General features: G+C 37.9%; 1 protein-coding gene and 1 pseudogene across 1 annotated transcript; one reads left to right on the plus strand and one right to left on the minus strand.

Annotated features, from left to right (window-relative positions):
- Nucleotides 1-1,140: 1,140 nt before the first annotated feature.
- On the minus strand, nt 1,141-118,980 carry LOC124640101 (annotated as a pseudogene).
- On the plus strand, nt 50,318-53,655 carry LOC124640099. Its single transcript, XM_047177740.1, has 2 exons — nt 50,318-50,488; nt 50,827-53,655. Exon 2 carries the CDS (start codon nt 50,828-50,830, stop codon nt 52,772-52,774), a length of 1,947 nt encoding a protein of 648 aa, XP_047033696.1. The 5' UTR covers nt 50,318-50,488; nt 50,827; the 3' UTR covers nt 52,775-53,655.
- Nucleotides 118,981-144,179: the final 25,199 nt, after the last annotated feature.

The following is a 144,179-nucleotide window of genomic DNA, read 5'->3' on the forward strand; positions in this document are numbered from 1 at the left end:
ACGACTGCGACAATGTTATTTATTTTTCTACTACAAAACTAAAGGGCAGTTGGACTTTATTTTTGTTTTTTTTTAATTACTTTACCTTTGTTTTTTACTCATCAAATACCCCTTGTATTCCTAAACCTTAAAGGGTGTGTAAAAGCCGTCAATGTAATGCTAGTCTCTTATATCCAGGTATTGTAGAGAAACATTGTAATTTTGTTTTTGCGTATGTAAGTAGGTACCTAGAAACTTGTCGACAGAGGTACAGTACCTACAGTACATATTTTTATAACTAGTGCACATTTTTTCAAATTAAAGAACATCTACATGCACATACGTTAACAAAAGTTTCGCATTGGATCATCATCCTCCGAGCCTTTTTCCCAACTATGTTGGGGTCGGCTTCCAGTCTAACTGGATTCAGCTGAGTACCAGTGCTTTACAAGAAACGACTGCCTATCTGAATAGTTTCACATTGGATAAAATAATATTTATCCTGTTTAGTGTACTGACCTGCTAGGCGGTTAGGTCAGAAAAAACCATTTCAAGTAGGTACAATTTGTCGGTCCTATGTCTAATGTAAGTTTGTTGAAAAGGTATTGGCCGATGAAATTTATAGTCAGTGCATGAGTGTAGAACTTGTTCACTACTTACCTTTCGCACTGTGGAGTTTGAATCTCACATTAGAAAGCAAGTTACTTGCGTTATACATTGATACCATCTAATACAAAGACATGGGTAATTCAAGAGATTTTATTACACAAATAAAACAAAACATTTCAAATATACAAAAATATATTAAAACTTAAATTAATCATTTCATCATCATCGCTACTCAAATAATTACAAAAAACATAATACTGTCAGTTCAGCGAAATTGGTAAATAATTTGGTCTTTGTCTTTACGAAATGTGGCGCCATATAATTTATAACATTTATCAATAACATATTAATATTACTGTAATGTTTCGTGTTAGGTACTCTAGTTACGAACAAATTAAATATTTCTAGTTGTAGCAGTATAAAGGTGTACGCGCATTTATTCCAGCCAAATTTCTTTGCATGGAATCATATTAAACTGGGATTACTGGGAATCATCATTAAAAATTAAACTGGGATTACATCATAATAAAATAATAAAAATTTTAGTACTTTTTTATTTTATTATGATGTAATCCCAGTTTAATTTTAATTATTTTCTCATTAACTGATCTCAATAGTTTAAGATTTTTGTTCCGGCGGAGGGTAAGCCTGGTGTTCTGTAATACAGGATCAATCTACCACAGACACCAGTCTCTATAACCGATGAAACGTGTACTACCATATTCTTGTACTTGATGATGAGAAATAAATAAATGATTGATTGATTGATATATAAATCCTTGCTCTCTTGCCCGCTTCCAATCGCAATGACAAAATAAAATTCGTTGTGTCTGACAATGCTAATAACTGAAGTAAAGGAATTAGAAATGCATATTTGTTCGCGGCTGATTATTTTCGTTCGAGACTTATCATTGACTTCGATTTGTACAGCGCGTTCGGCTCGGATAAATGTGCGTACACCTTTGGACTCATCATACTGAAACAACATTTTTAGTCTTTTCTCAAAACAACATTAAGTATTATCTAACTATTTACATTAACGTATTACATATCATTCGCTCCAAAATTATATCACACGTTTGTCACGATATTTTGATCATTTATTTGTAACAAAAGTTAATTTGATTCAATTTAACTAATATTTTACAATGAACTTGTTCAGAAATGTTTAACACTAGGTACACTGCAAATATTAGGTAGGTACCGTTTTATTTATGCAGCAACTAGCTGCTTTCCGGTGTTTCACTCGAGTATACGCTTAAGGATTTTATTTGCTATCTACCGAAAGTTCTCTGGGGTCTTTTCTATCACCATTCAGCCATTTCAGCGAATATATTCAACGAACAAACACATCCGTATTTACATTTTTATTTACGATATAATTTCAAAATATTAAAAAACATCTTACTTCTATAATTAATTTATCTATACAGTCTGTACTACTAATACAATATGTACATTTACTCCCTGTTCCCACAAGTACGTACAAGTTACCTTACAGCTATGCGCGCGCGCACTACTAAGTGGGCGCCTCCTCTATGCGTTGTGCGCACGCGTCGGCGGCGCGGCTCGGCGTCCTGTTCAACAAGAAGTCCAGGTCGTGTGATATCTTGTTGAGCACTTTGTCTGTGGGTGTGTATGTGTGGGTAGTCGTAGGGGAGTGTGTGTTGACTAGCTGTGTGTGTGATTGGTTGTCGTCGTCACATTCCCGGTGGATGGACGGCAGCGAGCTGCTCCATGACAGCTGCGAGGAGCGCTTCTTGAGGCAGCTCTTGATTGGTCGAGCTGGTGCTGGTGCTGGTACCGACACATCAGGACTCGACTGTGAGCACATTGTGCAGCTTTCCTGGAGATGTACACAGTGCTGTAGATGGACAAACACAATTCGAACAGGAATATTGTTCCTTAATAGATGTGATGATTACCTTCGGCGTGTCACTACTGTCGCTGTATGGCTGCGCACGCGGCACTGGCGGTGACGCGGGCAGTACGCGCAGTTCCACACAAACGTGTGACACGTGCGACTGTGTGGGTGCACACACACTTGCACCACCTGATAAAAGTAAATATCAATATCATTCAATATATCATCAGATTTTCTTCTGCTGAGAAGAAGCTACATCTAATCACTGTCATTCTTTCAGTCACCCTACACAGAAAACTATCATTTGTACTATTTATACACTAACAATGTAGTGTCATACTATACTGCCTCTACAAAACCATCAACATACAAGAACACAAGAGTACCTACCGGTGGGTATGAGATCGCAGAGCGCGCGCGAGTCCACGGCACGCGGCGACAGCAGCGCCTGCTTGTACTCCACGCAGCGCACTATGTCCGCCACGCACGCGCCGCTTGACTCGCGCCTGCGGGTGAACGTATTCATCAAACCTAGTCCATGTTCATTAAAAACTAATTCCAGTAGTATAATGAAGTCGCATAGTACCTAACCTGTGCATTGTGCTGGCAGCCTCCAGCGGAGGCGCTCGCCAGTATGTGTTAGCTGGTGACACGTGGGATGAAGAGCACTCCACCTCACGTCCTTGCTTTATGTACACTATAAAACAGCAGATTACGGTAAAAGAAATAAAAGTGATAATGTGACGTCTATATCTAGGGACTGTATAAATACTTACAACTAAGCGAGGTGTCTCCCTCCGGTGACTCGTGCCACTCGTTGTGGGAGGAGTAACGTCCTGGCAGCACAGAGAGCAAGGCAAAGGGTGAGCGCGGCCAGTAGTGCGGCGCCCGCGCCACACACGGCGTTAGCAGCTGCGCCGAGCTGCAGTGGTGCACCGCCCCACAGTCGCGCTGTCAGCCAGCACAGCGTGCACACGCCTGCAATCAGATCACGTGAGTATAACAACACGCTTGGCAGTGTTGTCCAAAGTATGTATATGCCTCTACGTACCCGCCAGCAGGCCGACAGAGGGCGCGCGTGTAGCCGAGGCAGCCAGTTCAGCATGCAGGAGCAGTGGCTGCGCACACAGCGCTGCACAGCCCGCACACCAGCACGCTGCGCATACCCATCCCAGCGGCCCGGGACACGCCGACTAATGACAAGTAAATAGTCTGAGTTTTTATCGCACACCATCTAATTACTATTCAAATTAGCATGTTATCGCTCATATACCTGCCGCGTGTCGCACTCCAGGAGAGCCAACACAGCTGCGGAATGAGTGGCAGCAGTAGCGGCTTTGAGCAGTATGGGCAGCCTGGCCTTGCTACCAGCCACCAGACTGAGGAGCTGCAGTAATGCCGCAACAAGACACATTGCACCTCCCAGGCTCACTGTGACTTTCACTATTCCTCGAAGATCTTTTTCTGAGTCTGTCTGAGGAAGCATTATTATGTGGTCATTGAATGACTCGTTTTGAATCCAATGGATGGTGTTTAGGCTCCGTACTCACGAGTGTCTCCCTGTCGACAGTGAAGAGTGCGATGGTGGCGAGGCCCCGGCAGCGGCACGCGACGTGCGTGTGTTCAGGCACGCGCACCTCGCACGCCTGCATGCTCCACACGCGTGGTGACGATCGCGACCGAACGCCGCATGCTAGCTGAGACGCTAACAGGGAACAGACATATTACGGCTATCACCTACGTTGAAGAACCCCTCTTGTACTATTTGAATGGGATTATGGTTTTGCTCACCAATAGCACTGTAGTTTTTGGAATGCGCGAACAGCAGTGTCACAGTATGAGGAAGCGAAGCGTCGACTCCCGCGCCACTCACTGATACTTGCACTTGTTGCGATGCTACCGTGTACTCTGTCGCTCGGCCAGACCTGGAAGAGGTGCTGCTACAACCACCGAGATGGAAGAAAATAAAAAATGTATAAAATTAAAAAAAATATAAACATAATAAAAATAAAATCAAACAATAACTGGATGAATGAAACCCTTACTTGTACTCTACGTATCTTCTCAAGGACGGTAACCTTGCTCCTAGGTTATGGTAAAGCACGGTCACTACGGAAGCGTTTCCAGAGGCTGCCGCCAGCTCAACTCCTGCTGACGTCACGACCCACTCCTCACTTCTAACTGGAGCTGGCTGCAGCTCAAAGTGTGCCGCGTTGTCGTCATGTACGGATTTAGTTTTGACTGTGAACTCTTGGTAGCGCTTGTCTAAGTCACTTCTCATGCCAGCTGTATCTACCACAGCTTTTTGGAGATCGAAGATTTTCTAAAAAAATATTCATTGCAGTGAAATTTCCTTCTCTTCTTAAATCCTGAATCTTACATTTCTAACCAAGTCAAAGAAAAACAAACCTCTTCATCCAAAAAAGCATCGGGGTGTTTGAGCAAGGTGTCGTAGATGTTGAGCAGATGTTCGGCGCTGTGGTACCGGTCGGCAGGTTGAGCTGCAGTCGACAGGAGGTACTGCAGCATGTGAGATGCATGTGTGAGGGGAGGCTGGCCCTCACCCGGGTGTGTGGGTAGAGACCGCAGCACGGAGCCATACTGCCGCGACACGTGCGATACCGCTCCCCAGGAGTACCCCAATGATATCAGGGTAAACTGTTCATAAATATCCCTCAGCGATTCAGCAACACAGCCGGAGAAGTCTGGCAGCATCCACTTAACACCTTGCTGACCCGTCTTTGGTTCACAAAACCTAAGTGAAATTTATAACAACATCAAATAAATACAAGTACATAATTCCAAAAACGTATCTTCCAATGCCAAACCAATGGCTATCCGAGTTGATAGATATCATAGTATACCTGGTAGTCTCCCCGCTATGGCCCGGCGGACAGGAGGCAGTCGCATGTGCACCAGGAGCAGTCTTCGGCCAGCGTAGACCGTGGGAGGCGTCACTCTCACACGCTACGTCATCAGCTCCTAGGGCCCACATGGTCACACCTTTAGCGTTGGTGCCGGCCACTGATGATACTTGACATCGAAACTCGCTGGATTTCTATGCAAACAGTAAACTGTGATTTAAAAACTAAACTTTTACATATTTTGGGAGAATGGCGAGTAGTCACAAGAAGTTCACATTTGTTTCTTAATAAGAGGACGTACTTGCACATTGTAAAGTTTGAGAACGCTTCCCGCAGGGTACAGATCCTCCCAGACCTCTTTCCCAGGTACCATCGGCAGTAGCGTCCTCTCCCTCGCCCAACTGAACCCGAGCACGCCGTGTACCCGGCCAGCTCCCGCCAGACACGTGATACTCACATTATCACCCTATGGAAATTCAAATTGGTTAAATCTCTTTGTTATATATTTTTTTAAAGAACCAACTTCCAAGAAGCTAATCTAACTCACTTTATGGACAGTTATCGTAGAAGGTACAAGTCGTATATCAGGCGGTCTCAACACCGTCAGTCTCAACGCTCTACAGCGTCTCCTGCCAGCGTCGTCTGCTGCACAGGACCACTTGCCACCGTCAAGTCGTTTTGCTTCTGATACGCCCAACACAGACATGCGACGACCTAGTGCATCTTCTGAAACTGTGCGCGTCCAAATATCTCTGAAAAATTTCTTATACTATAGATCTTAAATTTATATTTTTTTATTCACCTACGTTTTATCTGGCCTTAACTTCCAAACAGCAATTCACTTCTTTAAACAGTTTAAAATAACTCCAGCAGAAAGCGAGAGCGTTTGAAACTTTTCGATTAATCGTTGCGGTTAAATAACAGCCCTCTGTTAATTGGACGGGTGCCTGTTAGGTGCCTTTACTACAGAAGCTCGTTAACTCGTCGAGGCTCCAGACTGTTAGTATTCGTGCAGAATTTCTGCTTGCGTTGTACGTTTAAAAAAAATACATGAAACATTTTACATTCCGACGAGGTAAAATTCAGAGAGATACATACAGTTTTATATTTCAGAATTTGTAGACGAAAAACTTAAGTAAACCGAAATTTCTACTTACCTCGTTGTGCCATTAAAATTGATCTTGACACCGTCTTTGTACCACGTGAAGGCAATGTTGGGAGATCCGTACGCCATACATGTCAGTATGAACTCTGAGCCTTCCCATAGTTCTGGTCGCTGGTTCACTACCAAAGTCTGCAAGTTATTAAAGTACAATGTACAGGCTTGCTCTTTTCCTCAGTTTCTAGTTAGTCCCTTACGCCGAACTATTAAACAGTTCAATTAAGAAAACACTACGAGGAATAGGTTCAGTGCACGTTTACCAAAACACAATATTGAAGAGTGTAATGTCACATAGGATTTATTATATTGCAGTCTACAATGGCATTAGGTCTCTAACAATGCGCGTAATACGCAGAGTGTTGAGCCAGGTTAACGAGTGCTACCTGGCGGCGTGTGTGCTGGACCCGCGCCAGATCGCGATAAACGCTGCGTTGTTTCATGTAATTAAATGAACGATAGAGGGGGATTTGCCGTAACGAAGTAAAAATGTTGATTGTGTTCAAACTAACTGTCCGTCATACATAAGTCATTTTACTAACAACATTGTGTATATATAGTGTACATGCATAAGTGTGTTGGACAAACATAACTTTTCTGCTCTTGCTGCCTTCATAACAAAATTGAGAGGAGAAAACCGTTTATTGTTCAATGGGCTAATTTATTCGTGTCTCATCTAATTATACCTAAGCATTCTAAGCAATATTTCCCGCTTCTCTGATGTTTTTAAGGCTGAATATGTTAGACCATGTCTAAAAAATACATATTCGTTCTATAGTCGTAAACTCACGTGCAAGCTAAGCGCGGGTTGCATTTCCACGTGGTGTGCAGTGGGCAGGATGCGCAGCGCGTGCGCACGGCTGCGCGAGGCGGCGAGGCGCGCCAGGGCCGCACGCAGGGCCCCCGCCTCGCGCCGTGCGCCCCACACACGCACCCGGGCCGTGCGCGCCCCACCCGCCGCCTCTGAACTGTGATAGAGTTACCTATATGGCACTATACATACCAATACACAATACGCAGCAATAGAAATTGAAAGGTAAATGTCTCAATATCGGCAATTTACAGTCGTGTTTGTACAAGTGGATTCGAGACAAGATAGGTATGACATCTTCAAGCTCTCTGAAGGCCCATTATCAATTATATCAGTCTTTTAAGTACTTAGCGTCTCTCTAGCACAGTTAGGACAAAAATGAAATAGTAAAGTAGCTCTTACCTAATATTAAGAATTTCTATTTCATCCTCCAGCGTTATATTGGATGCTTTTAGATACGTTGTTAACTGAAAGTATAAAACATATTAAAAAATTGTTTCTTATACACGAAAAATTCTCCAGTTACATTAAAGTCTGAAATACCTCTTTAACAATTTCTTGTGATATGTTTTCAACTTGGCCCACTACCTGCAGTCCAGTTTCGAATTTAGCTGAAGCTGTGTAAAAACGTGATTAAATTATTAACGTCACTTTTTCATCGCAAACAATACAAGACAAACAACAAAATAAATGTACTTATATGAAATATGTAAAAATGTATGTACTTACCAAAGTCCGTATCTTTTGGGTTGCAGTCACATGCAGTGCCATCTTTGCAAACCTCTGCACATTCTTCTATGCCGCATTCTAGACCAACATAATTATTTTCAATGACTACTACTTAACATTAGGTATTTACTAGTTATTAGTAAAACATTAGTCATATTATCAACATATTCTATAGGTAACTAGAAACATACGAATATACGGTAATCTCAAAAATCATGCAACCATTGTTTTTATTGCGAGAATTAGGGGTTGGTAAAATATAAACTTGAAGCCGTTGTAGTGGAGAGAGCACACTATACAAATTATTTATCGGCCGATAATTTGATCGGGCCCATGAATCGGTATTTACAACAATCAATTAGTATCTGCTCGATGAATAAGCTTGACTGGATTCATGATTACTTTCAAAATAAACTTCAACCAAGTCTGCAGTGAGTTTAGGGGCTCTAATAGCTAGGAATGGTAATGTAAGTAATGATAATTGTGATAACAAAGAACATCTCACCAGGTGGCGCTAGTTGCGCCTCGCACAGATCGCCCGTGTACCCCGGCGCGCAGATACAGCTCACTGCGGCTGGACCCATCTGTCTGTAGGCAATACACTTCTGTTATTATTGACGTTTTTTTGAGAAATATTTAGTTTAAAAAAGAAGTTCAGATAGGCAATCGCTCTGTATAGGCACTGGTACCAAGCTGCACCCAGTCTAGAAGCCGATACCAACATAGTTGGGAAAACGCCAGGCAGAGAAAATTACTCTAAAATATACATATGCTTAAAGTTGATAAATTATGTTAAGTTATTATCTCAACTCGTCATCATCTACGTAGTCTTTTTTACAGAGTTTAATTAGATGAAGATTGAAATTGAGTACCAATGTTTTTTCGTGTCTTATACTGCTATTTATTTAGAACAGAACAAATGACAAGAGCTGCTTCTAAAACAGTCGCATGCCCCTGAAAGATCTCATTATATAACAAAACAACGTTAACTTTAGGCTATGGCGATGTTCTTTTGTCTTCACCCGTTTTTGCTATAAGACAAACATCCAACGAAATACAGGATACAGGAGGAATACAGGAAGGAAAGCAAAAAGGGGAATTGTTTCAAACGCTAAATGGGACCCTTACATGCAGATGGGACTTCGTCTCTGCGAATAAAAACCAGGACTATATACCTATAGATATTTTTCATATGATAAGATGTTAGAAATTCTCTTAGGTATGAATATTATACTACTTATATTTGTATTTACTTGTTAGTAGGTAAGTAACATTATGGCGAGATTTCACTATTTTTTTTTGTTTACTGCTAATATAGTGAGTGTTCAAGCACAAAGGTTGCAATTTCGCGGATTGTTTTTTAAATGTTCGCTCGCAATTTCCAGCTGTTTACTTGGCCGGGACACCAGAAGAAACTTTTTTGTGCATCACAGCCAAAAATATAATTTATTTCCCAAGAAGCCACTTCGAAGTAAAAAACTACTGTCAGAAAACGATGGATAAATCCTATATGCAATAAATAACTAAACAGAAATAATATATCACACAAGTTAAATAACTCCTTACCTGCAGGTGCCGCCGTTCTTGCACAAGTTGGTGCTGGGGCAGCGCGGGCCCACGCCGCAGTCCGCGCCCGAGTAGCCCTCGAAGCACGAGCAGAAGAACTCCCTGCGAGACACAAATAATATTACGGAAGTTTATTTGTTTGTTTGTTTATTTTGCTGTCACTTTGAAAGCGGCTCAATTGAATCAGATAAAATTTGGACACACAGAGACATCGGGTATCAGAAAAAGATCCGCGGCAAAACTTTATCGTATACATAGAAACTTAGCGTAACTCAGCCGTAAGCTACTATTCAACGCGGATGAACTCGTGCATAATCTCGTAAACAGGAATATTTTTTGTGGGAAATCCCCCGCGGACATGTTTGCCCGTAAATATCAAGTGTTCGTAAAACATTAATGACGTTCACTGTATTTTGCCAGCGAGTGTATCAAGCGAATCATCGACTATATAAAATGCGTTTTGTTTTTGCTCGCATAAATTACACGCCCTATCGGCTTCGTGAACAGAATTTCTAGTAAAAATATGCGTATTAACACACATATTTTTTCTGAGTTACATTACTGTGAAAACTGCGTCATTAGCAAAAGTATGTTTTGAATAATGTATTGTTTAATTAAAATGCCTCATATAAAGGTACACTTTTTCAAATCGGCTCAGTAATTCTTTAAACAAAGAAACAAAAACTAATTTCCCATTTATTATAATACAGGTAAGTTGAGAAGAATAAAGATTAGCATAGATAGATTAAAAAAAAATCTTACTGGTAATCTTGTCGCGCGTAGCAGTGTCCGAGCAGCCTGCACTCGATGGCGCTGCATGACGTGGGTCCGGGCGGGCGCGTCGGCGCGCGCACCTCGTACGTCACGTTGAACCCGTACACCGCCAGCAGGCCCAGCGCCCGCAGCTGCGTGCCCTCCACTCGGTTCAGGTTCAGCTCCACCACCAGCACTGGACTCTGCACCTGGAAACAAGTGGACTTATAATCTACTGCTACGATTTAGTTCAGTAGGTAACAAGATTTAGCGTATCAGCTGAGTAGATTAGAAAAAAAATAGAGGCGAGCTTCTGAATTACGAACTTTTACGTCCATAAATATTATCCGATAACTTTAATGGGATCAGCTAAATTCTTATGAGCTTACAAGAATTAAATAAAGAAATTCGAATGAAATGAAGAGGAGTATTTCAAAAACGTCTGTCATTTGTCGCGACATTTTTTTAAGATCAGCCGTTTCCCAGTGACGTTTACAAGGGGAACTGGAACTACGAACTATATTTTATACGATATTGGATTTGGCAACTTTCCAGACGGGTAAAATTATATTTTTTCTCTTTTGCACTTGTAAGCATTGTCGGTGAAATAATGAGACTGGAACATCACGGGAATAATGCACAACGCAAGTTTGTAAAAGGAAAAAAATATATATTCTTTCTCATTAATATCAGCATCTGCCTAGCCTTTTTTCAACTATATGTTGAGGTCAGGTACATAGGAATATCCATCAAAAATACATACAATAAAGTAATCATGTTAATTACTAAGCTGTATGCAAACGGATTGCAGTATAATCTGCATTCGCCTGCAGCGAGTGAGAACTGCAGGCTATAACAATAAGCGCTGAGCTGCATCAGAGGTTGAATTGCCTTGGTTGCCTTGTGCTTGATAGTGGGATTTACGTATGAGGTAATAAGATAACATGTGTGATTTACAATGAGTCCTATTTGCTAGTCTTTCCTACTTATATAAGTTCAGAGTTACATCGCCCAGTTTAAGTTGAACTTACTCTAATTCCTTTCTTTTCAACGTTAAGAATATAATTCTTAATGAAAAGTAGGTTAATTGGAATAAATGCAAATGGTCATAAAATTATGAGTCTTCATAATTGTCATAACGGCCATAACCCATTATTTTTATCATTGCACACAATTTAAGTGATATTTCCCACGGGCTTAAATTTACATTTAAATTGCAGAAGTTGGTGTTGAAATTTTCGCATTTTATTTGAGTGCAATAAAAGTCACTTATTTTGGGGATGAGTTTTATAAACGAGTGTGCTACAATATTCACAAGTTCTTGCAGTGAACCATTTTCACAGCTATACATACATTATATACATTCATAAGCATTTATATTGCAAAGTTGATAGTCTTTTATTACCTGTTTTCATTTTAAACTACTCAACTTAAACCCGAATAAAAATATGTTGTAGGTATTATGGGTTCATTTTGCAAAATTGAAACATCTGACCGACATTGAAATTAGTGAATCTAGCAGATATAATATTTGCTTTACTATTAAAACAAATAAATATTGAAGTGTGAAGAACAAACCCTAAACCAGTAAAAACTTCATGTTGCTTATCTAATCCTACTCACAAACTGGAATAAAGGTCACAAGTCTTTATGACCTCAAACGTTGTATTTATCTTAATAATCCGCGGTAATCAGCTCCATTTAACAGAAGGGGAAGGAAGTACAAATAGTCTGCGGTCTTGTTGTGGTCAGCTTGATAAATCATACCATAACAGTAGCACAAGTAGAGCAAAACCTTTGTTTGGAAAATTCCAACTCAAAATCGGCTTATCTGTGCCCGAAACCATAACGCTTCCGAGCTTCAATGAGATTACAATGATAAGATTATAAAGTTCCTTAAAACTTTTAATGGTAATCTTCTATGCAAGTTTACATAACTGATTATGTAGGAAGACAGAAATAAACTGATTATAATTTTAGTGCAAGAATTAATAGTATATCGCAGTTCCTAAAACGTTGTCCTTTTATTTTTCTTTCTATATTTTCCTTCAATAAAAACAATAATTCATTATTAGAAATACATAAAGCAAACATCATTCGCTTCATTTATTACGATTCTACCTTCTTCTTATCAAGGTAATTACTTATACTTCGTTCATCACATTTCCGACGCTCTCACGTAGGTAAATAAATAAATATATTCTTTGTTTATTTGATACCAATCAATTTGGTGGCAAAATTATCTGACCTGGTTTCGCTTAGAGCATGTCACTAACAGGAACCACTGCGAGGTTAAGTCTCTACGTGAAAAGGTTCTATTTACACGGTGGGTAGCAACTCAACAAAAAGTGATATTACAACACACGCATAAACTTGCATATTGTCAAAGAAGAAAGTAAGGTAATATCGTAAGGGGGCTCCGGTTGGTTTAATTCTGTAAGGGTTTTCTCTTGTTTATTGTTTTTCTAACCGTACTTGTTTTGTGTTGATTGATTGGCTAATTTAATATAGGTTGGCTCAGTAAGTGTTATATTGGATGAGCAATATGAGCTTACGATTTTTCATGTATGATAAACCAACTTATCTTTGTCATGTGGTATTTGTGCTTATTTAAGTGAGTATACTGAAGGCAAACACACAAGTGAGTAAGCTCGTAAAGTTTATCTGTATTCTTTATCGTGCCAGCAATAAATCCTTCTTTTACCGCTAGATACGAGTACACTCGTTCGGTTACAAATTGGCATTATTTCTGTCTGAACCGACGCTTTTTCGACTAAAAACCAAATTATTCTCTGACGAACAGCCTCAATGCAGCAATCAAAGATATGACATATCTGCAACTGTGACGTCACACAGGATAGATGGTTGACAAACAGCATCCGTTGATGTGTGTCTGCCTAGAGCATTTAGACAACCGGAGATGCTATCAAAGTACCTACGACTCCAAAGGTCATACTCGTATGTGCGTCAAATTCATGCTTCAAGTTCATGCATGTGTTTGTCAATTTTGTCGTGTATGTGCATAACGGAGTAATAAAAAAAATGAATATGAGTTTTACTATTAAAAAAAAAAAACATAACCATAAAATGATACAGTTTGTTTGTAATGGCGCCTCCTTTTAAGCAGATAATGCCTGTGTTAGAACTATTTGATATATTGTCCGGCATCCCACTTGTAAATTGGCAGACCTTTTGGTACACAGATTTGTGCTCATGGACAGTCCGGTAAGTCTAATGATCTAAGGTGTCCGCCAATCGCTCAGTAGAGCGACTGCACTTGATTGGACATTCAAACGTTGCGGACATATTTCAAAGTGAAATATGTTTGTCTGGTCCGTCCGTGGTCCGTCATACGAATGAGTTCGGGCTTTGAATGTCTTTAGCTTTGTAGATATGGTTGTAGTAACTTGGCGAGTGTTCAAAGCTCTAATCAGATATTGGCTCTAGCTAATATCCACTCACATCGCCTATTTTTGTTTTCTTATGTCTATTCACCATCCATGTTGTTAATTAGTATGAATAGATAAATTATCTTGTAGCCAATACAGCCTGCCATTTATTTTCTTGTAAATTAAAGCAAGACTATTGAAATAAGGCAGGTATCTATTTATGAAAAAAATAACTTTTTGGTTTGCAGATTTTAAACCTGACCTTGCTGCCTATTTACTGCACGAGGGCCAAAGTCAAAGTCAAAGTCAAAGTAAAATCATTTATTTCATTTAGGCCTTTACAAGCACTTATGAACGTCAAAATTATAACTAAGTTTGATTCTAGTTGCCCATTCCAAAAGTAGCTTCCTATGGAGAAGAACGGGCAAGAAACTCCATGGTTACTCTTTTTAAAAATAATATTATAGTATTACAATTTGTATGTATTGATACATACAGTAAAAGCATGCGAAGATCATGTAGAATCGCAAAGACAAATGAGGATAAAGTGACAATTAAAATGCTACATGGTGTTCACATTTACAAATTGGTTTATATTTTGGTACAAAGTTACAAACAAATAATCAAAAGATGAATACAATTTTATTTGCTGGTGTAATTTTAATTTGTTAATTAATTAGATATTGTCAGTATGTCCTATGGAGCAGGACCAGCATGTTTCCAAGCATTTTTATCTTGAATGTAATCTTCTAATTTATAATATGCTTGCTTACAAAGTGTGGCTTTTATATGAGTTTTAAACCGCATGTCATTTAGTTCCAGAATGTTGTCTGGTATTTTATTATAACATTTGACACAATATCCCATGAAATTAATTTTTTTAAACAGTTCCCTAAGAGATTGACGACTACGTAAGTTGTACATAGCTCTGACAGCTCGCTTTTGCAAGATAAATATGCATTCAATGTCAGCAGCTCGTCCCCACAGCAGAATGCCGTACGACATGATGCTGTGGAAGTAACTAAAATATACCAGTCTAGCTGTTTCTACGTCCGCTAGCTGCCTCATCTTTCTGATAGCATAGGCGGCCGAGCTAAGACGACCCGCAAGAGATGTAATGTGGAGTCCCCACTGTAGTTTTTTGTCAAGAGTGATTCCCAGGAAAACTGTTTGATTTATAAATTCTAGTTTTTCACTATTAAGTATAATGTCACATTCACTACTTTTTACATTTGGCAATGAAAATCGAATGCATTTTGTTTTTTTTTCATTAAGAGCCAAGTTATTTGCGTTGAACCAATTTTGAACCTGGAGAATGGAATTGTTTACGTCGTCTAAGGTACGTCTACGTCGATCAATATTAAAAATAAGAGAAGTGTCATCGGCAAACAACACCATTTTAGGTTGATTATCAAATAAGTAGGGCAAATCATTTATGTAAACTAAACAGAGGAACGGACCTAATATAGAACCTTGTGGTACGCCCATTGCCATCACTGAACCTCGTGAATTTACGCCGTTTACTTGAACTTTAAGTTGCCGACCATTTAGATATGATTTTAACAGCTGGAGAGAAGTATCTCTTATTCCGTAATGCTCTAGCTTTCGCAAAAGCGTTTCGTGATTTACACAGTCAAACGCTTTTGAGAGATCGCAGAAGATTCCAATAGAGTCTTCAGCTTCCTCCCAAGCCTTAAAGATGTGCTTGATCAAAGTTACACCAGCATCGGTTGTACAGCGACCTTTAGTGAAACCGTATTGTTCTTTTTGAAAGATGGAGTTTTTATTGAAATGGCGCAACATCTGTTCAAGCATCAACTTTTCAAATACCTTGCTGAGAACCGGTAAGACAGAAACTTACAGAAACAGAAGACTTAAACGTGTTACTACACAACAGAGTTACTAACTGCGCATTATGTTGGAGAACTTAAGCAGCTTTCAGAATATTAATACCGGAATCCCGCAGCACGTTTATACACCATAATCATATCAGACCCCAGAATGTATAATAATATGCAAATTATGCTTGTCTTTGATCCATTAACTAGAAATTTAGGTTTCCAAGCACAAGTTATAAACAGATGCCTTCAATAAAAATATAAATTGTAACACTATAGCTAATTATTTTTTCTGAACCTGTTATGCGTAACATACCACGTAAGCATTAAATTACTTTTGTTCGGAGGGTACTTTCAGCAATTCCTTGGAGTGCTATATTTTTGTGACATACATAATATAATCGATTTGTATTCAGTCGGATAGATATTCAAATGTGCGCGTAGCTAAGTTACATCGTGCTACAATATTACGCGCTACGCCACATATTGCTACGAAAGGCATCGTTCAGACCAAACGTATTGTCGGCCGCTGACTGTGAGCGCGCGTTACGCAGTTTATTGCTTTTCCATATATATTGAAATTGTCGTTCACACCGAACCGACTATACGCTATTACGTCGTCTGTTGTCGCTGACTCTCAGTGGCCGATTATTTAACTACGCGACTATGCACGGCGGACGCGGATTGGCTACGCGGACGCAGTTGCCGAATAGCGCTGCTACGCCGCGCCCGCACCGCCGCGCGCCTCGGCCGCAATACACTCGAGAAACAAACTTCAATGAGGACAGACGTGACACGTGACACCTCGCGATGTTCGACACCGAAAAGTTTATTGCAGAAGTACATTCTAGAGAATGTATTTGGAATGCGAATTCAGAAGAATTTAGTGATAGAAACTTACGAAGATGCGCTTGGGAAGACATAGCATCTGTTATGTATGAAGATTGGGGGTTCAAATACTGAGCTCTTTTATGTGTAGAATAGTCAGCCGCTCAGCGTACGCATCTAGTGTGAACCTACACGAGCTTATTCTTTTGTTCACACATGAAGCGCATCGTACGCTATAGCTTATTGTCGGCTTGGTGAGTACGCGTACTGCAGATTGAGTCGACGTTCACACTGGGGCAGACAGTGAGTATACTCACAGTCAGCGGCGGACAATACGTTTGGTGTGAACAATCCCAAATGCTACGAGTGCTACGAGTGCTACGCACACGTCTGTAGTAAAGTCCGGAGTTTAAGGTGGGGTTTATCGTTTTGTGTATTAGCGCGCTATTATAAGTAAACAGCTGTAGTGTCGAGTGTTACCGACAGACAAACAGACCGCGCCTCGCGATCTATAATCTAAATGTCAAAACAGTAATATCGAGTGCACTACGCGAGATGAGAACAGGGATCGAGTCGCAAACGATTATCGAATGACAAAGAAAGAAGCGCTGTAATTGGCATGTTAATTCATTGGTCGATTTTGTGCGGTATTGCTTGATTGAAAAAACGATCGCAATTAAATTCAATTATTAAAAAAACTTCAATTAGTATACGTAGTTTTAAAGTGAGTCGGTAAAATACAGATAAACTAGAGAAAACTAGAACTTTCATTTACATTTATAACAAGTCAGACTTTAAAGTATTTAAATATCTGAATTGAGTATTCTGAACTTAAACGACCGCTGTCCTAATTACTGAGTTTAATTAGAATTTTCTAAAGTTAATTTATCAGGCAGTAGGCATAGACAAATTCCTAAAATGAAAGGGCTTTCGCTAAATGGAAACTTGATGAAACTTGGAATAATATAAAGGTTAGCTAAATATTATTCGTAAGACATTGTTATTATCCAGTTCACTGAAAACTACGTGGGTAGGTCTCATTCTACAGTCATAGTATCTTTGTTGTTCATGTTATAACAAAACAGTGTCTAGAGAATGTTCTAAGTAGTACACAAAGTACCTACTTTTCTGTATGAACCTGAAAGCTAGTATGAACAACAAAACAATGTCTGGAGAATGTTCTAATACTCAAAGTCTGTATGAAACCGAAAGCTAGTATGAACAATTATTTATAACAAGCTGTTGGCCACAGTTTCGTCTGCCCTCTGAGCGAATAATTTCACTCTCCCGGATAAAGAGAAGCCTATACATAGGTATTGTGTTATATATTATGTCAATTGTGATGTTTGTATAAGCTACTTTCTGTAATGTTTTATTAAAATATTTGCTCTTGATAATGAAATGTTGTTTGTGAAACAAGCAAACTTTAGCAGTAAAAAATCTTCTCTTTTGAATACACCTCACCTCACTTACCCAGTTTATTTCTGAATAGTTACAGAACTTCAACAACGCAAACGTCCATAACAAAAAATAAGTACATCTGTCGAGTAGACATTCAGCAAAGCAAATTATTAATGTGAATGAAACTGGGAGCTGACTGCGGAGCAATACGGAAATCCAATCTGTTCCCAGGTTCGGTTCGTTACTTCAGCGATAGAAATAAGATGCAGTTATATCAGGGCCGCGATATTGGATAGAGATTTTCCATAATCACAACAATATTATTTGTTAGCACAAAAATGTAATAAAAGTCGTGAAATTATTTAGATGCTCACGATATCATAAAATTCTAAATACAATTTGACTATTTACTACTTTCAGTAGTGGTCCAAGTATTGGTCAACTTGCCTTTGGTACGGAAACCTTCATTTCCGTTCATTGAACTCAATCACCCTTTGAATATAATTAAGAGTATTCCGTCTCTTTTAGTTTGAAACCATTGTTAAACATGGAATGGCATTTAAAGTGTATTTAGCCGTGAGTAAACTTGTTTAGTGGTCCACTTTGAAAACGGGTCTAAACGTTGTCATTATCCTTACAGAAACCCATTACATGGGATTTCAGTTTCGGGCGATAACGGTTCTTTTGATAACATAATGGTTATTTGGAAGTTTTCCTATAATTTTCAATTACTGCTAATGGTCTACCGTCTCAAGATTAAACTTATTCTTGCTGATAGCTTTGCTGAGAATTCCAAACATTGTTTACAAAAGTTTACTGTAAGCGGCCATTAGAGGAACAACGAAAAATTCAAATTAATTTTAGGTGTCGTTTCAAAGTTAAAACGGTTATTATGTGGATCTGTAAAGACAAATTTTGTTTAAAAATGGGTCTACCGACGGCCCCAGATCTAATTTTTTTTTACTATTAAAGAGAAATGGGAAGATATTGATAATAATCTATTTTTTAAATGTAATAAACCTTCATATTCTGGATCAGATAACTACTTGCGTGTGTCAATGAACGTGACCAAAAGTTTGCTACATTGATTAAACTTCACAATATAAATGAGATCGAGCCGCATCACATTCAGATCTCACCGATAAATAAGCAAGTCAAATAACGGACATTTCTGTGAATGACATGTAGTTTTCCTAGCTTCAATGTTATGTGGTTTGGGTCAGATCCGGGAAAAGGTTGCATCCGAAACATTCGTGCGGTTTCGGAACTGATGGTTGATTAATTAAAATGATATAATGGACTTTATATTTGAAGCAGTAAGGCTCAAGATCGGTTGATTAAAGGCCTGTATGTCGTATATCGTGATGTTTACTGCTCGCTGCCAAATAGCGTTTTACTCAAACATTGAGTGTGGCGAGAGCTCGTGCCTTATCCTCTGAATATTTATCCGGCGCTCGGAATCGTAAATTGGTAAAAATGTTTCTAACAATCTGGCGAATTTCAATGGCTTTTGAAAATCTGATTACTCATTGCACTTTGGGAGAAGGTTTTACATACTGCCGTAGACACGATACGTGAGATTATCTGAGCTTGGTTTAGAAAACGTTTATGAACTTCTAAATGTCCGTTCCAATATGAAGTGTTTTGGTGTTTTATTTCGTGTTCTTTATTTATTTTTTGAAACAAACATCTGGTTACATTTTCTACACCATAAAACATCTAGATACTTTCATCCTAAATTCTTGTTGATAACTGTACCTACAGTTACAAAACTTGCGTTTCTCAAGTGAAAAAGAGACAAGCCATAACCTACACAGATACTCTAGAATACCAGTAACCCTAAAAAACAAATATCCTAAACAAAAACCGGTAGGTAATGCTAAGGAAAGAAACACATGACGTAAAAGATCGTGGGTTGAATAAAAATGGCCGCTTTACCAGCTGCCGTCTGGAATGGAAACAAATGGAGAGCGCTGTGAAACATGGACGCCACAGAACTAAATCATTCGTGCTAAGTGCTGGCTCTAAGGAATCATTTTGCGAAGTTATTTTTCCGAAACCAATTTTGTTTTGGTTATTTTACGAATGGCTTGGCAGTTGGCACCGCATTACCTCGGATTAGTATAGATAATTGATAACGATTTTGCTAAAGTACACGTACGGTCATTATTTAGTTGGTTTCGTCTACTTTATAACAGTAATCGATAGTGGAGCAGTGTACTTTTGCATTGAAGACTCCCAAACGTGTGGCAGAAAACTTAAATGTAGACTGACTGTATATAGGTAAAATGATTATTTTCAAAAATAAATGACTCACGTTTATTGCTCAACACAACAATAAAATTGCTTGATTTCTTGCACATTCAACCTTGTGTTCGCAATATTTTTCCTAAAACTTACATGAAAGCACAAACCGTGGTTACACCATAAAAACTCATTCGTATTCACAAACACTCATATCGGGAGCACATTCGTAAATTCTGAACTAAACTAGTTTGTCGTTTTTGCTCGCGTATAACTCAATTACTCGCGACATTGGGTGGACCATGACATGTACCCTCGTCATGGAAACCACAGACACGGTTTATTTATGGCGGCAATTGAGCTGGACAGCTCCACATTATACGATTAGCTGATTGAATAGTGGAAATGAATGAGGTTTTCCTCATTTGATAACGATTAGCGTGCGTGGTCATATTGTTGCAGTCTGTGATCCATTTATGCAGTCGGTATCATAATAATGCCATACTACTTCGACCACATGTAGTAATAGTATTAAGCTGAAAAGTTTATTTATTTTTAGCGTGATAATTTCAGGAAATTGAAATGTATTATCAGTGTTAGATAGTTCACTTGTCACAGAAGTGAACATGTGAGAAAATTCCCTCGGAACGCGGGTGAAGCTACGCGTTTAAGCTAATTATTTAGTTAATTTTATTCATTAAGAAAATATTCGTAGTAAGATTTTTCGCATCTTTGATCTTTTCACGTTTTCTTTATCATGTAAATCAATGTGGTAATCATATTACAGAACTCAGATTCTACTTAATACTACTTTCAAATTAGCTTCAAGAATTTGTTTCCATTAATCTGATTAGAACGTAGGTCGAAAGGTCATCGTTCTGCTTCTTATCCTTGATTAAGGAATAAATTGCTTTTCCTTAAAACATAACTTAAGTAGCAACTAAAAATACTTACTTCACAAACCAGATAGGTAAAAGTAGATAAAAGTTTCTATGTGTTTTATATTTCTTATCTTACCCTTTCAACGGAATTCGATAGTTATAAATAAAATACATTCATTTTTTTATCTAGTTGAAAGAAGTAGTTTCCACAGGACAGGGTTAAACCAGCATGTCGATTCTATAAAATATCACAACTCACTTCGACATCACTCTCACTTCGACTTCGATCTAAAGGTAGAATTCCGTGGACGCGACAATAGTCAACCTTTGAAAATGTATGGCACCGTTGTCGAGGCCCGTGACAGTCGCGCGCGGCCGACGAATTTCGTAAGCTGCTCGCGGCATTGTCAAAAATTTAATTCTGGTTTTACTAAAATTCTATAGATGTTATTAAGCGCTAGACCATGTTGAGAAGCGTACGGCCGCGAGCGGCTCACGAAATTCGTCGTCCGCGCGCGACTGTCGCAGCCCTCGGCAGCGGTGCCATACATTTTCATAGGTTGACTTTTGTCGCGCGCGGCTGCGACAATCGCGACCCACGGAATTCTACCTTAAAGTTTCGTGATTGACATTGTCAAACTACACTAGCGCTTCACTATCGAGCGTGTTGACAAGTTGAACTAAATCAAAGTCGAGATTTTGACAGATTTGTCAAAATCTGTCTATCTATAGGGGAGGTAGGGGAGAGATGGGCAGTTGGGAGACATGATCAAATCAGAATACCTACCTGCGGCATAAACAATATATGAAACCCGAGTTCAAATTCGAAGAGTTCAAATTCTTGTAAAAAAAAGAAAACTACTCATAAAAATAAAAAATAAGAATTCATTAGCTGTCTGAAAATCAAGAAAATTCTTTTCATATTTCGCTATAATGTAGGTCGAGCGGTGGATTCGCTGTGATTTTATTATTTTGATCTTCCTCTGCGGAGCTGTATCTCATTATGACCGCGGTGCCTCTAGTAATTAGATTGTTCATATTTACCGAGCTAGTTGAGGATCCTAAACTAATAGACTTAGGGTGCTGTCTGCATGTGTGTGTGAACACAAGACTCTGCACGCACTATTACACGTGTAACGGCGTATTTTTCGCACACCAATGTAGATTGTTCATTTAACACAAAAATACAATACCCTTGTTACTAGCAAGCGAAGGAATAAATGAATCTGTGAAGTAATTACGTTACGAGACAATTGACAAATTGGATGGCTATAGGTACTTTGTTTTCTCAGTTAGTTTTTTCGTTCTGTTTGCTTCAACGCTAGGATATAGTTACTATCAAAGTAAAGCAGCCACCTAGCTGGTTAGTGGTTAGGTACGTAAAATGACGTTAAAAACTTTATACTTAATATTCATTTCTGCAGTTGTCGGCCGGCGGCCACACAATAATCAAACGCGAGTTTCACTTTCATTGCTCTGAAGTGGCACGTCGAGGACGCTTACACAATATATGTGAGATTTATTCAAGAGGGCGCCACTGCTGCAACTAAGTTTAGCAATTTATTGTTCGGCCGCGCGCGATACTGCTGTTTGAGTATCCGAAACAAACCATTTTCTAACCTAGGCATACATATAAAGTATTTCAGCTTCCACCAGAGTTCAGAGGGAATTACTTTTAAATATCCTATTTATTATTTGGATATATTAAATTAAACATATTGCTGACAAGTTTTGTAGAAATCCGTTTTGTAATTAATTCATAAGTAATAAAATACACATATTAAAACTTTTACGTTCATATTATTGGCGACTTAATATACAATTTAATTTAAAATTATTAAGTAAATGTCCGTTTATCGTATTAAATATGGAGTAGGTAACATAATTGGTGACAAATACGTAATAAATTCATAATTTTATTAATTCCCTGCATCTCAAAGGGAACAAAAGCAGAGTAAATACATAAATAAAATATATAATTTCCAATGTAGCGGTCGTGTTTATTGTTTCAGCTTTTATTATTTATTTCCCGATTCGTTTATTGTTCTCTGACATACATTTACTGGCCAGTAGGATAGCGGCGACCGTCTCAGATACATAAAGTTCTTTTTCCAAGATCAGAACGTTGATCTTAAGAAAGTTTTATTGCTAGATGTTTCATTCAATATTCAACCTTGTGACAATCACTGTAAAGTTGCTTTTGAAGTTTATCTAAATAAGGTTACTGATATATGGGAACTTGTAACTTTATATCCATCAAAGATTAGGTTTTATTGTTGGATCGCTATTATGTTTTGATGTTTACTCGTCATAATTATAATTCATTTTGTAGCAAAACGGTCGATGTTATAAACTGACAAGGAAATACCAATATTTTCCTTCAAAATATATGCCTTTAATTTTCTTTCTCATGTATGTAATTATTTAATTACTTCCGCGTTAATTTCACGCATTACACGGCTACTTAATTACTTACACATATGCTTAACGCTCCCTTTGTAATTAACAGGAGATGTTACCAAAATTCCCTAATTAAAATTTGCTTTAAATATTAACATTATATATTAAACACTTAGCGGGTACTCAAATACTGAAAAAACATAACGTTATTAATGTGTTTTAATTTTATAACAAAGAGACTTTACACGTAAGATAGCTAGATATGGTTTATATTTTTTTTATTTTAGTTATAAGTAACTAGCTTCTGCCAGCGGTTTCACCCGCATCCCGTGGGAACTACTTCCCGTACCGGTATAAAAAGTACCAGTAGTTCCTGAGATTAGCGCGTTCAAACAAACAAACAAACATAGAAACAAACAAACTCTTCAGCTTTATAATATTAGTATAGATTAAAGTAAACAAGCCCAATGCAAGAAAATGGTACTTAAATAAAATACTACGGAAAGAAATAGCTTGTACATTGGATGTTACATATAAATCATCCAGCACAGCTTATATTTTAACGCACAAAACCCAGACTAAACTCGTTACTCAGACAATGTACTGACAAAACGTTTCTAAAAAACTGTACGTTTTTAACCAACAAATTGCAAAACAACGTCAAGCGCGTAGTGTCGGCGAGTAAGTTATGACATCGTAAATTAGTCGTGTGTCAGCGTGGTCGGGACATGCCGTCAGCGTAGTCCTGGCGATGCAGAGCATTACGGCATCTGTAATTAGAGCTGGAGGCATTAGGAGGAAGCCTGATCTATTGCCTGGACTTGAATGTCGAAACAATTGATGAGCTAGCAATGAGTCAGGCTCTAACTGCCGTATTGTACAAACAGTTGGTATCGACTAGACAAGATTAATCGTTCCTCGGCAAGGGTTCCTTCGTAATATTTTAAGAAAAAAAATGTTTTTTTGCCGCATATTATTATTATAACAACGAAGTTTTGGGGTAACCAATCATATTTTATCACAAATGAAAAACCCACCGGTTTGAATTTCTATTTTTGGAACCTGAAACCCTCAGTTCTAAAAAGTGCAGATAAAAACAAACCGTTGCCATAGTACCTACTTAGTGAAGAGGAAAAAATATCGATACTCACACTTGATATTTACACGGCTTTTACGGCAAACTTAAAAATATTTCACACGACAATGTCCTGTACAGAACAATAATAAATTAGTAGATATAGCCGGAAACTTTTCACATGGCGAAAATACTGAATATACGTCGAACAATATGTGCTGTAGTAAATTGTCGCGACCACAATGCAGGCCGGTAGTGGATATCGGAAGTGAGGCTTCACTGCAGCGCTGCTGCGTGCTTTCAGCAGTAATGCAGCTCCATTTTAGACCGTATTCATAGGAGAGTTTCGGCCATTTATTTCTATGCGAACCATGCGAACTGTCAAGGGCAATCAGAATTTTGAAAGGGATTAATTTCAAAACTAGCTTCTGCTTGTGGTGTTACCCATCCTGTGGGAACAAAGTTCTGCGCACACGCTTATGAAACTAATAGCCATTCTTAATAAACTAGGTAAAATTGAAAAAAAAAAACAAACAAACTCTTTTCGTTTATAATATTAACAAAAAAACCTTCTTTGTGAATCAAATTCAAAGCAATTTAGGTACTTGCGCATTAGCTCGTACCACGATAAACATTTACGTAATCCAACAGAACATTAGAATATGTTAGAACAAGAGCCGACGCTCACTAACAAGTACATCCGCCGCACTAATCCAACTTGTAATGAGCGCGGCCACATCGAACACAGGCATATAAATTGTTCAACTTTCCTCTCCCAGCCCTTGAATAATTCCACATTAATTAATTCCGCGTCCGTTCTTCAGTAACTGTTTGTTTCACAAAAAGCAAAATGTGAATACCTCGACTTACCATTGTGTAATTAAATTTCTTGGAATTCCGCGAAACGTTGATTATAAAGTACTTCGGAATTAGTATTCAAGAGCCCTTTATCACATTACAGTGTAATTTTTCCGGTAGGAAATAAAAACAACAGGTTCCTGAAGCCTCTGAAAACATATACTAGGTACGCCAATTAGTAAAATAATACTTTTAATTGGTTCCTAGTATTCAATTTCAGGCAAAATATACGTACATTTATTCGGCACATAAAGTTTCATGAAACACAATATATAAAGATATATAGATATATATATATATATATATATATATTATTTTTAGTTTTGTTTAAAGATAAGTAGTTTAAGTTTGTATATATGTATAGTGTGTACATAGTAAAGTCGAGTTTAATGAAAAAAAAAAATATATATATAAAGTGGCGTTATAACGAAGCAATCAACAGATTAAAACCTAGTTTCATGGCTGAGCTTATGTGTGTGTGTGTTTATGTTAATATCGTACGTCCGGCGGTCGTTGTGCATAATTACCGGCTAATCACCGGCGGATATTCCGGTAAGTTTACCTTCGCCCTATCGGCTACTAGGTAACTTATTAAACTTAAATAGGGCAGCTGTTGAACGGTGAAATCCTACCTCTACTTATTATTATAAACGAAAGTTTGTGTAGGTATATTATTCCTCTTTCATGCTAAAATACGTAACCGGATGATTTTTTATAAAACTTTGCACTAACATAGCTTATACATTAGAATGACTTATAGGCTACGTTTTTATTATATGGCAAGTAATTTTATATGAAAATGTGGGTGGAAGCTTATTTTTCCGTTTATTTTAATTATTCAGTTTATTTTTCATACTAAATTGAAATTACTCGAGATACAGTTATATATTTCCTTTTAGATACCTAGTTTATTTACTCATTTTAATTCGAAACACTGTCTCTAAAAATCTTCAAAGAATAGCCTAGCCAATTATGATATTCGTAATAAATATTAAAGTTAAGAATTATTATTTTCTGAATAATCAAAAATATATCCTGACATTCTAGACATAATATTATTCAATTCTACCGTCGCCTGATTTTCTCTAGTCACAATACTATTCTGTTACGTAGTGTTCATGTCGCGTCAGAGAAATACAATTTCCAGTGTCACAACCATCTTACTCCACATTTGCAACGAAAGAAGCTTAGCGTGTTGCCGCCGAAGTAAATAGCAGCACAAAGCAATTGTATGTGCTTAAATAAGAAAAACCTGTTATGTCGAAATAAATAAGAGGGTAAGTGGAGCGTTTCACGTTACTCGCGTGACGTTATATGACTTATGATTTTAGCACTTAGAGAATTTAACCAACTGGAAACGTCGTTGAAGTGTCGCCCCTGTGGCAAAGCTACAAGAACGCCGCTCGTACTCGTATAAACACATGTGCGTCAGATTTGTGGTTGTAATTGTTATTAATGTCGTATGTGGGTGAAACGATGTTAACGAAAATACACAAGTGCCTACGTGCGTTAATTGGTAGTGTGTTCTCATGACGCTTCTGGTAGGTTCAATGTTCTAAGATGAAGCACAATTGTTAGTACCTACCATGCTGCTTATAACGCTCCATTTACTTTGAAATAGAGACCTTTTCCAATAAATTCGAAAATAGTTTTTGCTTTTTCCCTCTGCAAAGTAATTCATATAAAAGAACCACTTCCACGAACATTAAAATATGTTTTCATTTATTTCTAAGTATAATTCACGTTGAGGTCTAAATGTGCCAGTTCCACTCATTCTGTTTGTTCATTTGGTCTTTTTTATTATGATTTACTGCAAATAGTGTAGTTACGATACAATTCATTTGAATTGTATTTCTTTTTCCTGCGACGTTTATTATAAGGACTTACCTCTGCCTCGAGTTTTTTCACACATCTTCTTCTTCTTTCGAGTCGATGACATGTCATATGAGACTACACTATGTCAGCCCAATATTCCGCCACAGCGAGAGCACGGCCGGATGCGCTCATTAAGTCCTCCCGCGAGCAGGTTTCAGGGCACAGTGGACATGCGATTAGGTGGGACATCGTCTGCACGGCAGCCCTGCACTCGCACCCAAGGTCCGCCCCGCCCGCGAAACCCCACCTGGATCGATTATCTTTACTCCGGCCTACCTGTGTTCGGAGTCTGTTTAGAGACTGCCAGACTCTTCTCGGGAAATCGTGTCCAGGAGGGAGACTTTCTAAGAGCGGGACAAACGGGGAGGGCAGTAAACTCCTCGATCGAGAAAAATCCCGTCTGGCACGAGAGGCCTCACCATCGACAGGAGCAACGGTTTTGTAGAAACCCCTGCGGCTTTTAAGCCGTTGTGGCACAGAGGTGTAATTGTGCATGGGGTGTCGTTGGTCTGTTTCGAGTTTGGCTCTCTCGATGCCAGAGGCTACGCTTCTGCGAACATCTGGTGGGGCAATGGCGGCCAGTGGGTGCAGCATTTGTAACGGGGTCGGCTTGAGGCTGCCAGTTATAATGCGGCACGTTTCGTTCAGTGCTACATCCACCTGCCCAGCGTGAACGGAACGACTCCACACTGGGCACGCATATTCGCCCGCGGAGTAGCAGAGTGCCAGGCCAGTGGTTCGCAGCACCGTTGGTGAGGCTCCCCAGGTCGTGCTCGTCAGCCTTCGCAACAGGTTGTTGCGGGAGGCAACTTTCTGCTTGATATTCTCGCAGTTTTTCCTGAAAGTGAGCGACCTGTCAAGAGTTACACCCAGATATTTTGGTAGCTTGCAATGACTGATAGGTACACCTCGCCACTGGATGTTAAGGGTTCGACTCGCCTCTCTGTTGCGCAGGTGGAATACGCACGACTGAGTTTTTGAGGGGTTTGGTTTTAGGGCGTTCTCCTGGTAATAGGTACTCAGGTCTTCGAGTGCCTTATTTAGGTTTTCCTCTACCTCCTCAAAAGATCCCTGTGATGTCAAGGCCAGATCATCAGCGTACAGAAAGCGAGTCGTGTTTGGGGTAGATGGTTGGTCGTTGGTGTAGATGTTAAATAGTAACGGAGCTAGGACGCTGCCTTGGGGTAGGCCATTCCTTTGGGCTCGCCAACGACTTTTATCGGAGCTAAGGTGTACTTGGAACCGGCGATTCTGGAGGAGCTCACCAAGGACCCCGACAAATTTACGGTCTCCAGTAAGTTCGCCCACCTTCCACAGCAGGCGTTTAATGTTGACAGTGTCGTAAGCCGCAGAAAGGTCGACGAATACAGTGCCTGTCACCTTGCCGGTTTCAAAGCCGTCCTCTATGTGCTGGGTAAGGTTGAGGGTCTGGCTGCAGCATGATTTTCCGGGTCGGAATCCAGCCTGTTCCGGTATCAGCTTTGGATCGACCAGGCTAGCAAGGCGGTTTAAAATTAACCTTTCAAATAGCTTGAAAGTGTGGCACAGGAGAGAAATTGGCCTGAAGCTTTTAGGATCATCAGCAGGTTTCCCCGGTTTTAGAATAGCAATGGTTTTGGCTTTCCTAACACATTTCACACATTGTACATATAAATAAAATAAATTGAGGAATACCTACATTTTCATAACTTTATGTCTAAACGGGAAATGTGTCTGATTTATAACTCATTTCCTGGTGGAAACGGACTGGGTTTCCCGTCAGAACGATGCACATGCGTCATTGCGGGATGACAATCGTACTCCACAATATTATTAGGTATGTCATCCATTATGTCCAGTCTATTATTATTTATTGTCTGTTAGGGTTGCTGCTTGTTCATCAGTTAAACTAAAACCCTCGAAAAACTTCAAATTCTCACTTTTTTATCCTCAATTTTTTTTAACGTGCATCCACGTAAAAATGTTTGGAACAATTTGGATGAAACTTGGCAAAGAAAAAGATAGTACCTCGGAGGCGCAGTAAGATTACTTAGTTTTATCCATGTATTGGAAGCAATTCCCTCGGGATGTAGATACAAGTGTGCATAAAGTACGTCGCAGATTATATACAGTTGCAAATAAAAACTTAACCCCAATTTTTGATGACAAGACACACACAACCTAAGTGAAGAAACTTCGTTAGATAGGATTAAGAGCAAGTTAATCCTATCTAACGAAGTTTCCTCACTGACATGTCCCATGTGCACTCAGATAATTTAAAACTGCATGTAACCAGTACCTGACGTGCAACAGTTTCATATTTCACAGACGCTCGGGTTTTAATCATTCTCCAGTCGAATGGAATGTCCGCCGGGCATTGAGTGAAACATTGACGTTTCGGACAACGACGACGTCGCAGCCAGGAAAGGTATAATGGGGATAATTAAGACTGTCATTGAGATGAATGAAAATATTTTATGGCTGCGTGAACATAATTCTGTAAGAGCCTTTCCACATTGGCAAATGTTCTGAGCGGCTATCCTCAGTTTGTAAGACCAGTACCAAAGAGAGCTTGTATTATTGACATAACTGTTCGATAACTATTTCATGCCACTTCCTATGCAAATACGATATATATATAGATACTACACCACAATAGAAACGATGACACTTGAAGTTTTCTTGAACACGTTAGCAAATCCGATAGTATGAAAGCGTTGTAAGGTAAATATTTCAAAGAAAATACGGAAGCGTAAAAAGCTCGTGGAAGCAGTATTTTCTCGCAGCATCCTCCGTCAAAAGTTGACTATGTGGCTTCCAAGTTAGAGCCACTAATGGCTAAGTTGAAGAAATCATATTTTTTTATTGTAAGTGCCTTCACCAGCTGCATCATATACTTCCAGCGTTTTACGTTAAAGTAGCGTAACAATGTTACTATGGATAAAGGAGAAAACTTCTTAATTTTTTACGAAAAATGTTACTTATTTTCAGCTTTAGCTATTTGATACAGAGACAAATACCGTTCTTGTTCAGTGAGGAGACAAGCGCACTTATACACATTTACATGTCAAATGGTTGTCTTTATATCAAAGGACGTGTGACTGCGTTTAAAAGCTTTTGTATTCTACTTATAAAAATAATATCTTACACTCTTCTAGGATATAATAGTTATTTGTTATACAAGAGTGCAAAGTTCCTTTTTAACCGCGGGCTCAATTTTGATGACCGAGCAAGCGAAGGATTCTAAAATTGAAACACGAGCGTAGCGAGTGTTTCAATAATTAGAATCCTGAGCGATAGCGAGGGAATCAAAAGAGCACAAGGTGAAAAATCTTTGCACTCGAGTGCAACACGTAACTTTTCATCCCACCTCATCGAGGAAATTACTAAATGCAAAAAAACAAAATGGCGCGCACATAATGAGTATCAAATTAAAAAGAAGTACCTATTAAAGTTCATTTAATTGAAATCTCAGTTTAAAAATTAAACGAGGCTAAAAATCGATGTAAAAACAATAATAAAAATTACTTAATTAATTGAATAATTATTTTAAGCAGTATTTTATTTGTTTAATATGTATTTGTTTAAAAAGTCTTATCAAGATTGTCACAAATGGAGTATTGCACACGATGTTCTAAATTCAAATCACTTTGCCGCTCTAGAGGATAAAAACGACTTTTGCACTCAGATATCAAAGGGTAAAACTACTCTTTCCGAGATGGTGGGATGAAAAAGTCTTTGCTGTATTATTTACGTTTTGTTAGGTATTTTATTTCTCTGTTAATGTTATCCTCTTATGAAAGCAGTTCTGAAAAATATTCTTACTAATATTATAAATTATAGGTATTATACCGAAACATGACAGTTACTGAAACTTGGCAGTAGTAATATAATGTGTTACACAGGCAGTTTCATCGGGACGAAGTGGAAACCGAGAATGGAATGATGTTGTAATATCAATTGCTTATGAAATTCAAATAAAACATTCTAAATAGAGAGTACTCTACTCAATCAATCTAATGATAAAAGGGGAGAAGAAACAAACAATTTCACGTTTTTTTTCTTAATATTTTCCTGTTTGTCTTTTTGCACAAGCGCGGTGAATGTAATTACGATAAAATTTACTAAAGTACCGTTATTTCCAGACCTGAAAGTTGGGGTATTAAAAGCGACCTAGTATTGAGAATTTCCAGGGACTAACTCATCTCCATAAAATATCTAATTAATTCGGTTTACACTCAGACAATCATTGTTGATTTATTCAGTGCATGACATTCTAAACTCTAATAATTAGCAATTCCACGAATGTACCTAATTACAAAACTAGGCTAGTGCGTTTATGGAAACTCTGTGTTAAAACTATGTACAGGTAATTTAACTAGTGTAGTTAGAGTATATCTTACTAGTCAAACTTTACGTTTTGAATCGTATTATTACACGGTTTCGTCCAGATTCACAACTCGCACGAACTCAAACTTAAAACGTTTATTCAAATTAGACTGATAAATCAGCACTTGTTCGTAAGTCAAAAACAAAAGACAGCACTCCACCACTTCCTATGCATTTTTGCTGGGAAGAAGAAATGGCGCAACAAACTCCCCAGCAGCACATGTCTGTCTTTTAGGTTCACACAAGCGTTGACGTGCTCTTAATTGTGAGCCGCTATAACTCACCGGCAGTAATTTGAACTAAAACGCCTGGATTATACGTGTGAGGGCTTTTTAAACATAAATGCCAAAAAAATCTTCAATCTGAAATAGCCCTACAAATGCAGATCGTGCTGTGTCGGTTCGCTAATTACATTAACAATAGCATGAGAATCGATGTTCACATACAAATAGAGCTACTTTCACATTTATATAATTATTAAGTAAGCAACTTAAGTAGCATGTCAAGCAAAATATCAGCTTCGATATTCAATAGTAGTAAATGTTTGAATCGTTACATTATTCTAGTTAACAAAGCAGTTGTACAATCAATGTACGTCTGAATCGTTTTAACGTTAACTCCGACACGAAATGAATCGACGAGCTGTGGCTAACCGATCGCGAATTATGCAAAATTATCCTTCAGGGTTGTCCGACATGAAGATTTATGAACACTGTTAACCATTGTATGATTTTACAATAAATAGCAATACCTAACTAATTTAGTTTACAGAAAAACTTAAGATGGCAAGCAAATTGCCGGCAATCGGCACGAAATGGTTTAAGGATTTGTGGCTCCTCAAATGGTATATTGGGGAGCAATAAACAGTATTCCTGTCTATCTTAATCGTACTGAAATACAATAAAACTCTTTGTTCTACCTTGCTGAATTACTACCACATGGTAAGCGGTAGCGCTTGCGGGCACTTAATTAAGCTACCAAACATACCTACATAACTCAGCAAAAAAATCTGTAATCTTTTAATTTTTTCCTCCATGAATTCTTTGTATGTTCGCATTGCAATGAGTTTCCCTGTTTTCATATAAGGAAAATCCTTCCCATTCCTATCGTGGTCTTATTCGGACATTTTGTATGTTTGTGTAGCCTATTCTCCGTCCCTCGGGACATTTTCGGCGCATGGCAGCCGAGGACTGTACTCTAAACAAAAACATGGGTTTAACGTATTTTATACTGAATTCTAGCTGAACATAGCTGTGTGTTGAATTCCGAATACACTGACCAACACAAAATTGTTCACATATTTAAATAGCGAGCAAAATAAAAACCCGCTTTGCGTTCGAATTAACACTGACCCAGTTAGTAACAACAAAGAATATGGAATACAATTTAAAATAGTTTTTGGCCGTAAACAGCTAAAAGGATTATTTTTAATTCCCGTGATTGTTGCTACTTTCCACGTTGTTTTTTGATGGCATAATATTTTTAATTTATTTTACTATCCTAGTAAAACAAACAACTAAAAAGCGTCTAAAAAATTCGTCCCCATCGCTGTCAACTGGGAGCGTGCCCAAGAGGCTGGCAGCATTAACTCGTTGGATCGCCATGCTGATTCTTTATCCGAGGTAATAGCCAGCCTTCTGGTCACGAGAAGCGTCAACCAGCCGCCTAGAGAGATCTTTAAATAGAATGTGGGCATTCGGACCCCACGACCCGAGGGTTTCAGCCCCAAACGGTTCGAAAATATAGTTTCCGACAAATATATTTCTTGTTTGTTTTACTATGATAGTTTTTGATATTTATTTTAAATATGTATTGTAAATATCTATGAAAATGTAAATAATATGTTGTGAAATAATTTAAAAAATATATTTTACTGCAACTGCTTTTTTTACCTTGCATTTATTTTTCAGATGTAATATTTTTTACGCTACGTTTAATGCTTGTTTGTTTAGTCTTTGTGGTAGAAACCTAAGTGCAGACGAACACTCCTTGTATTTTGTCGAAATCTGTTTTATCCAAAATATTGCTTTAGCTTAAACCAATACTTAATTCCCAAACAATAAACGGTAAAATTGCTTAAGTTAAATCTTAATCGTAAACCTGAACTACGTAATCAGTACCTTCATACTTTACAGTTCTAACAATAAAATACTAACCCTATTCTGAACCGTGTTCGATATCTTCATCTCGCTAACTCGACGTCTCCGATATTACAAGTCACGAGACTGATAAAGCCGTTTATTATCGACATTTCTGAACCAAATGACATTGCAGATGTCCAAGTTTGAGACACAAAATTTATGGAATTGCTCTTCACTCGGATATAACCAATTCTATTGGACCACTCAAGATTTATCGCCCCCATTCCAATTTGGTTGATCAACAAGACCCTGGACTATTAAATACATGACCAGCTTAACTAGTTCTCTGTTCCCTTTAGCCAAACTTCGTAGGAGGGTTCTCGTTAGTATTTTAATGGGATTATTCAATCGTTTCTCGATTTAAATTAGTGGCCATTCGGTTGTTCTTCGAGATAGCATCAGCTGCAAAAAAATTACTCTAATGGTCGTAACCTTTTAATGCTTATCAAAGTTTATGTTATTCTATTAATTTGTATAGCATCAAAAAAAAAAAATAACCTCCTATCTAATACGAAGCCAAAAATAGCCTTTTCACATAACTAAAATCCGAGCACTACTGCTGACAACATTCATCAATGGTGCGCCACTGAAAAGCCTACCCTCAATAGATGTCATCGCGGCTTTCAATTGTGCATTTATCCAACTAGTTTAAGCAACATTCAATATTGAGCTTTATTCTCAAGATTTAAAGCATAATTCAACTTGCAGTATTGGCACTAGCAATCGCTTCAGAGATCTTGTTCATCACAGTGGTGACCAGCAGATTACAGTACTTTTGTGTTTAAACGTTTATCGGCAAGACAACATCTAATTTCTGTTAATATAGTATTTTCCTTTCCTCGCGGTTTAGCAAAGAATTGGATAAAATAAATGTTTTTGTTACAAAAAAACTAAAGCTAAGCTTCTGTTCTTAAATGGCATTGAGCAGCACTAAGAATTTTTCTTAATAGTTTGCAATACAAGACATTAAGAGAGAACTTTTATCATCAACAAAGACCCTCCAAATGTGCGCACAATCTAACAAGACAGCGTCTAGACTATATTTCGGTCACGGCTGGTTTTCACGCTGGATTTTTTTTTAGTTTAGAAAATCTAAATCCATAAAACGGTAGTTTACTTAGCTAAATTCAGACACCGCGTCGGACATAGCTATTTTCTACCTGTACCTACATACAAATATCCGTAGTATTGACCCGTATAACGTATTCCGGGATGGCTCGCTTCCTACTTTGAATGTGAGTTATGTACTACCCACAGTTGATTCCAAAAAACTGTGTGAAATATTCACGATATTGCAATATGTCTGGAACGTGTATTGATATAGAGGAAAATCACTACACAACTGTAACTTGCTTCTTTTAAATGAGTCCTTTAAAGAAATAATCTACATGAGAATTTGAGTTACGAAGTTGTTATGATTACAAATCTGTGCTTAACTTACCTTAAGAAAATAATCCTTAGTAATATAATAAATATGAAAGTAGGTAACTCTGTGTGTCCCTCTATCGCGCTTTCACTACAAAACTGCAAAAGTTAGATATTTAAATGGAATACCTACATACAAAGATTTGTTCTAGAATCTAGAGCCTGACAATGGGCATGGGCTAGATTTTACCTGTCACGAGAATCAGTTCATGCGGAACACGGGTTGAGCCGCGGGAAACAGCTAGGGATCTTATATGATTCAATATTGGTCCCGTTATTTGAATTGACAGTAATTATTCCCGGAATACCTCATAATATTTCACGTACTCGTCAGTAACACATGTTTCTATTTATGTATCAGGAACAGGATATCATATTATCGCGACCTCCTTCTATCTTTTTTTTACCGAAATGAAATAAAAGCTCAATAAAAAATATCTTGTTCTATTTTCAGAACCAATTTAACTCATTGACAATCAAATTGGAAATATTTGATCTTGTTTTATCTTCTTTACTGATGTTGCTATATTTAATTTCAGTTTTATATTCAAAAGACACGAAAAAAGTCGACATTTATATTGTTTTATTATTGTACGAGTTCAATACATTAGGTACGTAAATTAAATATTATAATTAAGTACTTATTATGTAAGTTAAACTAACATGCATATTTATTATAACAGATACGTAATGCATAAAAACTAGCATGATAAATGTATAAATAATTAGTCGGCACGTGTGCCGTAAAGAAATCATGAACCATAAATTAATAAACCTTAATACAACGGATTTTATCTTCATTAAGACATGTTTCGTAACTTAAATAATTATTCTTACAACATACATCGTATTAAAATGAGTAATTTACACCCGCAAGAGCGCTGATCTCATAAGAAATTAAAATAATTCCACAGCTCTTTGTTTTAATCGCAGATAACTCATCTCGCGTAATACATTTAAATGAAAATGAAATATTTCAAGAAAACTTCGCAATTAAAACAAGCAGAAAACTGAAATCGTATTTTGCTCGAGATACAAAAATAATTTCAAGATATAATTTATGTTTCGCTGAAATGAAACTGCAGCCCGCCGTTATCAATGTCTGCAGTGTTTTTAAAACTACTTAAAATTCATAAACGACCATTGTCAAAATAATTGTTTAAGAACTTTTTGTTTCTGGGAGTTAAGCGTCCCGAGGAAACACCCTTCGGACAGAGTTACTTCCGCATCTTATTAGTTATAGGATATATGTACGAGTATGTAGCCTACATTTATTTAACACGTTTAAAAGTAAGTCTGATTAGTGAAACCTGATAGTAATCATTATTCTAATAACAGCATAGGTATTTAATCAAACGTGATGTGATATATTCTCAAAGCTCAGTTAAAGTTAAATGTATAATATTACGCCTATTTGCACTCAAAGCGAGCACCCTCAACTATAACTGTCTCGTGGCTCGCCGCGAGTTACAACTTATTCAAGAAACTGCTTATGAAAATTGTGACGTGGAGTTTAGCCACAATGTCGCAGAAATATGAAAGAAATACATTTATTAAGATAACCCACATTCTTGTGGTGAGATAAAATGCGTAGTATATGACGCACTACAGTAAAGAAAGATTTTTTAGGGTGTAGTGAAATGAGAGCATTGCAAAGTTTCATCAAAATGAACAGAAAACAGAATGGCATTATTTTTTTCTTGGAAGAGGAACAAACATCTGTACATATGTGCACACAAAAAAAACCTTTTTGGACATAAGAAACGCGTACCTACCTACAGTATTTTTTTTTTATATTAAACACAAAGTTGAACATTTTTCCTCAAGAAAAATTAAATCAACAATTTGTGGCTTCGTGTCCAAATTACCAGTCACCTGTTCGTTATATTATTTCATTTACTGTTTCACAAAACGCCGAGAGACGTTTAAATGAATAATGTATATTATTTGGCACCTCCACGTCTCTTCTCGTTATTTTGTCTGAAATATTTTTATTCCTTTATTTTCTGCTTCCATTTTGTTAAATCAGCTTCTTAAATGATGCTAACTTGTAAGTTAAAATGTAACGTCATCTGATATGATTAGGTGTTTTGTGGTTGCTTTATTACTTTTATTCTATCATTAGTATTTTATTTTGTTTATTATTTCAAACCTTTTTAGTGATTAGTTATTGTTGTATTTATGTGTGAATGTATGGCTCTGTTTTTAGGCCGTTTCTGGTAGTTTGAATTGCGTGAATGTTGATTTGTGTTTGGAAATTATAACAGCAGATATAAGATATATGTATTATGTTTTACTAGCCAAATGGACTGTTTGTGGTACGAAATAAATGAAGTTTATTGTAGCATTAATTAGATAAATACGTAAAATATCCCATTAGTGATATTAAATAATGAGTAGCTACAAACTCTACACAGTAGTACACGGAATATTTCATTGTATGGTAATTATGAAGTTTCATGGAGCACGCCCTCGTCTCACCATGTATACCATTAGCAATGTTGTCAACTTAATTAATCCATTACCGCGTGAGCCTTCTTGTTTGTGGTGGTATATCAGGGGACTCTAATATTTTTTGGCTTATTTGTGTAATGGAGCCTCTCTTTAGAGCCATAGTATTGAAAGAATAACCATTCAAAGAAAACAAAACCTACTCAAAATACCAATATTTTGACCTAAACTACAAACTTATTAGTATATCAAGGTTGATTATAAGTGCAATCCTGTTTTTGTTGTTTCTTGTGTCACTTTGTGTCCAAATAAGTAAAGATTTTTTTAGTCTTTACAAAAGAAAACTCTGCCTATAGACAAATCGCTGAAATCCTTTGGTTTTTGTGAGAGGAAATTGCTCATGAAAATGAGTTGAGTAACAAAGTATTCTGTCTATTTTATTTTAAAAATCTTTATGATTGAGAGTTGAATAATAAATTGACCGAAGCAATTTAGCTTCAGTCAATTTCAACTTTTCATCATAAAGTGGACGGCTTCTAGTTTGGTTTTTACAACTTATTTTAAAAAATTTTGAACTCTAATGGCGAAATTCCACCGAAATTGTTTCTTTGCTCGCAAACAAAAAATATGTATATTTCGCTGCGAGTCCTCTGTTAGAGTTTTCGCATTGTACAATTACACATTTTGCAATTTTGTGGACATTTTGTGAATACCTACATCAGAAAAATAGTTGGTGAGTCACAGTGCCCCACGCCAGTGAAATCTCCCCTTAAAAAGTAATATTTCTGCAGCCTGTACATTAGTATAAGTTTTTCATATCCTCTTTTATAAGAACTTCCTTCTCCGCCTCTGGGGAGTGCAGAAGTTGCATTTTTAGCGGAAAACTTAAATACAGGATGTTGAACTTTTAAACAATAAGTAATGGATTTTATTTTGCTCTCTGTACGCTTGTTGACCCGCAGTGTTTGTTCGTTTGTTTCACGTTGGAAACTTTTGTTTGTAGTACTTATACTTCAAACTTGGATAGCTGTATCTATTTTAATGAATTACCGTTTTACCTACATATCAGGGCAAAAAGCACAACAGGCATATATTTTATGTATGTTCACTTTATGAATATTAATATTCATGATATTTTAAACATCTTACTCAGCATGCATAAATCGTGACGCCTAAAATGTGTCAGTACATTAGGTATGTTAATTTTGTCCAAATCTAATATTCAAATAATTATGTAGACTGATGTTTGTTTTGTAAACATTGATATTTAGCTGTCATTATTACATTACATTTGCAATAAACATAATACCTACTGATTAATAGTGGCAGCCTTTGTGTTTACAAAAGTTATATTTTTTAACATAAACGCTTGCCTCATTAATTTCCTCATTTAAAAAAATAACAGGACTTTTATACATTTTTTTTTTAATAAATGAAAATATAAAGGCTTATATCCTTTATATTTTCATTTATTTACTTTAATGGACGATAAAATGAAAATGCATTGTATATTTGGAAAGTTACACAACTGCCTGGTCTTAGCTTACTATAGTTCCGTATAGCGCGAGCTGAGATAAACTATACTGACTCTTACGTGCACGCTATAACATACTCCGTAAAACTTCATTAGAACAAGTTTAAGGATTCCGCTTGTCTTACTTCGTTTTAAATTGTAAGTTTTGTGTAAAAAGTTTAAGTTTAATACCATTTTGTTTTAAAAAGTAAAACATACCAGTTGCAAACTTTTACTAGGACGATAGTTATATCGCTGATCATAAAGTAGTATGGATATGAATGATAAGTCGACAACGTCAACAATTAGGTACCTGTCCGGCCTGTATTGTCTAATTGACCTGTTTGATTGGAATCACGATTACCTTCTATTCCTCAGCCAACCACCGAGCCAACTATCAGCCGACAGTTTAGTCTGCAATATACGGAGGCTCTAAGATACTGATGTTACACCCTCGAACCTCGCAAACTCAAAAAGTTACCTCTTTATAATACTTATCATTAATAAACATAAAAACATCGTGCCCATCTCGAGCAGTTCGCAGTAGACAATTCTGTACGTCGGTTCAAACATAAAGTATTTGTAGGAAAACATAAATGACCCGCCACGAGCCCCCCCCCCCCCCGCCCCACTCGCTTGTAACTTTCACTTCCTCGCGACGGTATTTTGTTTTTCACTTTATAAAATGTCAACACAGTGGTGTAGCTAGAGTTATTCATATTTTGAAAAAGTTTGACGAAGAATTTTATTTTATTAAAAACTTGCGGTATTTTGTAAATGTAATATATTGTGACTGGGTGTACAATAAAGGTTTTTAAACTTTCGAGACTTTTACACATACCTATTGTATCGACACGAAACGTCATAATAAATATACGTTGAGTAAAGAAAAAGGTAGGTATTGTATTTTATTCGTCCTGATTGCTAATCAAAAATTGTTCTTTTCGATAACGGAAGAACATATCTTCTTCAATCAATACATAATATTAGCGTGATACCACCGTTAAGTCATATTTACGTATTTTTACAAACTGTCAAACAATTTTGAACTTCATGTTTATTGATGGCCGTTTGAAAATAAAAGTTTAGAAAGTACCATCAAACATGTTTATGTGCGCAACAAAAGTAATTTTTCACCTTGTTTTATAAATTTTTTGCGTAATCTATGAAAACACCGTTAATTTTGATTTTGTTATTTATGATGAAACAAATTGTGAATACTTCACAATGCCCTTTATGATGCATTGTTTTAACCTCGTTTCAAAGTTTGTTTTAATTTCAATTCGATTTATTATACTAAATACAACTGTATATTGTGTTCGTTCAATGAATACAAACATGCAGAGCTTACAAAGTGCAATATAATGATTGAAAATCTCGATAAAATTCATTCGGGAAAGAGGTGTAAAATTTCTTGTTAAAAATCGCTTACAAATGAAATTAGTTTCACCCGATAAAACGTTTTGTAGCAACGAGCTTTTAAAAGGTTTTAAAAAGATGAGGTTCATGTAATTTCTATAAGAAGAGTTTACTCAATGCACCACAATGTTGTTTCCATTAAAGATTTTTTTTGAATTACTGTGTTGCAGACATATATTTTAGTCATAAAAACAGCTCTTTGTAAAGAAAGAAAATATCAAATTATTATTTTATGAACATCAATTATTGAAACAAAAGAAAAACAAACACGTATGTAAACAGAAGTTCGATAAATAGCGTAAATGGAGCAAATGAAAAGTATTTTTTGTTAAAACAAACTTGTTTCATAAAGTCATTAGAGTAGTAGAGTTTTATCCGGATTTTCAAACGGCTAGTGCTTTGGGAACCATCAAAAGACTTAGCTCTCGAGCGGGCGACGGAAGAGGAAAATGTTTGTAAGCTTTTCACGAAGTAGTCTAGCATTAAATGGATAAAATCTTTTTTCCTGTTCTATAAATACTACTTTGAACGTAGAGCATATAAGTTTCCTAACAAAACAAAACTACTGGTGATAAAAAAATCTGCTACGACATCGTAGCTGCTACGAAGGCGTAGCACTCGTAGCGTCGTAGTCTCATTATGCGACGTAGTGTACCGACGTATTATTACATAATGTGATGTTAACGTAAACACTACATGAGCCCATTAAGTCGTCAGGCGTACCCGTCGGCTCTTTACTTAATGTTTCAAATGCTCAGCCTTTAATTATGTAGATAGTCCTGTTTGTACTCTCTAGAGGACACCTCTGTTATGTTGTTTTGAAATACATATTTAATTAGGGTTTGCTTAATCTATCATCTTACATCAGCGTAACTGCTGGCTTAATTATAAAGTGATCTATAAGCTTAGTCAAGCACGTGGACTAGATCGCATAGTTATTTAAAGCTAGCGGAGTATGAAAAATCATGTTATAAAACCCATTTCGTGGTGAGCGCAGTCACTTTGATCTCGCGCCGCCTCGAGCGATGCACTGCCTCGGACTACATCACTAACTACTCCCGGTGTTTGACATACGAGAGTTCATAAAAGCTTGTATCATTTAAATGACTTGGCAAAAAAATACCTTAGCGAAATATTTTCGCTGTTATGAACTGAAATTAGAGCCAAAATGGGTAATAATTTCTACAAAAATACCTAAACATCTCTGCTTCATTGTTTATTAAAAAGTTCAGATCTAAGGTTAGCTAGAATCTTGCCTTTGACTACATTATTTTCTAAGCATTCCTTAATCCTCTGCTTCAAACATTAACAAAGTCTTTCCTTTTCAAATGAACTGACGAAGCCAGAGTACCTACCTACCTGTGAAATATTGTTTTTATTAAGATCCGACGAAACTCAAGGTCGTCTACATTTAAACCCAACTAACCTTACTTTACCTCTGTTGATTTTCTTTCGCTAGTATTGATAAGTAGTTATTTTGTTTCTTTTCTTTCTTTCTTCAACTAGTAAAATAGGAATATTCGTTTGTGAAGTTCAGACAAAGTTCAGAATTTCTGAGAATTTCATGTGATGTACAGACAACGAAGCAGAATTTTAATTGTTATGATAATTCTGCAACAACAACTTTCAATTCAAAGTGCCTGTGCCGTGAAAATACTTCATTAACAAGTTGTTTTCTGTTCTGTTTCTGAATAGTGAATTATTTATGATTTGAGAACAAAGAGGTATTATGGACCTTGGCACAAAATTTAGTCACATAAGTAACTATTTAAACTAAGAGTTATTACGCATCAAATCTTCTCTCTAATTGTGTCGTAGAAATATAATAATCTTGAAAAATAGAGGCTGCACATAATCGAGCAAGTCACCATCTAAAAAATAATTTATTAAGATAAATTAAAACTATGTAAAACTTGTTCCAAAATTGAGATATGCACATAAACACCATAAGCTTTTTTATGTTTTACTGCAAAACTTTCCATTATAGCCAGAGAATATAAATAGTTTTCTCCGTTAATTGCACTTGAACAACGCATAATACCGTTCTAGCTTAAGGGTAACATCATAAATAATTATTGGCTTACATTATAAGAACATGTAAGCCGTTTATTACTTCTTATCGACTTTTTCTCGCAGCAACAAAAGGATTCCCGCAATGCGGCATAGTTGCTTATTAATTATTCTGCTAGAACACAATTAATCACAATATTATCTATTACCTACATTAAATGTATCAAAGATAAACATACAGCTACATGGTGTAATGGGGCAAATAAATAGTTCCTTCTATGTGTAAGGGACAATAATGAAATAGGACGACAATTGTGGTTCAGATGCGAGTTTCTTCAACTTATTAGGTTTGTAAAATATCTAGATTGATGTTGTATTAATTGGCAATTTGAAGATAACCTATTGTTGGTACTTGAGATTTATTGAAATCTTTATAGGTACTATCATACAAAATATCACGGTAATAAACAGACATCAAAGTATTCATGAAATAACATTGGTTTTGACTTTTATGAACGAAATTTGTCCGGGAATATTGCAAGGAAATGTATCATAAAAATGTAGATTGACAGTTTTCATACAAGCTCCACACGAAAAGGTTTTCTCGGTATGCGGCGATATTTCCGGAGATATAAGGCGCGCTTTCGTCTCTCGGCGGCACCGACAGATTTATACAGAGGTAGAACGTCGCTGCCATAATGAAATTGGACTTCTTAGTATTATACGATTGAAAGTTTCATTAAAATGTTCTGACTTTGGGGATGACGTTCTGCACTGTGCATGAAATTAGGAAACGTGCGCGATGAAATATTTTTCCTGAAAACCAGTACTTAACAAATCATTTTTCCTGTTGCGATTCTTTCAAATTCACAAAAACACCTATCCAAAAAAGTTGTGAGATTATCTGTCCCCTTTTCAACCCAAAAGCAAACATTTTGAAATTCGAAACACTCCAATCGTTAAATCTCCAAACTTCTGAATAAAACAATCGCAGTGTCCATTCCGCGTGACACTTCCGACGCGAAGTTTATCCAGCGTTCAGGCAGCTGAGATGCAGCATGCATTATTCACTGGCACTAGGACCCATCTGTAGCCGCTTATACTCATCTGAACCCTCTTAAGCCTCGTGTACAAAGTAGGAACGCGTACATTTCTTATTCGTCCTCCTCGAACGCCATTTACTTGCGCAGTCGGTCCGACTTCACAATCGAATCGGATTTACATGTTTTGTCTCTTGTCTTTTATAAGGCAGGGTGAATACCAACACTTGGACATAAAGCTGTGGATTTGTACCTACACTAAACATTTTTCAAACCGGACTGATGGTTGTTTGCACCTAAAATTGAATTTTAACATAGGTATTTGCGTTGTGACATATGAACATCACTTTAAAAGGGAGACGTGACCCGCAAGCCTTTGCAATAAGTTTTGCCACCAATTTCCTGCCAAGCCAGACTCCGGCGAAACTGTTTGGATATTTTACAAAAAATACAAAATTATATAGGTGGAATTCAAGTTAAAGTTTCTGGTTCGATCCTCGATATAAGGCAGTATATTTGGCTTGCTGCCAACTGGCGACACACATTTAACTTGCATACCGCCGCTGGCTTCTCTTCGCGCTCATATAAATAACGATGGCAGTTACTGTTATATTCTTACAATACAGCCCGCAGTGTTTAAATTATGTTTTAAGTGGTTTTTACGCTGAATAACTAAAGCGAACAATGATCATGACTGCTTTAATACGGCATTTTCGGCACGGTTTTAAATGGGAACTCTCTTAATTATAACTCGTCTTTAGCGGGTCCAATAGAAGGGATTGCATAAAAAAATGCAGGAACTTTACGTTATTGTTCTATTGATCTATTTTCTCTTCTGTTCTTAATTTGCCGCATACGTAAATTGTCACATTTGCCGATAGTGTTAACACGTTGGGGCGAACTACTAGTCTATCAGGATGCAGCTGAGTATCAAATGAAAAAAAATCTGTTAGTCCTATTTTCAATCCAAGTCGGTCACATCGTCTACCTGTTGTACTAGCAGGATATTAAAAAAGTTCACGACAGTGCAACGTTAGTCAAAGAATCAATAGCAAGTCGGGACAATTTCCCAGTCGCACTTCCTATTTTACTTTTGTTGCATCAGGTCAAAGAAAATGTTCACAATGTTGCATCCTTTACTCTACCGACCGTGCCGTCTTTAGATCGGTATCATTTAACATAAAATTCTGTTACAGTGGTTTTATTTTAGGAAAGCGGGTGAGCCATACTTGTGTGTAAATGTCACATGCACGTGGTTACTGCCGAGTGATACTTATTAACCAATGTATTAATTAGGACTTAAGGACTATTTGAAGCCCGTCTTGTTTTCAGCACGAGTCGGTATTCGCAAATTAATACATTGAACATTTGTCAAGATACCTGATCTCATAATAAACAGATGGCGAGTAAATGGAGATTCCCTTTCCGAGCTTCCCCGGAATTAATCTAATAAGATTCGGGTCACCTTTAATGTAATTAAATACCTTCAAAGCCCTTGACTGTAATTATCTATTTGTAATGTAATTATGAAAGGCAGCGTCAATGTTGTCTGCTCTCGCCTGTTGTGGAAGTTCTTCATTATGTGAAATACCTACTAATTATGTAGTGTTTGGACAGAATTTTCCGCAACATTTGACTTTCGCAAGGCATATTTCTAATGATAGTAGAACCTTACTTAGTTAAATTAATCTTTTAAATAATAATTATCGTAAATTTCAATCATTGAAAGTCAGATATAAAACTACAAATTAAACGTACAAAAACGAACACATATATACTATAGGTACACAGAATCATCACAAATAATAAAACTAGCAATACATTAATTCTTCGCTCATCTAATTCTTTCGAACAAAACCGCTTATTGGAAAGCCATTCGATTATCTTGAACAATAGAGAGTGATGAATATTTCCTGATATATTCACAACGCGAGCGTTAGTTCAGCGCTGACGTGAAATATGGCACCATTTGCCGCACCGTACTTAGTTTTATTATGCATTATACTTATACAAATAGCTTGTTATACTAAGTTAATAACATCATGAATGGCCGGTAACAAATTAGAGTAGTTGAGTTGTAGTTACTTGTCGGCGTGACGTGGTGTGCACTCAGCGCCGGCACTGAGCTTATCTGTAATGGCTACTGAGAGGATTGTCTGTGTCGGTAATCTTGTGTCCCATCTCGTAACACCGAGTTGTAGTTGCGATCATTATGTATCTACACTTACAAATGGTTTTACACGTTGCTAGTGTACTGTCTTAAGTTCACATCAACTACCTCATTATGCAAATTCAGTGTGAAATATTTAACACATTTAAACTAAGTAAATGCACAAACTAAAGCACAAGATAGAGGCAATTGGAATTGAAATGGCCACTTACTGCTTAACGCTTAAAAGATATAGTTTTTTCGTTCAAAAACATTACGTTAACTGTGATACTAAAACCTAAAACTTTTAGGGTTCCAATGCTTCATGAATACTAATTTTTAGGAACGTGTTGGTAACTACAGGTCTATGTATAATTTTATTATAAAGCTAGAGTTTTCTGTTTGTTTGTATTAACTCGCTAATCTTAGGTACCTATTATTGAATTCGAATATTGTTTCAGTGTTCGATAGCCCGTTCATTGAGTAGTTATTTTCTCACGGGACGCGGGTGGAATCGCTGGCGGAAGCAAATAGTGTATAAAAAATATAATCCAATATTAAAAAGGAGAAGCAAATAACACAAAAATAGATTAAGGTATATCGAATTACTGAAGTAATTATCCTCTTGATAAGGACAAACGTTTATTCCTACATTCTATTTCGAGAAAGTACGAAGAAATCCTTGTTATTTTTATTGAAGCCTATTTCTGTACGTGAGAAAAGTGAACGACACTTAGAGGTAACAGCCAATACGGATTTCTATATTATTTAAGTGGCAACTACTTTCTGAGGAAACTTGAGCAAATAAGCGAGGAAACGCTGAACAACTAAACTCCCTAGACACAGGTTATCTCGAAATAGCACGTTCAAAATTCACACTAGGTAGAAGTTTTCATGAAACTGTTTATAAAAAGCCATTTTCTTTCAACCAAGATTACAGTTTCAGTGTCTGCATTATAAAATCGGATTCTGTTAACCTGAGGTGTTTGTTCTGTATACATTTACTATATTTGATTCAAAACAATAAAGATTTCATACGACCTAACATGCCTAAGTAAGTAAATGTAAGTTAACCTGAAAATGGGTGCTATAGTTTAGTTTTATCATTCATAGTGAACAGGCAAACATAACTGGCAGTGTACCTAGTTATTGAGTAGGTACTTAGTGATAAGGTAAATTTCAAATTCTCTTAACCACCTTCAAAAATACCATCATGACAAATACTTCCTTACAACTTTATCCCCGGTCTATTAAAGTCCCAACACTGCTACATTTTATCGAAGTAAACAATAATAAGAACATAAACAACAAAAGGAAAATAAAACAAAGCTGTAAATAAGTGAGTCGATAAATCCGATAGCAATGTGCTCTGTCAGCGTTTCCCGTGAACAAACGTAACGTTTGAACATTTATTTGGGTATGGCGTGAGTTTAGCACCGTCACTGTACCCTACTTAAAGAATATTCAGTGCATCACGCGATTCTAACCCTTAAGACATACGCCAGGATGATCTATACAGATATTATGAAGCTAAAGAGTTTCTTTAGCTGAACGTTTATCTCAGAAAGTCCTAATATTATTTAAGTCTTTCATTGTTAGGTAGGCCATTTATTGCCATTGGTTAGTTTTTATCCAGTTGCACAATATAGATCCCGCAGGACGAAACCACGAGCGAAGCTTGTCCTTATACCTTAATACGTACTTAGTTCTGTATTTTCATAACATTGCGTTGAAATACGTTGTTCTTATTTCACCACCTGGTACATTATACCGTATCATTTATATGACTTTACAATATGCTTACAGTATCATAAAACATATTCAACTTATGTACAAGATCTGATCAGCATTCGTTCACGCAGACGTAATCTGTTTTATCGGGAAATGTCTGAATATAAACATTTTGTAACTCGATCGCGGGTACGATCGAGTCTCGAAACGTTGTGTTATGATGCTTTTAAACAAAATCTCAACACACTTCTACACTATTATTACAAGTGACAAAGAATTTGTGAGTACCTAGGCTCGCAACTACCCAAAAGTACCTAAATTGATTAATACATTATGGTACCACTGTATCCTATGGAAACGAAACCCCGTAGTCGTATAGAAATTAGCTTTCTTCGATAAATGTGCTACACTATCTAACACTGAAAGAATTGTAAATCGGTCAAGTCGATATTGAGATGTTCAAATAATATTTGCATAAATTAAATTCATCATCCCAAGAAAGCCCTTTTTGTTTTCAAAGCAAGCATTTAACGTAGATTGTCGGCATGTATTAGTTTAGAGGTGCTACCGACAGTTACATGTAGTGTATCGGCACGTCTGAAAGCGCTGCCGTGTTCGGCTCAGGATCGCATTTCCATATTGCTTAGCTATTCACAGTTTGCCAGCTCATCGTCTAGCATTCCTGAAGATACCGCACTATAACCTATTTCCTTGGTAATGCATAAAGTGCAGGTGCTCAGCAAGGTTGTGAAATTAATATTAAACAAATAGGTTTTGGAAGAAAATTTTTGTGAGGTTAAATATAATAGGAACTCCGGAAAAATTACAGTTTTGCACTCACACACGTCATTTGGTAAGTAGTTTTTAAAAATAAGTGAAGGTGAAACATAGACATATACGCACCTATGCGTAAAAGCATAGTATACAAGTTTTTAGTAAAAGCAAAACTTAGCCTCGTAAGATTTGTATTTACAAAGGAACGGCTAGTCCTTTTTATGAGACCCTTTGTTCTGAACTCGTGTGTAACAAATAAAGCAAATACGGCTGAAAATTAGCCGGCATTCTCTTCTAGGTACCTTTTATTTGTACAACCGGGAATAACAGTATTTAATAGATTTTGCTAGTGGGTTGTGCTTTAAGCTCTATCTACATAAGCTTATTCATAGTAAAATAGTAGATATAGATGAGAAGCGATATGGTGCGATATCGATGTCGACTATAGAGTGAATTGATGGAAGACAATGAAAGCTGCCCTTCCTACTAAGTGGGTTGTATAGAAGACAAAAGAAAGGACGCATTCTTCTCTGTACATGTAAAACAGTGGGTAGAAAAAGATGTACAGACACGAGCAATAATAATGTTCCTAAGCAATATCCAAAAGCGATTTTCTTTTGCTGGCATAATATTTGGGTCGTGTTTACTCGCCTAAGGTAAAAACCAATATTTCACAAGAAATCGCCTTTTTGTCAAATGCGTAGGTACATATAATTGCATGTGGCCGTACGTATACAACCAGTTTGGTGACCATGTGTACTAGTTGCGGCGAGCCCCCGGGCGCGCAGTATCACCGCAGCTTTATATCATGGCTTAGAGGCATTCAGCCCCAACTGCCCAACTGCAGCAGAATAGAATTCATCGAATTGACCAAATATGTACCAGATTAATATTCTTTTTAACAAATATATAATTCAAACAGTTATTTGATTAAAATCTAAAAACCCACATGAGTACAACGTTTCACCACTAACCAATTGCCTAGCAGTCCATCTCGGCCACTTAAAGTCCACTACATTAAGTAGGTGTTTGCTCACACCACACAACTGAATATTGTATGCGCTGAGTGGCGAGCGAATTATTCCTCGTTTACTAACCTCGGGATAAGGTCAATGTGTACCTTTGTAACTGTAAACAAGACTAATTTGAAGCAGGTAGTTTCTTGCTCAATGAATTCTTAACCGACTGGGTTAACCGCCATCAAATATTAACCAGGGTACTCCAGGTGAGTTCTTTACTCTCCTACATAATGAGAATCCGATTTAGCGCTATACTCAAGTAGATTAGGTTATACTGTATAATAAATGAAGTTACCCAACAGTTATTTTAATTAATAGTGTCATGAATTCAATGCGGCAAAAAGTTTAGCGTAAAGCTAATGAACTGCATCGATAAATTATGCATTTGGATCTTCTGGTCCGATGCGGATCGTGACTGTTTTATAAAAGTGTATCCTTATTTAAAGAACTGCCAATTGGGAAAAAGTTTTCCTATATTTTGATCAATTTTCAATTTCTCTGATTATGTAAAATCATGTCTCATCATCATCTAATCAGTCAATTTGTTTCCGCTTCGCCATTCTTCATGCAACTTGCATCCCACATGCAATTTAATTGCGTAGTAGAATCGCACCTTAAGCCCAATGTACTTGAAATACCTACACGTGTAAAAGTTTATCCCTATGAATGCGGCAAGTTTTTACAAAGTATTTTTTTCTAGCCAAGTTTATAATACCATCGCTTTAGCGCTTTGAGCTAACGACCATCGTGAATAAGCGCCTATCTAACTCTCCCACATTTTTCCTTTTATTTTACATACGATTCTTCAACCACATAAACTAGAGATGCTATAAAGAATAATGAATATAAATTTTGTGGCTCTTTTTTCACAAAAAACCTCTTATAACGTAATACAAAATGTCGTAAGATAGATGATCCAAGTTGAGAAGGCTGGCGTCGGCCACATCTGTCTGCGCACGTGGCACACACAGCTGACAACTGACAGTTCTGTTAACCGCTCAAACGCTACCAAGTGACTTTTGTCCCTTTTTCGTTTTGACAGTAAAGCGCACCCAAGTGACTTTTGTCCCTTTTTGCGTTCCAGTGCGATACACATCACAATATATTTGTTTCTTTCTATTACACGGTGTTTTAATAGGGGAGCGGGGGGCTAGTTGTAACAGGGGCAAGTAGTAACAAGCATTTTTTTCCTACAAAAAAGAAGAATATTCGTTTGATTTTCAACCTAACCTACTACGTATTACCCATTCTATCGTATACGCGCGATCAGTACCCCGCCGGACGGCGCTGGAAGCGGTGTTGTGCAGGCTCTCCGATAAAGCCAGGTAATGGACTTTTTATTGTTTATAAAAAATTGAATATCGTAGATTTCAAATTGTTTAGAAGTTGTTGATTTATACAAATACATTAAGCAATTATTTAGTTTGATTATATTAACTGGAATTTCACACCATGTAAGCGACTTTTTTTTATTAGAAGTTTTTTCAAAAAATGTCGCAGTGGGGTATGTTGTAACATTTTTACGGGGCAAGTTGTAACTTGTTACAACTTGCCCCTTATTAATTCATAAGTTTTATGGAATCACGCGGGACGTATTTAAATTCCTTCTTTTTTATGTTTTGATTACATTTTTGTTGAACTTCATTGATTTTATCTATTTCAGAATGAGAAACTATAAAAGAAAAACTGAACGTGCTTCTCAAAGCCAAGACGTTTACGAATTAGCGTCTGCTGAAGTCTTGGAAAATAAAACGAGTGTACGAAAAGCTGCACAACATTTTAATTTGTGTCATGTATCGCTATATAGATACGTGAAAAAGAAGAAGAGTGACAAATCTTTATCAGTAGGCTATGTCAAACCTAGATTGGTTTTTAAAGAGGAAGAAGAAGCTAAAATTTGTGAGTACTTGCTTACTTGTTCCAACATTTACTTTGGGTTGCTTCCTTTGGAAGTCAGAAAGTTAGCATACCAGTGTGCTGTTATGATTGAAGCAAAAAACGTTCCTCCGTCATGGAGTGAAAATGAATCAGCTGGGCCAGATTGGTTCAAAAATTTTATGGCAAGAAATCCAAGACTGTCTCTTAGGACCCCTGAAGCTACATCTCTAAGCCGCGCCACATCCTTTAATAAAACCAATGTTCAAGATTTTTTTAGAAAACTTACAGAAGTTATGGATAGGTATAAATTTACACCATCGCGAATATATAATATCGATGAAACTGGAGTGACTACAGTCCAGAAACCAAAGAAAATTGTGGCTCCAAAAGGACAAAAACAAGTAGGAGCTATTACTTCTGCTGAAAGGGGTACCCTTGTAACTCTTGTATGTGCCATTAATGCCTCAGGAAATTCTGTCCCGCCAATGTTTGTGTTTCCAAGGCTCAGATACACTGATATTTTTGTAAGATGTGGACCACCAGATTGTATTGGAGCTGGAAATTCTTCGGGGTGGATGACGGAAAAAGAATTTATTTTATTTCTGGATCATTTCATTAAGTTTGTCAAGCCGTCGGAGAATGAACCTGTCCTCCTATTACTCGACAATCATCATTCACACGTAAACATCTCAGTGGTGAAAAAAGCAAAAGAAAATCACATTATCATGCTATCATTTCCCCCCCACTGTTCACACAATCTGCAGCCGTTGGATGTTGGAGTTTATGGTCCGTTCAAGAATTACTTAAGCCGAACACAGACAGCGTGGATGCATAACAACCCAGGGAAAACTATGACCATATATGACATTCCTGGAATCGTAAAGGATTCTTTGCCATTAGCCATGAATCCTTCTAATATAATGAGTGGATTTAAAGCCACTGGAATATGGCCTCTAAATGCAGATATTTTTAAAGATTCAGATTTTGCCCCATCTTATGTAACGGACCGGCCAAATCCTGCAAGCAATGAATCAGAAACAGATATGAACATTACTGTCTCTAGCTTGACAACAAATCTCCCTAATATAGATTCATTCGATAATTGTTCCTTAGATATAAGTGTCAGTGAAATCATAAGTTCCATGGAAAATTGTGACCCAGTAACTTCAAATTTAACTAGAATTGATAATACTTTATTTACAACAGCTTTACCTGAAGGTCAACCGGAATTTGAGCCGACTCCTGGACCTTCTGGTCTTCAAAAGCAAAATGACTTCTCTCCATCTAAAATAAGACCTTACCCGAAAGCTCCACCACGAAAACTGACTAACCGCCCTCAACGTAAAAGAAAATGCTGTGTCCTCACAGACACGCCGGAGAAAGATGAGTTAGAAAAAGAACACGAAGAAAAGTTAAATAAGACAAAAAAATCAGAAGAGACAAAGAAAGGCAAGGGAAAGGGCAAAAGAACGATGACAAAAGATCGAAGGGAAAAAGATAAGATAAAGATAGTTAAAAGACAAGAGATAGAAAAAGTAAAAAAGAAAGTTCTAAATTCTGATTCGGAATCTGAAACCGAGGAATGGTTTTGTTTAGCTTGTGGGGAAACTTATGAAAATTCAAACGAGGAGTGGATACAATGCATCATGTGCAAGATGTGGGCACATGTAAAATGTGCAACAGGAAATAAGATCTCATTTGTGTGTCTCAATTGTGATTCCGATGAAGACTGATTTCATATTTTACTTACGTCAATCAAAAGGCTGATTACTTAAGAAATTTAGATATTGTTTTTATAAATGGCTGTAAACCTAAGGTAAGGTTCTTTATAATTTAAGAAAGAAAATATTTTTGTTAATTTTTTAGTATGTTTCTATAGGATGAAGAATAAAACTCTAAGTTTGGTATAACTAGGGTTTATAATGGTAAACACGCTAAATTAATCAAAAGTCTGATTACTGAAGTAGTTAAGAATATAAATGTCAATCAAAAGGCTGATTACTTAAGAAATTTAGATATGGTTTTTATAAATGGCTGTAAACCTAAAGGTTCTTTATAGTTTAAGAAAGAACATATTTTTGTTATTTTTTTATTATGTTTCTATAGGATTTAGAATAAAACTCTAAGTTTGGTATGCCTAAGGTTTATAATGGTAAACACGCTAAATTAATCAAAAGTCTGATTACTGAAATAGTTAGAATATAAATGTCAATCAAAAGGCTGATTACTTAAGAAATTTAGATATGGTTTTTATAAATGGCTGTAAACCTAAAGGTTCTTTATAGTTTAAGAAAGAACATATTTTTGTTATTTTTTTATTATGTTTCTATAGGATTTAGAATAAAACTCTAAGTTTGGTATGCCTAAGGTTTATAATGGTAAACACGCTAAATTAATCAAAGTCTGATTACTGAAGTAGTTAAGAATATAAATGGCTGTAAGCTTAAAATTCTTTCATAGCAAAGTTTAAGTAAAGAAAGTACAATTGTTATTTGTTTATTTTTGATTATTTTTCTGTTAGATTAAAAATAAAACTTTAAAGTCTAAACTTGTTTTAGCGTTTGTTAAATTTCTTAGGCTAAATATGCCAAATAAATCTTTGTAAAATATAAAACTGGTTTTCAATTCCTAATGTTACAATTTGCCCCTAGCCTGTTACAACTAGCCCCAATCACGGGGTAAGTTGTAACACTCGTCAGTTTTTTTTCAAAGCCGTTTCTACAAAAAATCATTACAGGTTTGATCAAAAATTTATTTGAAATCGATAGTTGGATAGTTGTTAATTGGAATAGTACTGTTAGATTTCATAAACATCAAAACAGTAAGCTTTCACAGCCAAGAAACGAAAAATTGTTACAACTAGCCCCCCGCTCCCCTACCTTTTCTCTTTTCTACACGATTCTTAATACATTTCTTCATGCTAAGAATACGACAATAGTTCCACAATAGTTCATTCGGATTGAAAAAATAATGTCAAAGTCAGTCGTTCGTTGGTTTTCGCGCGTTAGGCGGAAGATTGTCCTTGTAATTTAATCATTATTTCGGTTATTTGTACGTATTATTGTATTAATTACGGTGTTATTATACAATAAGAATATAGTCTTTGTGTTTGCAAGCGAGTTTTAACCTAAGGGTTTAATAATTCAGCTTTTAAAAACATTCTTTTGTACAAGGTCAAACAATGTTTTTTTTTTAACTAGTCATTGTTTACATCTAAAAATATAAACATTCGAAGCTCAATGTTAACAAAAACCTGATACCACTTGAAAGAGTCATTCATTAGCTTGAACAAAAACAACACTTGAGATTGCTTATGTTACCAATGAGTCATAAAAAAAAACATCTTGTGAACTCGGCCATCTGGCGCAGCGGCGCGCCATTTTTTTTTCGAACAGTAGCGCTTTGTGCGAATTTTGGAAATCGGCGAAATCACTCATGCGGTTAACAACGTGACAACGTGGAGTGACAAGTGACGAACTTATACCCTTATACCCTACATGCGAATTGAAGTTTGCGATTGTCAGTGATAGGCACAAAAATATATCAACAAATGGTTATGATAATTTCAGGAATGAAAATTTTATTTAACTGTTTTTGCTTTGTAAATAAATTTTAAAATAGAATTGTTTACCAAAATAACTGCGAACAAATATGCAAATTAACAAACAAACATACACATTAATTTCGAGGAATATTTCCCTTTTTTTCTGAAAACTGAAACCTTCATTCACGAAGCTTCACAAAAAAATATTTTACGTACCAAAACGACAAACATGAAAATATTTTAATTTTGCAGCGGGCAATTTCCACGCAAACTAATATGAGATCAAACGCACCGCCACGTGTATATATTACTGCTCAGTCATGAGTGCCGGCTGTGGTGGGGAGTGGGGGGGGGAATCCTATATTGGTTCCGCAGGTGGGTAACACTTGAATATATATATCTGAATGCAATATGGTTCGGATTTAACTGAAATGAGCAAAACTACCGCTGTATTTTCCTGTCTGGTTTGGAAGATAATATTTGATTTAAATACATATCTTTAAGAGCCTAAAATTTGTGCCTATTTAGTCACAGAACTGAAAACCACTTAATCATCTACTATTAAATTAGGGCAAAAACCTATAAAATGCTGTGATTGTTTATTGTAGGGTTTGGGGTTTGGGAAAGTTACTGGGCAAATGTAATGTAGGTCTGAATGTAGCAAACATTGAACGACATTAGTGAACTAAACTTCAATGAGTTTCGGTCGTACAACGCATACGATTTACATATATATGTGTTAAATGTACTTCTCAACAGAGTTAGTAACTTAAACTGCTTACTAACTTTGAACCGATAGTATTGATAGCTTTTGCAAGCTACACAACTTTGTAGGACTTTGTTCACGCTTAAGTTATTGACAGCTGTTTATGAATTTACGATCCTAAGGAAAACTACGATATTATATGACTTTTACAAAAGTATTATAAGAAATATAGAAAAGAAAAGAATTCTTCAAGAGTTTACAAGTACCTACTGACAGATGTTTCAAAGGACGATACATTTTTATTTCAAAATGTCAAACGCTAAGACAAATATTTATATCGAAGGACCCTCGTCATCTGTGTCCCTCAGTGGAGACAGAACAAAATGACAACGATAGTCTCTATATAGGTAAGTAGTCGTAATAGGTATTTACATCACAAACAAACTACAATACAATGCCAAAATGTTCGCACTTTGAATGATTTTAGAACTTATATTCAAAATCCTGTAAGTCCATTTAAAAAAACAGTTTCCTTTGACGGTAATCTGTTTCGTATAAAAATATATAGTTTTCACTTGACACGCAAAGCACTTAACTCTTTTCTGAAGGGAAAGGTTTACCATATTGACAGGCTTTAGCGCACCCTTTCAGAGATCGACTTTATTAAGTTTCTATTGGAAGTAGGTTTGTACTTACCGCCAAAAGCTTCCAGCGGTATTGTCCGCTATCCCAAATATCGATACTAAGTGTTCCAAAAATAGAAGGGAATAGAAGTTAAATCCATTATAATACGATTTACTTCTGAACGATACGAATATAGATATCACATTTATATTTGCATATTTAAGGCTTCAAAAACTAGGAAGTCTTTTCACAAACGCTATTACCATATCTATCCATAGACGAACATGATATCAGTCACAAACCTCCATATTGGGAATAACATTAATATAGTAGTAGGAAATAATAAAAAATCTGACCAACAAATTCATCACAGAGGGGTTGACCTTCACAGTCATTTCTTACCCCCTGAGAATAATGTTCATTGAATATATGTAAAAGGGAGCAGTTATCATAACATAGAGTAACTTAATATGCGAAATGTTGTAGAAACATGAGACCCGCGTTTTGTATTTTTAACGTTAAAACAATAATTTGGAAAGGCATTACCGTACGAAACACGAGAATTACGTGAGTTCTACTTATATGAGTAATTGTACCTTTGAGTAGGTGAGTGTTGATGTAAATGAAATTAAATTAATGTAAATAGAACGTATAAATGTAGAAGCATTGTATTTGTGTTACAGCTACTACGTCGTCACCACGGAGGAAGGCTGTCTTCTTTAAGGTGATCTGCCAGCTGGGCAGGATATGACCCAGTCCTGTGCTCTCCAATTTACGGGTAAGTATGTCATCACCAACTTTCAGACTCCGAGCTACTTCGTTAAAGTTTCTTAAAAGTCCACTAAGTGGCTGTCGACCCAGGCTCGAACTTGAGACCCCGTGGACAGCGGTCGCTCTATGTGACCCATAGACCAACAGTGCAGTAAGTAAATCTATTTAATATAACATAACATGTATATGTAAAACTGCCTCGTATTTGTGTTACAAATATTGATTACCTAAGCCTGATAGAGAGTATCATTCATCTTATAAAATTAATTAATTTATGATCACTGGCTTTTAACATACATCATGATAATTATGAATGATGTGCAAGTGTTCAGTTAGTTTCCATTAATATTAATCTAACGCGGGTGTTACGCATCGTTACCACAAGCGGAACAAAAACTTTAGCTGAATATCACGTTGGATATCAATATGATACTGGGTCAGATACAAACATTCTAACGGTTATGTTAGAAATCAAGACTGTTGATAATAAAAAAACAAATATTATTTCAGAAAACAACTATTTCTTTAGGTGTAAACGTATCTACTCTTCAGGCACATTAGCAAGTTTTTCAATTTATATGGATTCCTTGCTCTCACTTAGATACATTAAAATGCTAACATTGGGCTAAGATCGATAAATACTGAGATTCAACATAGGTAAAACTTAAGCATTAAATCTAAATGAACAGGTTTAACCCCTGCCTCAATATTTAATGTATTTAACATAAGCACACACGAGTACTACTGAGGATTACACAGTATTATCTCAGTACAGCTACTTTATTATGAACCGGAGCGCCCTTTTTAAGCGATGTGGTAATTAAAATTTTCGGCTCACCTAAAATGATAAGCTAATCAGAAGACCCCACTTACGTACGAAATATGGAGGTCAACGTTGGGAACCTATACTAAGTTTTATAAGTGCTTGTGTTTTAAATTAGAACGTTATTTTCAAATGATTTCAAAGAAAGACGGATAAGACGTGGTAAAATATGAAATTGGTGGCAACTAAGTTTGCTTCTTTTCTCATCTTAATGTCATTAATATATTAGCCTTAGGTATTTACCACAGCTTGGTTTTGATCCCGCGCCTTGATTTTCTGTATTTATATAGTCTGGCCAAAATATCCTTGTCTGCTTTTCAACCGTGTAAACACTTAAAGAACAGTGTTTACTGGCTTGTTGTTGACATCTCCTCACCTCTGACGCACTTCGTTTGGCAGAAATGTTCGTCAAGTGACGGAAACACGCGTATTGCTTTATTTGTCAGTCACTTTGTCACTCTTTATTCACCTTAATGGCGTCAAATAATATTCATGAGTGACATACTGACAAATATATTGCAGACATTCAGCTAAGCAACATAATTGACTACGATTTATTTATAGTCATTACTTATTTAAATAAAAAATTATAAACCAAATGTTATATACTACAAAACTATGTTTGCATTACTACACTACTACCAAAATATGACAGCGTTGTCACATAAAAGCTTTCTGGTCCAATGATTTTGTTATCGTTCACCACAATTCAATATTTCACCATAGTGTAAAATAGTAATAGTAAATAGTGTACTCCTACAAATATCCTAAATATAGCCAGTACTTATATACAGCAAAATAATAAAGTAATTCCGATCGGATGCCCGTCTTAATCAATTTATAATTATAAATAAATCTGCGATGAGTAATTCCAGTGTTATTAATGTGAAGTATTGTCATTCCGCCGCAGTGTATCGGAGCGTAGCCGTGAGCTGCCTCGCGATTCATTGGACATACAATTGTCAGATCCATCGATTGACAGCAGGATTAAAATTTTCCTCATAAGTACATTTAAATTAACAGCCACAGGTTTGATACAAAACGATTTCATATTCACATAGATTGATCCAGTTGGTTACAACAAACATCCAAAAGGATGTAGGTATAACTGACAGTGACAAGCTCCATTTAAATGTTGCAAGAATTAATTTTCTTTGATTTTGTGATTGTTCGGTACTCTACCTCTATATTGAAAAAATCCTGAGTTAAAGCTACTATAGTTCGGCCATTCAGAGAATGCGTTCCTGACACGTCGCGATTGAACTGACGACGTAACTACATTCATTGATTATTGATATAATAATGTTGTTTTAATGCTCCTCAATTGTTAAAACGGTAAACAACCAGCAAAAATATTTTTATCGTAACTGCAACGCCATTGCAAAGTTACGTCGTCAGTTCAATCGCGACGTGTCAGGAACGCATTCTCTGAATGGCCGAACTATAAGGCAGTTACTAAGAAGTGAAGTAGCACGAATTTCTTGTTTTGGCGCATATTGATATAAAAAAACAGTTGATGTTTAAATCCACTTCCCTACACTGTATGGTTCGATTTTTCCAGAATATCTTTTCAATAGAAATAAAATCCACATTCGCTTTGGAAGCACGATAGAATATTCTAGTAAAATTGTCGACGAGTGTGGCTGTAAAATGTTATGTGCGCACAAATTGTCCATTTCGTCCTGTAACGTCCGACACAGCTAAATGGAACGATTGAATAAAATACAATCGATGATTTATACTAGGGACTGCATACTGGTTTAAACATTCTTTATTCTGATCATTATAGGCTTATTACAATTTAATCTTTTCTCTTCATCGTCATTTTGATTTTAAAATACTGAAAAATAACATACCTATTGAAGTTTAGTAAACATTTTGTTTGATATAAAAAGCACTAGGTACAGTTGAGTGGTTAAAGGGTCAAAGTCCCCGCAAGTGAAAAGGGTCAAAATTCTTATTATTAAGATTTTGCATTAAATCTCGAAGAAGCTAATTGAACCTGATTAATATCTATCAAAATTTCGAAAGTCACCACAACTTTATCTTTAAGTTTTCTGAAACATCTCGCACGCACTCAATGACATTTTGTGCCAAGTGACGAAGGTCGCAGCCGCTTGACCCCTGTCAAAATCACGTAACATTCTTGAAAAAACGGTTAAGGAAAAATAAAAGAAATCAACTCTTTCCAGCAAATATCGTAAGAAAAATCTTTAGGAAAATTGTTTTTCAGGGTTGATTTAATTTGTTACAGACTGGAATACTTTGTTATAACGTTCAATTATTTGAGGCAAAAAGAAAAGAAAGCGCCTCAGGGAACGTGTAATTGGGTTTCAGGAATGTAGTGGTCTTTTCTGAATTAAGTCTGTATACATTTGGTTTATGTAATATTTTTTTCATATCTTTTTATAGCCGTTAGTGTACGCTAGCTATAGCTAACACATGGGCCTGAAATTAATAGCAAGGGCAAAGGAATAGCTATTCATTGTTGTCAGGCGGAGATGCCAAAGCAAATTATATGTGCGACCAGATTTCAATCCAGTATCAACAATTATTTGGTAAATAAGTGCAGATGCAATTAAAAATACTCGCTCAATTGTTCTCTCCGATATTAGGAATAATACAACGAATCCCTGCAAAAGTCGGCGATAAATAAAGTATTCAGTTGTTCGTGCATAAACAAAGCAGTAAGATCAAGTGCGACGCGAACAGAAGCCGATATTCAAAGCCGTGAAATAACAGAACAAAAAGCAGCTAAACCTGCTCAATTGTGTTCCGCGCCCGGGTTTACTTTCCTGGTTTTGTTCTCAAACACTTTTAGTCCGACCTGTGATTTAGATCTGTTTATAAAATACTGTAGGATATTGTAGCTTTCGTTTCTTTCATAGCTCCGCGCGTTGTAAAAAACTCGCTGAAGTATTTATAACGGACTTCATGTAAAATATTATACGACATTTAAATAAAATATTTTCTCACCTCAAATCAAGAACTTAAATGGGTTATTTCAGAGGGCGAAGTTAGCCACCGAGGAGGGTTTTGTACATTTTATAACTATGGTGAAATCACTAGAAAACTGCTGCAATAAATACTTGATATTTCTTCTGTGAGGTAATTAGTATCGGTTCACGAAAACAGGTGAACCATCTCCTGTGCGGCTCATCCATTTTCGTAAGAAAATATCTCCCCTAAGTAGAACAGACGAGGACACAGCGTACACAGCACACAGCTGTCCGGCGTGCTATTACCCGACCTAATTGAATGCCAATCGCAGCCCAGCAGCGCCCATCAGTCGACAAACTCGTCATTCAGACACACTATGTGACACAAATTACCTGGAAAACCCAAATAAGCTCTAATTTCAACAGTATGCTCCATATAAAATTGCATGGGATGTATAAATAATTTGCTTTAAAGAGAAACGTGTGAGTAGCTTAATTGAATTTAGAATAATTAATTCTGTTTTGTTTATTTCCAAGTCATTGCGTAAATATTAGGGAGGAATCAAACTTATATTGATATAGGTACCTTTTTTTTTTTTTTTTTTTTTTTTTTTTTTTTTTTTTTTTTTTTTTTTTCGACGTAAAATCATCAAATGACCCCTCCCGCTGTGGGTTAGCAGCGGTGAGGGAGTGTCAGACTCTTACTGACTAAAATCGTCGTGTTCCGTCATAGGCCTTTTATGTACCAGGGCCGCGGTATCTCTTTCGAACAACCCGCAGCCCCGGCAGGCCTTGGCCCTGCTGGGCCCCGCTGGGGTTGCTGACATCTCTTTGAGGAGCGCGTGGAACAACGCGCGCCGTCGACACGGGTCTGTCGTCTAGAAAGACAGAGGGACGATGAGCCACCCGAACTCACCGCCCACAGACCCCCCAAGTAGCATTCGGGGTTCTATATAAGATGTCTAGTCGTTCACATGTACTCTGCAAGCTGTGTATGTCAGTTGTATATGAGCTGTATAGCTTGCTATAATGCTTTTATTGAACCAGTTTGGGCACAAATTAGACAGCCTTAAGTTCACTATGGCTGTACATTAGAAGTATAATAGCATTATAATAGCAGTTTAAGTAGTAACATCGGACTTAAGGCTGACTTACGGCACTATATGGAACGCAGTGTGAACCATACAACGTACATGAGTGTAATAAAGAGTAATAAGTGGCTAAATACACAGCCTTCACAGTTAAAATCGGACAAAAATACTCCAGTAAGCTACCTTAAATTCACTTGTGTCCTAAATTATTTCCATATTTTAATATATTAGTTTGTCAATTGTACGGAGTGCACGGATTCGGGGCAAACTAACTCCGGCGGATTATTATTATAATATAACACGCTGTAGTACCTGTTTTATATACTATATCATGTTAATGCCATGGGAATGCAACTTTATCGTGAAATGTATACATATTGACAACTAAAATTTTCACGCGCCTCTGTAAAAAGGCTTTATTCATTTTGAAACATTTAAAACTGGCTGAGAGGAAAATTTACATTTTCAGTTTTTGATATTTTATTGGCATTATAATTATACTACGGTTAATAATTTTAACATGAAACCAAAACTCATTCGCTCTATCTGCGTATTTTGTGATAAATCTGCATTAATCTTGTAGATTTATTTGGTAAATATTTAAGGTTACGTAGAACAAAATGGTGGAAATGAAATACGGCTATGTGAACTGTTATATAGCCTTCTAACAGCCTACAGTCCACAAGTGAATCATTTAAACACTTCTGTACAGGTAGTAAAAAAAAGGTTATTTTAAGTATCACAAACAAGTCCTAATACAGCTACTGGCTGTATAACAGTCTAAGACAAGTAAAGATAACAGCCTTTGGCTTTATAAATGACCAGAAGTGTTCTATTAAAATGCCAGCTGTATAACATCGAACAAGTAGGCCGTTAAACAGCGGTTGCCGTATCTCTACCCTCCTATAATGCTCTTAGTCAGAAAGCTGACTAAAGGATAGTTGTTAGAGTATTATAACACCCATAACCGTATAAAAGTATTACTCTACACTCCTGTAAGTCCCTTAGACAGGCATAGGTGTAATTAATTACAATAATGCAGCTAATACATCACGAATGAACTGTAGTAATGCTTTAAGTTCACCTTGGAACTAAATGTGTACTCTTAAATGGAACAAAATGCTACTTGGGCCACGCCTACGGTGGCCGGGAGTCATCTCGCGACACCCGGCGCCCATGGTGTCTACCTGGTCCAGCGCGGCGGCCGGGATGAGAGGTGCGAACTCTCTGGCGTTCCGCCTCCTCCTTCTCGAGCATGACCGCTTCGCAGAAGGAGGCGACGGCATCCCATTCCCTCTCGCCCCGGACCATGGCCTGAACCAGGGCCGGACGCGAGAGGTCGCCGCCGCCCAAAGCCTCGACGAGGACCCGGCGGTGCCCTTCCCATGCGGGGCACACCTGGACTGTGTGGTCCACCGTGTCCTCGGGGCTGTCCGCACAATGGTGACACCCGGGCGCCTCCTCACGACCGATGCGGTGCAGGTACCTCCCGAAACAACCGTGTCCGGTGAGGACCTGCGTCATGCGGTACGTGAGGGCGCCGTGACTCCTCCCGAGCCACTCCTCAAAGAGGGGACTTACCGCCACGATGGTGGCGTGCCCTGCACTGGGTTGCGACAGTCGCTCCCTCCAGGCCACCATGAGATCGCGCCGGAGCTCCGCCCGCTGCGCGACAACTTGCCGCGGCAACGGGGTTTCTCCCCGGCGCTGAGCCTCCTCGCGCCAGTCGTACAGGCGCAAGAAGACCCTCGCCTCCAGATCCCACGGTGGCAGTCCAGCAAGTAGGCCAGCTGCTTCGCGGGAAATCGTGCGGTACCCCCGGATTAGCCTAATGGCTATCACCCTTTGGGGCACGTTCAGGTAGTGTACAGCCCGCGGCCGTACCGAACGTGCCCATACCGGGGCCCCGTAAAGGGCCATGGACCGCAAGACTCCCGCGTAGAGTTTACGGCAGGGGGCTTTTGGGCCTCCCAGGTTGGGCAGGAGCCGCTTGAAGGCAGCACCTGTCTTCTCCAGTTTGGGGCCCAAACGTCGGAAATGTTCGACGAAGTTCCACCGGCCGTCGAGGACGAGTCCTAGGTACTTCATCGCCCTCTCGACGCCGATGGTAACCCCCCCCACCGTGACCTGGGAGCCTGAAGGTGGCGCGTTCCGAAGCCCATGAAAGCACATGGCCTCGGATTTGTGCAAGGCCACCTCCAGGCCCAGCAGCTGGATCCTCTCGATGACTGTCGCAACCCCGCGCGTCATTATGTCGGCCGCCTCCTGGTGCGACCTCCCTTGTGCCAGAACCAGCGTGTCGTCAGCGTAGCAGACCACGCTGACGCCGCTAGGGAGGTCGGCGCGCAGCACCCAGTCGTAGCCGATGTTCCACAAGAGCGGCCCCAGTACCGACCCCTGCGGAACACCGCACGACATTTCTCGCCGGTTCCATTCCCCGTTGTGACCAGGGTAGATGATGGACCTATCCGACAGATAGGCCTCGACCACGCGACGAAGGTAGGTCGGCACCCGGTGATACCGGAGTGCCTCCCTAATGCAACTCCAGGGAAGGGTGTTGAAGGCGTTGGCGATGTCAAGAGACACCGCCAAGACGACCCCCCCCCGGGACACAGCATCCCCCGTCGTGAGAGCTCTCACGCGCATGATGGCGTCCACCGTTGAGCGCCCCTTGCGGAAACCAAACTGGTGGTCCGCAAGGTCCGGTCCTATCCCCTCAAGGTGCGCGACGAGGCGGTGTGCGACAACTCGCTCAAAGAGCTTGCCCACCTCGTCGAGCAACACGATAGGCCGGTATGCGGACGGAGAGTCCGCAGGGCGCCCCGGCTTCCGTATGAGGACCAGTTTCCCTGTCTTCCAACGAAGTGGGAACTGGCCCCTCTCCAAGCATGCGCTGAGAAGCCCTCTAAGTCGAGGCCCGAGAGCCTCAAGGGATAGGACCCAGGCCTTGCCAGGCAGGCCGTCAGGCCCTGGGGCGGTGTTTTTGGCTTTCAGCCTAGCCACCGCCACTCTCAGGTCCACCCCAGTCACCTCGGGGACATCGTCGTCGTCGGAAGTGTGGTCCGTCGTTGACACCGCGGGTTGCAGAGACATGGGCGGGGGAGAGTGTTCCCCGCGCGAAGGGAACAGAGCGCTCACCACCTCCTCCACCAGCTGAGGCCGAAGACTCTGGGTCAGCGGGGGGGCCCATGGGCGGAGCTTGCCCCGCACCATTTTGTACGGGCGCCCCCACGGGTCCCTGTCCAGAGACCCCAGCAGCTCCGCATTGGCCACCTCCTTGGCCTGGATGATGGCCAATTGGAGGGCGGTCTTCGCAGCTCTGTATCCCTCGTACAGCTCTGCTTCCCTGGCTTCTGCATCCGGAGGGCGGATGCGCAGCCTGCGGTGTCTGGTGTACAGGTGCCTCGCAGCGACGCACGCCTCTCGAAGGGCGGCGATCTCGCGAGACCACCAGTACACCTGGCGTCGGGCGCGTCCTGGCGGGGCTCGGGGCATGGCCACGTCACAAATCTCGGACATGGTCTCCCGGAACCACTCCGCCTCGTCGTTGATGTCGGCGGGCCTGTCCGGTGATGACACCCAGGCCTGCACGACTGAGGCTTCCAGGAGAAGCTCCCGGTCCAGGTGCCTCAGCGCCCAACGTGGACCACTCGGGGTCTGCAGGACCGGCGCGCTAGGGTTCTGGGCGGAGACGTCAAACCGGATGTACCGGTGATCGGAGTAGGTCTCCACCCTCTCCTCCACGCGCCAGTCAAAGACACGCGGCAGCAGAGCGGGGCTGGCGAACGAGATGTCCACCACTGACTCGCCCCGCATCCGTACACACGTGGGGACAGAACCCCGATTGAGGACGACCAGGCCTGCTTCCAGCGCCCAGTCCTCCACCATCCTACCCCGTGCATCTGTGCGTCGGGAACCCCAGGCCAAGTTCTTGGCGTTGAAGTCCCCTAACACTATCACGGGGAGGGAATAACTTCCGACGACGACGGACAACTCCAGGAGGGAGTTGTGGAACTCAGCGAGAGTTCGGCTCGGGGAGAAGTACACCCCCACGACGACTATCTCCCCGAACCGTGCTGCGACGCAACCCCTTCCACTCTTCACCCCTTCGAGGGAAGGAGTACCAGCGGCGGCCGACGATATGATGGTCACTGAGCCGCTAAGGTCCTTAACCCAGTCATCCCTGGGAAGGACAAAGTACGGCTCAGCGACCACGGCGATGTTGATCGACCACTGCGCCATGCTTTGGAGCAACAGATCCTGGGCACGGGCGCAGTGGTTGATGTTCGCCTGGAGGAAGCGTAATGGAGCCAGACTAGCACTCCATCACGTCTTCCTCCTCTTGAGACGCCGAGACGGGCGCTGCGACAGCAGCAGTGGCGACGTTGGCAGCGGCGGCAGCGTTGGAGGCGGCGGCGGCCCCAGGAGCTGCGGTGGTGGCCACTGCGGAGGTGGTGGTGGTGGCGGCGACGGACGGCCGGCCCTTGCCCCTACTCTTGGTCTTGGCGGGTGGGGCACAGGACTTGCTCCCCGCCCGGTGTTCGGCCGGCTTGCCAGCAGCCGCGCATGCAGTGCAGTGCGGCGCGGCACTACAAGCCACGGCCTTGTGACCGGGCTGACCGCAGCGGAAGCAGAGGGCGCTGCGGTCGACCTCCGAGGTGCAACGGACACCCACATGATGCCCGACGTGGCATCGGAAGCACCTCAGCGGTCGGGGGTCAAGCAGCTTGACCTGCGCCGACACCCAGCCAACCAGCAATCTTCGGCCGTCGACGATGCTCTTGGCCGCCGTCACGGGGCAGCTCACCGTGATGGTGCACGTGCCCCTGAAGTCGGGACGTATGGTGCCCGCCTTCACTTCGTCGGCAGAGCACCCACCCATCCTAGCGACGGCGGCCACCACCTCCTCCGCAGTAACTGAGTCGTCCAGGCCCATGATGCGCAGATCCGCGCACTTGTGGGGCCTGGAGACTCGGGCATCGTCCGCACTTATGGACGCCCTGAGCCTCTCGGCTAGAGCGTCTGCGGCGGGCCCACTGGCCGCTCCTGGGACCTCCAGCATTCGGGCGCCCGTTGCGGTCACCCTGAGCCGGAGGCCGGAGGTGATACCTAGCTCCTGCAGGTTCACCGCCTCCTTTGCTTGGGCGAGCACGTCGCGGTACGACACGCCCCTTTTGACCGCGTCCGGCTGTAGTGTGACTACTACAGCCGCGGTCTTGGGGGCGCGGAGCTGCGCCGCGGCGGCTCGCTGTCTGCGCCGCTGTTTTTGGGCCTTCTTTTTGGCCGCTTTGGCCGCCCTCCGTCTCTTTTTGTTTTCCCCCACCACCTGCCACTCGGACTGAGTGGCAGGGGAGGTAGGGGCCGCAGATGGATTCGGCTTCGGAGGGCGTTTCGCCACTGGTGCCGACGACGGAACCGGTGCTGGTGTTGGCACCGGGGTCCTCTGCGCCTGGACCGTTGTTGCGGCCTTGGGCTTTGGCTGTGCAGCCGCCTTCCTGGGCGGCCCGGTCGGCGCCGCCACAGGTGGCTTGTTCGGCGGTGCCCTTCTGGGCGGGGGTGCCGCTGCAGCCGCAGCCGCATAAGAGGCCCTTTGGGCCGCTGGGGGCTTCGGCGCCGCGAGGGGAGGCCGTAGGACCCTGCCCTCCAGGACGGAGAAGCGGGCCTGGAAGGTCGCCATCTCCTGCCGGACCAGGGCCAGTACCTGGCTCTCCACCGGGGAGGGCTGCGGCCGCTGCGAAGTGGTCCCGCTGCGTTCGGCCTCCTGCTCTCTTATCTTCCTCAGGTCCGCCCGTAGACTCCTGTTCTCCTCCAGGAGCGAGTTCAGGGCGGCCGTGAGGCGAGCCACTTCCTCTTGCAGCTTGGCCAGATCGCTCTTTGGAGCCTGGCCGAAGCTTGCTTCGGCTGCCGCAATTATTGTGGCCGAGGCCGAATCAATCGCCTTCCGCTTGCTGGTCCCGAGACGCTTTTGGGACACGCCCTTGAACGCGGCCGCCACCGTCTTGGCGAAATTGGCCCTCCGCTCCTGGTCAGAGCCGACGGCCGCCGAGTCCTCCTCGGAGGAGCTCTGTTGAGCTGCTCCTCCCTTGTCTTTGGGCGCCTCAGCGACCCTCCCCTTCTCCGGCCTCCGGTCGGCCTTTTTGGCCGGGGCCCCGCGGCCGCAGGAGGAAGACCCCAAGTCGTCCTTCTTCCTCTTTAGGAAGGCATCGACTCGGTGGTCCTTCTTACTTTGGGGGACCCTAAGGTCTCCCGCTGCTCCATCGCTGGACGCGGACTCGGAGTCCGAGTCCTCGTCCCACTCCCTTTCATCGTCTTTATTTTTATTTTTTTCGATTAAGGTTTCCATACGGTTCCCACGATTATGAGAGCAACTAAACGTCGACCCCGGCAGTGGCCTCATACCGGGGCAAGCCTACATACTGTTGGGGGCGGCTGGCCCCAACAGGGGGGAGCGCTAACGACCGTGTCCCCCACGGCCATTCATCCCCTCGCCGCGCTCCCGAAACTTGGGATTGGGTGGTTTTTTATCTAAGAGGTGTCCTTCCTCTGGGCCGGGCGATTAAGCCAAGCCCTCGGCGGCGGCATTAGACATGCCTCCGTCTGCTGTCCAGCCAACCCGGCTCAGCAAACCCGCCAAAAGGTTTGCTCTTCGTTGTACGAAGAGCAAACTAGCACCGCTTTAGTGCGCCTGCACCTCCGCGGGTATGGCCGCATCCTTGCCATGTCCACAAGCGTCGACTGGTCAGGAGCGGCCCCTCCCTGGGTCCCTCTTTGTCTGGCCTCTCCCCTGAACCTTTCCGGCATGAGTATCTCTACCGGCAGAGCTTCAGGATCATTGAGGCACGCAAGCCCCACCACGACGACAACGTGGGGACCCCCTCGGTGGGGAGATATAGGTACCTACGATACGAAACTTATTACTAACATTTCTACGAAACTATAATAGGCCGCTATCGGATACAGAGTTAGTGAGATTTATTGCCTACGTTTAGAGCTACTCAGGCACTTGCGCACCCGAATACCTACAAATTCATGACAACAAGATTTCCAAAATTTCTGTCGATATATTAGTCCTAATGTAGGTACTTCACTACATTTCATCCACCATTTCAACCCGTCCCGAGTAAATAACGTCTTGCACCTCAGTAAAAAGTAGGTAGGTAGTAGTCCGTCTTCAGGGTAGCAACTTTCTACAGTCCAAATTAATCTCAATTGGTTAAACAGTTTATGGGTGAAAGTGTACAAACGATTTTATTTATCCTTAAAAATGTTTATGAACCACAAAGTAATTTATATTACAAAATTATGCAACAAGAGCACAATACGTACAAAATGATTCGCGTCAATGAAGACGCAGCCTGCGGAGACATAAACATTCTCGTCACGTCTGAGATTCCGAGCTCGTTCTCGTAAGAGGAACCGAGCTGAATATGCTAATGGACTGCATAACTCATCCTCTGTACAGTCGGTATGGAGGAAGTTTTCTCACAATGCCGATGTAATCATTATTTTCACCGTAAGTAGAGTTTTCCTCCAACTCGGTAAAATTTTATAGATTTCGATGTTAGAATCGACTACAAATAGTTGCAAACGTTCGACTATCCATCACACAGATTGATTCACAAGGCTACTCAAATCAATCGCTCCAATCAATCAATTTATTCATGAGTGACACTCGTTATACATTCGTTAAAACTTTATAAAAGTGTGTTAAAAGGTTTTGGGTTAGATATATCGGTTTCGTGCCAGCATGCGATACACCTAGACATTCCCACAGTCAATATTTGATTTGGTTTCAACCCGCGTCACGCGTCCATGTTTTTCAATAGCGTGACGTCACAGCTCGGTGCTCGCAGCCTATTTCAGCTGCAGCTGATACGGAGCGGATTTCAGCTTCGTTTGTGGAAACCGAAAACCCCGCTCTAATAAATTATTTGTTGCATAGGTAAGGTCAAGCTGTCCGCCTTATTTTTTAAACGGGTAACGAATTCAAATAGAATATTCTGATTCTTAGTTATCTGTATATTTTTTTTCGTTTACTATTTAATATGGCAATTAAAACTTTTTGTTATTTATCAGAAAAAGTTGTCAAACTGTAAATTAATGCATTCTTTGATACACAATATTTTTAAAGTCTTAAAAATAAAGTTAAATCATTAAAGTGGCAAATTATCGAAAACAAATTACATAACTTTAAGTTTTTCTTTTCAACTTTCAAGTTAGGAAAGTCACTTGAAAAATAAATTGTTTCGTGAGAATATTTACCAAGTACAAATCTAAGTTTATTTTGTGTTAAGGCTCCGAACTAACGAGACAGACTATATTTTATGCGGGTCCGGAAAGAAGTTCCTTCGGGATACGGCTGAAACTGCGGGAAACAGCTAGTAATTTACAAAATGAAAAAATAAATTAAGACGAGAACAATATAATACGTTCTCCAAAACTCATTTTAAGTATTAGTAAAAAGGGAAAAACTTTTACAATAAGAGTCCTCGTATATAGGATCAGAATTAAAGCAGGAATAAAAAGACAATCCCCGGTTCTGTGCTAAATTATTGCTAACTATGGAGGAAAACTACTTGGGCTATTGTGATGGGATGTTAGTGGATGACAATGTATTAGGTACATGTAAAAACGGCAGGTGGAGACTCGCCACCTCACTTACTGGGCCCCCGGGAACCAGTCACTGAATAGCAACAAGAGGGCAACAGGGACATGAGCGGCTGAAGGGTGAGGATACCTCGGTGGACTTTAAACGCAGATTACGCGCTCCCTGTGCTTACCATGAGGCACCTACCCTCCGAGCAGGGCTACTAATCCTGCTCTAGCGACTCCACTCTGGACGGCCAAGCCAAGCCAGAGGCCAGAGACCTACCCCCGTCATGGTTTACTCCGACCGGCCGGAGATGGGGGACAGTATACACTCCCTGGAGAACTCAGTATATATAGCCCCGCGGGGTCGCTACTCCCCGTCATCAGCCTCAGATGTCCTGCGGTGCCTATATCTCATTATTATTGTCGTTATTATCTCAAGAGCCTTTGTCTCAATTATGTTAGGGTTGACTTCCAGTCACGATGCAACTGAGTACCAGTGTTTTACAAGGAGCGACTGCCTATCTGACCTCCACAACCCGGTTACCCGCTCAACCCAATACCCCTTGGTAAGACTTACTGGCTTCTGACTACCCATAACGACTGCCAAGAATGGAATGTTCAATGACAGTCGGAACCTACAGTTTAACATCCCCTCCAAATAACGGTCATTGGTATCCAAAATATACGTAGAAAGTACATACGAACTTAGAAAAGTTGCATTGGCAGGCACTTGCCAGACCTGGAATCAAAGACGCACGCTCATACTTAAGAGATTGGTTCTCTACCCACTAAACCACCACGAATTCCACTAAGTCACCACGACTTTGTCATCTATTTAATGTTTTTTTACGTAATATTTTTGCCACACACAACTTAAATGCGGACTAATTAGAATCACTACTTTTATCCCTATGTTCACGTCTATTGCGACTATTCAGATCTTTGATTTTGCTGACCCCGTAGTCGCTGGCATAAGGGACAGGATCCGCGTACGAAGTCGCGGGCAGAAGCTAGTAATAAATAAACAACGTTAAATTGAGGTGTCCGAATTGTTGTGTTCTACATGTGCATGTACATTTTGTTTAGGTGTGTGCTAGTTTTAACTATCGTGAAATTACTAGGACCCAACCTTAGGGTGGTGGGCATAGTTGTTTGACTATGACATTATTAATATAGATTATATTAATACAGATTATGACAATATGTGGATTATGACATAACCAAATTAACAAAAAAAAAATGCAGGCCTTTCTAGCTTATTTGCTCAGCTTAACGAAAAAGATGAATCTAGTGAAAATAGTGTCCCGCAATGACAAAATATGTATAAGTATTTTGTGTAGTATTTTAAATAAGAACTGTTTAGTAGTCAACAGCATTATTTTCTCGTTACAGCCGCGGTACAGTCGACGACAACCTCGTTACGTTGAATAATTACAGTAAATAAATTATATAAATTATTAACTCGCTTCTCACAGTGAGCCACTCGGCGCAGCAACGTGTACAATTTTCTCGTCATAACATAAATCCAGGACTATTTGTCGGTCGGTCCTGCACTTGCTTTCAGCGATGATATAATTAGTATTTATTTACCTATTATGTTTTTTTTATGGTTTTGAATGAAGCATCAATCAAAATTTTTGGATTGGTAGCAGAAGATACCGAGTAGGTACAGTGTTATGTAGTTATTTTAAATGGTGTGTCATGGTTAAATCACTGCTACATTTTTGAAGATTATCAGAAATATACTATCTTTTTATGGTAAAATAAATTTGCTGAAAATACACACACATTTTACCTTACATATTTAAATAGCACATACCTGCAGCCACTTGATCCTGGTGATGTTCTCCTCAGTGACAGTGAGCGCTCTCCTCTCTCCCAACTTGTACGTCTCGTCATAGTACATGTACTCCGTGAAGGTCAGCCCACTGGTGGTGTACTGCTGAGTGAAGTATATCGATATCGTCCCGTTCACTATGTCGTGTTCGATGATCCACTTGCACTTTATGGGCACGGGGAAGGGATTGGGGAAGTTTGGTGTGGTGATGGTGCCTACTGCGGCCTTGAGATGGCCTCCACAGGGCTGCGGGCCTTGGTGCTCACTGTCGCGTTCCTGCGCACGCACATGCTCCGCTGCGAGGCTGAGCAGTGTGAGGCTGAGGAGGCGGCGCATGCTGAGCCTGGAACAATGAACAATGAACAAACATATGAATCAAATGTAAAGAACAATGTCAGGTTTCGGCCCACCCAATCAACTTTTAAAACTAAATTCTCACGGACACAAAGTTCTTTACTACATCAATTTAAATATAAAATACTAACTTCTGATAAAATATTTAATTGTTATCTAGAACTTTTCCAAAAAGAAATATCATTAAATAAGTAATTATTTTGTTGATCGAGTTCAGGTTTTTCGTTTTAATAATTTGGTTTTGAGAAGTTCAATGCAAAAGTGGAAATATAAACGTGAAAATAATAGAAAAGCTTCTGACATTAAACTACACAAAAAACTGTAAGAATTTTCACTGTACATGAAATATTTTTATTGAGCCTAAGTTACTATGGACGTCTGACATTGTTCTTTGAATTTGTGGACACAGTAGTTTTTAAAGGTCGTTCACACAAATATTACTTCCATCAAATTAGACACAACTTTAGTGAATGAACATCGCGTGGCCCTCACTAATCGTCTAGTGAGATGAGTAATGACAGGGCAACAGGGCATATGTCTCAAACGAATGGAATTACAGTCTACTGAACGTTTCTAATAAAAAAGCTATCATTACTTATGTGGAAAAAAGTAAATGGGATGAGGACAGAGACTAAAATGAAGTCATTTATTAGATGTCTCTCCGTTACTTTAACTGTCCACTCGGTGATTAATGTGTACCTCATCTGTCTTTATAACAGCCGTTAATCCAAGTGATTTACCCTCCTCAACACTTTTTAAGACTTAACTTAATGGTTACAGCTTTATAAAGACCTTATTAGAAGAAAATTAAACGTCTTTGGTGCGTTACTAAGGCTTGGCACACAATAAGTCGTAGGTATATTTATCACGAATTTTCCATGCGTACAAAAATGTTATTATATTCCTTAAATTGTTAATTTACGTAAGAGATTTTTTTAAATGAAATTTTACAATGTAGAGGTCCATTGATAATACTTCACCGCTATTGAGAAGAGTACAGATTTTGTAAGTGCTCCTCTTGTTTTTATATCAAATTAATTTGGAGCGTGACGAAGTTCAGCCCTCCACGGAGCGATATTAGATTGCCTGAAAACGTTACAACACAAGTTCCGACAGACTTTTTCCTTACCTTCATAACTTTATTATTTCTTGGACAATATTGTGTTAGGGGCGCGTGCTAAAAGTCGTTTCCTTTTCAAACTCGTTTTCTCGCTCGCTATAAAATATAAAAAAAGTATGATTTGCTAAAGAAAAATACGCTACAGTTCTATCAATTCAACCACTGAGGATTAGGCATAATATATCCTGGACAGCCTCCCATGTGTCTAGATAACTCCACTTAGCTACAGTTTCCAGTGTCCTATTTCTGAACAATACTTATGAATGAAACCGAGTACGTATGTGCGGAAGAGATATAAAAACGCCGCTGAAACACGTCCGTGATATATTGCAGCGCTGCGTTGACTCCGGCGCTGCGGTCTTCGTGAAATATTTCCAACCACTATGACAGCAGCGGAATCTGATTTCAGAATATAAAATCTACGAAGTTATGCACCGACATGCTTCAGGAATTTAGATTACATCTGTGTGTGTTTTATTATCATGCCAAGCAGGTGCAGGCATGTTATGTATAATTTTCAATTTTTATAAATAATTTTGGATAAGTATTGATTGGCGCTTAGAATTTTCGGGGCTTTAGGTAATAACGTTACTGTAAATAAAACCGATGTTTTTTTTCTTTATTCCATACAATATGGACATCATATTTACATGGATATTTAACTTAGATTCAACAAAAACAAAAACATTTTCAGTATCATTTCTCGAAGAATTTATTAATTGTTTGCTTTGGCAAAAGTTCCCGACAGGCTAGCATTGTTTATGAACAATAAAACAAGTAACACAACGGGGGTTTATTTAAATGACGTTACTGTTATAATAAAAGAAGAGCTATTAACTTCGGAAGTAGTCGGATACAGAAGTTTATGAAACTTTCTTTGATACAAAGAAAAATCGGAAAAATACATTTTGTGACTTAAGCAAGTTATAAGAAACTTGACTTAAATCACCAAAAGTAAAAATTTTAATCTTGTTGTCCTAGTTCTAATCAAACAACTGAAGAACTCTTCACGTACAAGACATTTGTAGGTAGAAATTTTCCAATGGTTGCAAACAACAGAACAAATCTAGGAATTCAATCGGATGTAACTTCCATTCTGGTATTTGATTGGAAGAGCTTTGTTTTGTCAAGTTTTTATAAAGGTTGGCTAAAAGACACTCGAGCCGCAACTCATACGGCCTCCACGACAAATCCGGGGGAGGATGACGCTCCAAACAGCAACTGCAGCGCACCTCGCGCGCCGCTTGACTAGTGGACCTCGTCCTGTTCTCCAGGCTCGGTTCACCTTAGATGTTATCTGTTAAGTCAGAAATGGAAAGTGCTTAGGCATCAAATATTGACAACATATGGGTCAGCAACAAACCTTCTCGATGGTAAGACCTAAACACATGTTATGGGTTTTAAGAATAGCAATCACCATTTAAATGAAGAAACTAGTTACATTAAATTCTAAGCACGAAATCAAAGAAAGATCGAATTGCTAGTCAGACTCAACTTGTAAGTTACAAAATCAGTACAGCTACGGTTGTCATTCACATCAACGCCTTCTACTCGATAGGCTTCACAAAACCGTCGTGTCCCTTAGCCGAGCTCTCAGCCCATCCTGGCCTCCTAGGGATCACAACCACAACTATAGTGACATGACACCAACTGTACCACAGATGTATAAGGGTCTCTTCCTGGTCACCCCGATGCCGTCACACAGGCCAACGAGTCTCTTCCAGGTCACCCCGATACCCATCTTAGGTGCAGCTTAACACAATAAAAACAACAGTACCGCAGACTTTACATAGGTCTCTTCTTGGTCACCCCGATGCCATCACACAGGCCAACGGGTCTTTTCCAAGTCACCCCGGTCTCCATCATTGGTACAACTTAGCGCAACGAAATTACAGAGTAGGTGAACGTAACACTTTACCAAAAATCTATCGTCTGATGCACAATTCAATCAAATGACGCAGAAACTGAAATATTCTAACTTTAGGATATTGATGAGATCAGGTAACTAATAATTTTAAACTCTGGGATCAAACCTGTGAACCTAGGTTTCTGATTCTGATTATCTACGATTCCACTAATTAAAGAGCACTGCCACTAAACAACGAGACTGAAACTGCCTCAAGTTTAAAAATGTCGTAAGACAAACAACCACAAAAATAAACCAAAAATGGATCGGTCTCACCGGGTTTCCACTCATAGCGCATAACGTTGCGCACATCGCTATGGTGCGCAGTTCAGCAAGGCTTTTGCGGACGTGAAGCCAGCCACGGAGATGCACGAGCACCCACACTCCGACCTCACGATGACACGTTAGGCTCCTGGCAGGCAGCCGAGATGCTCCGCAGTAATTTTGTCGCCATATTGCACAATAATCACCGTCATTGTTGAAACATGAAAATGAGAAGATAAATCGGTTAATTTTCTAGCGTACCTTCAATAACTAGTTTGACATGTCACAATGGAAATCGATACCATTACCATAACCGTGGTTACTATAACCTCCATATCAAAATTCTGATGTTCCCTTATTTTCTTCTCCCAATAGGTAGGTATTCAGCCTGTGCCTATCGTGCACTCAGAAATTCAGAAAATTTGTCTTCACGTGGCGAATTCTCCCGAAACTAATCCACCATCGGCCGCCACACATCACTCCGAACGAGCACATCACTTTTTCACTTTTTGAACAATGGCATGGCAATCCTTAACACATGTGGGCATTCGGATTACATCCCACTTCTGATGTCGGAGGCGAACATAAAGGATGGCACTATCGTCCGACATCAGTTAGGGTAATGAAGCAAAGAGATAACTCAAAGAAACTCAAAATTCAAACGAACTCAAAAGTCAAACGTTTATTCAAATTAGTCGGAACAAAAGACAGCCCCCAAAACGCCCGCCCTTCGCCACTTCCTATGTGTTTTGGCTTGGGGAGAAGAAGTGGCGGAACAAACTCCCCAGCAACACATGTCTGTCTGTTAGGTTAGAAGAACCTTTACACTTTAATTTCAAAAGACACTTTACACACTTTACAATATGGATCTACAACAGTACTACAACACTAGGCAATAACACTAGGTACACTACACGTAACGAAAGGCAGTATCGAGATGTGCGCAGCACGACGACTCGACCAAGACTGAGCTCCGCGGACGCCACGCCGACCACCACTACTCTGCCAAGCGCGCCAAAATGTTGTTTCACCGGAAACGCCACCAGAGGGCGCGCTTGCGTGACGTTTAGTGTCCGTACTATTGACAGTCTCCGACATATACAATAGTACAAATCTATTTTCAGAATCGTTTCAGTAAGTAATTTCGGGGCTTAGAGAATTCAATCAAACAAATGTTTCCTATTTATAATAAAAGTACAGATATATTAGTTTCGAATATAAAGTTCGGCTCCCTTAGTTCAACGAACAGCTTTACCGAATGCGGGAGATATGTTTCAGGACAATCAATTGTGAAGGCTTACTGTCACAAGTTTAGCAGACACAATACATTTCGTTTTGTTTGAAGTTTGCCGGTGCACTCTCCACGGATCTTATTTTTCTGAAACTACACACACAATGGCGATGGTGAGGTATATTTCGTCAAACTGTTCAATTTGGTGCGGAATCAGAATTTTGAGGAATTATAAAGTGAATCAACGAGAAGGTAAATACTTTTAATTCAGTCAATTATACTAGCTTAACAGAGGGCTGTGATATATTATGCAAGGACTTTTGCTAATGTCAAGTAATGGACTAAAATAAAATATGCAGAAGATGAATTTATTATTTCCCTTTAATCATTATATACGAGTTCTTTTTTTCGCGTCTGCTCTCCTATAAATGGCTTGCTTAATTCAACTGAAACAGTTTGGCAAAATCAAAACAATAAACTTTACTCTTGTTATAACACAATGTATTTGAACAAAACTCATTCTGTTATTCGTACATACATTACAGGTAACTCAATCACCTTTCCTCTGTGTTCGCGTCACACAGCATCCCCTGAGACGAGAAGTAATCCATACTACTTCCATCTGAGCATCTCATCAACGTTATGCATATTATAGTGTGGATTAAAAACAAAGAAATCTAGTACTGTTTGAAATATTAACAACTATATATTTATCTTTTAATAAAGGTTTAATTTGAATTTAATAACTGCAAGATTTATTATAAAACCTAAATCAAATCATCATTATCATATTATGCCTATTCTTTTACCAACTACCTCGGCGTCGGCAGCTGGTCGGTAGGACTGGTTTTCAGACTTTCTAGCTTCTGACTTCCTGCAAAGACCGCCAAAGATGTTCAAATGGTAGCCGGGTCCATTTAGATACCTAAAGATCGGGGACCGGGTATCTAAAGTGAATGAAGCTCAAGTTTTTAGAGATAAGTAATGAATTTATTTATGCTCTCCACTATATGTTTACGACAACCTTAAAAAAAGAAATATAAGTAAAAAGATATCTTGTACGTATAATAGCGTGGCAGATGAGAACGACAACGCTCAACGTTGGCCACAATGGGCATCCGCTTTCGGGGTTACTCCATAGGATATTTTTACGCCACACAAAGGATTAACCTGCTTTCAGAAAAAGCCTGAGCTCGCTTTTTATACGTTATTAATATTATGTTGCATTTCATACGGTTTTCATTGATGTTCTACATCCTCAAAGCATCATTGTCCTGGGATTTCCGTGTTGCTCAAGGACTTTTTTGAAAAAATTATATAGAATTCACAGTCAAAAAAATACAGCTTTCTGCTGAATATTGAGTAGGTATCAAGACGCCTCGTAAATCTCTTTTACTGGCAGTTACGCTCGCTCGCAGCACAAATCGTCGATAGGCACTTCGAGCTTCAATTTGCGTATTAATACTTAATCCCCTTTTATTGACTTTTTCGCACACTTTTCCCTTTAATTTATTTTGGCAGCGAGGCATCAATCTAAACATTTTTTCAAGCATTTCTGATGCGTTATAGTACCAGCTGAGCGAAGCAAAATTGATAATTTAGCTTCTGACCTTTTTGTACTACTTAGGAAATTGTTTTTGCTTACTTGTATTAAAGAAATTTAAATTGACTTGATATAGACGTGTAGTAAATAGTTAGTTTAAGCTTGGATTATATTTATTGGTATCTCAACTAACAACGCCGTCTACAGCTAATTAAAAACATTTCGACATGTCTGAACTGTAGTTTACATATCCATCCTTTTTACGGTTGGAAGTATTAAACTTCTTAAACACTAAATTCGCCACTAATACATTTTGCAACTTTTAATCTAACCCACAGCTATCATGAGCAATAACGTTATAATTTATATCGTTCAGTCGGAGCCGGCGGCGTCGTGTCGAAATCTTATTTGAATGCAATATGCAGTAATTGGTGTTGTATATTAATGTCCACAGAGACCTGCAATATGCGCTGCATGTGGCTCAGTTATAAGTAGTACTGATATAAAGCTCATTAATTTGTTATCCCACCAATAGAAGTTTGATAATAACGTCGTAGATTTATAATTTAACACACAAACATTATAGACTGTAGACTACTAAGCAGGGCTTCATAAGGTACTATCGAATTTAAACACACTCGAAGGCTGAAAGGTTCTCATTAAATATTTATCGTTAATTACCAATTACGGAGAACAGCGTGACCAAAAGATTAATTAACGTATAGAAGCAACCTTCAGTAAGAAGCTTTATTTTCTATTCTGAAATAGTATTTTCAATTACATACAATTAATTGCTTACGGCCAGTTTCTTCATCAAAAGTTAAAGTTAAAGTTATGGCTAAAGTAATGTCTAAAGTAAAAGTAACGGTTAAATTAAATTTTTCTATTAGTTTTGCTGTCACTTTAGCCTTGAAAAAACGAATTTGACCGTTACTTTTACTTTAGACATTACTTTAACTTTAACTTTTGATGAAGAAACTGGCCGTTAGTCAATAAAGTTATCATAAACATAATTACGACTTTCCCATCGAGAAATATGAAGTTATTTTCCAGTAAAAAATTCCAATACAATTATGAAAATAACTTTCTATTACAGATTGTTATAAGATATTATAAATTAACGATATTTGCGCTACTTGCTAAGATGCCTGGAAAAGATTTTAAAAAATCTTTTGGAAACTTATAATTATTACTCTATTATCAACAAGAAATCCTAAAATTTCCTCTGAAGTTTTGTCTTGTTTATAATATGTTGTATTTTTGTAATTCTTGAATAAATATACTTTCTTACATCGCATTTATCATAAGTAGAAAGTATTTAACGATTTCAGTATAATAAGATGAAGCATTAAGCAAGTTTTGCATGCGTTTGCTCAACCTGCTGAGCAAACTTAACATTCAAATGGAGTTTCTAAAGTTTTAATGCAATGTCAAGCTGTAGGATTGTGTGAATATTACGGAGAAATGTTCCCCGCGTCTCGAGGTAACCTACTTCCCGCACTCGGATAAACAGCTGTCTGTGTCCTTTCTAAGGCTTTAGATTTTCTGTGAGTAAGTATACAAACTTTTTGAGTGCAGGAATTGCAAAATTAATCTGGGCATTAATAAAATTGGTGTCATTGTACCTACATCTTGAACAGTCAGATCCCAGACTGTCCGACAACCAGTCTTACCAAGGGGTATCGTTTTGCCCAAGTAACTAGTTTGATGAGGTTAGATAGGCAGTCGTTTCATACTCAACACTGGCACTCAGCTGCGACCGGTTCTACTGGGAATCTATTCTAACAATAGTAGGGAAAAGGTGAGACATATGAGTTACTGTTTGCATAAAAATACAGTAGTATTCTGATTGTGAAAACAATAGATTACCTACTTAATTTTAATATCACTGCTCTCTGTTGTGAAAATAATAAAAGAAAAAACATACAAAGGCAACGTATTATTATAAATACCTTGTGCAAAGCATTTCCAACAACTGCTGCTCAACTTTTAAATGAAAAAGTTGTAAAAAACATAACGCACGTGCTCAAAGGGACGGTTTTATATTATTTACGAGAAAAACACGCTCGTTTAAATTGAACTTTATGAAATTTTTATAAACTATATTGTAGACAGGAATAAGTATTATAAAATACTAGCTGTAGGTACCTCAAGGTTTTGACCCCCGTGCCGAGAGAACTACCTACTTCCCGTATCAAGAAATCATTAGAAGGAGTAATTTTCTTAAGTATTTTCTTTTTTTTTTCTCCTGACTGCTAGTTGTAGAGCACAAATTATTATCAGAATCAGTCCAGCGGTTCAGGCATGATTCGATGACCAGATAAACTAGGGAGTGATTTTTATGAAGGTACATAATTAGGTATAAAGTTTGTCATGTTGTTAGTAAATAATATGTATTGTAATTGTCACGTATCTGTCCTCTATATAATTTAAATGGGTACGTAATTAACGAACACCTATGATTCTATCAGCCTCTATAATTAATATTGACTCAAATATTACATCAAAGTGTATCATGTTGTTTACAATTGACGTTTATGTCAATTTATTCCATAAATCACGTCACATCACATTAGTGTCACTGTGAATTGCCATTACATGCGTGTCTGTCAAACTTAGTTAATATGTAGACTATCCAAATGGTTTCAAAATATATTATCGAATAAACTTTGATTATATATATGTCTAGATGTAGCATCGAGTGCGCGCAAGCGTGGAAAAAAATGTCGATGTACTGTTCATCGACAGGAGCTTTCCCGTCAATCAGAACAGATCGTGCAGCTTAACTGTCAAAACGTATTACGCGCGCTAACTAAAATACAAATAACAGAGATAAAATGACGACATGTGCAATTAAAGTCTGCCGGAATTATAAAGGAAGGCTAAAAAGTGCCAATAACATCACCTATCATCGGTAACTGACCCAGAAAATAAATATTTGTTTTTTGTAATTATGTTTACTAAATCACGCCATATTGTATCAGTGTTGCCAGTTTCTGTTTTTCATTTTCCCAACTTCAGGTGTTTATGTTATGTATAAAGGATATTTTTTTAAGCATTGTGCAAAAAAATAATAGGTATAATTTCAATTTTATTGCTCGGATAGACATTTTCTGATTCTCCAAAATATTATCTACTGTTATTTGATTAGTAAATTATGGTCATCAACGTAACATCATTTTTTAATAGGATTCCAAGTAATCCTATTGTTAGGATTCAGTGGATAGACTGCATTAAAAAAAGCCGCGGAGATGCGATGTGGACACCAACAAAAAATACCGTAGCGTGACAAGATAGGGCGCCGAAGACTTACAAAAGGAGCAGTGCCAAGCAAGGTTCAATTTTCTATAAAGTTATAGTTAAACTGAATAACACTATGTATACAAACTTATTTAATTAGTCTATTTTTTTTCATTATTTATGGGAGAATCGTAGAAGCTGGTATCATTATTTACGTCAACGCGCAGTGTAAAATGACACCTACACGCACACATGCATAACAATTTTGTCTCTGCTTCTTTGTTGGGATTGTATGGTGACACTCCATCTAGACATATATATAATCAAAGCGAATAAACTAGGTATTTACACTTTAACTAATTAATTATCTACTGAAGTTATATCACCTAACTAGCGAAAACAGAGCTAATGCACCCCATGAGAATAAGCGCCCGTAACCTATCGGTTTCCACTAACACTGTTTTTTATTTCAAATCAGGCCCAAGTATTAAATTAATCCTACAAACAAAGTCTTCAGCTTTATAATACTACATAAAGTATGGATATAAAAGTTCATATACTTAATTCAATTTCCTATTTTCACCATCAGCCGCGATCCGTCTTATGCGTGTTCGGCTACAGCCAGCTAGCAATGCATCACGTTTTATAGCTGCACCGACTGCAACTTCACAACTTACTGCAAGCAGTCGGTTAAAGAGTTTATGTTGTTTTGCTTATTTGGACTGCAATTGAGAAATATGTTTTCTGTTCAGTCTAACCTAATTTAAAGTAGAATAAAACTGAGCGCAATTTCACGGCTGGTTATGGTCTGGTTATCATCATCTCCCGAGCCTTTTCCCAATCATGTTGGGGTCGGCTTCCAGTCTAACCGGATTCAGCTGAGTACCAGTGCTTTACAAGAAGCGACTGCCTATCTGACCTCCTCAACCCAGTTACCCGGGCAACCCGATACCCCTTGGTTAGACTGGTGTCAGACTTACTGGCTTCTGACTACCCGTAACGACTGCCAAGGATGTTGAATAACAGCCGGGACCTACAGTTTAACGTGCCATCCGAAACACAGTCCATGGTGTCTAAGATATACTTAGAAAGTACATACAAACTTAGAAAAGTTGCATTGGTACTTGCCTGACCTGGGATCGAACACGCGCCCTCATACTTGAGAGGTTGGTCCTTTACCCACTAGGCCACCATCCATTACCATAGGTTATGGTCTGGTTATCGTTATAGTTAAATAGTACACCCACCCTTGGTAATTAAAATACGCATCCCCTCATTTTACCAAGTGTGCGTCTGTTAACTTAAGTTAGTCTTTATTCCAACGAATACTTTTAGAATAACATAAAGTTTCTCCCAAAGTGAGCAATGTTAGTAAATTATGCTGAAATAAGGAACCACAATTTGTGGCAGATAGCAAGTTTTGTTTAACTATCGTAACTGCGCGAGACGCGGAGGACGTACTTCAATCCTCTTCAAAACGACTAACTAGTCTGTTGGTTTTAAACTTTGCTATAATAACCTTATTTACATTTAGATGTTTAATTTTTAGAGAAAATTCTTTTGATGAATTTGTACTTGTGATTTCATAGTTTTGGAATAACATTCAGAAAGTAGCAGTTATTAATGGAATTTGTAATCAAAATGAAAAGCTCAAATAAATTGGAATTCGTACTTAATTACTTATATTCATGAACTGCTTAACTGCTAACAAAATGACCTATTTTCTTTTAGCAAACTAAATATAAGAACTAAGGCATAGGTTCACCCACAGAGTACCACAAATAACTTGTAGGTATGTACAGTCGCGAACAGCAGCGTGCTCAAACAATGGCGATCTATCAGCGCGCGGCAGCGACGCGAAGCCAACTTTGTTAAAAATAATAATGTTACTTAACTTCATCTGCTTTCTCTATTAAGGACACGTTGAAGTAAGTACGTGTGATGAAAACGTATTCTCCCCACCTAAATTAAATCTGACTATTTACCCAATTCTGGGAAACAAAACGGGACAAATAGATTGTGGCTGAATAAACAAAGTATTTGCGACTTCATTTGGTATGTGTTTTTAACAATAAGTAATGTATTTAGTACTAAAATACAGGAACCTTTTTAAGAGTTTTGAGACTCATGTTCTTAACTATTTCGTCTTCGTATGTTATTGAAATAAATATCACAATTGTCGAAGGTGCATACGGGTAGACTAAAAGTTATATTCGCATTTGCATCGCGTGCATTCATACAAGTGTCTGGCAACGCATCTGTTGTGATAAGGAGTCGCTTTGTTCTGCGCAGAGAGACATCTGTAAGAACCATACGGGATGGTATGGGAAATAATTACGTACATAGATGTACTGGCTTTTCTTCATCTTTGTTTCGCATTTATCTCTGCACCTTCCAAAACTTGGATAGTTCAACTGACTGGACATGCCATTGCCACATTGCTCCATCAAAGGTAGTTGAGCTTGGCTAATCTCCGTAAATAGGTACGTCAAGTGTATGCGCGTGTGTAACATTTTTTTGTCTGCGTTTCCAATGATGGAAAATGCATGAGTAAGCTGTCAATATTTGTGTTGCCCCCTGCTCGTAATCTGCGCGTGATTTACGCTCATGGTGAGTCCGCTTGGTTAAGCACTCTAAGTTCAAAATGTACGATGGAAATAGCATGATGTAGGTAAGTATTCGAGTGTTTACGTCCATCACGATAAATGCACTGTTAGCTGATGTGCTGTTCTGTTTACTAATACGAATGCACATAATTATGAACTATTTGTACACAATTATGTGCAAACATCGCAGAATGTTCACGCTCCGATTGAACCGCGTTTGAATTCGCATTGATTCAACAGTTTCCAGTGATTATTAATTTACCTTTCTCGTTCGTTACATTGAATTTTCGTATTTACTCCATAAATGAGCTTTGTAAAGATTAATAAGTTATGTTTGATTGTTTAGAAACGTATAGATGTGATTGCCTGGAATCAGCCTAATGGTACATTTTATACGGGACCTAAGTGCCTCAGTTTAATAGCAGGGTCTGATTATCTGCTGTGATAAGAATATATACGTGTACTTAGTAGGAAAATACTACTGAGTCTTCTGAAAGTACCTAGGTAATTCGGCACTACTGTTGTACCTAATTAAAGTCTCAGAAACGACTATCTGTTTAATTCATCATGATAATTGATTTCCCAAAAACCGACTTCCCAAAACACTAAAAAGCAAAAAAAAAAAAACTATTTTTAGGTGCATCGGCCTAGAAGTCGGTGTCTAATGGATGTTCCTAAGTTAATTTTGCCACCGACTTCTAGGCCGATGCACCTAAAAATAGTTTTTTTTTTTTTGCTTTTTAGTGTTTTGGGAAGTCGGTTTAATTTTTTTGTAAAAAAGTTTTTTATTTAAAGCTTTTCAGTGATACGAATAGTTGTCACTATCCATACAAGTGAGAAGTTCTCATCAATACAAAGAATATAAGTCCAAATACGAGGTATTTTACATATTCAGTTGTCGAGTTCCCTCGACTTACTTTCTCTGGTCTCCATCATCAGGTCAGCTCCAAACCTTCACTGTTGCAAAGGTCTTGTCAATACAAATAATTTAAGCCCAAATACGAGGTAGTTTACATATTCAGTTGTCGAGTTCCCTCGACCCTCTCTGGTTTCCATCATCAGATCAGCTCTAGATCTTCACAGTTGAATAGTGCTTTTAGGCGTACACCTGAGTGTCAAGTTTTTACTCTATGTATGCCTACAACTTTCGAAGGTTGCCCTCGATTTCTCAGGGTTTCCATCATCAGATCCTGACCTGATGACTATGGGACCAACTGGCAGCTATTCCGAGTCGAACAAAAAAAGAATCACGTAAATCGGTCTATAAACCACGGAGTAATCGATGTACATACATAGAAAAAAAAAAAAAAAAAAAAACATACCGGCCGAATTGATAACCTCCTCCTTTTTGGGAAGTCGGTTAAAAAGAGGAGGTTCTCAATTCGGCGGATTCTTTTGTCCTTTTTTTATTTGTGTTAAACTTGTAGGCAAACGTTCGGTAAAAACAACCTAGTGAAGGTTTAAAGCGACGAGACTAGGCGGTGAAGACCTTTTTTGCCATTTCGTCTTTTTAGAAATCGTTTTTTTTTTAAAGCACAATTTTATTTTTTGGAGTTTAACACACATTTCAGCAATTATTAAAAACTGTTAATTTCTTAAAAATGACTCAACATGATATTTGATTTTGTCAGTACACAAATTAACAAAGTAACAGTGAAAAAATATTATTTAGGTGTTCTAATTAAAATCATGAATCCACAAGACATGTCATTGACCTCACGCTGAATATTTGGAATAGAACATTCGAACACGCATTCCAATTTTAAAACTTATTAAAAAGCTTGACGCCACACTTACTGAATATTTGAAAGATATTTAGCAAATAAGAAAGAAAAATGAAAATCGAAACAAAACACACGCCAATGACGTCACGCGCGAAATGAAAGGGATAGATTGATTATGAAAGAAAGAGTAAACAAATGTTTAATGAAACAAATGACACGTCAATGACGTCACGCACGAAATGAACGGGATAGATATATAAATAAGACAGAGATAAATAGATATTTAAAGTAATTTTTAGGAAAGTCATAAGTCAAGATTTTTTATAGGAAACTAATTCTAATTTTGAAGTGTATAAGATCGTTATTTCCTAGAAAGGCTGTTAAAGGCGGCACTAGTTTGGATAATGTAAGTCTAAGCTAATGCTGCCTCTGGTATGATCATGGTTTAGGATTTAGATTTATTTAGATATAGCTCAGCGAGCTGGTCCGCGCGGGCGACGCCGGGGTTGCGGCGACGCGCGGGGCATACGTGTGCTAAAAGCGCTTTTGAATTTATCATCCCGCGTTTTTTTTACATTGAATAAAAACCGTAAAAAACGCACAAAATGCTTACGTTATGTAACGTAATTTATTTAACCATTTATTAATACGGTAACTTTATGATGTTCTCAAAAATAATTGCAATTGATAGGGATCGAACTTACAACCTCTCGGTAGCAATACCTTGTCTATCATCATCATCAGCCTTTTCATTATTGAATTCTTTGGTGTCCAAGATATAGGAAAGTACCTACTTAGGAATATGTAGGTATCTTTAACAAGAAAAGTTACAGCGGTACTTGTCTGACCTGGAATTGAAAGCACACTCGTGGGTACTTGAAAGTCTTTCCATAGCCCTGAAAGTAATGGACGGCTCTAATCACAATCACATCTTCATAACCAACACAGTTGAGTAACTCCTCGCCCGGGCGACAATTAGATTAGCTGAGTGACGTGACTGAAGCACGGACGTGCAGCCGGTCAGCACAGGCATCAGTAATTGAGGAAAATGTACGGACGACGAGGAAAACAAGCGCCGCTGCCAATTAATTAATGAGGAGACCGAATGTTGAATCATAAGCGTGATTCGTAGATAGCAATTAAGTGGAAGCTCCCTGGAGATATCTGTTTATTATAGTTCGGCCATTCAGAGAATGCGTTCCTGACACGTCGCGATTGAACTGACGACGTAACTACATTCATTGATTATTGATATAATAATGTTGTTTTAATGCTCCTCAATTGTTAAAACGGTAAACAACCAGCAAAAATATTTTTATCGTAACTGCAACGCCATTGCAAAGTTACGTCGTCAGTTCAATCGCGACGTGTCAGGAACGCATTCTCTGAATGGCCGAACTATAATAAGAATAATCAACCTGGTCAAGAAGAAAAATGTTATTTATTTTCTTATATTGAAAATACGATTTCGCAGGCAATCTTAATTTTGAGCCGAAACTTTAAAAACTATGTCAAATATATGGTAAAAATATCATATCTTAGAATATCTTTACAGAACATTTAAGTATTTCCTAACCTACTTAGTAACTTAATTGACTTGCTTAGTAACTGTGACAATTAAAAAAATATATATATATATATTGACTTTTTGACCATTATTCATTGATTTCATTAACATTCAAAATGAAAAAGCCTACGCAGAAATACACCACCACACCCGAATAGGTACACAAAGAAAATAGGTATCCTACAAACGTTACAATAAATGAATACAGTGGGAATCCTTACAGCGACGCCAGTGAACCACTTGAATAATTAATATAACTGTTTCGATTATGTTCAAGCCCGACTAGTGCTCGCTCGCTAGTTAATTCAATTTCTTTGAACAAAACCTTAGTAAGCACGCCAGAGATTTTTAATATTTCAGATTTTAATGTTATAACTTAGAGATAAGAAATAAGTATTAGGTACTTAAGTAGTTATATATCTACCTAAATATTATTGGTAGCTTTAACTAAATTAGAAGATACAGTAAAAATGATGGCGATATTTTTAAATAGCGAATAACCAGAAGAATTATTTGTGCCTTTCAGAACAGCGCCTCTACAAGCCGTTATTGCTAAAAATAAATAACCTAAAATAAGAGTAGGTCCCTCATAGCTCTTACATACAATTTTTTTTTATTTTATTTAATGAAAGCTGTTCAAACAGGGTGTTGAAATAAAATATCTACCTATGCATACATGGAAAGAACTACGCAATCACAAATTTCAACCATTTACCTATGCACAAAGCTGAGCTTTTGGCATCCAGCCAGTTTCACCTGTTTCCCGAATATTTTTTACTCCAAATAGTAAATGTAAAGTCATATATTTGAATATTTTATTAAAATATCGCTTTATTGGTCCAGATTTTTGGTTTCATGTGGTGCATAAAAACTAAAATTACGTCGAAGGCTCGGTTCCACTAAGTCGTTCTAGCTTAAGTAGGAAGACCAATATGCTGAAATGTTCGAGAAACTCCTGACTTTTCTGTCTAAATGGCTAAGATAATGCTGAACCTAAAAAGCCAATGTGTTGCCTATCTCAAAGCAGGTAAAAATAATATACCAGCGTAATTAAAACTGCAGTGCACCCAATCATTAATAACGGAATACCTATTAACGACACAAGATTAGCATATCAAAAACCGCATCGCTCGCTCTGGACAAAGCGAAAGAGCGGAGAAAAATCCGTGACGTCACAGCTTTAGTTCAAGCATTCCTTTGTAGGCGGGATGAGAAGTCGCTTAGCACAATTGCGGCCGCCGCGACGTCTCAATGTCTTAGCGCAGTGTTCAAGCAAGTTAACGTCTTACTGAGATCTTTTGTCTCTTTGCCATTGTGATTTAGTTGTGTGACTTTATTAGCTGCAGATTTACCAACATTATTGTGTTTATTTTTTTTGTGTGAATCGCTTTTCAACTCAATGTATCAACATGTTTGTTGCTACGTAGGTCAGTTTAGAAGTGGGCGAGGTATCTGTAATTAGGAATACTAGGTATAAGATTATTTCATCTAAGTATCTAAAATTGGGAATTTGTAACAAAAAAAAACGAAACCTACTAATTTTTCTGGTTATTATTTATCCATTATCCTTAACCACGATTTCCTTCAAACCATTGATTGAAATAAACGTAGCTATAATTATAAACTTTTGTTCTTATTTCAAAATTGAAAGGTCTTTAACAATCCATCTGGGAGGTTTTGTTAATTGTTTTGCGTTCAAATCTTCTTATTACGACAGCGGAACTAATTATCTTAATTAAGAAGCAATTAAACGCCAGTGGTAAGTGCTGCTCCTTTGAAAGTTTTCATCAAGTACTTTCTTAATCAGTTACGACCCGAAGCGACTTAAATTGACTTCGTGTTTGAGTTTCCACGCCGGATAATTAATGACTGAGGACAACATACACAGATCTAACAAACTAGATATTTATTGCTGAACAATTTTGATATACAACTTTCAATTGCAACGCTTTTTCATTGTTTGGTTACAAGTTCGTGTAGTTAAAATCTGGTTTACTTTAGTTACAATTATCCTTATTATGAAGTTAATAATGTAAAATATAAACCTGCAAGTTATGTTCAAAGTAAAACAAAACCAGTATTTAAAGGAGTCATCAGTTCCCTTCCAAGCAAATAAAATCTCACAATATAAAGCTCGCGTAAGATTCAGACATCTCTTACTTAAAACAAAGGAGGATTAATATCTCCAACTTATCCAATGATAAGTGCTCTCCATTTTATACAGGGAGAGATTATAAACAGAACAACTTAATAAACTTGCTTGATAAGATTAATAAAGCTTGCTCATAATTACGGTCATAAATTATAATTTATATTGAAGTAAGTGACTATCAAAATGTTATCAAGACGAGAATATAATTTTATTTCAGTTATACAGCTTTTAGTAGGTAATTTTTATCAAATAAATGCTATTAAATTGATGCATTACAAATGCAAACCATTTAAAAATCAATTATGTCCAACGCGGAATCCAACATGAAACGCTTCCAATAAGATTATCGCTAATTAGCGCTCGCTGTAACAAGATTTCGATTTTAAATGAATTCAGTCATTTACACTTAAATGGTTTCATTACAACGATAAAAAAAAACAAAAAACTTTTGCTTATTATTAGTAATTGAAAACGACTTTCCTATGCACGGATTTTCTCATATAATAATAATAACAGCTCCAAATGTATTCTGCTGCAAGCAAATTGTTGAAAATTAGTTAATTTTAACAAATGGGCTAACCGATAGCTCATACGTGTGTGCTAATGACATTATGGCAACTGCGATTACGGACCATTCCACAAAGCATTGAATTATCACAATCAGCGGCTGCAGCGCTGCGTAACATCGCTTGAAGCGCCTCAGCAAACAATCGCAATGCGCTGCACGTTACTGCTATCTTGATGCCACATTCACACTCGGAGCAGGTGCGACGCTTCTCGTGGTGACACTAACTTGAAAATGTTCCAGCATACGTCGACGAGACAGTTATAGGAATGCAATTATAGGAGATCAGACCACAAGATACAATACTGCATTGACATGACATCATTTGCGGCTGCACTCTGCTTCTGTTGGACATAACCAAGCAATGTGGCGACTGTTTTAAAAAGTTTATAATGACATCAACTTGTATTACAAGTTAATGTGCTTTGAAACTTTGCCGACGCTATAATTATGTGTCTCGAATTTTAATATTATCAGTAAAAAATTGTGAATTTATTTTGTGAAGGTGTGTTTCTTATTGACATCGAATTTTGTACTTCATATTTAAACTCTTGGGAGATCGTTATAATGAAGGATGACAAAGGTCTTGGTAGAAATTCAAACTTTCTGTCTGGCACACATAAACACAATGAATAGCTTTTTTATTACGATTGGACGGTTAAGTATTTGTGGGTTATATAAGTGAACTAGCAATTTAAAGACATAAAACATTTTATGATTACACCGATGGTATAACATTACACTAGCTGCGCATAAAGTGGATCGCGATAGAATATACGGGCTTAATTAACAGCTCGGTTATCTAATTTTAAATGTACATATTATTAGGTTCACAATGCGTATCTAGCATAAATTCAATTTAATTTCCTACTCACTGATAAAACTAAGTATAACCAAGGAACTTACTGTTATTGATATAGGTATCATTTAGATACAATACATAATAGGTTAATTTTAATCTGAGCGAACATGGTATACCTACTGCATAGACATAATATAGTAAACAGGACTGCGCACTTTTAACCAAAAAACGAGCCGAGTGAAACAGTTAGTACGGAGGCCGTCTGTCCCTTTCTAATAGGGTGACTATGAGATTAAGCTATGTGAGACCAATCCGAGTTTGCTAATATTATTAAACACAGATTGGTATTGAAGTTCTCTTACGCAGTTTGTGACCTTAAAATACTAATATAGGCTTTTAATAATTAACGGGCATTAGCAGTAATAAAAACAGGAAGATTCGAAGTGCAGACTGATTTTTTTGTATTTTTGCTTCATATATATTATAGACTGCTGAGCCATTAATATCGCCTTTCTATATTTTTTTGGGAAGCTATAACAATAGTACAACAGTTTTAAAATCCATCACCCATATTTTGACTCATTACAAGAATTCATGGGCACCCTAGTTGTTTGATTTACGAAAATGTTATTATTAGCTTATCTGTGGAACGATATATTGCAACCACCATAGGATTCACTTTCACAAGTATAAAAGCAACACTTTTTCACCGTTTTAATAATTTAAATTGATTTAATACAAAAAAAATATAAACAACATTTTAAATGCTGATTACGCGCCAAGAATGTTCAGGGTTACCGCTAGAAAATAAAAAAAAGCAAAATAAAAATTTGTGTTGTTTATGTTTTAATAATAAATACGAATAAATTAATGCGATTGTTATTAATTTGTTGACTTACAATTGTTAAAATAAGATAAAAATATAAGTGATTCAATTGTTTTTTTTTTGGAACACAAAACTGTTGATCATAACATTTTTTTATGCTGGCAAGGTGTTAGAAAGAGACAAACGGCCTCCGTTCTAACTATCCCTCTCGGCTCGGATTTGCCTCTGTGTATTATGCAACCAATTTAGTACCTTATTGCGTTGGAATAGAGTTCATTTTCGTAAATATATATTTTGAGAGTGCGCAATCTTGTTTAGTATAGGTATTACATCTATGACCTACTGTGAACAATATTTTCCACTAACTTCTCAACCTTCTCAGCGTAACTATGTACCTGCATTCGGCTGTGGTTTTCATCTACGCTTGGGCACCAAAAGATCATCGACCGACTAGTGTATCGACCACAAATCCCTGTCGGCCATGAATCACTCCCGTATTTTACGTGTTCCCGCAACTTGTAGACAATTAGCCGAACCGGAGATTACACACAAGCTTGACCGCGCGGACCCTTATGAACCTACTGCGGATGTCTGTACATAGACAAACTGACCGATGAATCTTTAATGAATTAGACCTTGCCTAACTGACCATTTTATTATATGATATGATTATTCAAAGAGTTTCTAAGAAGTTTACGAGATAAAGCAATGTCATTAGTTGAAATCCATTTCTTCTTAGTTATTACCTAGTTGGTACCTACTCTACTTACTTGGAATATAAAGGTTTATTTTGGCTACTGAAACCTTATTTTTGGATTATGTTACCTTAATGTAATTGTATTGAAGAAGCCTGTTTTACGCCCATTTTAATACCTACAACCAATTAATAAAGTGCAAAATGAGAGCTTCTTAGAATTTCAGCCCACAATAAATGATGCTACTAGCATGAAACTGATAATATAATAAATATCTCATGTAGGTACTGTCAGCAACAAAAGTCATTTAACACAAAATACCGAACACTAGAATCTCACATAGGCAATTGTTATGTCACGACTACAGAACAAAATAACCTTTTACATTAGAGAATTACAAGAGTCACCGAACACAGCTTGCGCTTTTAAGAGTTTAGTGTTTTTATTTAATTAATAAAAAGGTAGATATGGGTACCTATGCTCTTTTAATAGTTTAATCTTGAAAGCATCTCTTGATCTGTTCCAGACAACGTTTGACGCTTGTTGTCGACTGTACTACCTACTTAACGTTTACTGAAGCAATGTACACGTGATTCTGTAGATATTGCGCGAAGTTCTCGTGAACGGTAAACAATTGTAAGCAATAATAAACATGATTCTTTTATATTGGCTTGTACGTAGGTACATACATATGTTGCTAATCCGAGAATAATTACGACAATTAACGTTTGAGCTACTTAATGTTATCCTTTGAAGTACTTCACGTGAATTATATAGTCGAATCGCCATTGATATTAATTATATTTGTACCTATATATGTATAGATATTCAATTCTCTTTCAGGCTAACTTATAATGGATTTTGATGAAACTTGACAGTGACATATTTATGTAGTTGTATAAAAATCTTCATAGAAAGAAAATTTCGACACTGTAGCCGCAGAGCCGTACGCGAATTGCATAGACTTTAAACCTAACATCCGCTAATAGGAATTATTCAAATAAGGGTCCTCTCGACTATTAAAGTGCTTAAATGTCGGGAAATTGGATGTGACGGACTGCATGTGTCTACTTATTACACGCATGAACATATTACACTGGCAACACTGGCAAGTTAATGAACCTCATTTATTTTAAAAAGAGAATAATAGAGTCTCGTTCGGACTCTCCTAACATTATTTAAAATGCCGCAAATATTGTAGGAACCTCGTACAGGCGATGGTTAACAAATATACATTAAATAGATGTGTGTACCTAAAAAAGGGCTTTTTTGATTGCTTAAGGGGAAAGTTTACATATTCATATCCATACGGACCCAGTGGGGTATATAAACGAATAGATTTTTGTAGGATATTATTTCCTTTATTTTGACTTTAGTGACTTCTTGTACCTGAAAAAATAACTGTTTTATTAAAGACTAGCTCCCACACACGGTTTCTTCCAAGGGAACTGCTGCTAACTCCCGTTTAAGAAGTATAAGTACTGTGAGTTTATTAAATCGCATTCAATGTATATGGTAAAAGGTGATTGAGGATCAAACATTGGTAGGAAGAGATGAGATAGAATTGGGACTAAAATATTTCATCTGACAACATAGATCATCTTTATCTAACATTGTTAGTATGCAAATACTGTGATAGATGTTATTTCAACTTTTGCAGTGGTGTACCAACAGATATATTTTCATGTTTTCCGCGAACTTAAGTAATTACGAAACTTTTTCTATCAGAGCCTGCGAGATAAGTTTCAATGTAAAACTTACGCAAAACATTCAATCCTGTGCAAAGTAAACGATGTACTTTTCTGAAAAATACAAGACTAATGAGTTTACTTAGGTATACCTATTATTTTAATATTCACCTAATGATTTTATTTCATACTAGCTTCTGCCCGCGACTTCGTACGCGGATCCTGTCCCTTATGCCAGCGACTACGGGGTCAGCAAAATCACTTGAACTTGAAAAATTGACTTGAAAACAACGGAATACGCATAGCCATTAGAAATGTTCCATATAATTTTTGTACTTTAACGGTAAAAGCACAGCAGACTAAAAAAAACGCTGAGAACTGAACCGCAATGGACGTGACCATAGGGATAAAAGTAGTGATTCTTATTAGTCCGCATTTAAGTTATGTGTGGCAAAAATATTACACGTATTATTACGTAAAAAAACATTAAATGTTACTGAGATGACAAAGTCGTGATGACTTAGTGGAAGTCGTGGTGGTTTAGTGGGTAGAGAACCAATCTCTCAAGTATGAGCGTGCGTCTTTGATTCCAGGTCTGGCAAGTACCTGCCAATGCAACTTTTCTAAGTTCGTATGTACTTTTTACGTATATTTTGGATACCAATAACCGTTATTTGGAGGGGATGTTAAACTGTAGGTTCCGGCTGTCATTGAACATTCTTGGCAGTCGTTATGGGTAGTCAGAAGCCAGTAAGTCTGACCAGTTTTACTGAGGGGTGTTGGGTTGAGCGGTTAACCGGGTTGTGGAGGTCAAATAGGCAGTCGCTCCTTTTAAAACACTGGTACTCAGTTGCATCGTGACTGGAAGTCGACCCTAACATAATTGGTACAAAGGCTCTTGAGATAATAACGACAATAATAATGAGATATAAGCATCGCAGGACATCTGAGGCTGATGACGGGGAGTAGCGACCCCGCGGGGCATATATACTGAGTTCTCCAGGGAGAGTATACTGTCCCCCATCTCCGGCCGGTCGGAGTGAACCATGACGGGGGTAGGTCTCACGCCTCTGGCTTGGCTTGACCATCCAGAGTGGAGTCGCTTGAGCAGGGTTAGTAGCCCTGCTCGGAGGATAGGTGCCTCGTGGTAAGTGACCCACAGGGAGCGCGTAATCTGCGTTTAAAATCCGCCGAGGTATCCTCACACTTCAGCCGCTCATTCCTTGTTGCCCTTTTGTTGCTATTCAGTTACAGATTCCCGGGGGCCCAGTAAGTGAGCTGGCGAGTCTCCACCTGCCATTTTTACATGTATCTAATACATTGTCATCGGCAGGTGCCATAGTTCCCGTAGTTTCCCCATTCCTAGTCCATTAGCATCCCATCACAATAGCCCAAGTAGTATTCATCCACAGTTAGCAATGGTACAGCACAGATTATCTTTTTTTTAACGACGTTCACCGGGGATTGTCCTTGGGTTCATTTCTATAGTGTATAAAGTGATAATTGTCAGTTTTGTGTCACCATTTCATTAAAGTTGTCTCAAAAGGGCTTCAGCGTGTTGGCTTTGGCCTCACGTTTGCCTTCCAAAAATTCGGAAATCTGTAGTCCCGAGGTCTGGAAGAGACATACAAAATAATAATGAGATATATATAACGCAAAAAATTCGGAGAGTGGGGGCTCGTGACGCCACGTCTAGGTATGTAAAATTTGTACTAAGCAGTGACTTAACACAAAATTCAAGCGTGTTATATCTTCGTTATTATTTGTTTGTGAGAAGGAGAAAAGAAAAAATACGTGTCCATTATTTTAGGGTTATCTAAAAGACGGACTAAGTACTTTTTTTTTATTCACCATACCTATTTCATAACATTCATTTCTATACATTTCAAGTGTAGTATTGCTCTTGAAGTTCCACATCAGGTGTTCCAGATCTTCGATGTTTATACGTCAAAATAGAGAGTGCTTATCAGATTGAACCGCTTTTGCTAAAACGTCATATAACGTCATAAGCTATAGTCTAGCTGGGCTCCTGGGTTTCCACATCAGGTGTTTTACATCTTCAATTTTTATAAGTCAATAGAAAGTGCTTATCAAATTGAACAACTTTTGCTAAAACGGCATACCTGTATATGGTACATAGAAGCTGGGCTCTTGGGGTTCCACATCAGGTGTTCCAGATCTTCAAATTTATTATCTCAGCTGAAAATGCTCATCACATGAAACAATTTTTGCCATGGCACCATTTTTGTATCTCTTATAGTTTTGTTGGTCTGTTGGTGTTCTGCATCAGGTCTTCAAGTTTCGAAGATAAATTATAGCCTATATGTTGACCAGGCTTAATACTGACACAACAAAGAAAAAATCATTGAAATCCGTTCAGTAGTTCGGAAGATTAGCGTGTACAAACAAACAGACATACAGACATACAGACAGAATTTTTTTTTGGATTTGTGCTCCATTACTGTTTCTAATCCCCACAAAATTATTATTTTTTTAATATATTTAATGTACAGACACAGTTTTTTTACAGATTTATTATATGTATAGATTATAGTTTCCTGATACTCAACTTATCTATTACTCATATTACTTATCTATTACTCAACTTATATATTTTAGCTCAAACAAATATTTATATTAATTGGTATTTATATTAGTTGGTGAACATCTTTTAACCAACAAAAGGAAATCAGTCTACAGCAAATTAATTCGATGAATATTTCACGTAGCTAGCTAATAAATCAGTAGCAAGTGTTTGCGCCAACATTGGTTTTAATTAAGCCACCTTTGGGAGAATGGCTGTCAAGAGTCACCTTGACTTTGCTTTATTTCTTGTAAATTATTGTTACCGTAATTAGGGCTTTGACAACGGTTCCTTCAAGGCTATGTTGTTTTTATGTGTATCTGTCATATGATTGTTATGTAAAGAATCTTCTTTTAATTGAATAACTTTCAGTATGCAAACTCTGTCTACTACTACTCTGTCCTAAGACAGCTTCCAACTAATTCAAGGTTGGATAATTGTAAATGAACTATTGTTATCAATCAACCGTTACGTGTTATAGTTAAGAAGTTGGTCTAGATACTCAAACTACAGTCAAAGTGGCAATCGATAAACTGAACATTGCGATTGTTGATAGGTATATACTGTTTTACACACTTTGTCAACTTCCACATAATGTCGATAAAACACAAAGTCCTAAATCAAAGACCAGTCTGAAGCCTACGAAAGAGGTCAACTTAAATGTCAAAAAACTTTAATTCAGCTTTTTGCGCAACAATAGCAGTGATTTTAAGTATTGAGCACAAAAACTCTTGGCTTGAGTTCAATAAACTGTACAAGCCGCCTTTTTAGTTTTTGCTAACATTGCTAAAAGGTCAGGTTCCAATATTATAAAGATCGGTTACATAAATTGTTTAGCTGCGCTATTATGAACTGCGTTAATATTTCTGCATGAACATATTTTCTCAGCGCTTTAATTACTTCAAAACTACTTAGAGCAAATATTATCCTAGTTCACATAGCTTGGAGTAGTTCCAACGGTTTGCAGAACTACAGCAGCGTGTCACCAATTATTTGTCTAACCCTAAAACGTTGCCAGCTATATGACCTGCACTACTACACTGCAGACAACTTTGAGGACGAGGTGAATAGGAGAATTCAGTTGGGTTGGGCTGCATTTGGGAAGCTACGTCGAGTCCTAACATCGTCGATCCCACAGTGTCTAAAGACAAAAGTCTTCAATCAGTGCGTCCTACTTGTCATGACTTACGGAGCCGAAACGTGGACACTGTCGGTACGGCTGGTTCGCAAGTTTAAAGTCGCTCAGCGGGCTATGGAAAGGGCTACGCTCGGCATTCCTCTGAGGGATCGCATCAGAAATGAGGTAATCCGTCAGAGAACCAAGGTCATCGACATAGCCCACCGAATCAGCAAGCTGAAGTTTCAGTGAGCTGGCCATATTAGCCGAAGAACCGATAACCGTTGGGGTAAACGAGTTCTAGAGTGGAGACCACGCCTCGGCAAACGTAGTGTAGGACGTCCTCAGGCACGGTGGAGTGATGACTTGCGCAAGACGCCTGGCAGGAGCTGGATGCGAGAAGCTGAAAATCGATCTCAGTGGCGTGCACTTGGAGAGGCCTATGTCCAGCAGTGGACTGCGATAGGCTGATGATGATGATGACACTGCAGAGCTCTAGAAATCCAAGTCATGTTATCTTTGTGATGAAAATCTTCAATATGGATTGACTACGATCCATATTGCTGGAATCAGCTTGATTCCTAGATTTACGTTTTAGTATATTATTCCTCGCTTTCAATAATGCTCAAAAACGAACTCGCACTTAAAGTCAATTAATCAATACACTTTTCCCGTGAATATTTTTCCGCGTTATTCTTCTTCCAAACAACTAATCAGAGTCCAATAAAAGGAGACATGACAAGTCAAAGCAGAATAGCTTTCTAAGTAATTGAGGCAATCAAGCTGAGACTTTATTTTGAAGTCTCTAATTAGATCGCAGGGATAGCGCCGCGCCATTAGATTCTATTTAGAATGCTTCTTTACAAATTAATGACAGGCCAGCCTCGTGGCCATGGTGCCTATTGAGGGTGCAATGTATTGTATCTTTTGAAAAGATCTTCAGTTCGTCCAAATTTTCCTGCTTCGTGATTGATTAACGATACCTTTTAAAACTATAGTCTGTCCCTACTTTAAGGGAAAAAATATTTTTTAATTAATAAGCTCTTTGAAGTAAATCAAGCTTCCCTGATAAGTAATTGACTTATCATTAAATGCCAAATTTTAATTACATTCATACCCAAATGGGATTAAACTAAAATTGGAAGTTTCAATAAAATTACTTCAAAAGCTGGGTTTCGTAGCCAAGTTTACAATCTAGCGCTAGGCACAAAGCGAGAGAGCACTTTAGTTAAATATTTGTTAACACTGAAACATTCTGTGTATATTAATATCGTTTAAACCTCATCTAAATTGTATAGGTAATGGTAACTAAACTGCTGTTACTTTAGAAAACGTTGCCATATTGTACAAAATAACGAAGACCAGCATTCTAAAAAGTTATCGTGAGCAACTCCGTCGGAAGCAGCTCTCAAATAAATAAAGATGTCTCCCCAAAGTCACGGAAATCTCGTGAAAAATTCAGAAATTACGCTGCTTGGACAAATTGCGGACGGATTTTCTTAAAATACTTATTCACGAAAGGTCAGAAGTGAATTTTAAGTAAAGGAATGTTTATCAGGCCTCTTGTCACTTGAGGGCAAATGTTCCGTGTGACGATCGCTGGTTTACGGTACATTCCGAAAATGTGAGCCAAAAGCTGGGCTTTGTTCAGGAATTTATAGCTCTAAGACAGGTTTGTGGTCTGCTTCCAGTGTGCCGGTCTAGAACTGTGTTATACCTACTCAAACTTTTGCGTATGTCAATGCATTTGGCAAAAATTCCAAAGTGTAAATGGCGTCCACGGCCGATTTCGGCCACGGTGGCTGTTCTCATTTAAGGAGATCAGCCGGCTGCGCAGGACATATTATAGTGCACGAGCATTTGCGCAGACATAGGTGCACTCCCTATTCCTTCACTCTCATAACCCGATGGGACGGAAATCCGACACGACCGGAAAGAGATCAGGCGCAGGACTCTCCGATGCACGGGTGAATCAATCACCAACTTCCAGACTACTGGCTGCTTGTGAAAGTTTAAGAAAACCCACAAAGCGATTTCGACCCGACCCGGGAATCGAACCCGAGCCCTCGAGCACAGCAGCCGCGCTTGCGACCACTAGACCAACGAGTCATTCCAAAGTGTATAAGTATGGACAATAAGGCTTAACACATATTGCTTTAAAAATATAGCTATATTCGTGAAATGATTTATAAGTCGATATAGCTAAAAATAATGTTAAATACTTGAGATAACGGCAGATAGAACAGTATGCAAAAAAGGGAACGTTGCGCCGTGCCTCAATAAAATAAATTCAAATTACGTCAGGAAGAAGATAATAAACTATCAAACGATCAAGTGACAAAGCATCGAATGTACAAAAGGTGTGTTTAAATCTCTACACAGCAGTGATAGCGCTCACACAAGCATTTTGCGCACAAGTTGCGATAATCAAGTGAAGTGATAGGTCAACATCGCTCGCTCGAGTGAGGCGACGCGACCGGACGATGTCATAAGCGAGAACTGCAGCCTGCAACGATGTTTGCAAACTGAATATGCAGGCCAGTTCCATAGCAATTTATTTAAAATACATAAATGGCTTTAAAGCCATTTTAATTCAGAAATTGTTCTTAAAATTCACTAAATTCACTGCACTTCAGTCTTCAACCAAAATTTTTCAACGTAAATTCAGTCTCAATGTCTAGTTTTCTAAATAATACAAATACAATTCGACTCTTATCAAAACAAATAAGGCTTAAGCATGAGCTGTTCAGTGGCTCGAGCCTTCAAGCATAAATAATTTAAAGTATCTTTACGTGAGTGCTTCAAAGGAATAACCTTTGTGAATAACCATTTAATTTTGATTATAATGTAATATAATATTCCCTCACGAATTCACACACCGTCTTCTAGTCCTAAACTAAGCAGAATTTGTACTATTATTTTATAAATACTTAGGTACACGTAATATTACTTTCACAGCTTAAATCAAACATCCATGTTCCTGCACGTAAATATTTGACTTATGTGGGAATCAAACCCGCGACATTCCCCGTGTCAGGCAGAAACCCGAACTAACTACTACATTAACTGGTCATCATCGTTATAACACGGACATTATTCACTAGTTTTGTTGTTATTCATGTGTTCAGCGCGCACTAATCGCCTGTCCTTTAGGACTAGATAAGCTCTAAGGAGTTGTATGGTGAGAATAAGATGAATAGGCCGCTAGTTACGTAGCTCTTAGTGAGGCCTGATTGATATATTACGTATTGTCTATTACATAACAAGGATTTCAGCCTTCTCATACATAGGCAAACCCCTCCATATTAAACCTACCTAAGTACTACAAACATTAACTACACAACTTTGGCACTCGTTACGGGTAGTCAGAAGCCAGAAATTCTGACAGTCATACCAAGGAGTATTGGGTTACCCCAGTTGTAAAAGTCAGATAGACAGTCGCTCCATGTAATACAAATGGTTGGGAAAAGGTCAGGCCATAAAAATATGAAGAAGTTCATCACTGACTTTATAATTGCTTCGCAGAATATGAAATCTCATCAGATGTAGGTACTAAGCGGACGTCTGCTGATCTAACAAGATGTTATAAAGCTGTGCAATTAATTACTGGCAACAGTCGACGCGAATAAACGTCACGCGCACTAACGAGAAAGAAACTAGTTAACTTTTCATAATTTGCTGTAAACCCCAATTATTAAGACCATTATTAAGTAAATAATAGTATTTTATTGTCCAATATCCTTAAGACCTTAAGACAAACACGGTACTAAAAAGTAATCTAGCCACGCTCTAAAAATTAATATCCACTGATTTTTATATAAACGGTAATAAAATTCTGAGATCGAAAAATAATGAAGCCATTACTGAACAAAGTACCCCATTATAGTTCATTTATATATTCTGAGCCACATAGTGTAAGGCATTACGAATGGGATCTAAAAATGTATGTGCTTTTATACCCAGTCTAGCAGAAACGCAGCAAACTACCGAAAACCGGGAAACAGCGAGTGTTTTCGTAAATCATACAAACGAGGTCATTATAACAAGCTATTGTTTTATTCGCTTCATTTATTTGAAACTGATAACAACAACGCAGTAGTCATTTATTTGATTTGCTTGTTTATATAATTTAATGGACAGAAAAAACCAGTTTCCCTGAGCCCACGCACACGGCAAACTTTTAGTAAGCTGATAGCTTGATACGACTCATAAATCAGTATGAAGAAGAATGATAGTATGGTAAAGCATGAGGCCAGTATCAGACAAACTAAAAGTTTGATTGAATTCACTATTTCCCTAAAAATAACCATCGGTCAAATTATCAGCCGAGAGCTAAAGGTCTCTGCACACAGCGGGCGCGGCGCGGCGGGACGGGACGGCAACGCGACACTGAGCAGTTGTAATGTAATAGATATTACGGACGATGCCACACAGAGCCGACCCGCTCCACGCGACGCGACGCGACGATCTAGTACATTGTGTCGCGTCGCCGCGCCGTCCCGTCCCGTCGCGCCGCGCCCGATGTGTGCAGAGACCTTTAGTGTGCAATGTGTGGTGCTCTTTCTGTACATACAGCAAATAAAACTTAAAAAACTAAAATCAGTTAAGGTCTATTATAAGGTTAAGGTAATATTCGAACAGTTGCCTATCAAACAATGTGTAGGTAACAGCCTTTCTGACTGTTAACAGCGCAAGTCATGGAAATTCAAATCAGTAACAAAAGACAAACACGCCGCCATGTTGGAAACTATTCCTGTAACCGTGTACTCGTGTTCAACCAGCCTCTGATTATTTCATTATGAACTACAGAACACAAAGAATAATTAACTCATAGAAAAACAATGAAATACAAAGGAATTTCTCTCGACACTTGTTAAAGGAAAATTTATTGGTTTCTTTTACATTGTGTGGAAATCAAGAAAATATTATTTACCAGCGGATTGCGGATTTATTGATTGCCATCATCACGTGCGTACTGTTTTACGTAACCAGATAAATATCGTACAGCCTCCCTCGATAAATGCGAGAATCTAACACTGGAAGAACTTTGCAAATCGAATGAGAAGTTCCTGACATTGATGTGTCCAAGCAAACAAACAAATTTGTATAGATTTTTCAGATTCAATGACGCGCTTTTCAGAAACCTATATCAACGATTTGTGACATACCTCGTTACCGTATTTGATATCGTATAAAGTTACGTGATGAAAATGTTTGACTTCTGTTTGTCTGTTTCGGACACAGTTTTGTGTCAAATGTAATTCGTTCGGAGCTTTAGAGTTAATGCCGTAAGTTTTTTGTGTTTGCTCGTAAAGTTCATCTTGATAGAAGTTTGTCGACGTGAGTCAATACTGATAACGGTTGTTTACTGACGAGATTGCTTAAAACCGATTTGTGATTTTCGTGTTACTACACTAAATCTAGGGATTTTTATTCAATGTTAAAAAAGCGAAAACTTGGTTTAGTAAAAGCATAACAACGTCGCTTGAATCACCGTGCTGTGTACAAAAGAATTGAATATCTATAGATTTTCGAAATAATCAAACGTTACTATTTACTGTATTCTACTTAAAAGCATTTCTGTTGCAGATACCTAAGTGTGACAGATAGATTGATGTTTGAATCCTAGTAGTTTTAAAAGAGTGGCCGTTAATATCTTTATAATCTTAGAATCAATTAGTGTGAAGTGGTAGGCACTCATCTATTATAATGTTAATTTATTTTATTCCGTGACTAACCCAAAACAAAATGATTGCAAACCATTACTTAATCAAGTTGAAACTTTATAACTTCCAACTGTCCGTGGGTTACGAATTTACTCCACAATTGTTTGTTTGAGGACTGAACGGAAGACCACATTAAAACTTTAACGTAGTTATGTACCTACTGTTTGAGGGATTTTATAGAGCATTTATCCTAATGATACTGAATATTTCAATTTAATCAAAGCAACTAGATTCGTTCTGGTACATCCTGAGCTAAGTATATTCAGCGCCAAAATTAACCCAAAGATACAACAAAACTGTTTTGAATTTGTTGCGAACTTGTTCCTACAGTATTTTCCCAAGGGTATTTTAAAGAGCCACGCCCTATTTATATAACAAAGAAACTTCAAATTTAAATAACAACGCCGCGATGATAAACCTGAAGCGTGAAATCCTGTGAGTTTTATGTAGTTTGTCATGAAAACAATGGCAAGAATCGTAATCATACTTTTTGAACTCGCAATTATTCTCACCGTTATTTTCCTTCGTGGTTACCCTAAAGCAAATTCCTAGCTGACCCTTTTGGCATATAAAACAAAAACAATGCTTGAGCACGCCGCAGGGTTGCCCTCAAGCTCTAAAATGTTCAGAAATTCCTAACTATCAGAGTTATTTAGGAATATTGCGAGCGTCCTTCCCATTAATGAGGTCACGTTAGCCGCGGGTAAACAAAATCATCAGATTATTTAAGGAAACTTCTATCTACGGCGAAATTATGGCAGACGTTGAAATCCTTAATGAGTTGCAAGATAACGAGATTTCAAGCTTCGTTGAAATGAAAACCTTGTTAGGTGGTTTTTTCATGAATAAAGGGCGAGTGTTGAAAAATGTAGGCAGTGCGCAAAACCTAAAAGAATATAAAAGCTTTATAATTTCACTTATTCCAGTGGTTTTACCGTCGCCTCTTGGAAACTTCTTACTTCAAAAATCTGTATGAAAGTAGCCTATAACCTCCCTCGATTAATGAGCATACTAACACAGTATTAAGCAAATCGAATCAGTGGTGACCGTGTTTAAAAAAAAAAAACAAGTTTTTGGCTGACATATTAAGTATATAGTTCGGTAGTGTGTATTAGTAGTATCTGTGTTATACTGAAGCAAACTAAGTGCGTATAAACAAAAGCAAAATAATTTATTTACCCTTCCTGTCAATCGACGATGTACATATATTATAGGTAGATGTTTTTAGGGTTCCGTACCTCAAAAGGAAAAAACGGAACCCTTATAGGATCACTTTGTTGTCCGTCTGTCTGTCTGTCTGTCTGTCTGTCTGTCTGTCTGTCTGTCTGTCTGTCTGTCTGTCTGTCAAGACCCTTTATCTCAAGAACGCGTGGACGTATCAAGCTGAAATTCACATGAAGTACTCAGGTCTATTGTCCCTTTAAGCTGTGAAAATATCAAACTTCTAAGCCAAGCCAATCAAAAGATACAGCCGATTATGTCGATATTTTCAACAAATTTTCGACACTCGCAAAGGAATCAAAACCTACAGGATACTTCCCGTAAACTCAGAGTCTTGAAATTTGGCATGAAGTATTGTCATATAATGCAAATATAGGAAAAATTACGAAAATCTCATTTTTTCAGTTATATAATGTTAAAAAAAATATTTTAATAAAATGAAACTTACTACCTTATTTCTCACGAACGAATAAAGGTATCAAATTGAAATTTATACCAAATACCTAGGTCTATTGTCCCTTTAGGCAGTGAAAAAATCAAACATCTAAGTTAACGCGATCAAAAGATACAGCAGTTATACCGACACCTTGGACGAATTTCCGTCACACGCTAGGGAATCAAAACCTACAAGGTACTTCCCGTGAACTCAGAATCTTGAAATTCGGCAAGAAGCAACGTTATATAGTACAGATAAAGGAAAAATTGCGAAAATGATAAATTTGAAGTTACATAAAATATTAAAATATTATCAAATCAAATCAAATATTTTCCTCATTTTAATGGGGAATTTAAACGACCAAGTTTGACGGATTTGAGAAATCATTTCTTTTTAGTAAAAGAGTATACTCGTTGTTTATTTCCATTGTCATTCGGTCAGGATCTGATGATGGAAATCCTGAGAAATCGAGGGCAACTATCAGAAATTGTAGGCATGCATAGGATTAAAACTTGATTCTCAGATGTATGTCTGGTGATACTATCAAACAGTGAAGGTTTAGAGCTTTCTTGATGATGGAGACGTGAGAAAGTCGAGAGAACTCCTCAACGGTATGATTTAGTAACGTCGTGTTTGGGCTTATATTATTCGTATTGACGAGAACTTTTCACAAAAGTTAAAAATAAAAACTTTTTACAAAAAAAAAAACAACTTCTAAAATCAACAAGAAAACTGTTTATATGCATCGGTCTAAATCTCGGTGCTAAAATAAATATAATGCATCCTCTAGACACCGACTTCTAGACCGATGCACCTAACATCTTTTTAATTTCTTTCTTGCTTTTGTTTTCTTGTTGCTTTTTTATATGTTTGAAGTTGGATTTGTTTGTAAAATGCTACAAAATAAAATAAAGCCGACTTTATAAAACAAAGAAAGGGACAGAATTACACTTTTGTCAAGGCTCTAGAAACATAAAGCCAGCAGCCCCGAATCCTACTCTCTAGCAGTCGTTGTTACAATTCGACAGTTACAAGTCGTCAGGCAGTTTCGAAAAAAACCTGAAACTGGGGCTCGTTAGGTGATTAATCCCTCAAAAATAAAAGATCCCATTAGTAGTGAATTCTCATCACCTAAAATAAAATAAGCTCCAACACAAGGTTACGTTATAAATTGTAAAGGAGTTCCCATAACTATATCTGATCTTTGCTATCGATCCCACAATGGCAGTCAAACCTATCTATGTGGAAAGTTGCGGCTGGCGCGAGACTCGCTTTTTATCTATACAGGATTTGTACGGAACCCTCGGTGCGCGAGTCCGACTCGCACTTGGCCGGTTTATTTTATTTGTTTTCCCTAAACTACGTCGTATCAGAGGTCCCTTACATTTATCACGATTTCAGCTACATCCGTTAACGATTCGTGTGTGCTGAATATTTTTTGAAAACATCCTGGAATGTCTTTTCATTGAATCTTATTTATGTTTACTTTGCAACCGTGAATGCATAATTTGCGATTCCTTGAAAATCTTTTGGAGAGTCTCGAAAGCTTTATTAAGTATGCTTTCACTTCGAATGTACACTTATTTACATATTTAATTTATTTTATGTACAAACATACGTAAAAAGAGAAAATATAAAGTAAAAGTAGAGAAGCAATAATTTCCCGAAGCCATAAAACGCGGCATTGTTTTGACAGATGGCAGCACCAGCTTAACATTTACATAAAAATGTTGAATTCATCACACGCTTAGCAGATATTGCGCGTATTTCTCGGAAATCGACGTAAACGCTATAAATAGAGAAATTCTATGCAGATGTGCCTCGCTTCCTGCGCAGCGCCTCTCACAGTGTAACCTCACTTGCACATGTGTGGGTGGTGATTGTTCCATACTATTGCATAGCTAAAGACTTTGTTTGTATGTTTATTTGTTTGCTTGAATGCGGTAATTGCAGGCACTACTGGTCCGATTATAAAAATTCTTTCAGTGTTAGGTATAAATCATGGAAGAAGACTTAGGATAATTTTATATCAGGGTAAAACCGCTGGCTGAAGCTGTAGTTCTATAAATAAACAGTATGGTGTGGCTTCCCGGCTGTTGTGTAGATGGGTTACATTTGAAAGCGTTGCGGTCATAAAGTTTATTATCTACAACAGCAGGGTTCACTTCATTCTTAAGATGAAAGTAGATCATTATGTTGTCGCTCGGTAATGGAGAAGACTTGTGATGTTTTAAAATAGACTTTATGCTGCCCTTGCATCGCATGCATACCCGCGTAGAGACTCACTCATAACATAGTTAGATTTTTGTTCGTTACTCGTTATAATTATCAAAACTGACAACCAAGATAGGTTTATGTCAGGAGACTTTATGATTAGTTTCACCTAGAGGCGTACAGTTTTCCTAAGTAAGACATAGATGGAAAAAATGACTAAACATAAGTATTTTTTGTAAATAAGAAAAGTTATTCGATTAAATATCAAATGAAAAGTTTCAAAGAACTGTAGCTTAACATTTAATACATTTATTCATGATAGACAAGGGTAGCGTATCTTTTAACAAAAACTTGACCTTTTTCGCAACATGGATAAAATAGATGATCGGTGTTTGTGCAGAAGTAAAGATAAAATTTAATAAAACACTTTACTTCGAGTAGGTTCAGACTGAAACAATTCCAAACATCTGGTATCTCAATGAACGAACTTCGCGATCTGTTTAATTATAAAATTCCAAAATTGTAAACGAAATAAATATATCCGACATTACAGTCTTTTAAAAAATTGATAGGTACTTAAAAATAAAGCCTTTGGAGAATATACAAGACAGAATGAAACTAGAATTTTCTAATACTTTAGTTCGTTGCTGTTATACTCGTATGTAATGCTATGAGGCCTCGGGGAGACATTGTCGGATAAGGAAAACCCTCACCTATCGCTTATCTGCTTATCCTCCTCACATTTATGTTTTTTACTTACGTTAGAGACATTGTGCGATGAAATACGATAACTTTTTATAAATTTCTGCAAAATATTTCGTGAATAGCGATGTTATTTTTGTTTTGTAAGAAGTTATTTTCATACGAACGTTATATTGGTGTTATAAACATAATTTGGAAAATATGAAAATGGAAAAGGTTATGTTTGAATGTGCCGTTGATATCTTATGTAGATAAATTATGTCCATTTTGATTAGGTACCTAAATTATCCTAACCATCTAACTACCATTATCAAAGTCGAAATTAGTTTTTTTCTTCACGTTCTAACAAGAAAATCTGATATAGATAGTTCAACTCAGATTTGCGCGCGGCCCTATGTGTGCGTCGGCTTGTAAATATACAACTTTCATTCGTGTGACAGTGACGTCGTCCGAGCATGACGTGTTCTCATCGCTTTTTGTTATGGGTACAGTCGTTTACGAAAATGTCTAGTTCTTCACGGAGAAAATGTTTTAAGGAGTCAGGTAGCGTTTCAAAAAAATTAAACAACATTCAAAGCTTTTTATTATTACATTTTACAGTTTATCATTATTTTCTCATACGGCTTTTCAAATTGACATTGACAGTATCTAAGAAATAAATGAAGTGAAATATCTAAGATGAATTAAATACTCCTTACATATTTTCTAGCTCGGGGTACGCGGACAATAAATAAATGTGTGGACTAAGAATGTAAAAGACCTATAATCTAAATATATAAAACTCAAAGGTGACTGACTGACTGACTGACATAGTGATCTATCAACGCACAGCTGAAACCACTGGACGGATCGGGCTGAAATTTGGCATACAGGTAGGTGTTATGACGTAGGCATCCGCTAAGAAAGGATTTTGATCAATTCTACCCCCAAGGGGATAAAATAGGGGATGAAAGTTTGTATGAAACTTTGTCAATTTTAAACCGATCGGACTGAGACTTTGCATGCATAAAGCTACTATGGCGTAGGCAACCCTTAAGAAAGGATTTTGTTAAATTCCATCCCTAAGGGGATAAAATAGGGGATGAAAGTTTGTATACATCTTCTTAGATTTTATGAAGAAGTCCTGATGACGAATCAGAATTTTATGATGACGTTCGCTTAAATACGATATTGATTAATTCAACTCCCATTCAACCCTCACGGGTGATAAAATAAGGGATGATGAAGGATGTAAAATGTATTAGTTTGAACCTATCAGTACGTAATGGAACGAACAAAATAATGTTTAGTTCTAAATGTTGAGAAGTTCTTATATGCAACAGGGGAAACGGTATTTATACCACGAATCCCATTAATACCTAACGATATCCCGTTCGAATTTAAACGATTACAGTTTCCCCTAAAAGTCTGCTTTGCCATGACAATAAATAAGTCTCAGGGGCAAACTCTCAAATTTGCGGGTATTGACTTGAGAGAACATTGCTTCTCTCATGGACAGTTTTGTGTTGCTTGCTCACGAGTAAGTTCACCCAATAACTTAATAGTTTTAGCGCCTAATGACAGATTAGTAAAGAATGTTGTGTACAAAGAAGTTTTGTAGGCCCTAATTTTTTACACACGCTAAACAAAAGTAAAGCCGCAAAAACCATACCTAATTAATAATAATACTTCTTAACGCGAGCGAAGCCGCGGGCAAAAGCTAGTTTAGTATAATAATGGAAACAAAATGTGTGGGGAATTTTAAAAAATTATATTGCTTCGCATAATGTCGACCAAAATAAGACGGAAATAATGAAACTCATAAATTAACGTTTAAGTCAAATTGATGAAGGGATGTTGGGTAATACTTGTCGACATGTACAAAAGAAAAAAGAAGAATACTATAGACATTTTGACATGGAGTCAGAATTTATAATTAACATTGGTGAAAGTAGCGAATCCGAAAATTCATCATTTGATTTTTCAAGTAGCGATACAGAATCATTATAAATAAATAAACTAAATTACGTAATAACTGTACTTTAAACAGCCGTATACAACCCCTAAATAACTGTATTTGTACCCGACTGTACCTCTTGTCACGCACACAAAGTCACTGTATATGTACAAGGGTTACCCACACATAGGGCCGCGCGCACGACTGAGTTGAACTTACTATACCAATATTCTTTTAAAAGCATTGACATATATTCTAGCGATAGACAAGAACATCCATACAAATAATTTACCCGCTTATGTCGTCTGTTGACATCTCGATGACGTATTGTGACATGTAGTCATCCTCATTGATGTTAATTGCAGAAACGTCGCTCGTATTTTGCCTACATTTTTCATTACTCAAAAAGTTTATATCTAAGTGAATTCAAAATCATGTAATATATCAAAAAGTTTATTTATATCTAATTGAATGCAAAATCATGTAATATATTAAAACCGGGAACTTATTTTTAGGGTTTTTAATATTAATTACGATGTTTTTTTTTCTTAAGAGGGCTATCACAAATTTTCGCGAATTTAATTATTTTTTCTTGAAAGTAAGAACATACCATGACAAAGTGAAGTCTGTTTTCATTGATATTTTACCTACTGCCAGTTTTATGGCACATCTGTTTCTGCACGATTTTCTTAATCCATAATTTAAGATGGCGGGCGGGAACAAATTAATGCATATTTGTAAAATTGAATTATAAATGAAAAGTATGATATACAAGCGTTGTAATAGCATGAACAGCGTGTAATTTTACTAACTTGACTCTCGAATTAGTTTATATGTGTAAGTTTATACCTTGATATGTATTTTCTATTTTATAATTGTCGTTTCATAGACATCCATCTGACGCAGGTGTCAAAATCGCTCTGATTTGCCATTTTGGGCACTGCATAGTCTGCACTGCAGTTCAGTGTGGTAAGCTTTTTGTTCGGAACGTTCTATCTAGTACGTAGTACATATATATCGATGTTTAAAAGAGTATTTTAAAACTTCGAACCAAGAAAGGAATATAAAGCGAACGGCTCGGCCACAGTTTTACATAGAATTACCATAATCTGAGCAATTAAGCGTGTTTAAAGGCCCAGGGGAGGAGGATACCTCGAAAACAAAGATGTTTGATGAGCCATTTTTATAAAACCATAAAATTAATTGATAGAAAAACAGAAAGCTTTTTGCTAATAAGTTTGGTATTTTTTATGGCTTTCAGCATTTCAGTATTTGATAATTAATTGGAACCAATCTGGAATATTCATGTAGCAATAAATATCAAAGTATCTACTATTTTTAATAAAAGTTTTTTTTAAAAAAAGCAGTAGGTTCTTTCTCCGTCTCCAAAGCATGAAGAGCTTTATTCTACACTTGGCCTCCAGCAGTGGTTGATGAACACCATGCTTCATATGGCAAAATAGAGCCGGCCCTTATAAACATAAGCCAATATACAGCATATCTACATCTCGTAACGATGCTGCGAGCAATCTCTGAGGAGCAGCGAGTGTGCGCTAATTCCTGGTTAATATGCGTAGGTACCAGCTCGTAGGTACATTATTCTCGCCACGTCGCCAAAACTTAACCTATATATATCAGAGTTTTTAGCACTCGCCGCCGAAATAAGTCGATGACTTTATGTGCCTACATGTTCCATATAAATTACTCCAATAACTTAGAAAGTTCCACAAACCTGAAAATGTTTGACGTAATTTTACGCTCGTGTTAATACTTCATTTTACTAATACTTCATCAAGATAATACTGTTGAACTAAGAGTAAAAAAATAATTTGAAAAGATCTGAAAAGTGCTTCCCGAACAAATTTCCTCAATTAAATTTAGGTAATCGACATGTTATTTCATTGGATCTCGTTTTTCATTGCACCTGAAATTTTATTTCAATTAAGTGATTGATTGAAAGTAGAAACCTTTAATTGGCACAAAAAAGAACTTGGAAAACCATTTCGAAATTAATAATATTTGAATGTTACAAATAAATTAGTTTTATTCTACATCTGAATACTTAGTATTTTCTTAAACAGCTCATACAATGCGGAAGGTACGGGTATAAAGCGTTCTATTCGTGTATAAAGTTCACATTTTTATGAGCACGTAAAGTATCCTCCCTGCAAACCTGACACACTTGATAAATGTACGTGACACTTTATCACACGCACTCATTTACAACTACTGAATATTATTTACGAGCCACTGTTATTGAATAAGACGAACATAAATGGTTGCTTCGTCAAGATCTTATGATTTATGTTAGCGAAAGACGAAATGATTTTTAGAAGCTTTGGTTACTTGATTACCTAAGATATTTTTGTGATAAAAATGCATTTGACCTCGTAAATTATGGTCGAAAGTGGAGCAAACTTACCTACATAACCTAGTCACTCTTTCCTAAAAAGTTCCGTGGTTTTAGCTGTAAGGACTACTGTTGCCGGCAATTCCACCTTAGCTGTGGTAAATTACTGTTTATACACTTCCACATACATCGCAATAATCAACATTTACTAGAGCTTATTTCTCAACTAATTAGAAAACGGCTAACCTAATGAATCGGACCGGAATAAAGCGTATATCGTCGAAAATTCCATTTAGACGATTTTCACGGATCACTAGAGATGAAAGCGATCCCCGCAATCCATATAACCATCAGCCGATATACCAGCTAGGGTTACCAATGAATATCTTATCGCTGTCCGATCAAAGGCTGTAGCACTTATACAACATAATATATGTAGCCATTAACATTGAATGCCGTAAATGGAACCGCGAAACTTCTCCATGCAATTGTAGTTTCTTGATAAATTAAGCTTGGTTTTCAAGTCATGTAAACGAGGATGTCAATTCACTAGCAACATTAAATAACTGTCTCGTAACATAGCAATAGGTAAGTCCGACCTATGTATACTTAGGTTAATATTGTTTTTTTATGCTTTCATGCCAAAATTAAATAAAATAAATTCGTTTTTGTGCAAAAACGGATGCTACATACATCATAATTAATCAGAACCGGGCCAAAATAACTATTCCTCGTGAAGGGAAGTCGCAGGTAAAATTTAATGCACACATCATCATTATTGAACAACAAGTGAAACTCTATACATAATGAGTTTTCAATGTCCCGCGTCACGTTGTCAACCCTGCGGCCTTGTACTGCAGCAGCATGGGAGAATGATACATTTTTATGACTTTGTTTTAAATTTAGTCACGTAGGTATCTGGATTTATTGCGACGCGCACATTACTGAACGAAATCCGCGTAAAAGTATTGTACCTACATATAATGGTTAATTGTAGTAACTGTTTTATAAAGGAGTAGAATTTTAAAAGACATTGTGAAAAATCTTGGATATTCTTTTAAAAGTCATCATCATCTCAGCCGTAGGTGTTGCTCTGCTGAACATAGACGTCCCATATTTACCAAAAAACCGCTTGTAAGCTAAAGTATACCTATATAACTGAGCCTAAATTGTTGTTAATCAAGGAATAATAAATGTGTGTCAACTACGACTCACATCACAACAAGTGAACCATTAATTAACGTGACCACAGAGCTGTGTAAAGTTTCAATAATGGAATCATGGAGTTCAGTACGCATCATTATTTTGTATCATTTTATATGAACCGATATAAAACGTGACACTTCGTTAATGAACGTCACAATCAGGATTGCCTGTCTCTCACTTTTAAATGAAAAATAAAACTTGATCATTCCGTTTTCCATAATCTATTATTCAATGAATTTAAATGACAGAAAGAAAATATTAAATATTCATCTCTAATTTGGAATTATCACCCGAAGCGTTCAGGCGGCTGACGTGGTTCCACGAAGCCTTTTCATTCAAATATTAATCTTGTATTGTCCGAAATACCAGAATCAACCAAACCCATTGTTGGAATAAAAAAAGCTGTAAAATTATTCAACGCCTTTGTAAATATAAAAGTCACAAAAGAAATATCGTTCTATTCGTTTTATATGAATCATACTTTTGTTTTTTTCACTTTGTGTTTGAATTCATTTGTGAATTAAACACTTGGTACTTGGCATGGTAATTACATGTTAGAACTCAGGAAGAGTAATAATGTAATTTAACGACTACTTTTATATCCAAACATTTTCAAGTTTTAGGTACAAATAGTGGCAGGTAAAGGTACAAATTGTTAATTTCATTTAAAGACAAACTTTACAGCTCCTACTTTCGAGTTAAACAAATTACGCCGTCTGAATTTTAAACAGTTTCATTATTCGTATCCAATAAAACTTCGATACCTAGTAGTAGGGTTTTATTACCTCTGTCCCATCGACACACTGACACGTATTGTAAACTTATCTTAACTTTAATTTTATTTTTAACTTCAATATTTATCTTTCCCTCCAATAATGAAGCTGTAACTTTTCTGAAAAGTAAAATAGTGCCAAGCTACTCAAGACGATTGGTTTTGATATCGACACTTACACCCGTCTGACCGACTATTGTCCACGACTTTGGACACGCGCCAAACAAGAAACCTAGTCTCCGAAACCGCCATATTTTTTTATTGGCCGTCATAAAACTAATCGCCTGAAAACTTGTCTACAGATACAGAATAACTTTCATTAGTTTGAAAATAAGGATAATATATTAATTTGAGGGAGGCAACGGATAAAACTTACTAAATGAAGTAAGAATCCTTATGAAGTTAAAACTTTTGGAAGAGGCAGCATGTGTCACTAGCGCCATCTAGATTTGAACGGGGGACATTAATAAGGATTCTTATATACCAATTGTTAACCCGTGGTTTTACCCACGACCCAAGAGAGCCATTTATCGCAACTGGATAAAACGTAGTATAATATACATGACAAGCCAAACTTGCAAATAAACAAACTTTTAAAATACATGTATTGTTTCTGTTGGTTTATGTACGAGCTAGCTGTTGCCCGCAACTTCGTCTGCGTGGGCAATATAGAATCGTCAAAATACTACTCATCCCGTAGGTGCATTCTTTCACGTGACAGTATAATTAGGATTAGCACTTAGCAGTCGCATAGATTCATTGATCAAGGTTGTGTTGTGGATGTGACCATTTATCTAAACAAAAGAAGTAAAGTTTGTGACGTTGTTCAGCCAATTTGGAAAATTATTACGTATGGTGCGTAAGTAATTTTCACAGGAAATAGCTATAATCTATGTCTACATGTTTTGAGTCTGACAAAGCTGTCATTTGTACATTTTCTGCAGCTGCTGCGACTAATCAGAAGCCAGAAAGTCTGTCAGTCTTACCATGGATATCGTCTTGTGTAGTTGACTGGATTGTAGATAGGTAGTCGCTCCAAGCAAAATATTGGTACTCAAACAGATTCGGTGACTGGAAGCCAACACCAACATAGTTGGGGAATAGCTGGATGGATGATAAAATGAGTCATCATCATCAGCAGGCGCATAGGGTAGGATAGTTTCACTTACTCACTATGGTAAGGCTGACCCCACATTAGGCGTGCGCGATCCTCGGGCGTGTGAGTAGCGCGGGCGTCGCGAGCGCGCTGCGTGAACGTCGCGTTTTGCTGCCCTGCGGCATGTGTGAAGAGTGCAAGCGACGCGCTCGCGGCGAGCACGCGGCGCTCGAGTTGCGTTCTTACCCCTTCGCCCGCTATCCCCGCCGCCCGCTAAACGCCTTAGCAGTTAAACGTCAAGGAGAGCGGCGCGTGCGCGCCGCGAGCGCGCTGCAAATGCCGCAGGGCAGCAAAACGCGACGCTCACGCAACGCGCTCGCGGCGCCCGCGCGGCGCCCGCGCTACTCACACGCCCGAGGATCGCGCACGCCTAATGTGGGGGAGGCCTAAGCCGGGACTCCACCGAAATGTTTGCACTAGTTCACGAATAGGCAAAATGTACGTATCTGTGAGAGTCCACTTCATGTGTTCGTACTTGAAACCTGCAGTTTTGCCACGATTTTCAGAATGTACGCTCGCAATTTGTCATTTCTTGGTGGAGCCAGCAAATCAAAAGAAACATAAGTGTTGTATACTGTGCGTCACTACCGCACACCGGGAAAATTTCACTCTTGCGGCGGACGTTTATATACCATATTTTGTGTCACACGTAAACAGGACGACAGTAAGTATCCACCGAAACACTTTCAAAGATCTGATGAACGAACAAATCAGACCTGACTTGGTCACCTGGGGCCAATCAGAGCTCTATGAAGCGATAATACGCTTTGGCTCCTACTGTTATTGTGGTTTCTGAAAATTTATTCACCTCATTCAACGATGAATGTAATTCTGATGGTACTATTAAGAACACTTGCTTAGCGCAGAAGCTGACGTTGGCAGGTCAACTCTTTTGACTTCTCGAATAGGATTGGTTTTTGTGCAATGCACACCTGCAATGCTTTCTGGATTAGGATAGGATATAGGTGGATAGGATTTGCAACAGAGAACAATTCTGTCTTTGTGATTAAATGACATCAAACGTAGTTTTATATAAAAGGTGTTTTTTAGGGTTTCTAGACTTGGCTCGGGTCTTACTGAGACTCTCGGGTCGTAATCGTGAACAGTGTATTTGCGGTCAGAAGTTGAAAGTAAGCATGTCTCTGGTATGCGGCGCGTAATTTGTACGTTTTCAGACGCATAAAGCATTTTACGTGTGTATGGTATTAAATAGAGAGAGCTCCCATTTCTTATCTACACTTTGTATCTGGGCTTGTTTTTAAAGCTATAGTCTGTTTTTTAATCTCGTAGACTAAATTGACACTTGCAAAATGTCAAACTTTCTAATAATTTTGCTAGCTCTGTGGTGCAGTGTTGTACTTACGATACCGGTTCGTTGAATCGTAACTTTTTATCTATAATAGACGAATTTAATATTCATTCAAAGTTTTATATTTAAAATTCACGTACGTACACACGGCTGCACGACGTGCTACAAACTGCCAGGGATATCTGACCACGCAAAGCCATGCGTAATCATCAAGGATAAGCCCATTATTTCAGGATGACTTATTGTAAAAAGTTACGATTCAACGTACCGGTATCGTAAGTACAACACTGCACCACAGAGCTAGCAAAATTATTAGAAAGTTTGACATTTTGCAAGTGTCAATTTAGTCTACGAGATTAAAAAACAGACTATACAGAATCCTACATTACCTACCTCACGCTTAGTAGCGCTTGCGAGAGATAGATCCTCATTTCTTCTAGGATTAAGTTTACATATTTTGCATCAGAAAAAATAATTAAGGTCTACTTATATAATACTTATACTCACTCAAAGTAATTTGTTTTAAGGCCACCACATTAGTGGAAGATAAGATAAACTATGTTTATGAAAAAATCCTGATATGAACTCCATCTGTAACTTTAAATGATAGTTAATTGTTCCACTAAAGTCATCATTTTTGACATAATGTTCAAAAAATAATTTAGATGGCACCGTTTTAAATTTGGCTGAGAACTATTAATTTTCTTTTCATCAAGGTAATAATTATAGTTGGATTTTGATGTGGCACGGCAAACTGACAAACACTATTGAAATGTCTATCGAAAAATTACACTATGTGTTAAAATATGGTGAATTACGGAAAATACACAACTCCATCTGTTGAAATAATAATCCTCTATAAAGAATGTATGGTAATATTGTCATTTACCACCTCGCTCCTTTGACAAATGTGATGTATTTTATTTGCCACAGATGGAGCTACTTTAACCTTGGCGAAACAAAATTTTCTTATTTTTTTTTTCTTCCGAAGTTACTTATAAAGGTGTGATTTTCTGTGTAAAGATTAATAATAGGCCGATCAACTAATATAAGTACAACATTCAAATGTACAGTTTTGACAAATAGATTGCGTGTCGTAATATTTTACATCTTGAATTCACAAAATTAATCATATCTTTTGATAGAGTGAATCCATTTCTATGAAACAAAAACTAAGTAATACCCCAAGTTACGTAGAATTTTTGTATATAAGCATTGTCTGCATTTAATTCGTAGATTTTACGTGAATCGCGAACAAACAAACAGATAAACAGACAAACAGACAAACAGACAAAAATGACAAAAATGATGGAAATGGGTTCTGTTAGATAACCTTTAAAATGCTGGCTATTTTTTTTTTGTCGATTTCTTCAATGTACAAAAATTACTTTTCTACAGATTTATTATATGTATAGATAGATATAGATTTCAGCCAGTTCCCTTACTTACACTATCCTTTGCTACTTATATGAGTTAGATGGGGTCACGTAATATATAAAGTTTACGATTGTTGGAGTGGGTCCAAGAAATTCACGTTGTATGCCTCAACCAGCATGTTTCGATCTCCATAAAACTGTTAGGACGGAGAAAAATGATTGAGTGTAAGGCGTAGTGTGAGTTACAAAGTGGTTACAATAGAATTACACAAACACACGAGAGCAAAATACAACAAATTCTCTCAATCAGTGCATTTTAAGAGCATCAAATAGTTTGTTATTTCATTGTCCTAAATCTTCAGTATTACATTTTAGGCCTGAAACTGCGTTAAGTAGGCACGGGTGGAGTGTATGTGTGTATAATTGTATGTATACAATGTGCTGCGTGTAGCATGTGCGATTCAGGCATCAAACCCAGGATTCGGGAGAAAACTTTGGTAATGACATAATGCAAATAAGAAGTCACATCCTATCATGACAGCTTATACCCTGTGAAAACCTACCTGAAGTTGAAATAGCTGTACAGTTCCCCAAACATTTTGATGTTTCAAACTATGTTCTTACCTGAAACAAAAATATTATAGTTGATTAAAGATCAAAATTATATTTCTACGTTCAGCAGTGGTCAGATTTTTTGGTTGTGGGTTTTGTTTCGTATAAGTATTTATCTCATTGTCCGAGTATTAAAAATCAACTGTTTACTGGTCATTTAATAATAAACCTCTACCACCCTATTATAAAACCTGGTCTTTGAAAGTACTGACTCCATCGGTATTCAGAAACCATACAAAAATCCACTAAAAGTTACTTCAGTTAGTATAAGTATTGTTGAATCTACAAATAAATGCTACAATTTTTATAATGGAGAATAAAAAAAGATAGGTTTGTTACATTTCCTTAATGCAATAGTGATCCCATTAGGCCTAGCGTTACACGTAACATACAACAGGCAAACAATCAAACATCTATGAAGGTTCAATGACAAGACGTTCAAGAACACTTACATTTTACTGGAGACCACTTAGAAAAAGAAAATAACATTACAATACAATAAATTGTCATGTATCCCCATATAGATTCATGTTTCCTTTCTCTTTATAGGTTCTGGAAATGTGTGTAAGTACTCTGTAATTCTAATAATATTATTACGAATACAATATTTTCTTTTGGATTGTTAACTCAGCGGTATTTTCGTAAATGAATTTAGAAAATGGCGTTGTGGCCTAGTTTCCTAGAATGTTATCAAATAGTGTACGTAATTTTATTACATTTTTTGTTATTTAATAGTGGGTTCTGCCAGCGGATTCAGCTGTGTCCCATGGGAACTAATTCACATACCCGGATATAGTTTAACCTGCAGCCTCACTCGGCAAGTGGGCTATAACGCCCTTCTACTAGATGAGACAGACAGCTTAATATTAGTGTTGGTCACAAGACTAATCCTAAAGAATTAAGCTTTCTAAAATCGAGTTTTTAAACATATTCCTTTATATGTATTTTTTATCGAACCCGCGCATACTGGGCACGTAAAATCTCAACGAGATGTAGGAATATAAAATATTGAATACTGAATAAAACATACTTGTGTGTATAACTCTCACGTACCGCTATATAGACCAGTGAAACGGATACAGGAATACATTAATTATAAAAACCTCAATCTTATGTTCACCTTCTCGGTATATGTATTAAAGCGTATTTTATATGATAACTGTATTGAGTTTTTGATATTTAGTTTTAATTTATACATGACTAGCTTGAACCCGCAGTTTCAGCACTTTCAGCCACACTCCACTATAAAGTTGGAGCACATACATATTTTAAGTTATAAACCAATCTAAATGTGTGACAAATTTTAGTTTATTCCGAAGCGTGATTGAAAAACCATCATCCCCACAATATCCACATTTATAAAATCTATTAATAGGAGAATACAGAGACAACCACACCCAAACATACTAATTCTTACAAGGTTAATAAGTCAACATCGTAGCTTTACAAAGTTGGCTACGATAAAATCTTAACCAATTGTGAATGAAAAGAGGTAGCACCAAAAATTCCAATTGATTTCATCCTTCTCATTGCTATAATAAACTCACAAACAGTTAGTACGTCAAAGGACCGAAGCTAAGTTAAAGTATTGTAAGCTCACAAGTTAGAAGTTCTTTTGTTTGAACAATTACTCTTTTATTAAATGGAGGAGTAAATCATAAGAATATTTTTTAAGAGGATTTGTCTGAATGGTAAAGCATAACACAGGCAAAATAACGGAATAAAACCGTGAAATTAATATTAATAAATGCTGTGAAAAAAACAACAGCACATTAACAAACAATTTCTATTGAAACCATTTGAACAAGAAATAAGAAAGAGTTTTTATAGTTAGTGAACAAAAGCTGGTGTGGCTGTGACTAACGAACGTGAAGCCGACAGTCCCTCGTCACGACCTACATACTGTATACAGATCCTTTCAGTCACACGCAGACAGAGCATTTCCATATCATTTAATTTTTTCCTTAAAGACCCAGTAGGTACTTATTCTGCTTTATGATCTAACCCGTGTCTGGGGAAGGTGATTGTCTGCCTACTTATTTTCTAATTTGGTTTATCGGCATTCAACCTATATGTACATCCAACGAAAAACTCTTATTCGAATTGAAAATGCCTACAAGCTAGGGTTTGTTTGATATCACCGTACAATGTTATGCGGGTCTCAAACATGTACCTATGTTATACTACAATATTTTACTAAATTGACTAAACAGACCACGGCCAAAATAAATCACAAGAAAAACTACACAAACCTACACAAATGATAACCACGACATAAAGCTGGGTACTCACTTAGCAGTGTAGCACGTAACGTATCAGATACGGTATCAAGTGAGTACGTAGGCACGAGCTCGCTGCGAGCCGCTCGCGCGTGGAGCGCTGTAAGCTCGCAGTGACCCACCAAGTGGCGGTTTCACTACGAACACAAAGGCGGCTCGCAGGGTGCTCGTGAGGACCGTGGACGAGCCGTACTCACTTGCAGGTTGATACCGTATCTGATACGTTACGTGCTACACTTCTAAGTGAGTACCCAGCTTAACGTAAATGTAGGTCCTTTAATTTGAATAAATTATACGAAGACTACCGTATTTAAGATTATTCGAAGTACAACGTTTAACTTAAGTATCAGGATCATAAAATTGGAAGGCATTATGCTCGTCTGACTTTCCTTGTCATTTGTCTAATTTATACTGATGGCTGAACCTTCAAACAGTTTCTGGAGTAAGGAAGGTAATATCTATATTTCTTTTAGTAAGGAATCTAGAAGATTTTTGTTGAAAACTTCTGTTACAATTAAAGTCGTTATAATTGTCGTTAATCAAAACAGACACATTTTTGTAAAAAAATAATAATTTGTCCTGTCACCTTTGTTTTGCTGTATAATTAATACCTTCTTTCATTATTCAAATATAAAACTAAATTTATGTTCGCGCAGAAAATTAATGTATCTTTATGATCTGTTTCATCGTCGTTATCAAAATTATATCTGGCATGTGTAACGATTTAATGCTTCCCATCGGTAATAAAAAGTTATTGTTTACATTCCGACTCGAAAGTTAATCAAGGGATTTGATTAGGTGCGTTAAATACTGTTCCTCGCGCGACTTCTTTTCTTTCTCTGTGAAGAAAATATAAAAACAAGTAAAATCGCATTTCCGCTGAAAATAATGTTCAATGTCAGCCGCAATCAAGCAGGTAAAAACCCTGTCTGTTCCGTTATTAATGGACTGACTGCAGAGAAGTAGGTATTGAATCAATTTATATAATACAAAGAACATTGTGAGTGACTCCTCTCACGATTGCTTCGCTAAAAATGAATGGTTTGTGTCTGTTGATGACAGGAGTCAACTGTTTTGCCCGTTTTGGCGTATTGCCCTTGATATGGATCCAAAAAAGGGCGCAGTATAGTTGTGTGTTATTTAACAGTTTTTTTTGGTGTCTTGTTTATATAGCATTGTGTTGGAATAGTTTTTATTTGTAGAAATTCGTTAATTCCAGTTTATTAGTAAATCATTACACAGTGTGTCATCACGATGCATGACAGCCGTGACAACCAAATGACTCCTTTACGACGAAGTAATGAGTCCAATTATTATATCAAATACCTGATGCGTGGACAGCGCCATTTCTAATTAATACAGAATTGTATCAACAAGTTATTTGACGACCTCGATGGCGCAATGGTCATCATGCCGGACCGCCGAACCTGAGGTCCCGGGTTCGATTCCCGGTTCGGTCGATATTTGTGTGATGAGCATGCTTGTTGTCCGTGGTCTGGGTGTTACAATATGTATTTATAAATATGTATATGTGTAGCTACATGTAGTTTATCAGTTGTGTTAGCACCCATAACACAAGTTAATAAATAACTTACCATGGGGCTAACCGACCGTGTGTGAAAAAGGTGTCCCAACATTATTATTATTATATTTTGTATGTCTCTACCAGACCTCGGGACTATAGAGTCCCGGATTTTTGGGAGGCGAACGTGGGGCCGAAGCCAACACGCTGAAGCCCTTTTGAGACAACTTTGATGAAATGGTGACACAAAACCGACAATTATCCCTGTATACACTATAGAAATGTACCCAAGGACAATCCCCAGTTCTGTGCTAAACTATTGCTAACTATGAATGAAAACTACTTGGGCTATTGTGATGGGATGCTAATGGACTAGGAATGGGGAAACTACGGGAACTATGGCACCTGCCGATGACAATGTATTAAATACATGTTAAAATGGCAGGTGGAGACTCGCCAACTCACTTACTGGGCCCCCGGGAATCAGTCACTGAAAAGCAACAAGAGGGCAACAGGGACATGAGCGGCTGAGAAGGGTGAGGATACCTCGGCGGACTTTAAACGCAGATCACGCGCTCCCTGTGGGTCCAGCATCACCGGCCCACTCGCCACTTACCACGAGGCACCTACCCTCCGAGCAGGACTAACCTTGCTCTAGCGACTCCACTCTGACCGGCCGATGAAGGCAAGCCAAGAGGCGGGAGACCTATCCCCCGTCATGCTTCACTCCGTTATATTAGAAATTCTTTTTGAAAATGAATATAAAAATGAAAAATAAAATATTACTGAAGTAGTCGGCAACTTACAAACACTTCACACCTACACAATAGAAATGCTTATTCATTTTTAAATTTGAATAAAAAAATATATTTTATTAAAAATGCTTCCTTATTATTTTAGTTAAATATTTTTAAAAAGAAATTGTATTTAGACAAAGAATCCTTATTCCTATAATTTGAGGTCAATATTTTCGGAAGGAAATATTATTTTATTAAAAAAATGCGTGGGAATTTAAAATATTTGTTTTTATTTTTTATTGTGAAATATTTAACAATGACAGTCTATTGTTACGAGGTGTGATATTGTCATTGTGTGTTAAATTGGAGTAAATATTTTTGTCAATATTTTAATTCCATTTTATTTATTCAATAAGAAGAAATGTTTTTTTTTTTATTCTCAAATATTGAAGAGTTTCAAATAATCCACAACAATCTATTGTTATATCGTGTGATATTTTCTTTGTGTGTTACATTGTAGGATTTGATTTATAAGATTTCTGGAATATAAAATGTATTTTTAATTCTAAAATCATTTCCTTACTTTGAAATATTATTTATGTTTATTTATTTATGGCATTTTAAAATCTTTTATTTAGGAAATTGAGCTTTATTTTATGAAGTCATGCTGGTCGTGGGAATCGAGCATAAGGTTAGTGACCCTGTTGTTGTGACGAGTTCCTCCGTGTTCCGAAACTTACGACAAACTGGTGGATCCCCGCTGTCATTTAAACATCTTTGGTAGTTGTTAGACAATATATGGAAGTCAGTAAGTCTAGCAACCAGTCTTATCAGTGAGTATTGGGTTGCCTGGGTAATTGGGTTGAGGGGGTCAGGTTGGTCGTTTCTTGGACTTAAAACACCAGTAGGTACTCAGCTGCATCTGATAAGACTGCGTAGCTAACTTAGTAAGAAAAAAAGTAGCCAGATGATTTGAATAAACGTAGTGTAATGCAGCTTTTGAACGGTAACTACCTGTAAACAGAAATACAAAGAATGCAAATGAAAGCTTTTCCCGTTAGTTAAGTTTTGACTGCAGACCTCCGGGCGCCGATATTGAAGGAAATTACTGGAAATTGGAAAACTCGCCAACTACCAGTTCTCATTTTGCTTGACATTAAGAAAGTGAATGATTTATTTTTCACATGAAATATTAAAATATCTTCGTTCTCACTCTTACTCACTCATCTCAGTCCACATTCTTACTGGTAGAATGTTAATTAGTGAAGCATTTATTCAGTAAGGCCTCTTCCGTGGTTTCGCATATTTTATGAAAAACCTGAGAGATAATAGATTACCTATAGATACCTACGTAATCAAACTGTAGGTGCTCATTAAATGCTCTTAAAATGTTTGCTCTCGCAGTTGCAAACTACCTACCGTCATTTGTACCTAAATACACGGGTCAATGAACTTGCCAACTGCTTACTGTTCAATATTCTTTTGAAAATTCTAAAACTTATCTTAAGTTTGTAAGAATTTGCTACCACCTATTTCACACAAAAAACAATGAATAAATTTTGACAAAACATTAAAGTACAGGTAGGTAGATTTGTTTGAAAATAAACAAGTTTGAGATGCAGTTTCTCAGCTAAGAAATTCCGAAATCCCCTTCGGGCGCGACGTGAATCCAATCTCAATAAATATTCCGCTGAAAGCAGCCGATCATATCTTTATGAAGTTTCAACTTATTACACTTCCGGATTCCGGCTGAATGGAATTGGGTGATTTCTATGCTTTTAAGTGGCTGGAAATTTCACGTAACTTAGATGTTAATTATCACTTCCTTGTCAGTCACAGTTAATATTTTCGGTTAGATATTCGTAATTAAGTGATGTGAGAATACCTAGGTAATTGTTCCATGTGAAAGTGTTGTTGTCATTAACGAGTGTTCCCTGGGTGCCAGAGCGGGCGCGGGGCTTGACTCAAGAGGAGCTCCGTCGAGTCTTAGCAGCGGCGACGACTGGCTCGGGAGAAGGCTCCCTGTCGTTCAGGGTGACGCAGGTGCTGTGCCGCACAGACAGGGAGCCGGACGCTCGCTGCCACCATGCACAGCTTGGGAGGAGCAGCGCCGTGTCCTCACAGGTGAAGTAGGAGGTGATCTGTCGTTGCCGGCCGCCACTGCAGAGTCGCGGGAGGTGGTGTCCTTCTGCGAGGAAGTGATGTCGCAGAAGAAGGACGAGACACTCGTGCCGCGGATGTGTGTCGGCGCGTGCCCCTGAGGTGCTGCACGGCGTGGGGAAACGCCTCACTACCCCGTGCAGCAGATGAGGGAGCGAGGGCCAGCACTAGTGTGGAGACTAGGAAGAATCTGGATTCCTTCCCATGCTTAGCTCCTCTAAACTTTTTCATCAACTATGCGAGAATAGAAAAACCTAGGTATAGGTAGGTAGGTATAATTCCTAATAAGATGGTGTAGTGGGCGGGTTTATTATGTTTATGAAGTAGGTACTTATCTTCCAGACGTGCTGAAGACAAAGCTGCAGAAGTTTTCCAATTAAGCTTACCACGTCTACTTCAACAATGTTCTTATACCTAGTAGTACCTACCTACCTATGATACTAACCTAAGTACTTACCTGCTTATGTATTTAGTAATACCTATAGGAAAACTTACCTACGCCTGAATAACAAAGGAAAATGCTTGCTGCAGGTAAACTGCAGCTACAAATCAAGGAAAGCAATAGTATTTGTATGCAGAAGCAATATATTGGTTCTACACTTGCGCGCGTTGCAGCTACGGGGCACTATAATGTTCCATTTAGGTTCCGTATAACAAATTACACATGAACAATAATATTTATTACTTCTGTTATTAATTTTATTACATAAGAAGTTTTCACAAAAGTAACCTCTGTCTGCTTTACCTTTAAACCGCTCAGATATAGAACACGTGTATACCTCCCATTTAATATTGAAATGTTTGTGTATATTGAGCAACAATACCAACAATAGTCGGTTTAACGTATACCCACGTGTTACAGCAACACGTGGGTTACAAATAGAACACTCACACATGACGGAAAATCCATTTCCATCATGTAAAACTGCCAGGAAAGATAAAATAAAGGCAGATATAAAGTTAACCAGGCTCGTTAGCACGTTCACCAGTTTTCATGTCAACATGTACAATACATACATATCCCTCAATCATTTACTAGCACGTTTTTTTACTTTAATTTGGGTTTTTATTCGTTGTCTTTAATTTTGGGTGCTATAAATGCAAAGAGGTAGCTCCACTCTGTATCTCACCGGCTGCGGCTGGACATTATCACCTAACTAGGCTTATTGAATACGGCAGGTACCAATTATCTGCAAATACCTATGTAGATTCCGAAATTACTGAAATATTTTTTAAAAAATTCATTGTTGAAACACTACGTTCTTCCTTGTAACATAGGGTATATTTTATCCCGAACATGGAAGAACGCGTCATGACAAGATGGTGACCCATCCACGAAGGAACGACTATCCTCAATTAATAAAACAATATATTTAGCTTCTTGCAATTAATAAAAAAAACATTATTTTTGTTACAAAGTATTTTAAATTACAAATACCTATCTAAATTTTATATTCAATAAATCTCACAAATTCAATCCTATAATGTAACTCACAATACAAATATCACACCTCTTTACAATACATTAATATTGGAAAATATTTAATATTTGGGAATAAAGATATATTTAACATTTAATAAAAGGATTAAAATATTACATCAAAATAATTCCTATCACACCTCTTAAAATAAAAATAATTTCTTAAATATTTTAAAGAAGTTTTTAATCTTAATATTCTAATTTCCAAAGCATTTTTTTATAAAATAAAATTGGAATTTAGAAATTAAAAATACATTTTCATTTGTATTGTGTAGGTGTTGACCGTTTGTAAGTTGCCGACTGCTTTCAATATTATTTTAATACTCATATTCAAAAATATATAAATAGATAAAGGACAATGGCCAAACTATGAACGGTATAGACGGACGTAAGGTGGTGTAATGGTCCCGTGTCGACGGCGCGCGTTGTTCCACGCGCTCCTCAAAGAGACGTCAGCAACCCCAGCGGGGCCCAGCAGGGCCAAGGCCTGCCGGGGCTGCGGGTTGTTCGAAAGAGATACCGCGGCCCTGGTACACAAAAGGCCTACGACGGAACACGACGGTTTTTAGTCAGTAAGAGTCTGACACTCCCTCACCGCTGCTAACCCACAGCGGGAGGGGTCATTTGATGATTTTTGAGGTCGTTAAAAAAAAAAGGTGGTGTAATGGTGTAATTAGGTACTGTTTTGAAGTTTTATCCTCGTGGTGTAGTCAATTTTAAAATAAATTCACATTTTAGAGATGTTAAAATTGATTTATATTTTGTTTATTTCTGCCACAGTTAATCCAGCACAGCCCTTATGAAGAAACAACAAGAAGTCTTAAAAGTTTGAGTGGGTTCTAGTAAAACAGCGAACATTGAGATCACTCTCAGCTCCGTCACGCTCGTGACTCTCGAGTGCTGCTGACTGCATAGCATTGTGCTCTGGCAGACCGCCAGCCAGCAGTGCTCTCACATGCTATCGAACATAAAGTGATGAACTTACTGAAAAAAAAAAACAATAGGTATTTTCAATTTTAAGTAAATGATAATACCTACGAAGAAACATGACAATACATAGATAGATAACGTGTATGTACGTACTAAAGTGTTACTACTTAAAGTTGACAAAATATTTCGTTAAAAATGTATTCCTCCTACGCCGATTACAAGAAATAAATTAAATTAGAAACAAATCTCATAGCTAACAATGTAACACCTGTAGTCTTCCAAAATGTTAAGTCATAAATTCTATTAAGTTTGTCGTAAAGTCCACATATTTTAAGTTTCCGGCCCCACTTCACTAATTAGCGCAAACTTTAGTTCCCTCCGCCCGAGTCCGTCGGTCGCCGCTAACTTTCAGATTTATTTAGTTTCCAGTTCGACTTCGCGATAAACGCTCAGTGCTCGAGATACGAAACACAAATAAAATAAAAACAACGGATGTCGTTTTGTACAAGAAAAAGGTTAAACAACCGTTTATTTTTGCTGTTTAGGATTTTGTAAACTTTTTTTTTTTAAGTCGTGGTGGCCTAGTGGGCAAAGAACCAACCTCTCGAGTACCTATGAGGGCGCGGGTTCGATTTCATCCAGGCAAGTACCAATGCAACTTTTCTAAGTTTGTATGTACTTTCTAAGTAGGTATATCTTAGACACCAATGACTGTGTTTCGGATGGCACGTTAAACTGTAGGTCCCGGCTGTCATTGAACATCATTGGCAGTCGTTACGGGTAGTCAGAAGCCAGTAAGTCTGACACCAGTCTAACCAAGGGGTATTGGGTTGCCCGGGTAACTGGGTTGAGGAGGTCAGATAGGCAGTCGCTTCTTGTAAGGCACTGGTAGTCAGCTGAATCCGGTTAGACTGGAAGCCGACCCCAACATAGTTTGTGAAAAGGCTCGGAGGATGATTCTTCTTCTTCTTTCGTGTCGATGACATGTCATATATTGAGACTACACTATGTCAGCCCAATATGCCGCCACAGCGAGAGCACGGCCGGATGCGCTCATTACCTAAGTCCTCCCGCGAGCAGGTTTCAGGGCACAGTGGACATGCGATGAGGTGGGACATTGTCTGCACGGCAGCCCCGCACTCGCACCCAAGGTCCGCCCCGCCCGCGAAGCCCCACCTGGATCGATTATCTTTGCTCCGGCCGACCTGTGTTCGGAGTCTGTTTAAAGGCTGCTAGACTCTTCTTGGGAGATCGTATCCAGGACTTTCCAAGAGCGGGACAAACGGGGAGGGCAGTGAGCTCCTCGATCGCCAAAGATCCCGTCTGGCTCGATGAGGGTTTTGTAAACTTGGAGCAATTTCTGCAAATGGAAACCAATTATGAACGGATCTGAGTTATCTACCTACTCATAAAATGCTCGTAGTTATGCATGCATAAAACTTATCAACAGTGTGGTGGAATATCTAGGGATTGTTAACTGGCAAGCTATGATCACCTTTACTCATTCAAGAGATCAATAAAGTACCAACTAACAGACTCGACATCTTTGTTCACTGTTTGTTTACATGGCTTGTAAACAGCATTAAACATGAACAGACGAGGTCGTTGTTAAACATTCAGTAAGAAGGAAACACTCGCCTTAAAGTAGTCTCGCGCGCACTCACAAAGGCTTACTAATGTACTTTATATCTAAGAATGGGGTCTATAGTAGATACTTAGTACTTATCCTGATGTTAGTAAGCGAGGAAATCTATTGAACGATAGGATAGCTATACACATAGGTACATATTTGCACGACTATTTCAAAGTTTTGCACTTTTAGATCATGCGTCACCAAAATATAGGTTTTGAATGCGGTAAAGCCCAATATGCAGTTTGATGCAATTGGGGCAGAAACCTCTTGATATAAAGCTGGTGTGATATTGCGGGCCCCGGGCTGCAGGGGCCCCGGGCTGCAGGGCGCGGGCCGCAACAAGTAGCGCACGGTGACCGCACTCACGCTCTACTCGTGTTTGAAGTTAGACTTTACATGTGGAATTCATATTGCTCTTTTAAAAACACAGCTGTTATGTAGTTCTGAACGTTATGAATTAGTCGTTTACAATAAATACTTAAGTCGTTCTAAAGGTTCTTGAAACCTATTTCCGCTTTCAAAGTATTATAGCAAGAGCTTAGGTATTCATTCAATGTTATTTTGGAGTAATCGCCTCTTAAACTGATTAATCTCATTGGCTGATGGCTGTTACCGTTTAGAGTGGTTCACTCCCACGTGAGCAAAACCTTCGATAAAGTAACGAGTTTATGACCAGCTATTACGAGAAACTCCTGAAGACTATCGTCGTAATAGCTGCTAGTCACACTCGAAAGGTCATTTGGTAATTGGTTTCTAATTTGAGTAGGTACCTTCTTAGAAATGCCACGAATAACGTTATCTTGTGGAAATGTGACATTTTGTGTCGATGTTTATATGGAACCGACGATGTTGCCGATATACTCACTTAAACTATGTACTTTTACATCATCTTTAATTATTATAGTTCGTTTTTGATAAGCGCAATTTTCATAGTAAAGATAAATAAATCTTGTATTTTTTTCTATACCTAAAAGCTTTCTTGCGTGGTTCAGTTACACTTAATAGTATTCGCTATTTCAGTACTATTCCATTTCAGTAGAAATAGGCATGAAAGAAAGACGTTATAACGTACGACGGTATAACGTGTTCATAGAACGTTATTCTCGAAAGAGTTCACTCCTTTATCCTTGCCCTTACTTGTTGTAGGCGGCATAAACAATTCCGATGAAATAGTTTTAACAAATAAAATTCGGCAATAATTTCCGCATTTTTGTTATTTTCCTAACAAGCGAAAGCCAAACGCTCCGTCATTACCTTCATAAATCAAATTACAAACAGGTAATTAAAGATAAGTGCTGTGAGGGTATTTAATTACGTTAGAGGTGACCCGAACCTTATTACATGTTCTGAGGGGTCGCTAATGGAATTCCTATTTAGTCGACAACTGCTTATTGTTGGAGCTGCAGGTATTTCGGCAGATGGTCAGTTTATTAAGTCACGAATATCAACGACTTGCCGGTATTATTTTAGATACGGATGTCGTGGAATTACGACTATTCGAGAAGATTTTAAGGGCGGCAAATTAGGGTGAATATTCAATTTTTAAGAACTTTTTATACATTTATAAGATATAGATATGGTTCATTAGAAAAGCCAGCGGTGGTATGCAAGTGAGCTGTGTGTCGTCAGTTGGCGGCGAGCCAGATATACTGCCTTATATCCAGCATCCCACCAGAAACTTTAACTTCATCACTCGAGACAGTTTTCTTAGTGAAGCAGTTTTATCTCGGTCTGCGTTCAAGCAGGAAATTGGTGGCTAAACTTATTGCGATGTTTGGTGGACTTTTAAAGGACTGATCAATTACGAAGTTTGCTACTTATAAAAAATTTTTTTCAAATTAAAATGTGCAATGTACAGTAAAGTTCTAAATAAATATTTGCAGTATATGTAGGTATGTATATTTCCAATGTTTGTAGTTTATTTAAATTAACGAGAAACGAATAAAAAATATTTTTGACGGCTTTTAATTATTGCAGTGTTAAGTATCTTTTTTCAATTCTTTTATAATAAGTGTAAACATTGGGCTCTGGACTACTGACTACTGAATACTGCTCTCGCTGGCTAGTTTACCTATAGGTATCATTACAGATCTCATTGGTCTCAAATAATAAGGTATTCTAAAGGCGATCCAAGTTATTTTAAATAAGGCAGGTAAAAAGGTTAAATAATTAATTCTATTTTAGATCTTTTGCAAAACATCGACCAAATTCTTCGTACAAAATCCTGACATACCTATGATACCTACCTAAATAACAAAAATGACAAACCAGAAACGCGAAAATGAAACTCAAATATTAATATTAAATTATGCAAGACATAAAGTTGAAAGCTGACATCATTCGCAGCAGGAAATAAATGCGGAAAATAAACGAATAAAAACATAACAGTCAAAGTAACTCGGAGAGACGTCGCGGTGTCAACTCATAAATATATTACTTATTCATTTAAACGCCTCGCGACAGTCTTATACAGTTCATGAAATAACAGAACGAACAGGTGACTGCTAATAGGAACACGAACCCACCAATTGTGGATTTGATTTCATCTACAGAAAGGGAAATTGTTTCGCTGTTTCCTTCTATAATATTGCTATTTTTCTCGGAAGCTGGCAGCGCGGAGTTTTCTAATAAATGACTAACATAGCTTATTCTCGTACTTTACGTTTATGAGAACAAACAATTTGAGTACCTATAGCATTTCTAAAAGTCCCTTCAGCTAAAAGTAAGAACGCTCATTGACGGGTTTTCTCCAGAAAGATCTATTTGTTCGGGATTGGCACAAGATAACGTTCTATCTATGGGAGCGTGTGTGCATATTTTATTTTCGTAATGATTATGACATACATAGGTAACTGCTTCCCCATACATTTCACGTACTTCTCAAACATCTGTGCCAAAATTCGGCGTTAGTAGGTAATTTCGTGGGCGGATCGTTGCAAAACTTTTAACGTGAGAAAAATTCGGCAACATTTCCTTTCTGCTACTAATGTACTTTCTATCTAAGAATAGGGTCTATAGTAGATACTTAGTATCGGGTGGCCTTTTCTTCAGTGAACTAACAAACTTTTGTAGTGAGCAAAGATGGGTGTGTGCGGACACGGAGCGCCTCGGTCTTAGTGCAGGTGACTATACTTTTATAAGTGACGCTCATGGTTCTTGTAGGTGGCTTGATCATTGCATTAGTACTGAAATGGGTTATAAAATTATATCTAACATAAAAATACATTATGATGTTTTCTGGTCAGATCATTTTCCTGTAGAAATAGAGTGTAATTATAATATTGTAAGGCATAAAAAAGTCACTTCAAATTATATCACAAACAAAATAATTTGGGGATATAGGACGCCAGCACAGGTCCAAAAGTACCATGACATCTGTAATAATGTTTTTAAAAGTATTGATTTTCCGAATGAATTCCAACAGTGCGCTGATAAACATTGTAATAATGTAGAACACCATGAAATCTTAGATAAAATGTATACTAGTATTATAACAACGCTGCAGGAGGCTAGTATGGAAAGTTATGATATTGTTGTGCATCGTAAATATAATGGTAAAAAACCCGTGTCTGGCTGGAACAAGCATGTAAAGGAAGCACACGAAGAGGCTAAAACTAGTTATTTAAATTGGGTGTGGCATGGTAAGCCGTCTTCTGGCCGTGTTTACGATGCCATGTGTATAAGTAGGAAAATTTTTAAATCTCGCCTTAAGTGGTGTCAAGACCATGCCGAGCAAATTAAAATGGACATATTAGCATCACATTGTAAAGAACATGATTTCAAAAAATTCTGGCAGTGTACAAATAAAATGAATTTAAAACAGAATCTCGCTGAATGTGTTAACGCTGAAAGAGATCCTAATAAGATAGCTAATATATTTAAAGATCACTTTAAGGTAAGCTCTCGTGTGTCTCCTGACTCTCTGGAATTGACAAAACGCTATCAGCCAGATATAGATACTGATACCATTATGCAAGTAAAAACAAAAGATGTTAAGAGTATTATTGACAACATGACTCGAGGTAAATCGCCTGGGCATGACAGCCTGAGTGTTGAACATCTTCGGCATGCGGGATGCCATTTGCCAAGGGTTTTAGCCATGTTTTTCTCCCTATGTGTTAGTCACAGGTATCTTCCACGGGACCTCATGAGAACAATAGTGGTACCTATAGTTAAATGTAAAACCGCAGATATAGGTGATAAGAGTAATTATCGTCCCATCTCTCTGGCTACGATCCTAGCTAAAGTACTGGATAATATTATTAATATACATTTAAGAAAGACGATAAATCTACATCACGCGCAATTCGGCTTCCAACCGGGCTTATCAACTGAGAGTGCCATTCTTTGCTTGAAGCACACGGTTAGGTATTATTTGGATCGTAGGACACCAGTTTACGCTTGCTTTTTAGATTTGTCCAAAGCGTTTGATCTAGTTTGTTATGGGGTCCTGTGGGATAAACTGCGTGAACAAAATGTACCTACAGAACTTGTGGAGATATTAAAATTCTGGTATGGTAATCAATTAAATGCTGTGAAATGGGCAAATTGCTTATCTGAAGAGTACAGACTGGAGTGTGGTGTGAGGCAAGGGGGGATTTCCTCACCCACTCTTTTCAATATTTACATGGACGACCTGATTGGTGAGCTCAGCAGCATGCATGCGGGCTGTCACATTGATGGTGTGGCTGTAAATAATATAAGTTATGCCGATGACATGGTGCTGCTGAGCCCATCAATTGGGGCTCTCCGCAACCTATTAAAAGTCTGTGAGCGGTATGCCGAGTGTCATGGCCTCATGTACAATGTGACCAAGAGTGAGTGTATATTTTTCGGCCTAGGTGATAAAACCTTGCATGAACCTCCACCTATTTGTCTCAATGGTTCTCCTCTTACTCGAGTGAACAAATTTAAATATCTTGGGCATATTGTCACCGATGACCTTAAGGACAATGAAGATATCGAACGTGAGCGCAGGGCGCTGGCTGTCCGGGGGAACATGTTGGCTCGCAGGTTTGCTCGTTGTACGGTGCAAGTCAAGTTAGCGCTATTTAAAGCTTATTGTCAATCGTTTTACACCAGCAGCCTGTGGGTCAATTATACTCAAAGGGCATACAGCGCTCTGCGCGTACAATATAATAATGTACTCAGGATGTTGTTGAGATTGCCGCGGTTCTGTAGTGCGTCCTCGATGTTTGCCGAAGCACGCATAGATGATTTCTATGCATTAAGACGCAAGCGTGTGGCATCGATGCTGGTCAGAGTGCGCGGTAGTAGCAACGACATCTTGAAAATAGTGGCAAGTAAATATCAGTGTCCGATACACTCGCTCTGGGTGAAAATAGTAGTTGGGACAGTAAAATAAATTGACATGTTTAAAGTACCTACTAACATAGTTTATAAGTCTATTGTTACTAACCATTATGGATCTATGTTATCTGATTAAATAAATAAATTAAATTAAATTAAATTAAATTAAATTAAATTAAATTAGTACTTATCCTGATGTTAGTAAGCGAGGAAATCTATTGAACGATAGGATAGCTATACACATAGGTACATATTTGCACGACTATTTCAAAGTTTTGCACTTTTAGATCATGCGTCACCAAAATATAGGTTTTGAATGCGGTAAAGCCCAATATGCAGTTTGATGCAATTGGGGCAGAAACCTCTTGATATAAAGCTGGTGTGATATTGCGGGCCCCGGGCTGCAGGGGCCCCGGGCTGCAGGGCGCGGGCCGCAACAAGTAGCGCTCGGTGACCGCACTCACGCTCTACTCGTGTTTGAAGTTAGACTTTACATGTGGAATTCATATTGCTCTTTTAAAAACACAGCTGTTATGTAGTTCTGAACGTTATGAATTAGTCGTTTACAATAAATACTTAAGTCGTTCTAAAGGTTCTTGAAACCTATTTCCGCTTTCAAAGTATTATAGCAAGAGCTTAGGTATTCATTCAATGTTATTTTGGAGTAATCGCCTCTTAAACTGATTAATCTCATTGGCTGATGGCTGTTACCGTTTAGAGTGGTTCACTCCCACGTGAGCAAAACCTTCGATAAAGTAACGAGTTTATGACCAGCTATTACGAGAAACTCCTGAAGACTATCGTCGTAATAGCTGCTAGTCACACTCGAAAGGTCATTTGGTAATAGGCATGATGACAAATTTTTAAATTCCTTTGTATAATGTAGGTATACGTCTATTTTATATGAAAAATTATTAATTTTAAGAAAATGCGAAGATTTTTTATCAAATAATTGCATTTTTCTCTGTCCACTTTGAATCCGGCGCGAAAACGCTTGTCAGCGTCATGGTGTCACTTGTGACGTCACGACTGAAATTACAAGACGCAAGTAAACAACGCTCGTGTAATAATTAAGTTTTTTGTGTTATTACATATGAATTCGAAAGGGCATAGGTGTTGTGGGGTCCCCCAGTGTAAGAACACATCCAAAATAACTCCTGATAAGTTATTTGTGTACGTTCCTCACAATACCTACAAAAATACGAAACAAGCGGCTTAAACTTGCAAGGCAAGATTCAAAAGCAATATTGCCCAGGGTACAACTTTATTTTTGTGAAGATCACTTTGATGTAAGTTATTACGTAGTTCTCTAGATTCTAGCATAGTTTATAATGTAAATAACTATTTCGAGGTTAGGTTTCATCTCTCATTGTTTTTTAATTAAACTAGTATACTTACATGGAAGTTTTAAGATTTCTAAATTCAGCTGAACAAAAATCTTTATTTGATGCCAAAAACTTTCCCAGCATTATGATATCAATTCTAGGCAAATTAGCGCTGTTTGCATTGATAAATCCGGGCTCCATAACTCGTGTTATAAACAACTAATTAATTAAAAACAAAGATCGCAGTGGAAGTTCACAATAACGAAATGTGACGTTCGCGCGCTTTCACGCGAGTTGTTTTGAGAAATGACGTCACGAGCTCTGATTGGTGTTCAAGATATCATGGCGGATTGCCTTATTTCGTAATTTTATTTTATAAAAATACATATTAATCACATTATTAATAAAGAAAACAATGCGCGTTTTATATACCAAGCTTCAAGTTTAATTTAATAAATATATTATTTTAATGATTTTTGATTACTGTCATCATGCCTATTGGTTTCTAATTTGAGTAGGTACCTTCTTAGAAATGCCACGAATAACGTTATCTTGTGGAAATGTGACATTTTGTGTCGATGTTTATATGGAACCGACGATGTTGCCGATATACTCACTTAAACTATGTACTTTTACATCATCTTTAATTATTATAGTTCGTTTTTGATAAGCGCAATTTTCATAGTAAAGATAAATAAATCTTGTATTTTTTTCTATACCTAAAAGCTTTCTTGCGTGGTTCAGTTACACTTAATAGTATTCGCTATTTCAGTACTATTCCATTTCAGTAGAAATAGGCATGAAAGAAAGACGTTATAACGTACGACGGTATAACGTGTTCATAGAACGTTATTCTCGAAAGAGTTCACTCCTTTATCCTTGCCCTTACTTGTTGTAGGCGGCATAAACAATTCCGATGAAATAGTTTTAACAAATAAAATTCGGCAATAATTTCCGCATTTTTGTTATTTTCCTAACAAGCGAAAGCCAAACGCTCCGTCATTACCTTCATAAATCAAATTACAAACAGGTAATTAAAGATAAGTGCTGTGAGGGTATTTAATTACGTTAGAGGTGACCCGAACCTTATTACATGTTCTGAGGGGTCGCTAATGGAATTCCTATTTAGTCGACAACTGCTTATTGTTGGAGCTGCAGGTATTTCGGCAGATGGTCAGTTTATTAAGTCACGAATATCAACGACTTGCCGGTATTATTTTAGATACGGATGTCGTGGAATTACGACTATTCGAGAAGATTTTAAGGGCGGCAAATTAGGGTGAATATTCAATTTTTAAGAACTTTTTATACATTTATAAGATATAGATATGGTTCATTAGAAAAGCCAGCGGTGGTATGCAAGTGAGCTGTGTGTCGTCAGTTGGCGGCGAGCCAGATATACTGCCTTATATCCAGCATCCCACCAGAAACTTTAACTTCATCACTCGATACAGTTTTCTTAGTGAAGCAGTTTTATCTCGGTCTGCGTTCAAGCAGGAAATTGGTGGCTAAACTTATTGCGATGTTTGGTGGACTTTTAAAGGACTGATCAATTACGAAGTTTGCTACTTATAAAATATTTTTTTCAAATTAAAATGTGCAATGTACAGTAAAGTTCTAAATAAATATTTGCAGTATATGTATGTATATTTCCAATGTTTGTAGTTTATTTAAATTAACGAGAAACGAATAAAAAATATTTTTGACGGCTTTTAATTATTGCACTGTTAAGTATCTTTTTTCAATTCTTTTATAATAAGTGTAAACATTGGGCTCTGGACTACTGACTACTGAATACTGCTCTCGCTGGCTAGTTTACCTATAGGTATCATTACAGATCTCATTGGTCTCAAATAATAAGGTATTCTAAAGGCGATCCAAGTTATTTTAAATAAGGCAGGTAAAAAGGTTAAATAATTAATTCTATTTTAGATCTTTTGCAAAACATCGACCAAATTCTTCGTACAAAATCCTGACATACCTATGATACCTACCTAAATAACAAAAATGACAAACCAGAAACGCGAAAATGAAACTCAAATATTAATATTAAATTATGCAAGACATAAAGTTGAAAGCTGACATCATTCGCAGCAGGAAATAAATGCGGAAAATAAACGAATAAAAACATAACAGTCAAAGTAACTCGGAGAGACGTCGCGGTGTCAACTCATAAATATATTACTTATTCATTTAAACGCCTCGCGACAGTCTTATACAGTTCATGAAATAACAGAACGAACAGGTGACTGCTAATAGGAACACGAACCCACCAATTGTGGATTTGATTTCATCTACAGAAAGGGAAATTGTTTCGCTGTTTCCTTCTATAATATTGCTATTTTTCTCGGAAGCTGGCAGCGCGGAGTTTTCTAATAAATGACTAACATAGCTTATTCTCGTACTTTACGTTTATGAGAACAAACAATTTGAGTACCTATAGCATTTCTAAAAGTCCCTTCAGCTAAAAGTAAGAACGCTCATTGACGGGTTTTCTCCAGAAAGATCTATTTGTTCGGGATTGGCACAAGATAACGTTCTATCTATGGGAGCGTGTGTGCATATTTTATTTTCGTAATGATTATGACATACATAGGTAACTGCTTCCCCATACATTTCACGTACTTCTCAAACATCTGTGCCAAAATTCGGCGTTAGTAGGTAATTTCGTGGGCGGATCGTTGCAAAACTTTTAACGTGAGAAAAATTCGGCAACATTTCCTTTCTGCTACTAATGTACTTTCTATCTAAGAATAGGGTCTATAGTAGATACTTAGTATCGGGTGGCCTTTTCTTCAGTGAACTAACAAACTTTTGTAGTGAGCAAAGATGGGTGTGTGCGGACACGGAGCGCCTCGGTCTTAGTGCAGGTGACTATACTTTTATAAGTGACGCTCATGGTTCTTGTAGGTGGCTTGATCATTGCATTAGTACTGAAATGGGTTATAAAATTATATCTAACATAAAAATACATTATGATGTTTTCTGGTCAGATCATTTTCCTGTAGAAATAGAGTGTAATTATAATATTGTAAGGCATAAAAAAGTCACTTCAAATTATATCACAAACAAAATAATTTGGGGATATAGGACGCCAGCACAGGTCCAAAAGTACCATGACATCTGTAATAATGTTTTTAAAAGTATTGATTTTCCGAATGAATTCCAACAGTGCGCTGATAAACATTGTAATAATGTAGAACACCATGAAATCTTAGATAAAATGTATACTAGTATTATAACAACGCTGCAGGAGGCTAGTATGGAAAGTTATGATATTGTTGTGCATCGTAAATATAATGGTAAAAAACCCGTGTCTGGCTGGAACAAGCATGTAAAGGAAGCACACGAAGAGGCTAAAACTAGTTATTTAAATTGGGTGTGGCATGGTAAGCCGTCTTCTGGCCGTGTTTACGATGCCATGTGTATAAGTAGGAAAATTTTTAAATCTCGCCTTAAGTGGTGTCAAGACCATGCCGAGCAAATTAAAATGGACATATTAGCATCACATTGTAAAGAACATGATTTCAAAAAATTCTGGCAGTGTACAAATAAAATGAATTTAAAACAGAATCTCGCTGAATGTGTTAACGCTGAAAGAGATCCTAATAAGATAGCTAATATATTTAAAGATCACTTTAAGGTAAGCTCTCGTGTGTCTCCTGACTCTCTGGAATTGACAAAACGCTATCAGCCAGATATAGATACTGATACCATTATGCAAGTAAAAACAAAAGATGTTAAGAGTATTATTGACAACATGACTCGAGGTAAATCGCCTGGGCATGACAGCCTGAGTGTTGAACATCTTCGGCATGCGGGATGCCATTTGCCAAGGGTTTTAGCCATGTTTTTCTCCCTATGTGTTAGTCACAGGTATCTTCCACGGGACCTCATGAGAACAATAGTGGTACCTATAGTTAAATGTAAAACCGCAGATATAGGTGATAAGAGTAATTATCGTCCCATCTCTCTGGCTACGATCCTAGCTAAAGTACTGGATAATATTATTAATATACATTTAAGAAAGACGATAAATCTACATCACGCGCAATTCGGCTTCCAACCGGGCTTATCAACTGAGAGTGCCATTCTTTGCTTGAAGCACACGGTTAGGTATTATTTGGATCGTAGGACACCAGTTTACGCTTGCTTTTTAGATTTGTCCAAAGCGTTTGATCTAGTTTGTTATGGGGTCCTGTGGGATAAACTGCGTGAACAAAATGTACCTACAGAACTTGTGGAGATATTAAAATTCTGGTATGGTAATCAATTAAATGCTGTGAAATGGGCAAATTGCTTATCTGAAGAGTACAGACTGGAGTGTGGTGTGAGGCAAGGGGGGATTTCCTCACCCACTCTTTTCAATATTTACATGGACGACCTGATTGGTGAGCTCAGCAGCATGCATGCGGGCTGTCACATTGATGGTGTGGCTGTAAATAATATAAGTTATGCCGATGACATGGTGCTGCTGAGCCCATCAATTGGGGCTCTCCGCAACCTATTAAAAGTCTGTGAGCGGTATGCCGAGTGTCATGGCCTCATGTACAATGTGACCAAGAGTGAGTGTATATTTTTCGGCCTAGGTGATAAAACCTTGCATGAACCTCCACCTATTTGTCTCAATGGTTCTCCTCTTACTCGAGTGAACAAATTTAAATATCTTGGGCATATTGTCACCGATGACCTTAAGGACAATGAAGATATCGAACGTGAGCGCAGGGCGCTGGCTGTCCGGGGGAACATGTTGGCTCGCAGGTTTGCTCGTTGTACGGTGCAAGTCAAGTTAGCGCTATTTAAAGCTTATTGTCAATCGTTTTACACCAGCAGCCTGTGGGTCAATTATACTCAAAGGGCATACAGCGCTCTGCGCGTACAATATAATAATGTACTCAGGATGTTGTTGAGATTGCCGCGGTTCTGTAGTGCGTCCTCGATGTTTGCCGAAGCACGCATAGATGATTTCTATGCATTAAGACGCAAGCGTGTGGCATCGATGCTGGTCAGAGTGCGCGGTAGTAGCAACGACATCTTGAAAATAGTGGCAAGTAAATATCAGTGTCCGATACACTCGCTCTGGGTGAAAATAGTAGTTGGGACAGTAAAATAAATTGACATGTTTAAAGTACCTACTAACATAGTTTATAAGTCTATTGTTACTAACCATTATGGATCTATGTTATCTGATTAAATAAATAAATTAAATTAAATTAAATTAAATTAAATTAAATTAAATTAGTACTTATCCTGATGTTAGTAAGCGAGGAAATCTATTGAACGATAGGATAGCTATACACATAGGTACATATTTGCACGACTATTTCAAAGTTTTGCACTTTTAGATCATGCGTCACCAAAATATAGGTTTTGAATGCGGTAAAGCCCAATATGCAGTTTGATGCAATTGGGGCAGAAACCTCTTGATATAAAGCTGGTGTGATATTGCGGGCCCCGGGCTGCAGGGGCCCCGGGCTGCAGGGCGCGGGCCGCAACAAGTAGCGCTCGGTGACCGCACTCACGCTCTACTCGTGTTTGAAGTTAGACTTTACATGTGGAATTCATATTGCTCTTTTAAAAACACAGCTGTTATGTAGTTCTGAACGTTATGAATTAGTCGTTTACAATAAATACTTAAGTCGTTCTAAAGGTTCTTGAAACCTATTTCCGCTTTCAAAGTATTATAGCAAGAGCTTAGGTATTCATTCAATGTTATTTTGGAGTAATCGCCTCTTAAACTGATTAATCTCATTGGCTGATGGCTGTTACCGTTTAGAGTGGTTCACTCCCACGTGAGCAAAACCTTCGATAAAGTAACGAGTTTATGACCAGCTATTACGAGAAACTCCTGAAGACTATCGTCGTAATAGCTGCTAGTCACACTCGAAAGGTCATTTGGTAATTGGTTTCTAATTTGAGTAGGTACCTTCTTAGAAATGCCACGAATAACGTTATCTTGTGGAAATGTGACATTTTGTGTCGATGTTTATATGGAACCGACGATGTTGCCGATATACTCACTTAAACTATGTACTTTTACATCATCTTTAATTATTATAGTTCGTTTTTGATAAGCGCAATTTTCATAGTAAAGATAAATAAATCTTGTATTTTTTTCTATACCTAAAAGCTTTCTTGCGTGGTTCAGTTACACTTAATAGTATTCGCTATTTCAGTACTATTCCATTTCAGTAGAAATAGGCATGAAAGAAAGACGTTATAACGTACGACGGTATAACGTGTTCATAGAACGTTATTCTCGAAAGAGTTCACTCCTTTATCCTTGCCCTTACTTGTTGTAGGCGGCATAAACAATTCCGATGAAATAGTTTTAACAAATAAAATTCGGCAATAATTTCCGCATTTTTGTTATTTTCCTAACAAGCGAAAGCCAAACGCTCCGTCATTACCTTCATAAATCAAATTACAAACAGGTAATTAAAGATAAGTGCTGTGAGGGTATTTAATTACGTTAGAGGTGACCCGAACCTTATTACATGTTCTGAGGGGTCGCTAATGGAATTCCTATTTAGTCGACAACTGCTTATTGTTGGAGCTGCAGGTATTTCGGCAGATGGTCAGTTTATTAAGTCACGAATATCAACGACTTGCCGGTATTATTTTAGATACGGATGTCGTGGAATTACGACTATTCGAGAAGATTTTAAGGGCGGCAAATTAGGGTGAATATTCAATTTTTAAGAACTTTTTATACATTTATAAGATATAGATATGGTTCATTAGAAAAGCCAGCGGTGGTATGCAAGTGAGCTGTGTGTCGTCAGTTGGCGGCGAGCCAGATATACTGCCTTATATCCAGCATCCCACCAGAAACTTTAACTTCATCACTCGAGACAGTTTTCTTAGTGAAGCAGTTTTATCTCGGTCTGCGTTCAAGCAGGAAATTGGTGGCTAAACTTATTGCGATGTTTGGTGGACTTTTAAAGGACTGATCAATTACGAAGTTTGCTACTTATAAAAAATTTTTTTCAAATTAAAATGTGCAATGTACAGTAAAGTTCTAAATAAATATTTGCAGTATATGTAGGTATGTATATTTCCAATGTTTGTAGTTTATTTAAATTAACGAGAAACGAATAAAAAATATTTTTGACGGCTTTTAATTATTGCAGTGTTAAGTATCTTTTTTCAATTCTTTTATAATAAGTGTAAACATTGGGCTCTGGACTACTGACTACTGAATACTGCTCTCGCTGGCTAGTTTACCTATAGGTATCATTACAGATCTCATTGGTCTCAAATAATAAGGTATTCTAAAGGCGATCCAAGTTATTTTAAATAAGGCAGGTAAAAAGGTTAAATAATTAATTCTATTTTAGATCTTTTGCAAAACATCGACCAAATTCTTCGTACAAAATCCTGACATACCTATGATACCTACCTAAATAACAAAAATGACAAACCAGAAACGCGAAAATGAAACTCAAATATTAATATTAAATTATGCAAGACATAAAGTTGAAAGCTGACATCATTCGCAGCAGGAAATAAATGCGGAAAATAAACGAATAAAAACATAACAGTCAAAGTAACTCGGAGAGACGTCGCGGTGTCAACTCATAAATATATTACTTATTCATTTAAACGCCTCGCGACAGTCTTATACAGTTCATGAAATAACAGAACGAACAGGTGACTGCTAATAGGAACACGAACCCACCAATTGTGGATTTGATTTCATCTACAGAAAGGGAAATTGTTTCGCTGTTTCCTTCTATAATATTGCTATTTTTCTCGGAAGCTGGCAGCGCGGAGTTTTCTAATAAATGACTAACATAGCTTATTCTCGTACTTTACGTTTATGAGAACAAACA

Source organism: Helicoverpa zea, chromosome 20 (assembly GCF_022581195.2).
Source record: "Helicoverpa zea isolate HzStark_Cry1AcR chromosome 20, ilHelZeax1.1, whole genome shotgun sequence".
NCBI lineage: Eukaryota > Metazoa > Arthropoda > Insecta > Lepidoptera > Noctuidae > Helicoverpa > Helicoverpa zea.

Excerpts from the sequence above, each read along its gene's own strand:
- LOC124640099 (XM_047177740.1), top strand. The coding sequence starts at position 50,828 with ATGAGAAACTATAAAAGAAAAACTGAACGTGCTTCTCAAAGCCAAGAC.